Genomic DNA, 121,896 nt, shown 5'->3' with positions numbered 1-121,896 from the left:
TTTAACAGCTTGATGCATGTGGGAGAAGGTTGCAGAGGGTCTGAAGTGTATTTGTGCCACCTGGGTCTGGACAGGGCCTAGATACATCCCCAACTGAGATCTCATACCGATTTCCTTTCCTCTGGGTACTGCAATGAGTCCTGCTGCTCTGAACCACAAAACTAGTATTCAGGAGTGAAATTGGTATTCAGGAATCTTTCATATCTCTTAAAGTCCCTTCTTTGTGTCGAAGTTTTACTCCCCGAGTTTCCATACCCTGTCAGGGCGGGCAGCACCCCCATTGTCCTCCCCATTTTGCACCAGTAAAACCATGAGTTTCTCCCCTGTCCATGATACACGGGTTGAATAAACTCTGTCCTGTTGCTTTTTGTCACGTTCCCTTGCTCTGAGCAGGAAAGCAAGCTGCCCTATAGTGAAGATTTGGCAGCCGGGAGCACGCGGTGATGCTCTCAGCTCTATGTCGAACACTTTCCAGGGCAGGGCGACCGTCTGGTATGCAGCAGGGTGCCGGGGCCGCGGGCAAGTTTAGACACAAGGCGAGATGGAGCCTATTACTTGATACTGGCCACTTCCAGCCAGGTATAGGGTGGGTAAGGTGTACGGAGGTAATGGGATTGCCACACCAGAGCCATGTGGGGACGGTTCCTCCAACTTCTGCCTGCCCGAAATGGTGAAACCAGGCGGCAGCGTGCTAGACAGTGAGTAGGGGACGGGTGCCACAAGCAAAGTTAGGGCGTTATTTTGGCAAAAAAATGGGAAATTTGAAGGGAAATATAGAAGATGTAAGGTACAGGGGCCGCGTGAAGGCAGCGCAGGAGCTGTCTGACAGGAGGCACTCAGTGCCCTTTGTGGGGCGGGCTGCTCCTCAGCAACTCGGGCACAGGATAGGGATCTGGAGGGGGATCCCTCACAATTAATTGACGCAATTAATCGTTATTAAGGGCTGAGGAGGGCTCGGGGCCGGCCCGGGGCGGGGCTGTGGGGCGGTGCCGGGCACAGGAAGCGGAAAGCGGCGGCGAACGGCGGCCGCCGCCGGGGGAAGGCGGCGGCGGAGGAGGAGGAGGAGCGGGCATGGGGGAGGCAGGTCGGTCTGTCCGTCCGTGTGTCCGTCTGTCGGTGAAGGGGAGGAGGTGGCGAGGCTCATAGCCTGGCAGGGTGAGCCCCAAAATCGTGGGCGCTGAGAGGCGGCGGTTGTGCTGCGGGTGGGGATGAGGTGGGTGCAGGAGGTGGGTGCTGCCCGGCAGAGGGCAAAGCCGCTGGTTCCCCTAAGGGCACCCTCGGCACAGCCCCTGCAAGCCAGACCCGTCCCGGTTTGGGCTCTTATCTGGGCTGGGAGGAAGGTTTCTTAGGGTAGAGGCTGAGCTCTCCGCTCGCAGGGCGCTGGCAGCCCTCCGGCTGTCACGGCGGGGCTTTCCTCAGCCCTGGGTCTGTCAAAGCGCCTCGCCCCGGAGCGTTTGCAGCTCTGGGGAGTTCATACATTAAGCCGTGCTGCCCAGAAGAGCAAATTGGGATGTTTTGTATATGTTGTGTCACATACACCCCATCGCCGGGGTGTCCCAGCTCAGAGGAAGGCAGCTCCAGCATTGCTTCGGCCAACTCGGCTGCGAACGTGCTTGGCTCTCGTCCCCCTCTGGGCTTTGGCTTTGCAGCCGGCCGCAACTCCAAGACCACTCTTGGCTCCGCCAGCACCTCCCTTGACCATTTCTGCTTCAAAATTAACAAGCGAGCCTTGCAGAGAGCCTCCCCAGAGAGCTCTCCCTGCGAGCCGAGGTGTTGGATGGGTTTCCAGCCTGCCTGGGAGCCACCCAGGCGAAGAGCTCGCTGCCCGTGGTCGCTGGCCGGCTGCCTGGGGGGGAGAGCAGATGCCTGAGCTGTGCCTGGTGCTGCTCACCCAGATACAGGAGGCCTTGTGGCTGCCGCTGGCCTCTTGGTTTTGGGGAGCGGTGGCGGTATTCGTGGTGGCCTTTGATGGATTACAGGCATATGAACCCAGGGAGGGCTTTACCACCACAAGGAGACCAGAGTACGTACTGGGGAAATGCTGGGTTGTGTGCTGTGGGGTTGCTCGGGGTCTGTAGACTCATTTGTTTTTTTTTAAATCCAAATAGAAAACGTGGGAACGCAGGCAGTCTCCTAAAGGAGAGCGCTTTCACTAGGGAAACCTCTTGTGATTTGTAACCTTTCGCGTTATCTCTCTATCTAACTGCTATGGTTAAAAATAAACTTTGGAAATAAGGTACAGGTACCATCAGCTTGGATAGGCAGAGGCTGAAGCAATAGCCCCGGGGCAGATCTTGCCCTCATTGCTTCGGCAAGGCTGTAGGGCTTTGAACATCGGTACTGAAAACTGTTCCTACGCACAGTCTCTGGTGCTCTGGAGTAACAAGGGTGAGGCAACAACATTTTCTACCACGTTGCACGGCTCCGGGATTGAGAGGTGCGTTTGAAGGTCTAGCAGCATGGGAGACGTACGAGCAAGGAAGTGCAAGCTTTCACCACGCCAGCAGATTGGCAACCAAGGTATAATTTGCATGATTGATGAGGGCTCGAACGCCGGGTGAGCTTCACGAACTTGGACAGCGCAGATGTGGTTCTTGGAGTGGGCAGAGGACATCCTCCCGGGAGGTGCTTGACTGATGGGTCCCATGCAGAGACCTTCCCATGTTGCGGATCAGCTGCGTAGCGAGGAGCTGGGGCTTTGCTGGTGGGAAGCGACGCTTGCTGGGGTGGTTTTGGGGACAGCCTCGCTCAATTTTCAGACCTGCGCTGTGGCACGGCATGATTCAACGTGCAGGTGGATCGCTTCAGTGAGCGGTGACCGTGCTTTCTGAAGTATCCATGTCACGGACTGATGGTTTTCAGCCAAGGGGTTGGAAATTCCCGGGGGTTTGTGAGCTGTTTCTAAGAAGCCTGCGAGAAGCAGTGAAGAAAAAGGGAGCGTATTGCTGGAGGGCTTGAATTTGCTGACTGCGAAACATTTCTTTTTGGGATGTGGGGCTTGCAAATCAAGAACCGCTGCTATAGAGTAAAGGTCCCGGTTTGCATATTTCAAGGCCAAAACGAACCTTACTTAATGACATGCAAAAATAAATAAAAAGCTTTTGGAAAAACACGTTTTCAAAAAAAAAAAAACACTTTGTTTTTTTTTGAGAGCTCGTTGGCAGTTAAAACTGAAAGCCTTGGCTCTGCAAGCAGATCACTGCGGGTGAACTCCTGTGCTTACAAATCAAATGGCTGGATCGGGGCCCGCTCGGGAAATTCAACAGCAAAAAGTTCCTGTGGCATCGCACTTCCAGGCACACGTAACTTCGTGAACCCGCTGCTAAACAGACTGTAAGCGATTGCAAGTCCTACACCGGGTAGGAACGGAGCTGTGCAGGCAAGGTTTTCAAAGCGGAGCCGATGGGGGAATTGTTCGTCTCGGCTTCGCAGGGGGGGAAACCCATTGGGAAAGCCTGGGATGTAAAAGAGCGCTCTTGTTTGCGTTCACCCTCTTTGATTTAAAGATGTAACTTGCTCTTTTTAAATTTCCCTTGGGCCGGGAGCCAAGCTGCACTGCCTTGAAGATGATCACAAGGCGAGCTTCATTGGAAGCGGGATTGGGCTCCCAGCGTGGAAAATAGCAATTCAAAGGAACTTTGGGGGGAGATTTATGAGCGTATGAAAAGAGGGAGTTACAATGAGTTGTGTAGCTGCGTAGGAACTGTAATTACAGTGATCTGTACAGCGCTCAGGGGTAACTACATTACATTTCCTCACTGCCGTGCAGGATGCGGCCGTCCATCCGTCTTGCCAGACTAGGGTCCCCGGATTTCCTCTGGGGCCTCTAGTATTGTTTCCCATTTAGTGGCTCACAGTAGGACGAGGTCTGCAGCATCCTTCCTTCGTCTGTCAACGAGGGGAAGGCGAAGCGAGCGTCTCAGCCCTTCTGGGAGCAAAGGGCTCAGCGTGCAGCTGCACAGCGCAATGGTTTGAGTGGAGGAGGACTTCTTTTCACCGGGGTGTGGGTTTTGCAGTTTGGGGCTGTGATGCAAAATGGATCCTGAAAAGGATCCCCTCTCCTCTCCTCCAGTGGTGCTGTTTGCTCACTGGAGAGGAATGCACCGTGGTGTGGAGGTGGAAGCTACTCACGGTGGCTTCTCCCCCCAAAAACCCAAGGATATTGCAATCGTGCCCTCAAGGAGGAGCTTGCTTTTGTGCAGGACCTGAAGATCTGCAAACAAACAGACGTGCCTTCTGTGAGATGCGATGATCTTTTTGGGAAGCTGTTTGCATGAGCTAAATGGGGCTCTCAACTCACGCTTGTTTGTGGAGGGATGTGGCCCCGACTGATGGGGCTGCTGCTTTAGGCGGTGCAGTTGTCCCTGCCCAGAGGGGTAGGGTAAGAAAGGTGATGATTTGTGGCTCAGCAGTGGAGGTGGTAACAGATTTTGCTCGGTTTGGATATGGTCGTACTACCTCCAAGGCACGTGCCAGCTTTGCTCAGGCTTCAGCAGTGGGTGCTGCTGGGGTGGTGGCGAATCCAGGGCTGGTTTCTGGCTCTGGCACTCCGAGCTCCAACACGGGGATGCAATTTATCCTGCTCTTTGTCTTCTATCCCCTCCCTGCATCACCGGGAGGTGGTGGTGCAGAGTTCCCCGGTTCATTGCGGCGCTTTTTGACCGCCGTCCAGGAGGCTGAACGTTTTTTCTGGGGGCCTTGCTGTTGACTTTTCGCAGAGCTATGTCAAAACCGTTGCTCGTGTTTACGCAGAAAATGAAAGTTGGCGTGATCCAGCCTGCCCCGACCTTCCTGTCTCGCTGCGAGCCTGCTCTCCGTGCCTGGGTGCCCGGCGCTGCCAAATGGGAGCTGCTTGCTTGTGGTTCATCTGCTTGCAGGTAGACGGGCCACCCGCACCAGCACAAAGCCTGGGGAGAGTGAGTAACCCGTAATGATGTGCACCAGCAGCTCGCCTTGTTTTTTTTCCCGTTCCTATATCACAGTGGGGTGTGTTTGTGAAGGCAGTGGTTGCTTGTAGAGAGCCTCTGGTAATGCCACGAGCAGTAAGTGGGTTAATCCTGCAACGCCTCTTAGCACCTCTAGTATTTGGGAGGGTTTGGGTATTGTAGAGGGGGTTTATCCGAGGTTTTCTAGTAGGATGGAGGTAAAAATCAGCCTTTCTGAGCTGCTGGAGCCACAAGCTACAGGCTGTGCGCAGATCTGGGGCGTTGATGTGTTGCATCATGTGTCCCTGGCTCGGGGATTTTTGTTCCTCTTACAGTAATGATGTGATGCTTCAAACTGTGCCTTGGCTTTGTGTTTCCTTTGCCTATGGAGTCTGAATTCATCCTCGTTCCCCCCTTTTCCAAATCCGGGATTTATGTTTCCATCCTTATTTGCCCATCCTGGATTCTGTGGTGCCTTCAAGGAGCTTTCTTGAGGCACGATATTCCCTTACAGCCTGGGGATTCACATCCACGAAGGCCAAGTACGAAGCCCAACTGCTGCTGTTGTCCCTCTCTTCTGGGGAAAGGAGAGGGTGGAAAGCAGTGGCTGATGGTTTTATTGCTAACAGCTTTGGGAAGTGCTGTGAGCAGAGCGTAACGGAGGGGTTTAATTTAATTTAAAGCAGTCCTTTGCCTGCTCGGAGACTACTGCGTGGCTGTAGCCCCCTGTTCCGCTGGCGTTGGCTGGAAGCAGCAGCGGGCTGGGCAGGAATTTGGGAAACCAAATGCAAGGTATGGGGTTGGGAAGCAGGCGTGTGACTCCTGGGAGCTGTTAGGATGCCACCCTATTCTTGACCCCAAAAGCACGACCATCTTCTGCCTTTCGCAGGTGGGATTTAAGCTTTGCTTCCATGCTGCAAGAAATGCTGGCCCATATAAGCCAGATGAGGATCTCTAATCAGTTTTCACCACTACTGTTAATACGTGTGTATATATAGATCCAACTTCTAATGAATTTCAATTCTTCCAAGCCCAAATTAGCTCTTGGAGGCGAAGGTTGCAAAGAAAGGGAGGCGCTTGCAAGAGCCATCGATTGTAGAGTAACTAATGCTTGTAAAACGGGCACACCTTGCAGTTATGAAAACAAAGCAGGTTCAGACACGGTGGTCTGATCGTTTTCAGCATTTCTGCTGGGGTAGTCACCCGCCCCTTCCCCCAGGAAGAGCTGTCACTCTGCATCTGGTGGGGCTTGGGATCTGCATTAATGGGGTGAGAAGAAAGGGGGTGTGGAAGTTGAGCCTTTTATTTTATTTACTTATTTTCTGGCAATTCCCAAGGGGTGAATTTCTCCCTCTCAGCTGCTGAGCCTTCTTTATCAAGTGCCTGATGCTGTTTGTTACAGATTTTTGGGTGAACGAGCTAGACTTTGCAAAACAGGGTTACGTTATCAGTTTGTTTAAGGATCTGCAAATGTGTGTGTTTCTCCAGACAAAAAAAGAGAGCGATCGGCCAGGATGAGCTTGTGAGCTGGGGACATGTGGCCGGGTGGAAGAGGGTGAGGGAATTAGCACAGCAGGAAAACTGTTTTGCTTTGCTTAGCATGCATTTCCATGCCTGTTTGTCTTCCCGCAGGCCGACCGTGAGGAGCAGAGCACCCTCCCTCCTCCCCATCTGGAAGGATTCCTGGTAAGTGAAGCGTCCTCGAGTCCCCACGGACCAGGCCTCACTGATGACTGGGAAGCAAAGAGTACCCAGGAAAGCACTTTTATCACGGACTCCACCTCAGGAGCACCAGGAACCCGTCTCTAAGTAAAAACCTGTGCTGCCGTCCGTGCAGACCCCAATGTCTGCTGCAATGGATACAGAATCAACGTATTCGGGATACTCCCACTACTCAGGTCACTCCAAAAAAGCCCACAGACAAGGGTAAGGAAGTGTTTATTTTTAATTACTTGCTGCTGTAAGCTAGGATGTGTACTCTGGGGGAAAAAATATAAGTCAGGATGAAATCACTGAAGCTCCAGCTCGAGGGAAGATGCATGTGGAGAGTCCTCAGGGGGAGCCAGGTGACAGGATAGGAAGCAATTATGCCACTAGCTTAATGACATTCAAACTGTTGCACGCACGCTGGGGTCATGTATGGCCAGCAACACTGGGGAAGCACTAGCAGAAGGAAAAGATCACTTAATTCTGCTCTTAAAGTGTGCGGGGTAAGTAGAGCTCTCTGGAGAGATGTGTCAGACTTCCTACAGTGATATTGCCACTTGTTTTCTATCTTAATGCCATTTCTTTATTGTGTAACAACAAGGCTGCCTTTCTCTTCCCACCATCCTCCTGGCGACTCTTTGTTGGTGGTGTTTTTTTAATAGAACTTGAGTGGTACTTGAGTCTACAGCAAGCCCTCTATCAGCATTGATTGGATTAGAAGCCAAGCTTTTCTGAACTCGAATAGCAAGTCCTCTTTCTGTCCTGGTAGCTCAGTGGCATCAAAAACCACCTCGCTCTAAAACATCTGATTACTTGGAAACTGTTTTTTTTTCATCATCGTTAGTTTTAAATGCAAAGCCTGTGCTATTTGCAATCTTTGTAATTTACAACTGAGCTGGTCCAAAATAACTTTGCATTTCAGAAGCAATTATCCTGTGTGGTTGGAAAAAGAGCTCTTCCACAAAATTGTCTCTTTGCTTGCAGTCTGTTTCTTGAGTAAAACATTTCATTTGCCTTTCCTCCCTTCTCCTGTAACACCCGCAGCCCCCTGGTGCAGATTGTCCTTTGAAGTTTAGAATAAAATGTGGAAAGATGCCTTCGAAGTTCCCAAAACTACATACACAATCCCAGAGCCTCTTACTGCAAACAGGAAAAAGTCTCATCCCATGAAACCTTTAGGCTCTGGTAACCCCAAAAGAGATGCAGTGGCAAGAGCTGGGATTTTGGATGCTCCTGAGCTTTAAGCCAGTGCAGTGAGGGTCTCTGGTGCAAAGGCTGCTTTCCTCTCCAGGTGGGAAAGGAGGGGGAAATATTGGCGAGCAGATAGGTGAAAATATCTTGAGATATTCTCAAATGAGAAGCCATGAGGTTTACAAGGGTATTCTGACAGTAAGCACTGCCCTGCTACCTTTGATACTCTTTTAAGAGATGAGCTGGGGGCTGCTGACCAGTGGAAACAAATTTCACTAGTTGTCCTGTGGTGTTAAGAAGGTCTTAGCTGACAAGACTCGACGTTGCAGGAGCTGTCTGAGAAGCTAAACTGTCCCAGCCACCAGGCTGTAGGCTGCTCTGGGCAAGGTCACTGCTGCTTTGGAAGCTTGTTCTGTAACAAATGAAATCAGTGTTGACCAAGAGATGAGCAAGCAGGAACTATAACCTAGTGCTTAGGGCACCTGCTGCAAGTACGAGGTGGTGTAATTCCAGGCCGTGCTCTCTGCTAACTTTCTTGTTTCCTCTTGTTTGGAAAAGGAGTCGCGACAGGCACAAATCGCCACGAAGCAAAGACGGCAGCCGATCCGAGAAGTCCGTCACTATCCAGGCACCTCCTGCGGAGCCGCTGCTGGGGAATGATGCCTCTCGGACAGAGGAGGGCCAGGTAAGGAGGGAGTGAAGGCACACCTGGAGTCTGGAACAGAGCAAATGAGTAAGGGAGGAAAAAAGCATTGCTCACGTGCTGTTAATGTGCTTCCACGACCTGTGGCTACCATTTATTCACTCATTAAGCCCAGGTCTTGATCAGTTTTGTCTTTCTGAGAGCATTATTTTTGACAGCACCAGTGCTGACGTGACTTACCCCTGGGGCACTAGTTTACCTCTGTCTCCAAAGAGTGCCATCTGCTAAGGTCTATAGAAAAGTGTGTTTCCATCACCTCACCGTGCATTATTCAGGTCAATCCTTTCACCTGCGTGTACTCTTTTGTCTTTAGATGGGATTTGCTTAGGGTAATAGTGTAAAATGTGAGGGCCAGGATCCCAGTGGAGAGGAGAGGCATAAAGGTAATGCGAAATTGCTGGGAAGGGGAGAAAAAGCTCAAAACTCAGTGAAGCTGGTATGTTAACACTGGATTAAGTAAAGAAGGGAAAAATCCTGGGTGTAGATTGCATCTAGGATGGATCCAGTAATCTGTGCTGTAGCAGCTGATGTGAAGGTGCATTCTCATTTTCAAATAATCACTGATGCTGCAAAACAGAGTGCAGGATGTTTCATTGCCTCCTGGGTTGGACTTTTGGTATGTTAATTTTTGGCTGTGGGGCTTCACTTCTACTTAAAAAAAATAATAATAAAAAAAGTAATATTGATGCCCAGTTTCCACCCAGATTATGTGTGGTAGTACTTAAAACAGTATTTGTGTAGCTGCCAGTGGGCTTACTCCCTGTACATCCACGTAGTATTTTGTAACCAAGTGTTTGTTTTCCAGAGCTGTTACTTTGAATGCATATAAATGTCCAGGTGAATTTTTAAGCCCTTGTTTTCATGCAGACCTCCGCAGTGCAGTTCAAAGTCAAACAAAAATAAGTTGATGCATGAACAAGAGTTCTCTCCTGCATGTCCTGGGTTGCGTTCAGCAGCTTTGTACCACTTGAGATTTAGACTTGTAAATGCATGATTTTTCTGCTTGTGCCACTTCATATGGGAGGAGCTTTCTTAAGTGGTAGACTGGGACTGAAGTTGCCTGTTTTCTTCTGGGCTGTAGCCTTAAGCTGCTGTCGTGTTTCAATCCCTTCTCTATTGTGCAGTTTCTTGTCAATCAAATGGGGGAAATTATGCAGAACTATTTCATACATAAGCATAAAATACTTGAAATGCTTAGATCGCTTTACTGGAGACGCTGGCGAAAAGGAAGATGTGATATGATTATGCTCCCTTTCAGGACACCTTGCAATGCAGATATATTTCTGTTTTGATGAGAAGTGACTCAAAACTCAGATAAATTCAAGTTCCTGACTGTGGTTGGTCTGTCTCAAAGCCCTGCTGCAGTAGGCAGGGAGGTATTGGTGTCTTGAAGAGCATCAGGAGGTAAATCACTGGAGCTGTTTGTAGTAATGTTGCTGCCTCTGTCCACTCTTCTCCCAAGGATTCTTGAAGACTCTCTCCCATAGCTCTTTTAAAGAGGTGAATAATGGTTTAAAAGTGCTCTTATACGTAGGAAACCCTGTAGTTGTACATTTCTACAGCACTCGTGTCTAAAGGTATCATGTCTCGTGCTTAAAATGATGCCTATTTCTTTAAAACAAAGTGCTTAGATCAGCGTACGTAGCTGCCAAAGTCTGGGAGAAGGTGTAAATCCTATTAACGACACAGGTTGCAGAAAGATAGACTCTGGAGGGTGAAAGGAAAAGCAAAACGTGGACTTCTGAATGAGCCTTGCAGCTACAAAGGCGTCAGGTGCCAGGCAATAAAACACAGGCTTCACTGCTGTTTGGTGTTTGTAGGAGGTATCAGGAGTCTTCTCCTGACCGAGTCACTTCAGCAGCAGCTGTGAATCAAATCCGTGTGTGTCAGCATAGCTCTTTGGTCTTGCCAGCAGCAGGAAGGAGCAATTGGAGGCATGATGGTGTGGGTGGCAGCCCTAGCTCGCCAAACTCCTCTGAAACAAGCTAGGGAAGAAATGAGGCTTTTGGAAAAACAAGATGTCATCTGAAGCTTGACTATATTGTAGTCTGTGATCCTCAAATTTAAAGCACCATACCTGCAAATATCCTCGTCGACCACCTGTAATTTTTTTGGTTTAACTAAGCTTTTATTAGCATGTCAGCTACTGAGGGCAGTGCTACTGTAGAGGAAGAAAAAAAAAAAAGGAAAAGGTAGAGGAACTTGCTGGAAATGCAGTTGTTCCTCTTACTGATGGAAAAACAATGTGTGAACATGTTTTTGATTGTAATGACTGCAGCTGACCTGAAATGAAACTTTCCCTTCCAGGTGATTCTGTAATGCACTCATACCACAAAATTTGTGGGGAAAGTGCTAGTCCTTGTTTCGCACGTAGGACTTGATGGTTAGTGCAGTTTCCAAGAGTTATGTCCTATTACTTGTTAAATGTGCTGGAAGAACTGCCTCTGGGGTACCCTGAGTGGTGTAGGAAGTTGAGCTACTTGCTCTACAGTTACAGGTTTTTAACACTTCATGTTTATAGTCACTTTTTTTGGACATCGTGCTGTTGTTTCCAAAACTTTGGTAATTTTTTGGGTTGATTCTTCAATATATTGAATGTTTTTCTTAGCAGACTTAAGTTTCTTGTAGCAGTCCTTTTCTAGGCCAAAAATGAAAAATAATAAAAGACGTGGAAGAAATCACGTGATTGTTTCACCGATGTTTTTCTCTTTCTCCTTTAGGATGACAACTGGGGTGAGACCACAACAGCAATCACAGGCACCTCCGAGCACAGCATTTCCCAGGAGGACATAGCCAGGATCAGTAAGGACCTGGAGGACAGCGTTGGGTTGGACTGCAAGCGTTACCTGGGTTTAACAGTGGCAGCTGTTCTCGGACTCCTCGTCTTCCTTACCCCCATCGCCTTCATCCTATTACCCCAGGTCCTGTGGCGGGATGATCTGGAGCCGTGTGGTACTGTCTGTGAGGGCCTGTTCATCTCTGTGGCGTTCAAACTCCTCATTCTCCTGATTGGGACCTGGGCTCTGTTCTTCCGCCAGCCCAAGGCAGACCTACCGAGGGTGTTTGTGTTTCGGGCCCTCTTGTTGGTCCTCATCTTCCTGTTTGTGTTTTCCTACTGGCTTTTTTATGGCGTTCGCATCTTGGACTCGAAGGACACCAACTACCAAGGAATAGTGCAGTACGCGGTGTCCCTGGTGGACGCTCTGCTCTTCATTCACTACTTGGCCATCGTGCTGCTGGAGCTACGGCAGCTGCAGCCCATGTTCACGGTCAAGGTAGTCCGGTCAACAGATGGAGAGTCACGATACTACAGCTTGGGGCACTTGAGGTAGGTACACGCCGCTGAAATCCAGCGGTGCGGATAAATGTGGCTGTGCCACAGCGCAGAGCGCCAGCTGCTATGGTTTGTGTGGTACCTCTGGTTCCCAAATCTTCCCCCCGAGGTTTCTGAATCTTCCACTGGAGGAAAGGGGAGAGGCTTCCTTGTGTGGCTGAGGCTGGTTTGTGCTTTTTGGTTGTGCATGCCAGGGGTCATTTTGAGAGCCCCCTGCAGAGCATCACTCTTCAGAGCCTCCTGACTGGCAAACCAGTCCCTTGTGTTCGTGTGGCAGGGGCTGAAGGAAGTGGCCCTGTGTGAGGAAAGCATTTGACAATATAACGTGCTAAAATGCAGAAAACATCTGTGTCCTCACTGCCCTGTGCAGCCAAGAGCTGTGGAAGGAACCTGAATAAACATCCCCTGAGTCGAATTGAGCACTGTCACTCGGCTCCTGTGTGAGCCATTGACAGCTGGTTGAAATGCTTGTGTTCAGGTGTTTGAGCTCTGACACCTGATTTTGTGACAGGTGGGAGATGCCTTGAAGGGCGTAGACAGATAGCTGTACCCTGGGGTGCTTTCAGTGGCCAGGGACTCTTTTCTAAGATCGGGAGTTGACTGCATTTTTGTGTTGGCTCTGGGGAAGCTTCCTCTGAAGCAGTTGCCTTAATGTGGCCAAACTCCCAGCAGTTTGGACACATAAGAATGAATACTGGGACATGTGTAGGTGCAAGCTGCTGTTTTTTTTTCTTTTTAGTGGTGCTGTACTTCTCCAGAGTTGGTTCTGTATCATGATGGTACCTACTCTTGTTCTCGCTGGTGTTGATCAGTCTGCTGGGTCAGATGTTGAGAGTGTTTGGGAGATGTGCAATATCTGCAGGTCTGATGCATGCCTGCTTCAGCCTTCCCACTGGGATTAATGCTTCCCGCAGCAGAGGTGCAAGAGAGGCCAGGTGCCTCAATCTCCTTGGTTCCGGTGTCCTGTGAAGGTGTCTAGAAATCTCTCAGTTCCTGTGCCCTGTGGAGCCAGCAGCTGAGCTCTGAAGATGATTCCCCAGACTGTGTGCGCGCTCAGGCATCTGTTCCGCTTATCTTGTCCAGACCCCTACGGCATGCATATTTATTGCAGATGGAGAGATTAGCGTCTGCTTGTTTAAGTGGATGTAGGAACAGTCTCCTGCAGCCATTAGCTTAGCGATGGAATTGCTTTGAAGCAGATTTAGTGGTTGAAGCTCAAGTCTGGAAGTCGACTCCTGGATGCTGATTCTGCCTTAGTGGGAGAACCCGTGATCTCGTGAACGAACCGGGTCTGGACTCTGCTGTATTTTCCTTCTCAGCAAAATGTGAAGCAGAGCCCCTTTTCTGTAATGGAAGCTCTCCAGTTGACTTACAAAAAGATCACCTTTGGAGGTTTAAAAAAAAAACAACACAGTGGAGATTACTTTTTTTTTAATCTTAGAAATTCCTATAAGGTAAGTGACAGACCTAGGGTGGCCTCTCAGACTAGGGAGGTGGAGAGAGCTACCAAAGATCCCCCCTGTACTACAGTTGTGCACCTTGGGGTGTGCCAGGGCAGTTCTCACATGGGTGATTCAGCCCAGAAAATTCAGTCTTTGTATGTACCTGTATGTACACACGAGTGCGTGCTTGGTTTGAGAGGGTTTGGTTGCTTGGTGGTATTGTAGACTCTGGATTCGTGTTCAGAGGAATTTAGATCCTACTTGTGCCAAAGTCTACACGTCTACCTTTAACCACACAAATAATCTTGCCATCGGAGACAAATCTACTTGAGAATCGAGACCTAAGTACTGAACAGCACATGTGTTAGAAACAATGCTCTCTCAGGTTTTCTCTTTGCAGCAAGGTTTTGGAATGCCTTGGGTGATTGCGAGGGCAGCAAGGACTTGTAAAACCGAGGGTGAAACCTGAGATGTATGAAAAATTAATAACTTTTCATTTGTTGGCAAGCTGATTGCAATTTTGTCTGGCATATTGAATCCAAACCGTGCAGAATGTGGATGCTCAGCACCTTGTGTTACAGGAGAGTCTTGTCAAGCACGTCTAATAACGGTGAAGTAGCCTTGCTTTTTCTTTAGTTTCTGGCAGCTGTATAACGTGTCTGTGTTGTCTTCACATCTTTGCTGAAATAAATAAAGGTAGACCTGTGCAGATCTGACTGGAGGCCACGTGTTGACAGTGAGTGTAGTTCAGGAAGACTGGAGAAGAAGCAGCCTCGTGAGCATCCTGGAGAGAGGGTCAGAGTTATGATGTATGATGTGTGTATTGCTTGTTGCTGCCCGTGGGCTCTTCCCGTTTACCACCATGTATGTTTGCCTCACCCCAGCCCTTTTGAAGGTGCCATAGATAGGTTGTGGGCTACCACCTGGAAGGAGGAAGCATGCTTCAACAGGTATAAAAACCTGGCTGCCTCCTGAAATCAAAACCCTGTTGCCTCAGCCTGACCTTTTGTCATCTTTGTGCTCCCAAAGGTCTGAAAGTTTTGGTCCCTGCTTCCCCCACGGATTCTGCCTGCCTTACCCATCCAAAAGATGCTCCCAAGGGGCTGGTATTGAGAAGGCTCTTGGGACATCTAACTTTGGCGTTGCTCCTTGCAGTAGCTCTGGATCTTTTCCATTGCAAAAATTTTGCGCGTCAATCTTTCTAAATACAGGCGTGAGCTTTCAAATTCTGGGTCTTTTCTGATGAGACAGAGGGAGCTGCTTTTTAAGCGTGAGGAAAAGAAACGCTAAGGGGGAGAAGGGAAGAAATCAACATCTCAGCCTCCCTTTCGGAAAACCATATTTTTGTGAGGTAGGGTAGATGGGATTTTCCATCCTTCCCAGCTCCAAGAAGCTGAATATGCAGAGTTTGATATTCCACACCATCCTTGAGAGCCCTGTGCCCAGGAGGGTAAGTGTATTTGGGAGTAGTTCCCCAAATTCATATTATAATTAACCTATTAATAGCCTGGCTTGGTCCCACCCCCAGCACTTTGGTTCTAACTTTTCTTTTGGGAGGCTCAGCTGCCAAAATGCACGTTCCCTTTGGCAGTGACTCAGAGTTTGGCAGGGGGAGGTAAAAATTAAAGTGGAGTCCCCATGAACGCGGTGCCAAGTCTCGGCTTACTGACTGCTCTGCTGCCTCCTGGCAGGAGGAGCTGCCCTGCCAGGCAGGGGAATGCTTTACGGGGGTACCTGTGGGCAAAGAGCAGGGAGGAGAGCAGAGGCAAGGAAGCAAAGCCTGGGAAAAATGCAAGAGAGGTTGGGTGGGGATGCTGGCGAGACTTTTGAAAGCAAGAACAAAGGGGAACAAAGGTGGGGAAGAGTGACAGGAGATAACTTTCCTGTTGAAAGGCTGATGGCGTTGTAAGCTGAGGCTTGGATTTGCAGCCTGACAGGTAGGGACGTTGATGGCATCTGTAAACCACGGCTCTGTTCCTTCTGGATGGTTGAGAAATAATCTAGGAAGGATGTTGCTGGAGAAAGCCCTCCTCTTCTGTAGTGAGGGTGCTGGACTTACTCCTTTCCTCTCCAGTGAGTGTTCTTCCCCCAGCCTAGAGCTTTGCTAGTCTAGACAGCTCAGGAAAATTAATGGCTTCAAACACACATGGTAATTACTGATCTTACACATTGACTGTGTGTTGGGCTACAGTGCAAGCATGGCTTTCTGAGGTTAGAAGTGTCTTTGAGTGGGTCTTTCTCCTCCCTTTTTCTCATCCCTGTGGTAAGGACATGAGAAGCACATCTGTGATAGTTCATGTGTCTGTAGGCAGACTGGAGCTCTCAGTAGTTCCTTTTTTTTAAATGTCCTTCTTCATGTAAGCTTGTTGTTATGAACTGATGGGTTGGGAAGCCAGCTGGGAGGCCGCCGTACAGCTTGGGAGTCAGGATACAGCTTCTGCAGGCTGTTGTGAGCTGGATGATGTTCTTTGTCCATCTAATCAAGACAAGCTTGGTACGGAGAAATAGTAGCTCCATATGGGAAAAAGTCTGTTAGCGTTGCTCATCCCTGTGTTTTCCATCTGTATTTGGGTAGGTATTTTGTTGAATCATGGTTTAAAATCCAAGCAGCTGCTTCCTCAGAGCAGGTGTATGTCTCCGAAGAGCCTGCACCTTCCCTGCAGGAGTTAGCCATATCTTCCTGAGGAATCTTGTGGCTTGTATATGCTCACAAAACAAAGAAGATGCATGAAAGTGTTTTGGAAGGGGAGCCTGTCTCTTGGCTGACCTGGAGCAGCAGAGCATGTTTCTTAGGTGCCGCTTGAACCCTTACCTTTAACACAAAACAAAGCTGAAACAGAATGGCGTGGTGGGAGACGATGCCTCTTTTGATCCATCTGCTTTGGGTTGGCAGTCTAGTGTCTGTTGAACCTACTGCTTGTAAAATTGATCTCTAGGCTGCCAGTATTTACTGATTTCATCTGATAAGCAATCTCTTGTGTGTGCCCCTTGGTGCCACCAGGGCCGTGCTCTCTAGTAAGAGAGCATATAGAGGGCTTAGGACTGGGAAGAAGCATCTTCAGGCCACAGCCTGTTTTTCTATGCCTTACACATCTGATTTTGCAACAAATAGGTGTTGCTCAGATGAGTCCTCCACTTATTAAGGGTGAAATTTTTTCAATTAGTAACACTTGGTCAAGATTTGAACTGTACGGAGAGCTCCTGCCTGAAGTTCTGTCAACAATTCTCTCTTGACTTTGCTCTCTTAAAATCTCCCTGCCCCCCAAAAGGAAAGCGTCTGTGGCGTATGACACCTCTTGTTTCTGTTTTCCAGTGTGGTGAAATGGATCGGCTTAACCATGGGTTTAGCAGGCCGCACGTCTTGCCTGGGGCAAGAACTGCTGAAACCATGCTGCCTTCTGGTGAAGGAACTTCATAATGTGCATCTAATTAAATCGGTTATTCCCACTGCGACTGATCCCATGCACTTGTGGGCTATTTCTGTTTCCAATTGGGTGGTCAAGTGTGACTGCAGAACAGTCATCTGTGTATGTTGGTGCAGAGCTGTATCTGCCCTGATAAATCCTGCTGGATGCTGTCCGGGCTTGTGCACTCCTCCCTTCTGCCCTGCTTGCAGGTCTGCCTTCCCAGGGACCAGAGGAATTACTGACCCTCTTTTCTCCGTGGCATTTCTTCAACCATCACCATCTTTCACAGTGATAAACGTCGGTGATGAAAGAGATGGAGCTGATGGGCTTTTACCTTGTTCTGTAGTAAAACATCTTATTAACTGTCCTGCTGCCTTGATTACAGGAGCTTCCTACAACATCATGTTCCACAAACAAGCTGCTTTGCAGAGCAGTTCTGTTGCCAGAGCCTGTGTGAAATTAGCCGCCTTCCTGAATGCATTTTCTCAGCCCTGAAATCCATACAAAGCACCCTGATGAGCATTTGTTCGAGTTTTCCTCCCCATCCTTTCACCAAACCTGATGAGCACCAGCACTAAGTACTCTCTCCTCCCAAGAAGTTCTGTGATAGCTGGCTAAATGGGTGTTAATCGCATCTGCAAGTGCGAAGCTCTTGAAGAAACTGAGCTGTGTGCTCTGGAGCAGCTTTTTTAGCACTGAGAGGTGTCAGACTTGTAACCTCCAAGCTAATGTCTCTCCTCTTTGGCGCAGCACTTCACATAACTGGGTGTTTACAGCCACCTTTTTGCAACCCAGCTTTTCTAGGGTGCCACCTTTTTGCAACCCATCTTTTCTGAGGGTGCCAGTTGAGTTGCCGAACTGAGTTTTGTTGTGAAATTGTAGAAATGAGTTAATTTTCCAGCAAGCTCTGCAGAACCACCTTCTGCTCCCTGCAGAGCAAGGAGAAGTCTTCTTTGATGCTCGGGCTGAGTTATGGCAGTGGTGCCTCGCTCTGTTTTACGAGGGGGGCGTGTTGTCAGCGAAGACCAGCTAGGACTTCTTACTTGGGTCAGAGCAACACCTCATTAAGAGGATGTTTATTTGTGACAGCAGTGAACAGCAGGCTCCAGGAGAGCCAGATGCTTCTCATTAGGAGGGGGGTGAAAGTCTAGGATGGACCATCAGTATCTGACTGCATGCACGACATATCTGACTGCGTGTATCATGCATCTGGAAACGTCTGATGTGGTGAAGCCTGGTAGGGCTCTGTTTTTTCTTGAAGGGAGCGTGTTTTTTTAGCTTCTTGTCTTTCTGCGTACGGTTTCCAGAAGGCTTTAGGCGTGGCTTTACACACAGAACTGTTCTTCATTTCGATAAAGATGCCAGAGCTCGAGGGACTGAAGTGCCCACGGTCATCTTGCCTCCTCTCTCTCCTCCCTTGTTTGATCTGGGCTGTGTTGCTCCCTTTTTTTTGTGTGCATCTCTCCACAGGGAACCTCCTGTGGGCTGCTGCGGTCCTACAGAATTACATTTCCCGAGCCCCAGGCACGCCAATAAAATAATGATATAAACACGAATCCTCACAAAACTCAGGGGCTGTGCTTTTCAAGGCTGCATTTACACCCCAGGCGTGCTCACAGCCCCTGCTGTGGGTTTCCATGAGGGGAGCATGGAGGCGGCCCGGTAGGCCGCGGCCCAGGTAGCGCTTGTGTTCCCCTGTGAAAGCACCAAGCCGCAGTGACTATAGTAGTAGCACGGGGTGATTGCTATACCCCCGAGCACTCTCACATTTTTGGAATGCTTAATACTTGAAAAGTTTACAGGCGTACTTGTACGTGAAGGGCCCGCGGTCAATTATTAATCCCCTTGGCTAGCGCAGTATCGCTCGCTCTCACACACGGAGCTGCTCAGCAGCTTGTGAGGGAGACGGTGTGGAGAAAATACCTTTTGGTTTCATCTGCAGGGCTTTTTCTTCTTGTTGGTTTGTCTCTCGAAGCCAGCAGTGCCCAGAAGGACAGCAGCCACCCCAACCTACCCTGTACTTAAAGGCTTTGCCGTGTAATTTCTTTTTCCCTGCTGTCTGTGCTCTCCAAGTCGCCTGCGTGTACCGCCTACGGAGACAGATGGTCTCCCTAAGCTGCTGAACAAATTTTGTGGCCGTGAAGATGCTTTTATCTTCAAATGCTGGAGAAAAGAAAAAAAAAATCCACCCCCTCAACCTTTAGCATCCATTTCTTGTGGTGAATGATGAAATAAAAATATTCTGCAAAGGAGTGAGCTGTGTGCCCTTTGGGGGAAAGGAGGAGGCTTAGTTTTTTTGTTAAAAGTGGAAGAAATTGAGAATTTACAGTTCTCACACAGCACAACCCTAATGATGTTTAAGAAAACTGGAAGCTACCTACCCTGAAGGAATAAGGAGGAGTTACTAGGGAGCTGGGTGGTAATAAAAGAAATTCTTTGACACAAAACTGAGGGCAGTATTTGCACTCATAAATTAATTTCTTCCTCCAGTATGCACCCATGTAAATGTACCTCTGCGCTTAGACTCCCCTTGTGCGGTTTAGCTCAAGCAGGGACTTCAGCTGAAGTTTTTGGGGTAGCTATTCTGACAGACAGCAGAACAGGCTCCTGTCACAGAAGGAGGGACTTCAGCTGAGGCGTGAAGGCTACTGACTCTGGTTTGTATTCCCTAAATCCCACTAAAGGGTAATCTGCATCCTTTTGGGGCTGGATTAGAGATGCTCAGCCTGGAAGTGTGGACCATGTTCACACAGCCTCAGCGGTGTTTGCAAAGTAGCTGGATGCTGGCTTTAGACTGCGGTGCTTTGGTTTGGGAAAAGCCAGCAGGGAAGGGATGCTGTGCAGGAGAGGGCTTGGCTGCAATCTGGGTGAGCTGATGCTTCTTGGTGTGTGCAAGGGTCTGATAGTGCCCATGTAGACCCACACGAAAATAACACTGAGCCTCATCAGGACAGGTATCTGGATGGGTGCACCATGTGTGGACAAAGGGAGTGGTGATGTCTCAGTGTGGGTATAGCAGCTTCCTTCAGCAAACTGTCCCAAACCAGTTGGTTTCAGGATTCAGGTTAACTAAACCTGTATCAAATTGTGTTTATGCCAGGCTTAAAACATAGCTTGAGTTACCTTGCTTGTGTAATGCCACTTGGCTGCCCGCTTCAGCCCAGAGTAGTTTCTTGGAACAGCTCTGAGACTGTGTGAGATAAATCCTAGAAGAAGTTAAAGCTGCTGTGTTGATGCGAATAACAAACTTCACTCTGGCCACGCTAATCCTGTCCCCTGCTGGGGGTGGAGTAAGCGGTGATCCTCTTTTCTAAGAGAGTGCCCTGCCAAGCTGCCACTGGAGCAAGAGCTGAGAACTCTTTTTTTTATTGCAGCATCGTCTAAATGTAAAGTCCCATTACTGCACTGGAGTTTTGCCGCCAGCAAGAAGCTTTGAATGTTCTCTTTCTGTTGCTTCCTTGGAAGTAAAGTTGCATTTCTTAGCTTTCATTTAAAAAACAAAACAAAAAGCCTAGTTACTTTGCAACTATTAATGTAACTTGCAGAATTCCTCAGTAATATCTGCAAGATGTCTGAAGACGCTCCCCTTTTATGTCGCATGCTCAGGCTTTAAATTATCTTCAGAAAATGTGGGCTGTTACAAACTTCTTGCTGTGCCTGACAGCTCCAGCGTATTTACTTTTATTTTAGAAGCTCAGGCTAATCAGAGGCATGGTTTACATGCGTGATAGGGAGAAGAAACACATTGCTGCCACAGATACACCAGTCCCAGGCACTGGAAGCAGTAATCAGGGTGCTGGGTGCCAGGTGCTGCAAGGTGTCTGGGTGCTTTAGGAGTAGGGCACTCACTGCAAGCAGTGCCTGGGTCAGTCTTTGATGCATGAGTTCTTGGTATTGCTCCCAGCTTCTGTGTTCAAAAGGTAACACTTCACTTGAGTTGATTTTTTTTTTTTTAAACAAACAAGAACAGCTGGGGGTCAGGATCATGTCCCTCCTGTATCTTAAGACCTGTTCAAAACTCCTTAAATGCTAAGTATAACTTCAGGTGTGTAGACACTTTTTTCAAAGAGGTCAAGCCTCCTTCAAATACTTTATGTATGTTTTGCAGAAATGAGCTGTCAGCTCAAGAGCTGATGCTATTTGTTATCTAGCGTACCCTGATGGGTGTGAAGGGGAAGGAGGAGAAAGGAAGAGGACTAAATTAAAAATAAAAAAAACTGTTCTAAAATTGCATGTGAGTTAAGTGTGGTTTGAAAATCTGAGGGTTGTTTTTAAATGTAGCTGGGTTGTTGTTTGTCTTTTCATAAATTCCTGCTATTTTCTGAGATAAAAGCACAGTTGAGAAGCTCATGCAAACGGAGTTAGGTACTGGTAGCTCTGTGTTGTGTGCTTACCAACATCAAAGAACACTTCACCCTCACTCACAGAAATGTTTGATCATAGTTTCAAGTCACTGCTTAAACTGATGCTGCTGCAAGAAACTGTCCTGTCAACTGTGTGCCTCCTTTACCCTGCCCCACGTTGTACCAGGATCTGAATGGCTGAGCTGGTATTTATATTATCTATTTAATTTCATAGTTTGTGTATGTGTGTCTCCATTGATTGTTTAGTCCAGCTTGATTCCTGCACTCTTTTGAACTGTCCTTCTGGTGCTGCAGGTGCACAAGAGGGGCAGAAGGTGTGACGTGGGGCAGAGGAGAAGAGTCAGGACTGTATCTTCTGGTGGCAGTGACAGTTTTATAGAAACCCTTAGATGAGCTTCAGTGTCCTGACATCAGTCACAAGCCTACGTAGAGTTGGGTATGGACAAACAGAGCCTGCTGGGGCTGCAACACCACAGGTTCCTGGGGAAGCTGATTTGCCTGTGGTCTTTCAGCACCTGTATCTCTAATACCCTAACCCATCTCCGCGATGCTGTGCAGGTTTGTAGGGACAGCTCAGCAGCAGCCTTCTCCAGTCATCTTTTTGTTTAAGTTTTCCTCTCTGTGCTCCTTTCTCCCTGTCCTCCTTCCCAACCAAGGAAGCCTTTCACGGCTTTGGTTTTGCTTCGGTGTGAGCAGCCGGCAGTTGTTTTTCGTTTTCCCCTAAATAAGCAAGTCGGTATTCTCACCAGCTCCCTTGAGGACACCCCACCGCTCTGCAAACCCACGCGTGGAGGCAGCCTGCCTGCTCTGCTGGCAGCGTGCTTGGAAAAAAAAAAAGCAATTTTCAGCGAGAGGTTTGATCCTCCTGCTGCTGCTGCTCTCGGGATCCAATTCAGCCTCTGCCAGCTTCAGGGGGCATCGGGTTGGGCCTGAGATGCGAAGGCAGCACCTTCATCGGTTTGAATGGGCTGTGTCTTATCAAAGGGGAAGGGATGTGTGTGGCTTGAGAGCTGTTTGGGCACTTCACGTGGCTGCCAGTGTCTAAGGAACCATTTGAAACCCAGCCTGAGCTCTGAGAGGAGGTTCAGCCATCACTGAAAGCTAGGGCAGTGCAGCTGCAGGGAACATATTCATCTAAATTTGAAGCTTACCAGTAAAGGTGACTGGGGAAAAATGGTCGTCCCGTGCGCTGATTCTCTAAAGACCAGTTAACTGCAAAGTATCAGGCTGGAAAGTCTCCGAGAAGGAGAATTGCAATGGGAGCATGCCTGTGGGTTTACTGGGTTTTTATAGCTGCTTGCTAAAACTTCGCACTCTGTACTTCTGTAGCAGCATCTCCTTAGGGCTGGTCTGGGAATACTTTTATAGGGCTCTTCAGGGAGGTATTAAATCAGTAGCTTGTTTGGGTCATATCATTTAAAGGAGTGGACTCTTTTTTTTTTTTCTCATTTTTTGTCATTCCCTGCTGTAAAATCCTCTGCTCCAAAAACTCCCATTTCCATGCTCACAGCTTCTCTTCCTCATAAAAAGATTTGAACATAAGGGTAATGTTTGTAGTAGACTTGCAGGTCCTTTTCTTTCGCCTTTGGAGGGTTTTGGCTACTCTGCTACTAAAGGAAAAATAAAACCACAATGCAAACAACCTGCTTTCCCCCCATCTCATTCAGCAAATCTGCACCAGCACCAAGCTGCTGTGTTGCCTCAGGAAATGTGGAGCGTGTTTATGTTGAATGGGGGACGTTCAGGGCCAAAAAGGGGAGACCTTCTGCCCTGGGGTTTCGTGCCCTGCCCTGAAGAGGCTCGATCTTGCAGGTTCTCCTCCCGCACGCTGGGTATCTAAAACAAACCCTACGCGTCCCGGGAGCCCGGTGTCTGCTTTGGGGAGGGCAGGAACTGCGCCTGCCTGCCCGAGCCGAGCGGAGGCTTCAGTTGTGGTTGCCTGACAAGAAAATGTGGTTTTCCTCTTCCTAGGGGCTGTGGTCTCGTTCTCCTGACTGTACCGAGCCGCCATGCCGTTGTAGTTACAGTGATCAAAAGGCATTTTTCTGCCTGGCTTGTTCAGCCACAGTTCCTTGTCTCTGCTGAGATCTCACCCCGGTTCCTGGAGAGGGCAAAATGGAGCTCAAGCACGGCTGCAGAGCCCTTCTGCATGGCCTTGGTCCTTCAGGGAGCCTTGTTTCAAGGCTGGGCAAGGCAGCAAAAAATGCCAGCCCCCTCACACCTTGCCAGAGAGGGTCTTGTGGTAGGAGGGAGATGGGACTGTTCAGTGTTTTTGGGATGGTGCAGAAGTTTTCTGAGCTTTCTGGGCATGAGACCCGAGCATCTCCTGCTGTAGAGGAGCTCGGTGCAGCTGTAGGCTGGAGCCAGCCTGCAAGGCAAAGCTGGCTCTGCCTGGAGGATCGCCTTGTGCAATTCTTGCTCAGCTTCTCTTCGAGGTGCCAAAGCTTCCCAACTGGCTGCGGCAAGTATTCAGCATGCCCAGAGACTTCTGGCTTGTTTTGATGCTGTGTCTGTTTTGCAGCACTTAAAAAAAATGTTGTTTGGAGGAGGCGAGTCTGGCTTGGGAACCAGTTGATGAAATAACCCCGGGCTTGCTCTGCCCTCAGCCCTCTCTGCCTCTCCCTGTGGGTTTGGGATGCTTGGCTCCCCCTAAACCCTGATGCTGTGGGATTTGCTTTCAGAGCAAGGTAAGGAAGCAGGTGTCGTCCATCACAGAAGACAAATACAAAGCCAAAATGCCCCCTGAGCCACCCAGTATCGAGGTTATCCCACGTAGCAACAAGTATTCGAGCGGAATTGTTCCTGACTTATCTTTTGACAGGGGAAAACACCGGCAGTTGTTGCTGCCTTTGTGTCCCAGTCCCCTCCTCCGCTTCCTTGGAGACCCAGCCGAAGTGAATTCAGCGCTGTTTGCGAAGGGCTCTGCTGCCAAATGCTGCCGAGGTGCTGCTGGATCTGCCTGTTTGCTTTCCATGCTGGCAGCGTGCTGCGACACGGCCTTCTTCAGGAGGAAAGTAATAATAATAATAACAAAAAAACCCACCCTCAAACTGCACAAAATGCAAACCAACAAAACGTAGGACTTGGCTGATAACTGCCTACGAGGAAAATCGTTTGGCTGCCGGCCCGTGCCAGGGGTCCTTTGTCAGGTCACAGGTTTTCAGAGCCTGAACTGTTGCATGAAAATGTTTTTCATGTCCTGATACGCTTCTGTGCGCTCTGGTATTTTGTAGCTTTGCCCAAAACACACCGGGCTGCCTTTGCAGGACATCAGGAGGGTCCTTGCCCTGCACAGAGGGTGTGCTATTGAAACTTTCTGTTCCTTTTTCCTCCTGCCCCTCCCCATTCTTTTCAATCCGTGTGTGCACGGGAAGTCCGAATCTGCTGCAGTGAACGGACATGGTGCTGAGCTCCTCCCAAGTGGCTTCTGCAGAGAAAAAAAAACAACAGGATGCCCACTGTCACGTCACCCAAGCACCCTGAGACCCCCTTCTCTATGCTGGGGGCATCTCTGTCCCTTCTGGGGTCCTCGCAGCTTCGCAGCTCCCACGTGGAGCCCACGTGGAGCTCTGTGGGGTGAGGCTTCCCCTTCACGTGGGCGAAAAGGTTGAGCAACGCAGCCCAGAAGGCTCTGATTCAGCCTGGCCCTCGCTAATTATGGTCACCCTTCTAATTTTCCCGTCCGCGGCATCTTCTCTTTAATTCTTCTTTAAAAGGGAGCTGGACCGAGCCCGCACCGGGTTTGCACGAGGATAAAATAACAGGGCTTTAATTTTCGGGGCAACAGCAGCTGCTTTTTGCAACGTAGAAGCTTGGTTGCGTTTGGGTTTTGGGTACACACACGTGTGCCACTGACCTTAACCATCGTCACATTTATCTTCTTGTTCTTAGTTGGTCGTAGTTCTCCCAATGTTTTATTTCGAGGCAAATCTCCATTAGGTTTTACCTTTCTTCCTGGGAAGCGGGCATGGAAAAACTCAGTCATGTTTGGATGCGGTCAGAAGGGGGATATGCGCCGCTGGCACGTGACTTCTTTTACGAAACTTTTTGTTTTTGAGCTGCACAGCAGAAAGCAGAAGCTTGGCAGAGGGAAATAAGCTGGCTGTGGGTGGAGGTTGTCAGTCTGTAGTCCTTTGTTAAAGGAAGATTATTTCCTCGATTAAACAGTGGCTTTTTATTACGTATCAGTAGCCGAGTGCTTAAATGGAGTAGCTTTTAACGAGCCTGACACGGGATGATATTTAGGGCTGGCACCTGGAAAATAAAGCTCCTTTAAGGTGCAACAGACACACACACCCCCAAAAAAAACTGTCCTGGAGATGGGATTTGCTTTAAAAGCTCGATTCATCACCGTAAAGGTACACAGCTCACGAAATAAATGACGCTGTGCCGTAACAGTGGATGAGGAAGGTACACAGCGAACAAGTCCGGAGCTGTTCCTCTTTCCCAGAATCTCGTGGCTGGGTTGGCATCCGGGCTCCGTTCACTGATCGGTGGGAGAGGAGAGGGGCACCCACGGCGTGGGGATGGCGGAGGGCGTGTGTGTGTTGAAATTGCTGGGGTGTGATGCAGAAGTTAATATTAGCACAAGGCACGGGGAAATTAAATTGCTCCTCCGGGAGCGTGCATTGAATCAGTGGTAGGGCTGAGAATTGAATTTAGGTCTTAATTTGTTCCTGCCTGTTTTCCCACGTTACCGTCCTCCTCCTGTGTTTTTTTTTTCCTCCTGTGTTGTAACATGTGTGAGAACACCGGGTTGCTTTCCTCATGACAGCCTTTGTTGGGAAGTGTGAGCTTCTCAATTAACTGGCAACAAATACGCTGGCAAGTTCCCTTTATAATTTCTGTGGGTTCACAATGAAATTAAATGCGGGCGCTTGGGCAACCTCCAGGTCCGTGAGTAGGTGATCTCAGCGATTTTGCAAAGGAAGATACCTTTGGGTTAGGCCTTTGCAGCTGGGGATGTGCCTTCTGTTTTGCTTCCTTCTGCCATCCTTTTATGTAGAGGTTTCCCTTCCACGGGGGGGAATTCGCTCTTGATGCTGCGCCTTGCCTTGGGATTGAACAGGCAGTACTGGGATAATTCATTCTGGGGCAGCTGTGCTCCTCAGGCAGCGATCTTATCTTGCTGCGAAAGCTGGAAAGAAAGATTGGGCTCTTGTCAGAGCTTGGATGGAGGAGATCTGAGGAGCTGCAAGGTGCGGCTGGAAATGACTCAAAGGGAAAAGCATCCACATGGAGCTGGCCCCTCCATCCACACCAGCCAGCTACAGCGCTCCTGCTCTGTGTTTTGCCATGCTGTAGGCAGCCCCATGCTTCCCTTCCAGCTCTGTCCCTGTTCAGGGCTATAACCCTCACATTTAGGGGAAAGGAGAGGCATTGCTTGCATCTCAGCTGAAATTTTAGGTCCTAGAGAGAGCCTCGGTGCTTAATACTCTGTGTGTTGCACAATGCTGTGGGTGTGACAACCCCGTTCCAAATAACGTGGCTATTTCTTCTTCCATAAAACTTTTTTTCAAAAGGAAAAAAAGACCTCATTCCAATTTGTTTATCTTTTATTTTATTTTTTTTTTCCTTTTTTTTCCCCCTAGCATCCAGCGAGCTGCACTGGTGGTTCTGGAAAATTATTACCGAGATTTCCCCGTCTACAACCCGGCGTTGCTAACAGCCTCCAAATCCCGTGCAGCCAAGCACATGGCTGGCCTGAAAGTCTACAACGTTGATGGTAGGTGAGGTGAAATGTAGGCTCTGAGAATGGGTGGGCTGGGGAAGGGCCGGGCTGGCCAGCGCGCTTTGTTATGCTCACATTCTCACCTCCCTGCTTTGCCAAATCCCTGTCTTTTGCTGGAAGCTCTCCGAACAGCGCTGAGCTTGCTGGTTCCAGATGACTTTACAGATGTGTTTAGCCCACAATAAGGCTTTTGTCTCTGCCAGGTGAAAAGAGCCAAGTTCTGGGTCAGCCTTAATTATCGTGTGGCTTGACAGCGCTTTTCGGCACCGCTGCGGGTTTTGGGCAGCCTCTGCTTCTTGTCACCCTTGGGTCATCTCCTTGGTTGTGCTAGTACAATAAACACAACTTTTAACCCAGATCAGCTCCCCAGTCCTTCACTGCAGGGCTGCCACAGGCAGCATCCAGGAAAGTTAAGGAGGCTCGCACCAAAGCAGGAAGAAGCAACTGTGTGAGCAGCAGCTGACAGTGAAAGAAAAGCTCGTCGGGCTTGCAGCCTTAGCAGTAAATGAGCTACGCCTGGCTTGTGCTTGGCCGTGCTTCCGAGTCACCGTGATGCTGAGCAGTTCACAGGGAAATGCCAAGCCTGATAACTAGCCCCGTGGAGCGTTGCTGCTCTGCAGGCCTGGTGCAAGCTCTCTGCAAGGCTGGAGGGATGTGCGTGGGAGGATGGCTGAGTGGATCCACGCGGACACTCAAAGCAGCAAAAACTGGGCTTAATTATTGGACAATCTGGAGCTCTATCAGTAAAAGCTAGCCTTGATAAGCGGGGTGTGCCCGAGCAGCACAGCCGAAGTGCAGATTCCTTTGATGGAGTAGCTGAAGTTGCACAGGGCAGCTTTTGCAGGGAAGCGTGGCTGAAGCCCTGTGACAAGATGTGGTAAGACGCATCTTGTGCAGCAGCTCTGCACAGAATATGTTAGTGGTGAAAGGTTTTTAGAGCAGGGATGGACTGAAGGGACTTAGCTGGGCAGGGTGGCTCTACGTCTGGCATGTGGCGACCGAAATACGGAGGATATCTGTCACACAGAATCACGTGTCTTGTTTTTTTTTCCTTTGCCTCAACAAGGCTTCAGTGTTGTGCATTTCATTTTCAATTTGATATCTTCAGAAGTTTCAAAGTCTATATCCTCAGTGTTTCCTTAAACCCGAGGCAACACTTCTGAGTCCATAAAATAAACTCATCAAGGTTTAGATCCTTACAGTGAAATCTCCCATTTCTGGCAGATGAAAGGTGAAGGGAAGCAGCAGAGTGGGAGAGGGTTGGGCTTTCTGTGTCTCCTCTGATGCCTGGAGTGAAGAAGCTTGCAGGTGGCAAGGAACAAGTTGAGTTGGAAAGGGGAAGTAAACTGACTTGCTCTGCATTTTTCTAAAAATGAAACCTTGCATTCCAGTTGCTCGTTCTCAGCGAGGCCCCATGTGAGGAAAGTGAGGGCTGCCAGCTCCCAAGGTGTCTGCACGCCATTCAAACCAGGCTGCCGGACACGCTGTTCTGGTTACCAGCTTGCTTCTCTTCTCCTGCATTGCAGCATCTCTTCGAGAGGTGGCAGGGTGTCTGCTCCCGCGGCAGCTTCTGGGACATCCCAAGCCTCGAGGAAAAACTGCCAGTCCAGTAGCGTCAGCAGTTTAGGAGATGTTAGCTCACAAAATTTGTTGGAAGAGAAGAAATTATCGGCAAGCTCCAGAAATGGCTGGCTGGGCCTCTTCAGTGTCAAGCTCGTGAGCCTGCCAGGACCTGAAAGCTTGCATTTTCCATTCTGGTGCAGTACAGGATCCCTGGGCTGTTCCTTGTGCAACCTTTTCTGCCTTTGCAGACGTGGAAATCTCAGGCTTAGAGGCATATTCTTTACAAGCATTCCCATCCACTTTGCAAAGAAGAGCGTAGTGTAGTTCTGGCTGCAGCTTAGCTTGGCATCCTGACAGTCTTTTACACCTTCTGTGTGAAGACAGTAACGCTATTAAAGGAGCTTAATTTGTTGGCAGCTTTTGTATTTGATGTTGTAGCAGCCAGGAAGGAAAATCGTCTTGCTGTAATCTCTCTCCTACAGAGTGGGGAGGCTCACCTTCAAAACCTGAATTTCCATCACCAGGCATAGTCAATGAAGCGTATAATAATCCTGACCCAAATTTGGGAGCTGGTGTCTGCCTCGAGTTGTATCCTCCATTTCAAGGCTGTCAAACGAAGTCAAAAAGTGTTTCGATTCTTAAGAAGCCATCTGTTCGGATGCTTGTCCTTCCCACTATTGAACTGCAGGCTTCTTTCTTGGAGACTGGTTTGTGCTTTTTAGGGAAAAAATAAAAAAAAAATAAAGCTGCCCTTGCATGACCATGATAATTTTAAGCGTGTCTGTGCAATTGATTGGCCTTAACCACTGCCAGGTAAGAATGGGCTCTCAAAACAGTTGAAAAAGCAGCTCTTGATAGTTTGGAGGCAGTCTTAGGCTTCTTTTTCTCCTCTGTTGGATAGAAGGGTTGCTAGACCCTTCAGAGGCATCCTTTTCTCCCTTTCTGTCTCCTCTCTGCCCAAACAGCCAGAGCTGCGAGCTTCCTAGGCCTTTACTGCATTTTAGGGTCACTGGTTAAGGTCCTGCAGAGACAGCTCTGTCAATTCTTGGGGTGTAGCAGAGCCCAGCTTGCAGCTTCCCTGTTCCTGTAGCTGTGCAAGATCTGTTAACAGCAACAGAAGCTCTGATGGCAGGTGCTGCTCTGAGTGCCTCAAGGAGCTGTTGTGCACATGCACCCCAACCTAACCCATTGCAGGCCAGCTGCTCAGACACGTCTGTCCTTCAGAAAAACTCTGTGCTTTGTCTAAAGGTGATCCTGCTGCTTCGGGAGCTGCAGACCACCTGTGGCAGATGCTGTGTGATGCTGGTCTTCCCCAGATGCCTTCTGTGCCAGTAATGCCCGCTTTTTGTCTCTTTTTTCTCCTTTTCCTCCCCTGCGGAAGGCCCAGGTAACAACGCCTCAGGGCAGTCCCGTGCCATGATCGCAGCCGCTGCTCGGCGCAGAGACTCCAGCCACAACGAGCTCTACTACGAAGAGGCCGACCACGAGCGCCGAGTTAAAAAACGTCGGGCGAGGTAAAGATGCTCCTTCCCCAGGATTGTTTTTGGGCACTGCTCAGCCCGTGCCCGAACCATTCGTTAGAGACCTGGTTGTGTTGGGCTGGCTGAGCCTGCTGAGAGGGAGGGAGTTTTCGATGAAGGGCTGGGGCTGGCTGTAAATCTGTCGCAGAACACAAGCATACGAAACCCAGATGCACGAGGGACAGTGACAGCTTGCAACTAGAGTTATCTGAGGAAAATGCATAAGCAGAGCTCATGTATATTATGCCAGATAAGCTAATGCAATGTCACGGATTAGGGAACAGTCCAGTGTTTGACAAATCCGTAGTTACTTGCTGTAGGAAATCCCATTATTTCCCCCATGCTTAGGCTTGTCATCTCAGCTCGAGTAATCCAGGGACAGACTTGGACTCGCCTCTTCGTAGGGGAAGAAAGAATATTTGGGCTTACAGGCAACAAAAAGAAGCAGTTTGGCTGCCCTTTTTAGATGAGCAGGGGAGGAAAGACATGGCCAGAACTGGCTGCGTTTGATTTTGGAAATAATGTTTTCTGTCAGTCACACTTAGGCTGCAGAGTTAAAGCTTTGGTGAGGTGACCGCAGATGGTTTGTGCCTCTGTTTTTTCAGGAGCTTGATGACAGTTTGTAGTTAACACACCGAATGGTTCAAGGGAAGTTGCTCACAGGCAGGACCCCCTGAACGGAGCTGCGTTGGGAAGGCACGTGCAGTAACTGGAAGGAGCTGGCTTGTTTTGTGTTTTCTTTTGGCAGTTTGTTTATATTCTGTTGGGAAAGTGCTGGCACAGTGTGTCCCCATAGCCTGATTTGGTCTGACCTGTGCTCCTTAGCCGCTGTCTGTTGGGCTCTCTTCCAGCCTTGGAGTGATAGGAACTTAAATTTCCCTTCCCGTGCAGTGTAGCATCCGAACTTGGGCACATCTCCCTTGCTCCATGAGTTTGGTTTGAGCAGCTGCTTAGTCGGAGGAAAGCCATCAGTCACTAGAAGGCCAAATGTTTCAAAGAAGGAAGGTCAGAGCTGCAACAACAGGACATGAGGAGATCAGAAACTGATTTCCAGTTTCCCCTCAAGTCAAATTAAAATTCGTAAGGGTCGGGGCTTCTCATGGTGTTCTTCACATGTAGTCTGAATGCAATACTCTATACCTCTGCTTGTCATGAGGCAGTTTCTCCTAGCTTTAAGGTGCTTGGGTACCCCAGTATTGGGGCATTGTAGACAGTAATTGGTGACTTGAATGGAAATCCAGTGTGAAACAAGTGCTGTCTAGAGAAGCAAAAGACTTTTGTTGGGTGGCTTTTCCATTATTGTTGCTTTTCCTCGTTGACTGCAGCATAGTTCCTCGCTTGTTAAATTCTTTTGGGCTAACTTGCAAACGTTTTTTTGGCATGTTTGCCTTTTTCTGGTGCAGTCTTGGTGTTTGCTCACCTGTACCAAGACAGGAATGGTTTGTAGAAGATGTCTTTGGCTGCAGTTTAGCCATGAAGATGGGGATCTCATCAGCGTACAATGGAGAGTTACAGGGCAGTCACTCAGAAGCACCAGGACTGTACCGGTTGGTGTAAATCAGAGCAGACCACAGCTTGTGAGCGCAGGGAGAGCCCTACAGCACTCTGTGTCCTGGGTCATGCTAGTTTATGGCCAGCCTCTTCCTGACTTCAAGCTGCTGCACTGTGTGCTGGAACTGCTGCTTTCCAAGATGCGCGTTCACCGCGAGGGCAGCTGTGTCTTGTTCAGTTCGTGCAACCGATGTTTATGCTGTGTTGGCAGAACCAAGTACGACACTCAGGCTTTTAAAGTCTTAATCCTGCTTTATGACCCTCGGATGGCTTGAGCGAGGAAAGGAAAGCTGCTCTCTACCTCACAGACTGTCAGCAGAGACCATTTTATGTAACTTGTCCGATGGCAGACAGTGAGTCAGCGGTAGACATGGGAATAGGAGCTTGTAAATCCTGACTCCCAGGCTCTGCCTTAACCACAGAGCCATCCTACCTCTCCTCTTGTGACTTTTGCCATCCTGGTTTTCTTTCTGCAGGCTTGTGGTTGCAGTAGAGGAGGCTTTCACTCATATCAAACGCCTCCAAGCAGAGGAACAGCAGAAAGCTCCGGGAGAGATGATGGACCCCCGAGAAGCAGCCCAGGCAATCTTCCCCTCCATGGCAAGAGCTCTGCAGAAGTACCTTCGCACCACCCGCCAGCAGCAGTACCACAGCATGGAGAGCATCTTGCAGCACTTGTCCTTCTGCATCACCAACAACATGACACCAAAGGTAACGAGCTCTTTTAACGCTGGTGCAGGACAGAGGGATGAAGGTACAGCAGGTCTGCGTGCGTGCACAGAGCAGGGAGTTGTTGGGGAAAGTGAGTGGGAATTTATGTGGTTGCTGTCAGTGATACAGTCAGCATGCTGGAGATTGCATCAGGTCTTAAAGAGAAGAGGGTGTTTCCTATAAAGCACCTTCTGTGTCTTCTTAGCTGAAAGTGCCTGTGAGATAATCAGCTGTTTGTTCTGATATCCCGCAGTGTCCTGCCTCCCCGTCCTGAAAACAGCCACCATCCTGCAGACAGAGGTGACAGAGCAGACCGAGTCGTGGGGCTGCTGTTCCCCTGGTGCTAATGTGATCCTTTTCTTGCTAGGCATTCCTGGAGCGTTACCTCAGCCCTGGCCCAACCCTCCAGTACGACAGGGATCGCTGGTTCTCCAAGCAGTGGACGCTCGTTAGCGAGGAAGCGGTCACAAGCGGCTTGCAAGACGGGATTGTTTTTGTCCTCAAGTGCTTGGACTTCAGCCTTGTTGCTAATGTGAAGAAAATCCCCTTCATCAAACTCTCAGAAGAGTTCATAGACCCTAAGTCTCATAAATTTGTCCTTCGCTTACAGTCCGAGACTTCAGTCTAAGGGATTTCGAGGGTGGGTTGTTTGGGGATTTTTTTTTTTTCAATATCGTGCTTTTGGGTTTAATTTCCCCAATGCTGACTGAAACTGGCAGATGATGGACCAGTAATATTTGACCATCTGCACTTTATTTGGAAAGGGGTGGGGGGAGCTGGGATATCTTATCTAGAAAGAAATATCTTAAGAGGCAACAGGGTGACTTGGCTCGGTTAGCTCAGCCTTGGAGACAGAACAGATTTTATTATTATTTTTTTCCCCCCTTTCCAGGCATATTGTAAATCTCACGCTCTCTTTCTCTGCACAATTGCAACGTCTGTATTTCTGTTGGAATGCTGCCTTACACCGTGTGCGCGCTCTTGTGTCTCTGCTACCTGTAGCTATTGCTGAGAATCTGCTGCTCACCTCTCCACCGTAGAGATCTGCTTGTACAGGTGGTATTTGCAGTTCCTTTCCACTTAGGAAGGAGAGGGTATCAAAGACTGGGTGTGAGAGGTTTTTCTTCTGTGAGCCACAGAACCTTAAGACAAACTTTTGTGTTTTTTTTTTTTTTTTCCTCCTATTCTCCCTGTGCCCTTTTATCAGTGCTGGACCTGCGTGAGCACAGTGGGATGATTTTGCCGTCCGTTTCTCAGCCTCTGTGAAGTTGCTTGACTCGAAGTGGCTCAGCCCATCTTGCCGCTCTTCAAAACAAAATTTTTTTAGCGATGCTTTTTAGTGAAACTGGTCTGCAGGACACAGCTCCCTTTTGCTCTCTTTCTCTCAGCTGCTCCATCCCTCCTGCTTACCCCCTCCTTTGTCGGGCCCTCCCAAGGCTCCCCGTTTCCGTCCCTTTTTGCTTGCCTTTCCAAACGTGTTTCTCCAGTCACGGTCCCCTCGGGGTCTGCCTTACTGCTTCTTCCTCTCACACCTGCAGGGGCTGCGCGTTTGCACTGGGGCAGAGTAGGTAAGTAGCCGGCTCCTTCTCACACATCACAGACCCCCAGCCCCTTGGAGGGGAAGATCTACAAACGCCGCAGCGTGTCCTTCCTTCCTCACCCTCAGCTGTAGCTGAGCAATACCAAACTCTGTCTGAATGTTGAAAACCTGCCTACCTTTCTTGGCCTTTCTCTGCCATGGGGGTCTCTCCTCAGTGCCGGGACAGCCTGCTGTTCCTCTGCTTTTGTGCGACTCGTAGCTCTGAAAATTGCAGTTTTGTTTCGAAAGCGTCTTTGCCCGTCATTGCAGCTTTTGTGTGTGACTTTTGTCATCTGAGTTTTGCGGGGTTTTGCAAGTTTTCCTCTGAAAGATGAGCTTAAGCCAGCGTCTGGTTGCTGGCACAAAGCATCGCCCTTCAGCCAGGTCCCTCCTAGAGCCTCCTAGCCTTGTGGTGATGGATTCACCTGTGTGAGTGGAAACAGCTCAGCTCACCCTGCCCAGCCTTTTGCCATGCAAATATCTGTATCTAGCAGGAGCTGACCTGCCTTCCAAGTAGATGTCTTAATGCAAAGGGCTCCCGTGTCAGCGAGGTACAAAACCAGTGCCTTTCACTGCGAGGGTGCATCATTTTCAAAATTGGGTGGGTGTATAGTATCTCACATACAGCTCTCCTAAAGACGTATGTATCTGGCTTTTAAGATGTGCATAAGCAGGCAGGGTGGGAGAGACTGGGAGTAGCTTGGGAGGGAGACTGCGGAGCACTTCTGCTTGTGTTCAGGGTACTGCCTGTGGCTGAATTGGCTCGTCTGCGAGCAGCCAGAACAAGAAGCACCGTGCCGGGGGCTTGGGCGTGCCGTGAAAAACGGGAGCACCTCGTTTCAGGCAATTCTCAGTAAAACTTTCCTTTCCCAGGATTTCCTCCACCGCCCCTTCTCCCTCCCCCCTGTGAGGGGGTTGTCTGACGGTATCTTCTCAGGAAACTCGTGTCTTAATCCTTAATTGCGTCGAATCCTTAAGCGCACGGAGAGCCAGACGGAAGCAGCGTGTGCTCACTCTGCTGCCTTCTCTCTCTGTCGCTGCAAAGGGCGCTGTCAGCAGGGGCCAGCTCTTGCATTAAACGCTCTTCCCAGTGTCGGTGTGAATGCTCTGCCTGATAAAATCTGAAGGGAGGGAGCTTCACCTCTCGAACGGCCTGCTTGCTCTAGAGTTGCAGCCTGTTCAGGGCTGAGGACGTGCTACAAGGAATCTGGACTCCTGGGTATTCCCAATTTTTTTTTTTAAATATTTTATTTCTCTGGATTTCTGTCTGGGGGCTTTTTTCACTTCCCCATGCGAAATCAAGGGACCACGATCGTTACCTACCTCACTGGGGTGTTGTGAGGCTAAACTCAGCTCGTCGCGAAGTGCTTTGAGATCCATGGATGGATCTGTGAAGTCTGCAGGAACTCAGGCCCTTTATAAAAATCCTGAGCGGTGAGAGCAGACTGGTTTGTTTAACTCTGTTTATAGCCAGCTAATGAGTAAGAATCGAGTCAGAGGGAACGAAGCTCTGATCCAAATCCTGCAGTCCTTACTTCGGGAGAGCTTGCCAAGAGCTGAGCGTAAATAAGGCCTGTGGGGTTTGCCAGCCAAGTGCAGGCTGTTTCCCTCCGAACACCTCTCCTGTCCTGCACCATCTCCTTCTCCCTGCTCTGTCCCTGCCTGTATGCTTTAATCTGACTGGGAACTGAGTTTTAGACATCAGGTCGTTTATGAGACCCTGTCTGTGGTGAAGTTGGTGGAGAAGAACCTCATGCTGGACATCTTTCACTGACGGCCAGCCCACTCGATAAGGTGCCGTGTTGCCTAGCCAGGAGAGGTGTTGCCCCGCTCCTCTCTTCCGTGCTGTTTTTCCTGTGACTCTTGAGTATGCTGCTCGAACAGTTTAAAGACTCAGATTTGTAACAGCCTAAATCCAAAACCGTGCTGAGATCTTCCAAAACTCAGATGCAACTAAGACTTTCCGCTGCCTCAGAGCAGATGGAAATGGCAGTGGGTTTCCACAAAGGCTGACTCTCATGGATAAAGAGTGAAGAGTGGGGTGGGAAGGGCTGGGCCATGGTTTGGAGCTTGGGGACATCTCATAGGAGACACACGTTTGGGGGAGTTCTGAACAAATCCCAATGCTAAAGGAGCTTTTTCCCTTTTCCTTTGGGATGCTCCACACAAAGCTTAGGGAATCGGCTGCTCCCAAGCGTGCCAAAAGCTGGGGAGAAGCAGTTTCTAAAACTGGCCGTGCGTTAAGTACCTTGTAAAAGGCTTGTTTGAGATGTGCTTGTTCCAGCATTTGTTACTGAGGGAAGTGGAAAGATCTGTGCCATGCTAAATGTGGAAACCTACTCAGGCCAATTTCATCTTGCTTACAAAACCTTGTAAATCTACCCTTTTTTAATGGTAAATCAAAAATCCTTGCAGTCTTTCGGAAAAAATGCTGTAGTCTGGTCCCAGGCTCTGCTGTTCAGTTGTGCTTAGCTCTGCCCTGCCATGTGGGAGGTTCCTGAGACATTTGTGCAGATGTCTGTTTTCTCATTCAGCTTGTGTGTGTATGTGGCTTGTTCCCTTATAGGTGTATGCATTATACATGTCTAAAGCCTCAAGCTAGGCTTGGTGGTTCGGTGTTTAAACTGTGTGAAGAAGGAAGCACTCTTGGGATCAAACCGTTTTTTTATAAAAAAATAAAAATAAAAAAGAAGGTTAAAAAGAATCCTGTTCTCCTAAAAGAAAGGGCTTTGAGCCTTGAAGTCTCCTGCAGGAATATGCATCCTTCTGCGTTCGGGCTGCCACCTCAGATCGATGGTGACCAAAAGCTGCTGCTTCTTACTACCCTGGGGCTGGCGTGGATCTTGGTGGGTTTCTCCCGCACCAGGTCCCCCCAGCACCAGCGCTTTTAGCTGCCTGTCTGCTTCCCTCCGAGAGGCTGTGGGTTTGCCCTCGTGCCGCCTCGCAGCCCCGCTGTGGCTGTGCTCTGCCAGAGGGGCAATCCTTCCCCACGGCTGCTTCCGTGGGCACCTTGCACCAGCGCCGAAGGGGCTTGGGAGCATCCCCTGCCTGCACACGGGGATGCTGGGGCTCAGCGCCCGCAGGGACCCGCCTGTGAAGGGATCTTACACTCTTCTGTGCCTGTTTCTTTGATTCAGCATTATCGTGTCTTGGGGAGGAGGGGAGTGAACCGACTCTCATCCCACGCCCTTTTTGGATCACTGTGTAATACTCTTTTTTCTACACAAACTGTGTATAGTAAGATGGGTTTTGCCAAGGTTTTCTAATCAATAGACACTAACCAGCATTTCTTTTTTTTCTTTTTTTTTAATTTTATTTTTCCTCCTCTTTGCACATGTGACTTTAACTGCGTTGGTACATGGTCTTTCTGTTCTTTTCTAATCGTGAACTTAAGCAAATTCCTGGTGTCTGTGACATTAATGCACTGTGGGTCTAGCCTAGTAAGTCGTTCTGTTCCAAGCTGGGTTCTCTTAAGTTATAGCTGGATGGGTTTTTGTTGTTTTTAAACTGAAACATAAAACTGTTTTACACTTTGCATATTTTGTACAGTAAAATTCTGGAAATAAACTGAAACCAGATTTGATTGTCCCACTCCTTCCTCTCATCCTTTCAGACCAAAAGAAGACGAAAAGAAAAAAAAAAAAGAGGTGGTAGTTCTGGCCTCCAAGCATTCCTTAGCTGCGCCCGGGAGGGGCCCTGCAAACATGTGGTTTTACCTTTTTGAGGCTGTCTTTTGTCACCCTCCTCCGAGACCCTTCTGATCTGCCCTGCCGCACTAAAATGCAAGCTCATTTATCACTCTCGAAATGGGACCGGTAGGTGACTGCTTTGAACACCTGAAATCTCAAATGATGGAGAGTAAATACAGCTGGTGAGGGTGTGTGTGGTGGTGGGGGAATGGGGCTGGAACAGGTTTTTCTGCCTGCTCTATTCTTTGCTGGTTTGCACACAAATTACCAAGTGTGGGATTCGTGCCTGAACTCCTTGTTTGGGCCCGGTGGGGTGGAGGAGTGGCGGGGCAAAGCCAGCAGCGCTCCTCGTTTCGGTGGATGTCAGCCTGTGCTCTGCTAGAAATGACTGTCAGGCTTCTTGCCCCAAAAGCACGCGTGGGTGCGGCTGTCCCCACCTCCAGTTTCCATACCCCAAGTGCCAAGAGCTCGGAAAGACTGTGCCCGAGGAAGCTTGGCATGGTGGCCGCCTTCCCTTGGAGGTCTTTGGTACCTGGCTCCTCAGGACAGCACTTTTCCATGATGGGGGGGTACCTGGACTCTTTGCTGTGCCCCACAAAGCAGGTCTTCTCCATGCCATGGAAAAATCCACAGGATGCTGCAGAGTAGTGAAAAACAGCCCAGCGGTTGTTGAGATAAGCAGTATGGGTATAAACACTGGTGGAGAGAAACATCCGAACGGGTAATTCTCTGCTCGGAGGGGAGATGAGTCTATTTGGGCTACATGGCGGCAAACCAAAGCCTGGGAGGAAGCAGGAAGGGTGGGATGGGGGTGTGCTCGGTCCTGCCTCCTGCCCTCCTGTGATCTCTTTACTTTTGATCCCTGTCCCTTTATCCTGGCAGTGCCCAGCACCGGTGTCCTGGCCTGGCCCTCCTGTAGGGCAGCTCCCCGAAATGGGCAGAGAAAAGGGGGAATAACGCCGCTACCACCCTCGGGTGCCCATGGTGGGTAGCCTTGAAAATTTTGTCTTGAGTTTGTCTTTGAGTTCAGCGGGCTCAGTTTAATTTGCGGCTCAGTGCTGATACCAAACCAGCAGCCGGTTGCTGCTGTTGGTTGTGCTTTCTCTCCTACCCTGGCCTGTGGAAGCTGAGGGAAGGAACAGGCTTTGCTAGAGGGACCAGTTCCCTTGGCTTTCACCCAGAGCTCGGGAATCTGAATCATAAGGGGCTGTGGTGTGCAGCTCAGCAGAAATTAGAGCTGAGGGAGCTGTTTTGGTTTGGCCAAATCTCTCGTGGGAGTTGCAAGGGTCTTTGAGGTGTGAGGGAGTCTCGGGTGCAATAGGAGGGCAAGTATTCACCCACCCAAACCTCTGACAAGATGGGGAAGGAGGCACCGACTAGTAGACAAGGCTTGAAGGAATGGGGTGTGCTGAACATGAGGTAAGCACCTTGCCCCTGAGGGAGATGCCAGATCGGGGTCACTTGGGAAGGAGAAGCCTCCTCTGCAGCCCTCTTTCTAGAGCAGAAGGCTTTGTCTACCTGAGGCAGCACGGCAACAACTACTGGGGTAAAGTCTGTGATGCTGAGCAGGGCTGGTAGCCAAAGCGTGGCCTAGTCCGTAATAAGGCCTGCTGACCACGGTAGGTGATGGGCCTCACCGTTATGGATGGTAAAGGAACATCAGCTTTGGAGAATTTGGTGGAAAGGGACAGGGCAAAGGGGCTGTGTGCAGTCTGGGTATAACAAATGGGTTAAGAAAGGGATTTGTCACTTATCTGGCTCCAGAGTCTTGCGTGAGGCACTAGCAATGCCTCGACATGCAATAGCATTAGCTAAGTAAATAGTTGGATGAAACATCTAGCTGCGGAGGTGAGCAGGACTCCAAACCTCAAAACAGCTTCTACCAGTGCTGTGCATCGGCGCTGCGGTCCCAGACCCAGCTCTGAACTCCTGGGAGATGAAGGGAGGGATTAAACATGAAGGCCACCAGGGCAAGAGAGTGCAGCAAGGCAGGGGCACTGGGGTGGTGGGAGGGGAAGGGGATCTCTGAGCAGGATGCCGTGTGTCACACCAGCGGGCAGGAGGGGCAGGCACGCTGGGAGTTGGCCAAGCTGAAGGCTTTGATTTATCTTTCAACACCGCTCCTGCGTTTGTGTTGGACCGGGAAGGTGATGGGCTAAGGTCGCAGCTCTTTCCGGTGCTGACAATTAATCCACGGGGGCAGAGGTGTCCGCTCCCTTTTCATGTGAGCATCCGTGCGCTGCCGAGCCAGTCGGTGCCGAGAGGAGAGGGAGCAGTGAACACAACGTGTTCGCAGATGGAGGTAGGGATAGTTCAGTGTGGTGATTGCATACGCATAAATCATTACCAGCAAGGTTACCCCGGCCGCTTTGAAATGCTCCAACAAGTTTTGCAGCCCTGCTGTCAGCTTGCGTGTTGTTAGTAAAATGGAGAGTACCTCCAGCAGAAAGAAAGCTGTTTCCCAGTTTCTTCCCTGTCTCCTTGCACCCCTCCAAAATACACTTGGAGAAGGTTTCTTTTTTCACACTAATGTTTATATGGTGGTCTGGGGTCAAGATGGAGCCCACTCCAAGACTGCCATCCACCTCCAAAACATAGAGCTGATCTTCCTTCCCCCTCAAAATCTGGAGAGCTGAACAGGGTGAAGAAGATCACTTCTCTGTATGGCTTGGTTTGCTCTGGTCCCTGCTCAAATAGCCTGGGGAAGCCGTGCTGCCACCTGCCTGCCTCCCTGAGCCTGTGAGTCCTGCCCGCAGGAGGAGCAGAATGGCTCTTAGCTGGTGGGGCCACGGCCAAGACAAAGTGAGCAATCATCTATGGGCTCTGTGTGGGCAGCATTCTGTATGCTTTAGCACAGCAAGAAGGGAGAAAACTTGTTTAAGTGCATTTAGGATACCGTAGTGTGGCAACCTTGTCTGTGGAGCAAAATATGAAGGAAGGAGCAAAGCCTCAAGAGACACAATGAGGCAAGGAGGAGGCAGTGCGAAGTTGGTAGAGGAGACCTTGGAGAACAGGGTGTGTTTCTTCCCTCCAGCATCCTTAGGAACATGAAGGTATGATTTTAAAAACAGAGACACCATAAATTGCTCTAGGCATAAAGCTGCTCTGTAAACTGCAACATTTTCTGTCTGATTTTCCGAAGGTGAAAATCAGGCTTCCAAATGCTTGGACTTCTACAGCCTTGGTTTTCTTTCTTTTTTCTTTTTTTTCTTTTTAATACTCGAAAACATAACATGAATAATAGCTCCATACAAGCAGAGAGAAGGGAGTTCTTGATAAAATGCATTTGATTCAGCCTCTGTGTAAGTGTTAAGAGACACTCAGAATTTCTTAGCTCTTTGGACCTCCCCTCAGCACAAGTCAGATGCTGTGGGCATGCTTTAAAAGAGGGAACAAGAAGGCGCTGATTATATCTGCGCCACAGATGTGAAACAGATCTGTGAATCTTTTAGCTTCTATTTTGTAAAAGCTCATTCTTGAGTTCCCATAATACCAGATCCTACGCTTGATTATAATTTTGCTTTGTAAGTGTTTGGGAGAAACTGGTTTAGTAATTCAGTAACTAGACTGTGGGAAGCTTTGCAAATTCCTTCAGTGATTTCATTTTGTGGGGACTAAAATGTTCTTCAAACTTGTAGTTACTTTTGTCACTCGGCAACCTCTTTTCCTTCATCACTGGCAGGAGTGGGCTTTGACACATTGGGTTGAATTTTAGAGCAAAATCCAACACCAGGCCAATATCTCTGGTCAAGCATCATTTCATCTTTACCTATGCGACTGATGGAGGGACTTGATTCGGGTAAATTCTCCTCTGAGCACAAGTAGAGGAGGTTGCCTATGGCCATTGGAGTCATTTGCCACCCACAGCCGACAAAGGGCACAGTCAGGACAACTGCCGGTCTTCTCGGGCAGGTAGTTGTCTTTCCAGCTGCTGCTGAAGTATGTGATAATCCCTCGAGCAAAGTCTGATTTGTTTAACCCTCAAGGTTTATTTCTTGTGCACAAAGCTTTTCTGGTGTTCAGCTGGAGTAGCAGAGGCATTTTTTTTTTTAATTTGTTTTATTATTTTTTAAGAGTTTTGCACTTTTTAGATCTGGCAGGGAACATTTTCCTGGATGGGGACTGGGCCAGGAGGGCGCGATGTCAGTGGTACCAAGGGTAGGGAATTGGATCATGGGCAGAAGAAGCTGCAGTGCAGTGGGTGCCATACAAATCTTGGGTCTCAGATAGGGCTCGTGCAGCCTCATAACTGGGGTTAATTGCACATCTTGCTGAGCTTGGTCACTTCCAGTGTCTAGCGGGTGGCATTGTCCTGCACAGTGCAGACGTGCCCGAGGTGTAGAAGTGGCTAGGCACTGCACCAGGATGCAGCTTGCTTTGCCCCTGAGGGCCTAGGTGCTTTGCCACCCCCATATCCAGGCATCAGTGTCTGACTGGCTGCGTGGGGTTTCCTCAAAGCCAAAGCTTTGCTGGGGCAGAGAGAGATCCAGATGTAAACCTACCCCATTTTCACAGGACTGCAAGACTTTGGCAGCCAGGAAGTGCTACGTTCCTGTCTAATTAATTGTATCCCTGGGAATACAAAGGCAGTGTTTTTTGTTTGGCCTTGGTAATGAATCCCCGAATCATTTCTTAGATAGGGTGTGTGGACAGACACGGAGAAGCAGCTGGTACCCACCTGTTCAGGGATGGGAAACAGCCAAGAGGTCTGGTTTGACAGCACGGGAGACTCACCATCACTGTTCTCAGAAACACCAGCAAAACTGCTGGCCTCTAGAATATGAAGGAACCTGTGACTTCCAGTGTGCCTCCCTTGTCCTCTCCTTTTAGAGTTGTTTCCCAGGGGGCTGACACTGGCTCAGAGCAAGTTCTGGTTCGCAGAGCCTCTCCAACGTGTCCTCATGTCTGTTTCAAAGCAAGAAGCTTTCTCCTCTGTGCTTCTGCACCACAGATCTAGTCTGTGTTTCTTGTCAGGCTGCCCTCTCCCTTTATTGTTAATAGCTCGGACCTTGTTTAGCAGAGGAGTGACAATGAAAGGACAAGAACTGAGCATCTGAGGAGCAGAGGGACACCTCGAAGCTGTTTGATGCTCACAGTTGTGTCACTGCAGCCAGCAGTGTGGGGACACCTTCCACTTCACCAGGTTGCTCCAAGCCCCATCAGCCTGGCCTTGAACACCTCCAGGGATGGGGCATCCACAGCTTCTCTGGGCAGCCTGTGCCAGCGCCTCACCACCCCCATTGTGAAGATTTTCCTCATTATAACTAATTTAAATCTACCCTTTTTTACTTTAAAGCCATTATTCCTTGATGGTTCATGTGTGGTGATGGTTCATGGTCCACTGGTACAGCCCATCCAGCACCCTCCCACGTCTGAGGAGGCAGCATACGAATTCACGTTCTAGCCATGTGTTTCTTGGGAAGGGCCCTCACCATCATGGGGGCTGGTAAGGCAAAGGTTTGGGTGTGGAAATGGCTGATCAGCCTGAAGCAGTCTCAGTTGGATGAGGGTGTATTTCATTTCACGTATTAAGATCCAGTTAGTATAAATATTTAATTAAAGCTTAAGAACTTTTTATAAAGATTTTTTTTTTTAAGAACAATTAAGAACTGTTTGTTAAGACAGGGAGAGATTTAACAGAGTTGCCTGCAGAAATGCTCAGTGCTGCCCATGTGCACACAAACACACTTTTTTTTAAATAAAGAAGTTTGTTTTTTTTTTTTTTTTTTTTTTTTCTGGTTCCTCATCCAAATGTACTGGCCTTTGCTACTGACATACTGTGGTTGTGTGTGCTTTTGTCAGAACAGAACAGGAGCAACTATGCCCAGGGACCTCCCCACTCCTGAGTTTGCCATGTGTTCAACAGCAAAGGAGCCTTTTCCCTGGGATCAGGGCCTTGCCTTGTTCAGTGGTTCAGTCACTGCGAGTGTGGGTGCTAGGGGCAAAGGGGAGAGACTTTGCTGCCTGCTGCTCCTTCAGTGCTGCAATCATTCCCCTTCAGCAACACCTTTTAACTTTTCATGGGTTTATCCCAAAAGAAGGGAGTCAAGAGGACTGGGCACTTCTGGCTTTGTAAGTAGAAGATGAAGTGATCCTCTTTGTGGACAAAAAGAACTAGAAGAAACTGTAACGGGATGAAGGGAAAAGAGAAAGGGGGGCCCATGAAGAGTGGCAGCCATATGAGTGGCAGCCCTTTCTCTCGTAACTCAAGGGAAATTTTCCATAAATCACCAGCACCAGCCTATCAGCTGTAGTATGAGCTCAGACTTTCTAGCATCTGTATAAGCCTAAGTACAATTAAATTATTTTTTTCCCCAAAGCTCTGTTGCTTGATGCACTGAAACATGTGTGTGCCTGCGAAACACCTGTGCACCTGAACACATCTGCAGTGCTATTTGCAGGGTCTGTCTCTTCAAAATTATGCCCTCTGAGTATCTGATATATGCAGGGTGTATCAGACTAGAAGTGCATCCCATGTGGTAGGAGAGGTATTATATGGAAAGTACACAAGTATTTGGGATGTCCAGGGACCGTGCCAGCTGGGAAAGGCAATAGAGTGATTCTTCATTTAATCTTCATGTTTATAGACAGTGATGGGACTTTGCAATGGCTGGCCTGGAGCTGCAGGGCCTTTGTAGGCTGCTAAAGAAGTTACCTACCGTGTGCAGGATGAAATCTTGCACACTTTATTCCCGAGAATAGCCCCAGGGTAAAGATAAGCACGAACTCTTCTCAGGGGAGCAACATAAGCAGCATTTGTCCCTTAATCACAGACCAAGAGACTACTAAACTGCCAGTTTAGCCTGTTCTTGTTTCCTACCTATGTGCATAAACGAGTCCATGAGTCTGGCTTGCTCCCCCTCTCTCTAAGCTGGGGTCCTCCAGCAAACCCCTGGTTGGAATGGTTTAAAGGGAAGAGCAGAAGGCTGGTACATAGAGGAGGAGGGGACCTCCACACTGAGAGCAAGCTGAATTTCAAGCCTTCCAAAAGACTCCATCCACCAGGTCCTCTGGGATGGGCCCGAATTGTTCTCAATGCCAGTGTGAACACCCCCAAACACACTTGGCTTGAGGCTTCCAGGCAGTGTTTATGCATCATAAAGAAGCAAGAAAGGGCAAACATATAATAGCTGACCTGGGGCTTTGCTGTCCTGTCTATTATCTAACAGATTGTGCCTCAGAAGTGCTGTTTGACTGTTTGATCTTCAGTGAGGAGGTAGCATGGCCTACAGTCATCTACCACGTCAGCACGGCATTCATTCGTATGCACAGAGATACATGGATATATGGCTGCGTGTTGTTCATGCTGGCACCTTCCACCAATGGGACATGGCACATGGAGAAGTATATCAGTACGTCAGCCTTTTTATACCAGTAATTTCCAATTTCTATTTCAGCTCATGTATAGAGAGAAGGAGAGAGACAAAAAGACTGACCAACAGGCAGGAAAAAAAAAAAAAAAAAAAGAAATCTATAAAATCTTGCTTTGCAGTTCATCCAGTAAAGGAAATATATGGTGTGTAAACCTTGTTTCTCATCAGGCTAATTCGCATTCATATAGTAAGCTCTGATTCTCCTGCCCCTTGCACTGTTATTTCCACTAACATCACTTATCTCTGACATGAGTCAGCATAAGAAAGACCAGAATAATGTTTTTTGTCTGTTTCAAGAGAGGACATGTGTACCCTATCTTTGCTAATGAGTCTGAATGACTGGAAAATATATTTATAAATGTATTTATAAAGATAAAGCTATCTCCAAGCTCTCCATTCATTGCACTATTGTCAAACCTAATAAGCTAAGACAATTGAAATCTGCTGGCATGGGGAAGCAGGGAGACCTAACTGTTGAAGTGACCTGCACATGGATGGAGCTGCACTCGCTAGGACTGAGTTGCTTTGTGTGCGACACCCTTGGCTTTGAAATGACGCCTTGATCTCCTCAGTCTGCAGTAAAAAGAGCTTCTCACAGGCTACCATGGGACGTCTCAGCCTCTAAGCAGGGAGCGACTTTGCAAGTGAATATGTAAAGGCCAAACAGCTCGAATGCTTTCGCTGCTCATAGCCCAACTCACTTTATCCAGCATCTAATGTGGTTGGATGGATGTGTTCCCTCCTAGCAGCTTAGTCGTGGGAAACGATGCTATTGTGGAATTTAAAAGTCAGCTAAAGCTTGGAAGGTCATGGGGAATTGGGGGCTTCAGGGTGAGCCCCTCTGAATGTTTCCATGGGCAGGAGTATGCTATCTCGTGAACCACCTTTGATCCAGCTGAAGCTCACCTGAAAGGGAAGGTGGCCCCAGCACAGACCTGGCTGAAAGAGTTTGGAACTGGCCTGGGGTGTGCTCTGGTGTTTCTTTGAGTTTAAGAACCAATGTTTTGGTTCAGTGCTGTGGTTTTCAACCTCCAGAGTTTGGGCTCAGGCCTGAATCAGCCTTTCCAGCATTCAAACACTTCCAAGTTCAAGAACCTCCAAGCTGTGATGTCCTATATCACAACACCTGCCCTGCCTTTTGCTTGATACAGGAGTATCCTGTTGTTTTATGGACTCACTAAAAATTAACTAGTGTCCCTAAAGCCTTCCTCCTCTCCCAAACCTTTTTGCTGCTCCTAGCACGTTAATGAGTAGCTACGGTGTCCTGCAGCAGAACTTGCAAGAGTCGGTGGTCTTGGCAGAATAGCTGCAAAGGGCATTTTGTTTAATAAAAGGGCTAAACTTTACAGTGACCTTCCCTATGTCTTGGAGTGAGACTTGGTCTCTGGATGTACACGCGGGGCCGATGAGCACAGAAAATGCAAATAGGCTCCCTGTGTCCCTCTGGCAGCGAGCAGGTGGGCGCTTTCTGGGCACTGGGGCAGGTTCCCTGCAGATTCCTATTGTCCTTCCTAAGGAGGCATGATTTACAGCGGTGCTGGATGCCTGCCGGTGCCACCCGCCGCGGGGGCAGTCCTGGTGGCTCAGCACCGCTGAGAATCAGGCCGGGGGTCCCAGCAAGGGCGGGGAGAGCAGGGCAGGGGGGAAAGGAGGAGCAGGCGGTGCTTGCTGACGCTCAAACACAGGTCTTGCAACGGAGGGACCTGCCGCGGGGGGAGGCCTCTCGGCCCCCACAAGTCAAACTGTACAGAGTCACAATTAGTCATCGTCATCGTCGTCGTCGTCATCATCATCATCGTCATCGTCGTCGTCATCATCGTCGTCATCATCATCGTCATCCTCATCGTCGTCATCGTCTTCAGTATTTATCTTCCCAGAAAGCACGTCCTCTATCCAGTCCTCCAGCTCCTCGGCCGAGGGCAGGTCGTCATCGTCTCTGATCTCCATCCAGACGCTGTCAGCCTGCAAAGAGATCAGATTTGTTGCCACTGTGGTGGGAAGGACTGGGCTGCGGGTAGGATGCAGGGATGGTGGTGCCATTAGCTCCCTCCCTGCTGCCTGTGGGCAGGACCAGCCACGATATCTCTCTACCAAAATTACCACTCCCCCACAATGTGCCATTGCATCTGACTGCAAGCAGTGGGTTTAGAGGAGAGCATGGTGTTGTTCACCCTGTGTTGTGTGCCTGATGCCTGCTCCTACTCCTGCACTGCTTACACCCGTCAGCAAGAGCTGGACTATGGGTCTTTACCTGGACTATCCACCCCCCCAGTCTTTTTTTTCCAGCTGTCTGCATTACTTCCATAAACTGGAAGGGTGAAGGGGGGAGTTCAGTAACAACACGTCTAAAATGCAGTAAGAATATGCTGTCTAATTGCAGCTATTAGCCAGGGACAGGAAGCACGGCTTAGATTATCTCTGAGACCTGGAAATGAAAGATTTTCTCTCTGTTTTGCTAGAGGTTCCTTGGGCAAACACCTGAGTAAGCCCTTTTCCCTTTGCTGTCCCCTCTATCTAAAACAGGATCAGCCTCCTGTTTCACAGAGGTGCTGTCAGGTTACCTCGTACAGCATTTGATGTTGCAAAAGCAAGAGCTTTTCTTATGCTGTATTTCTACAATATTTTCCTCCTTAAACTGAGCATGCAGCTCTTACTTCATGCAAATGACTTTGTCCCTGACCCCAGGACTGTTCCTGTGGCAAAATGGGACACGTTCAGACAAACTGGAGAGGAGTGGGCACATTGCATATAGAGAAGATCCTCTGCAAAAAGAGCAGCAATATTCTGTAGCTTGTCATGGCACTAGTCCTGAGCCACAACAATGTGCCGGGGCCAGTGGGGGCCTCTGGGAGCTCTGCTGTTTGCATTGGCAGGTTTTTAGAGAAGTGATGGGGTCACAGGGGTTATGTCCACTGAAGCCAACAGGAGTGTTTATTTGTTCTCTGCTGTGTAAGCCTCACTTTGTACCTGTGTAACTCCGCTGAAAGCAGTGATGTAACACTGAAATAGCGAAATGAGCTCAGTGTTTGTTTTAGATATCACCAGCCAACCTAGAACTTTCTTAAATCTCTCTCTTGAGGAATGGAAAACAGACTTAAGAGGAAAGAAGTAAAACCTGCAAATACTATAATCAACAATCTGAAACGTTTACTATATCAAATCTAGATAAAGTATGAGTTTCTACAGGTCTCTTAGTGGCTGTCAGATAATAAGGCATATGTTCCTGCCTATTACTGCTTTGTAAATGATTCTCTTGCTGCTGACAGTCCTGCTTTCATGAATTTCCATTGATAGCTGTTTAATGTCACTTTGACGTGACTTAAACACAGCCAACTGCAGTAAATACAGCAGAGAGATATACCACAGGCTAGTAATATAGACAAAAAAATGGAAGGCTTGGGCTCAATTTCTGGCTTGTCTGTCCCTCTATCTCATGATGGTAGGTGACAGATGCTACCTTGGCTCTCTTCCTTTTTCTTTGTCTGCCCAATGGTCCAACAGATGCTGCTCTAAACTCCGGGCACATCCAGCCAGCACTGCACCTACTCTGTAGCTCTTAAACCAACATGAGCACCTCCTTCTCATTGCCTTCATCAGGATGGGCAAGATCCAGGGCCTTTGCTTTCTTTATAACACCATTGCTTTGCCTTCACTGTGCACAGGCAACCTGACATCAGACCAGCTTGAAGGCAGATGGGTAGGTGGACACGTCTCCTCCTCCCACCCCAGTCCCTCCAGCACCTCCTCCTGCACAGTGGTGGCTGAGACGGAGGATGGCCTGGACAAACCCTAGCACAGCATCTTCACCCCAGCAGGATCCCTCTGTTACCAGTTCATGTCATATTCTTATCACAGCTGTGCATTTATTTATTCATTTTTGATCTGTGAGGTTGCTCCCTGTCATCTGTTGGGGACCATCTTTCCCTCCTACACACAAGCTGTGCCTTTCTGCTTCTGCTGCAAAAACACCCTCCTTTTTCCCCAGTTCTCTGCTCTAAGCATGACTTTTCCTCCACAAACCCAGCCAGGTTCAGTCAGAGCAGCATGGACAAAGGTGCATGCTGCAGGACAGGGTAGAAATGTGAGACCTTGAAACTGAAACCTGGCAAAGCCCTGAAGCTCAGGCCACAGGGATGGTCCTGTCCTTGGCAGAGGTGTGTTGTGTGCAGCTCAGCAGCAGAAACATGCTCAGATTGAAACCCTGATGTTGGAGGTGTTAGAACTCCACTTGAACATGGGGATGAGGTGGTCCTGGTGCTTCTTCCTCAGGGTAAAAGCCTCCTCTCCTTGCACTTGGCAGAAATCCTACTGATGCCAGCAGATCTGTTTTCTGCCTTAGACCCCATCATTTTGAGCACTCTGATCTTGGGATTGCCGGAATTTTGGACATGTTACTCACATCTGTGACATTCACCACGCCGATCTGTGGCCTGAACAGGTCAATCTTGAAGGTCTTCTCCCAGTAAGTGATCAGCTGCGGGAGCGAGAAACAAAACTCAGACCAGGACCTTTGCAATACCCCTTTGTCTAAATTCAGCTGGACAACCCATGGGGAGGGGACCACGCATGGAGGCAGGAGGGGAGAGAGGCCACCCAAATGAGCAGCTCCCAGTGATCGCCCTTAGTCCTGCGTCCCTTCCTTTGCAGCCTGTGCATGGGCTGGGGCGATTCCTGCGCTCCTGTGTGTGCACACATCCAGGCACCAAACCAAGGAAGGAAACCAGCCCCTGCCACTCACCAGAGGAAAGTCGTCGGGGTCAATCCACACAATGCTCAGGTCGGGATTATCGGTGTTGTCCCTGGCAACCTGCTTCAGGATTTCCAGGAACTCAAAGCCGTCTGAAATGACAGAAGAACCTCTGCAGCCCTCTCCCGCAAACACCCAACTACTTTTGCTTGTGGGTTTTTTTGACTTCCCTCGCCCTCTGTGAACGCAGGAGTTGTTTATAATTCTCATTAAAATGCTGTCTCCCTGCCTTTTCTTCTGATAATAAGGCTTTTAGTTTGGAGCATCCTCCTCGGGTATTGAAATTAGTTACACATGAATTAAGCCTCATAATCCCTCCACGGAGTGGAACACTGTCAGTGTTTTCTTGTGGCAAGGGAGGAGCTGGGCCCCTGCGAGGCCGAAGCTTTTCGGCATGCTGATGGCATTGACAATCACCGATTCCACGGCTCTTCAGGAACCAGTGCTCATGGGTTTCCTGCACACATGTGACAAAAACAGCCCTCAGCACATTCCCAATTCACACAGCAAGACAGACTCAGGGTCAGGGACAGATCTCGGTGCCCAGGCCTAAACTTCCTTGCTGGTTGTAGGAGTTGTGGGAGTCATGCGAGGAGGAAAATAGCCTCCTACCTGGATCATCTTCTTCAGCAAAGGCCACGATATGGATTCCTTCCATGTCATCCTCCTGCAAACAACAAAACTGTTATTGACGGGCCAGAGAGAGAGGACAGGGTGGTTTCTGGAGACGAAGAGTGGTGGGATACCTTTGAACACAAAAGGAGGCCCCACTGCGACACCAGAAATGGGAGCCGAGGTGAGGCTGGTTTGTGAAAGCAGCAGGCACTGAACCAGGTTATTTGGGTAGCATTGCTGAAGTGCCATGACTAAAAATGAGTTGGGCACTGTGATGGCAAAAGCGAGATTGCTTCTGATGGTGTGGGGCAAAACCTTGCTTGCAGAGAATGTTGAGGACCCATGAGCATGGCAATAGGGGCTCACCCACCATGCCCAAGGTCACCTTACCTCGTCAATTTGCAACTGCTTCTGGGACAACAAATATCTCCCCATCACACTCAGCCCCAAAACATCCTCCTTCAGGGCCAGTGAAGGAGGTTCCCTCCCATTATGGGAGGTGAGGTGGCTTATTTGGCATCGTTTGGGTAGGGAAGGGTCTCTGCTTTATGTGAGGGTCTCTGAACAGTGAAGGGCATTGAGTGGGAGGCTCAATCTGAGGCTAAAAGGAATTGGGAATAGAAATGACAGCCTGGGAGACTGCTTCTCTCCGTGAGACACGTGAGCAATGGGTAATGATATTGGCAAAGGCCAATCGATCTGCCGGCTGCTTCATCATCCGCCTGCTATGAATGTCATCTCCCACGGAACGGCTTCGCGTTCCTCACCCGCTGCTGGTCCTGGTTTCCATTTCAATTGGTTTTAATGCGAGAAGAAATTCCCATCTAAATGCTAATTTCTTTTCCATTCTGAGCCCAGAGGTGACAAAGCCACCATCAAAAACTGAGAGGAAAAAAAAAAAAAACACACTGAAAGATTAAGTGGAAAACATTATCTTTAAAAACAATAGCAGGTGTTGGGCCTTTGCTGGTGTCTTTGGGGAATATGTTTTCACAGGAGCATTCTGGGCAGATTTACTTTGGGATTCAGGCCACTTACAGCTGGCAAAATCTATAGAGTTGCTTTTTCTCCATATTTGCCAGCAGCACTGTCAGACAGAAAAATACAAATATATATAAAACCGATATATATATATATATAAGTATATATATATATATATTGTTATCTAATATACCTATCTTCTGACCTCCAATGCAGCAAGTAAAGCTGGAGTAACTCCAGTGAAGCCACTGGTGATTCTCTGAACTTGCATCAAGACCAGAACCCAGCCTGTTGTGATGTTGATGCAAGTCTCCTGCTTGTAGCAGAGGCGAGCTCTGTATTCCCAGGCTGTTTTTCAAGCAAATATCCCACCACCGACAATTCATACTTGTCCGGAGGTTATTTTAGAATGTATTCAGTATGAAATCAGAATCACTGCCTGTGAAATTTGGGTCCCACTGAAGCCCACGAAAATAACTTTGAGGGACTTCAATGGATCTAGGAAGCCATATTCTACACAGATTCTGTATTTCAAAACAAATGAAAACCTATCACGCCTTAGTGACTCATAACTCCTGATACAGTTTTATTACCTCTTGCCTTGTTGTATTAAAGATTCCCAGGGTTTTTGGTGCTTCTGAGTCCCACGGCATTTCATGTTATATATTGAATGCTGTTAAAACTGCTGTACTGAGATTTTTTGGAGGAATGACTACAACTACTCTAACATCTATAAAGCACCTGCTCAGCTTTTTTTAATTTTTTCCCCAGCATTCAGCTGACAGTTAAAGTTCCCTAAATGGCTATTAACATCTTATTCATTCACAGCAAAGGAATAATTTGTAATACACATTTTTTCTTTAATTTTGACCCCATCCCTCTTCCCCTGCTTTGCAGACCAGGAGAGACCTGTGCATGCTATCTTTTCCAAACTGCTACTTAGTTCTTCATGACCACTGACTTGCAGCTTTCCCACGCTGTGAGAAGAGCAATCAACAGATGATTTGCTCTGCAATCTATATAATTAGCTGAATTGCCTGCCCTCGCTTGCATTTTGAATTGTACAGCTGCTCCAGCACAACTTCCATGAGTCATCCATTCGGTACAATCTCCATAACTCCCCCAGTGAGAAGGCCACCACGGTCGCTCCACCACCATCACTGATGCCCATTAGATAATCCTTCCCGAGGGTGCTCTGCATCTGTATTCCTTGGTTGCTTCAGAGATACTCAACAACTGATACCTCTTGGGGAGGCTGGAGTAGTTACTTAACTGAGACCAGCTTCTGGTCTTCCATTTCTTGGGGAGAATAGTTGGGTCTTGGGAATTAACTGTTTATGATGCTGGGAAAATTTTTATTACTATTGTTTGTTTGTTTGTTTATTTTTTGCCTAGCCAGAGGCTGGAGCTTTAGAGAAGTGGTTGGGTAGCCAGAATGGGTTTGTTTCTTGTTGGAAGCTAGCAGGGGATGCAAGGCTCCCCACCCACATGTGCTTACCCACGTCTCAAACATGTCTTCTGGACGCAGCTTCCGCAAGGTGGCTCTGAAAAGAAGACAAAAAGGCTCTTTGAGGACACGTCCAGCACCGTCACACACAACACTGTTGGTGTCAAGGTCAAGGTCACCATGGCACATCTGATCAGTGGCTGGAATCAGAACTGTAAGCCACCACATTCTGAGCGTGAGCCTGGGGGCAGAGTAGGTCAACTTCTGCTTTCATGCATGGTGATAAAACCCTGCCCTTACCCCTCTGGAGTCAGTGCAGACGTTATTTGTGCTCGGGAAGATGAGACGCCTCTCTGTGCTGGGGCACACTGGGGGAATCAGTGCCACACATGGCAGATTGTTCTGTCCATGCTGAGAGCGTGAGCTGGCCCATTCACTTTTGTTTTGCAGTCCCTGGGCTGTTCACACTTTTTTTTTTTTTTTTTTCCTATGGGGCCTTGTTCCCTTCTTCTGTCAGTTTCAACCCAGCTTAATTCCATCATAAAAATCCCCCTAGACTCTGCTGAAGCAAAAAATAACCTCTGGCAAGAAGAATTATATCATAATATCCAATGGAATGAACATTTAAATTGCAAGACCAACCAAAGCAATTTTTTGGAGAAGTAGTTCAAACCAGATAAGAAAAAGGAATAGTCAATATTTTTGGACACATCCAAAGTAGGAAGCCTGCCAGAAAGCCTAGCAGGTTGAGAGGTGAGCACCCGAGGGACACGAGCCCATAGCAGACAAGTACAAGTGGCCTTTTGCAGCTCTGCTGACTGTGGCATCGGTGTCCAGGGAGGTTCCCCAACAAAGCAGCTCTTTGTGGCAGACCAGCCCCAAAAGCTGCTGCAAAGAGAAGTGTCAGTCGATGAGGGCCTAGGACAAATTGGTAAAGGGAGTGGCAGCATATGGCCAGGATGAGGTGGCATCAAGGAGATGTGTTACCTGTCGCTTTGGTTTGCCTCGCTACCAGACCAGTGGAGATTCACATTTTTAGAGGTTCCTAAGGGCTCTGAGGAGCCAATTAAGATTCATAGCATATGCTTTGACACGATCATATGCATAACATATTTTTACATAATCTGAAAAAGCTGGGAAATAGGAAGATGACAGCATTTGCTTATCATATCCAATTACTCAGACGGCCAACACCAGGCCTGACGGTGAGGAGTTACAGAGGCGTCTCCTGAGACTTGAGTGTCTGCATGATGGATAGACATATAGGAAGTAACACACTTGCAGAAAAACAACCCTGATTGTACAGGTGCAGCAACGGGCTCTAAATTAGTTATCATCAATTATTGCCTCTCAGCGAAGAGGCCCAGGTGTCACAAATTGAGAAATCAGCAGCTCCAAAGGCAAAAGGCAAAAAGAAGTTTGCAAATGGTTAGGAAGCAGCTGAAGAGCAAAACACATCGTATCGGTATGGCAATGGACAACTCCACTATGCATCCCCACACTGAAATGATTCTGTTTCAAACCATTTAATTGCAGAAGTGATATGGGGCAACTAAAACAGGTAAGTGGAAACATGGTAGTGGTAAACAAAGGTATGGAATGGCCTCTGTTTCATGGATTAACTGGAGGAGACCTCATCGTGTTGAAAAATAGGTGACTGAAGAAGTGACTGTAAAAAGCCAGGAATGATAAAAAGAACTGAAACAGGGAATGGCTAGTCATTGTTCCTCATAACACAAGATCTAGCAGGCATACAGTGAAATTATTAGGTAACAGGTATAAAGTGAACAAGGAGGAATACTCATATGATACAATGCATAGTTCACCTGTGGAACCCATTACAATTGGATACTTTCAGCATCAAAGTAGAAATGAGGTAAAAAATGACTATAAAAATCAAAGAAATAGCCACTAAGCACAAGGTCAGGGATACAATTTTTGACCCAGAAAGCATCCTCATTGCTCTTTGTCAGAAATTAGAGATTATGGTGAATGAATGCACATTAATGTACTTGTACATGGCTTTTCAGATGTTTTCCCTAGCCATTTTCTGGGGGAAGGTCTTGGAGGAAGGAAGCTTGGTGTAAAGGACTTTGAGCATGCCAATATATATTGATATCTGTGGAGTTTCTCCACATTTACACCAGTTGCTCCCCTGTGCTAAAGAAAGCAAAGTAAATGCATTGTAGGTGACTTCAGGAAGCAGAATTCAGCCCCATGTCACTACACCAAAATGGGGTGTCCCCCAAAATGCTGGTCCACCCCCAGCATTTTGCACAGGTAATCAAGGGATTCTAACCTGAGCAGGCATCCAATTTCTTGAGATTCCTTTAAATTCCCTTCTGAGCCTCAACACTGACAAAATAAATGGCTCTTACCAAGTGCAACATAGCATCTCAAAAAATGTAAGACATGGGGAGTTTTCACTGCAGTTCTGTGCTGATGGAGAGCTTGCCTTATTAGGCTAGCATTTAGCTGACTGCGTTTAATCAGCCTCCTGATGCTGCTGCTCCTTGACAGAAACAGCTTGGGAAAGAAGATGGGAAGGGCCGAGGTCAGGAAGTCCAGGAGGTCAGCAAAGTGACCTGAGAGTACATGGGAAATAGAAGACCCCTTCATATCTTTTTTTTTTTTTTTAAAAAAAAAAAAAAAGCAGAGATCTGTCTCTAAGTTGCAGATTCAAGACACAAACTCCTGTCTCTAAACCCTGTGTATGTGTGTGAATACAAATCTCCCTACTTGTGGTGCCCTAGCAGCATCGATGGCCCTGTTTGTCTTTAGCTCTTTTCTGGTCCCTTGTATTTTTTAAGGGTGCAAAAATGTAGCGCTTCTCAGGTAGCTGTGCCTTTGTATTTAACTCTGTGTGTTTATGTGGGATCAGGGAGTAGAAAGACGCATCAAAATCTCAAGCATGGGTCAGCAAACAGCCAAAAGGTGGTGGTCATCCTCATTTTTACTGAGAAGGGCTGCCCTGGAGGGTCAAGCCTGTGATGATGGACACCTTTGCCTGCTTCCCATGGCCAGGAGTATCCTGTATGCTACGTACCTTTTGTGCTCCTTCACAAATTCAACCAGCTCCTCTTCCGTGTAAGGCTTATCGGGGATGTGAACAGGTTCATCCATGAACGGTTCATAGAAGTCCACCTCGTTCATCTTCAGACCTAGCTTCTTGGCGACCTGTTGCAGGGCAGATGGCCACAGGTGAGTCAGCCTGAGGTGCCCCCTGGCCCACCCAGAGCCTCTGCTGGTGGCAGAGCTGAGGTCAAGGTGTTTTCTCTCTCTCATAGCATGCACTCTTAGGGGTGGCCAGCAAACCACAAACGAATCTTTCTTTGATATAAACACCACTGATGCTTTCTGCACTACTAGTGTCGAGCACTAGGGCAGCACAAGGCCAGAGTCCAAGTCTCACGAGCCTAATGGAGCTGGTTATGGATCTGACTTTGTACTGCAGAAATGGCCTTTTGTCTTGGAACAGGGCCAAAACCAAAAGCAGACACAAATACCACAAGTCAGAGGAATGCTTAAAATGAGGAGCTGGAGCCAGATATTAAGTCTGGGAACATCCTGAGCCTCTGGTAAGCACCATGTAAGTGGTAGATACGGAAGTTAAAGGAAGAGCAAGGCTTTGTGATAAACACGGGATCTGCTTGCACCTTATGCCTCTTGTTCCATTTTTTTTATTTTTTTTTTTTTGTATGACCCCTGTTTGAGCATATCCCATTTATACCACAAATTCACAGAACAGCAAGGTTGGAAGGGACCTCTGGAGGTCATTTGGCCCAGCCACCCTGTTCAAGCAGGGTATCAGCGGGACTCCCAGGACCACGTCCTCTTATTCTTTGCACCAGTGCACCCAAAACACAACACCCAGAGATTTAGGGAAGGCTTACTCTTAACTTCTTACTTCAGAGCCTAAACCTTTGCAACTGAAAGGCTCTGAGCTGTGCAGAAAGGAGGCTGTGAGCTCCCGTGGTGAGGTCTGTGGGTGCTTACCCCTTTGTCGAAGGTGGCAAAGAATTTGATGTAGGGCTGGAAGTGTTCAGCAGCTTCCTCAAATGCCTTGTAATCTGGAAAGTGAAAAAGGGAATGAAGAAAAGATGTCATAGACAGCTGGTCTCACTCTAATCAGCGCAGAAGCCACAAGGGAAGAGCAATTATGAATTATTACAAGATACAGCAGATGACAGCACTGTGTTTCTTCCACCCTTCCAGGGTTTACAAACAAGAACTATTTTGTGTGTGGCAAATGGGACATGCTATGTGCAGTCCCACAGGGCTCATGAAAACTACAGATCCCAGCGTGCCACACAGATCAGGGACTGCAATCAGCAAAAAAATCCTTGGAAAAGGAAGGAGGTGCTCCAGCACCAGGGCCAGGCTGCCCAAAGCTGTCCTGCTTGCTGCTGCTTTACATTTATCAAGATGGCACTTAACGTGCACCTCATCCTCCAGCAGCTGTTGTACTGTAGCATCTCATGCCCTTAATGTTCATGAGCAGGAACCAAGAACCCCCCATTGCCCCCACCAAGGCTCCAAGTCCCCCAAGGGACACATGCATCTTACGTTCAGAGTCTTCTCCTTTGAAGTAGCCAATGAGTTTGATTTCCTCGTCAATTTGGTCAAAGGCCTGAAGCTCCAGCTTGCTGTTTATGATCTCCACGGGGTCTTCTAGCAGCTGCCACGACAAATGCATTTGATATCATGATTTCCAGCACCAACCTGTGACTGGCACACTGTGTCACTAGCAGACTAAGGAAGAAGTCACCAATTTTCTCTGCTTGCTCTTTGCCTTAATGCAAGGAACCAAGAGACATAGGTCACCTTCACGGGTCACCTTCAGAGGGAGCAATTAGTAGGTTCACTGCACAGGCTGGTACAACATGAGGGAGGCTGAAAGAGGTCAGGGTAACCCAAATAGATGTTGAGGGACTGCTGTGATGAGAGAGAAGGGGTAACAATTGCAGCTGGCTTTGGAGAGGCTGAGAAGAAGGGATAATAGTTGAAAGGGGCTGGTATGGGGACTGTGGGCTTCTGTGAATGATGGATATTTATTTTTAAGTGTCATTTGCTGGAAAAGATGATTACAAAGAACATGCTTTTGGAAAATATTAAAAAGGTGGTCAAATGATGTTTTGGAGCAGTGGAAAGTCTAAAAGTATATTTTCCATGCTGATCCACCTATTCAGAAGGAGTTAAACTTGCGCTTTGTCCCCAGATACATCACACTTTTGATGAGGAAGGTGGAAGATCAATCTGCCATGTCGTTAGTCCTAACTTTGTTTCTTAAATAACCACTGCTGGTAGAAGGATTTGGTCAGATTATACTTTTGCCAAGCAACACTGGTATAAAACAGGTATGGCTTCACTAGAAAAACATGCGGGCAGGCCATGGTAAAGCCTGTAGAGACCCACTGGGTTTGTTTTGCTTTGAGATCGGGCTGCCCAGGCACTGCAGATGCATTTGCTGTTATTAACCTGCTTTTCTAGGTGTTTTCCCTCCTGTGGAAAACACACAAACAGAAATCCTTGCTCTCCCCCTTTGTTCACAGAACGTGATTTATCAGCAGCACACCACAAAGCACAGCCAACAGAGCCTCACAAAGTGCCTTACCCTGTATTGTTCATCAGTGGGGATGGAGAGACTCTACTGAGGTCCCTGAGGCCACGTGCATGTGCTTTGCCCATCACACCTAATGTGTGCGGCCACAAACTCATTGCTGAAGGGGAGCTGGGGTCCTAGGGAGCTGTTTCTCTTCCCCAGTCTTGTTCTTCTCTAGTTTTTGGCAGTGCACTGCAGTAAGCTTGCTGAAGAGGCAGCAGCATGCTGCATTGTTTGTATGGTTGGTTCCAGAAATGGGCAAGTAGTTTGCAGCATTTATCTTTTTTCAATGAATTGAACGACTATTTTTAGTTGTTCTATGGGAATGTTACTTCTTTTATGGTTTTTGAAAATGAATCTTATTTTCTACTCTTAGAAAAGAGTGAAGAATTTTGCAAATGTCAAAGGGTTTGCATGCCAGCTTGCTAACTGAGGTGGGGGACTAGCTCCCTAGTCAAGCAACCAAATACTCCATTAATAGGAAAGGGAGCAAAGTGTCTTTAAGATATAAGTGGTTGGTGGGATATGAAGATATTGGCTTTGCTGGCAACACATGGTCAGATAAGTATCTGGGAAGTTGGCGAACGATATAATTTATATGCCAGTGTGCAGCATACAGGGATGGAGTTTCAAATAAAAATAACCTCTGTTTTTTAGCAAAGTTGAGTATTTTCAAGGTCTTCTCTGAGAAGCTTTGCCTAGCTCTGAGCTTATCTGTGCTTACATCCAAGAGGAATTCCACCAAGACATCTGTGGCCAGCTCCCCATCAAATTCAATCAACCGCTCCTCCTTAAAGACGTAGAGGCTTCCCTCTTCAACCAAGCCTGAAAGAAGGAGACAGGAAACGTCATGAGGACAACACATCACTAACAGCATCACTCTTTTTACCACGGAGCATCTTGCTGATTACTCTGGCAACACCTCCTGGGAAAATGCCTGTTGTCTGAGCTGGTCCAGTCAAAATAATCCTGGCAAACTCCTGGCTGGTGGGTCGTGGCATGAGGGACAGACCTCAGCCTGAGCTTGCTCTGCCACCCCAAATTTGACCAACTTGGCACTATATAGAAAATGGATCTTGGTGCGGGCTGTGCTCTCTGCCTAGAGAAGGCTCAACTCTGTGAATGTAAAAAGTGACCCGGAAGCCAAAGAGGGTTTTGAACTCAAAAAATCCTCCCCAGGTATTATGCAGTTGCCACCATCACCCTCTCCATCCTGGTGACAAGGATTGGGCTGGCTTCTCAGGCTGGCATCCCTCCTGCACTCTTCCCATGCTGTTCCAGACATATCAAACATGGGACTCACCTAGCTTTTTGGCGAGTTTGGCATCCTTCTTGGAGTCCACCATCCCAAACCCGATGCTCCTGGGCTCCAGGACCTGAGCTGCCAGCTGTGGAGGAGGAACCAGAGCCCAGCATTAGCAGCACGAACACCACAGGGTAGCTAAAGGGCATTGTGCCCTGCCAGGGTGGCACAGCAGGCACAAGTGACCCATATTTTGCTTCCAGGCGGTGCCGATGGGTGGCATGCATCACATGCTGCCTCTTTGCTGAGATAAGGCTGCCTGGAGGTCACACGGGTTAGATTTCTTCCCACTGTGTCGCAGCACCGAGCTTGCTGGTGAGACCACGTGCTGCCAGCTGCTCTTTCACGCTGGGGCATTGGGAAAGCGCTCCCAGCTGCATTGGAGACACCAAAGCAGTGGAATGACTGGGAGAAAGACCTGCACCCATGATACATGGGCACTGCAGATTATTTTAACTCTGGGAGTGCTCTGAGCCTGGGCACTGCAATGACTGTGCATGATTTGGTGGTAAATGCTCCCTGGCCTTGCAAAAGCAAAGTGGTGCTGCACTGCCAGGTGCTCATGGCCATACCCACACCTCTTTTCTCCCCGCATCAGTCCCGTATTGCTTTTCTTGCTATCCCCCTGCAAAGAAACCCAAACCCAGCAGTGTTTAAATGCTCTGGCTTGTGTTGACCTGTGGGCGAGTCAGAGGGTAAGAGCAGAGCAATAAAGCAGCACAGCTGAGCTGCCAGCCAAGGCAGTCCGTTCTGCTGTGAAATGCCCGAAGCCACATCTCCTGCCCTGGCTTCAGCCAGCCCCCTGTGCCAGGTCCCTATTTTTGCCCGGTTTCCTTAGGAAACCAGGCTAATCCCAGCCACACTCGTGTTTGTCTCCTCACAGCTTTGGAAACTGCTGCTCTGCTCCCATCATTTTTGATGAAGGGGCCTCTTGACGATATCAAGTTCCTGCCTGATTCGTGAAAATAGATATCCGAGGAAAGGAGAGAAGTGCTGCAAGTGCCCCGCGGCAGGACCCTGCGAATTCCACCCGGGCTCCTGGGACATGTGGCCACCCTGGGAAGCGAGCGGATAGCTCCTTTAGCCCTTCCACAGGCACCCACCGGGGTGGTAACATCATCCTGAGACCACCGAGCAGCTGTAGCACCCCCTCCTCCTCTTCCCCTGCCTCTCTGGGGATGCCTCCGATGCTGATGGCCTTCCTTGCCATCCCCACTGTGTCCCCTGCCTTGGGGAGCATGCTGCTGCCCCATTACCCTCACAAAACCCTGATGGATTTCGGGATGGAGAAGAGGGGTCAGAAGCCTCTGGGATGTCTCTGCCTCTGCTCAGCCACAGAAAGCTGGAGGTGGCAGCAGAAAAGTGGTTCCCAGAGGGGTGGCAGGGTGATTTATGAGCAGTGCCCTCCTCCAGGGGCCGTTTTGGTACTCCCCTCTGGCCTCAAAGCTGATCTGAATGTCACCCGGTGCCACAGCACCTGTGGCCACGTGTCCCCTTGGCTCCCCCACTATAAATAACCCCTCCCTGCAGCCGGCTGTGGCAAGAGTGAGCAGCGATCCAGTGCATCAAGGAGCAAAAGCCATGGGGCAGCTCCCCACACTGGCAATGCTCAGCCCTTCACCAAAATTCTGGGGTAGACAGCAGACACTCTAGGCTCAGGGAGTTTTCTCATGTGAAGGGAGGCAACCTTTATGTGGAGAACACGGTTGTCTTCTCCCTTCCACCAAATACACACCCCCAGGCCTCTTCCAAAGCCCTCCAGAAAGACGTTCTCCATCAACCATCAATCAGAGCATCACAGCCTCTTTCTCCAGAGGACGTCCCCTGCAGCAGTGGATACCCACATCTTCCTTTCAGATCTTCATCAAGGAACAGCAACATGTAATTACCGCAGCCTTTATCTCCCTGCAGCCACCTGGCCTGTTGTCTTTAGGGGCTGTTATGGAGGAAGCACACAGCTTTACCAGTTTGAAATAAAGGTGAGGCTTGCGTGTTCAGAGCTTTTGAGCTCTACAGAGCACTGGTCTGTGTTTCATGCACCAAAGCATTGGTCTTACCAGTTCTGGTGCCCCATCTCCTGGCTCAGGCCATGGCCTGACATGTTACAGCACCTGAGAGCTGCAGATAACCCAATAAAGCAGCAAGAGATGGACCCTTCTTGTGAGCTCTCTAGACATATGCAAGCAGGTAGTAGGGGCAGAAGTTGCTTTTTGTTCTCTTTTATGTGTATTTGTGTCTTTACTGGAAAAAGGGATGGAGCCAGCAGCTTTAGGGGACATTGTCAGTCTCTCTGTGTGCTGAAGCAGTTGTGCAGAGCAGCAAGAGGTTCCTCAGTCAAAGCTTGAGTCTCTGGTCATGCTGTGACCAGAAGTAAAATAGAGAAGGACCAAGGGAAGAAAACTGTCCAGTCATTAAACACACTTGATCTAGCTCCAAGCTCACTGGCTACTTACTTATATCTATGTTAGTACAAGCAGTTTGATCCCCATAGCTCTTGACTGCTGCAAGCAGGGGATGGTTAGGGTTTCTTGGGGGTGTTTGAAGAAGCTCAGATATGTGCCTTCATCATGTGAGGCTGCAACACCTGCTACAGACAAGTGGTCGGGCATGAGTGGGGAGTGAGGCATGTTTGCAAAAGAGGAATCTTGGATCAGGAGCAGCGTATGCAAACGTGCAGCGTATGCAAGGTGGCTCAGCAGGGGCATGTATTTGAGCGTGCGAGCTTGCTGGGAAGGGGAAACGTGTCTAGAAAATGTGGGTGACAGGACAACTCTCCTGTAGGCATGTCTGGAGGTGTCCCTCTGAGGAGGCTCACCCTAAGAGAAGATGGGTGTGCATAGATCAGAGTGTGCAGTGCGTACGTGTGGCTGCGGGGAGGGAGCCACGAGCTCTGCGGGCAGCCTGCCCCCTTCGTTTGGGCTTTTGTGCTAATGAGATAAGGAGGCAAAGCGGTACAGGCTGTGCTCATCCGCGGAGTGCTGGGGTCCTGCACTGGGGAAATCTTTTTGCAACATGAGACTCGCTGCAGCTCTTTCCACTGTGGCAGCGCCCGGAGGCAGGGGACCTTTGCAGGGTGCCAGTGCCTACGGTGGCATTTTCAAGTGCCAGCTACGTGGGGGCAGGACCTCGCTCCTGCCCTTGCTGCTTTCCAGTGGGGCAGGAAAGTCTGACCAGTGCCTAGGTGTGCGTGCATTCTCATACCTACATTTGAACCTCATCAGGCAGCAAAATAGAGAGCGTGCCAGAGGCACAGCAGCTTGGCTGGTTGCCCCCTCCTCATTACAGTATCAAGCATTTATATATCCCCTTACAGTATTTTCTGATTCCATAATGCTAGTGGGATTTGAATGCAGATAATGTTTCTAATCTTGACAATCCTTTTGGCTCGGAACCGTGGGAGGGAGGTGGCTGTAATGTAAGACCACAGCTCCTCCTCCACCACCACCTCCCCCTCCTCCTCCTTCTCCTTTTCCTTCTCCTCCTTTTAAATCCATGTTGCTTGAAGTCTTGTCCAGCCAGAGCCCCTGCCTTTGTGTCAGTCTCTACAGCGAGTAACGTAGCTTCAACAGCTGCATGGGGAGGTGGAAGGGAAAAACTGCCCCAGAAGAGCTGGACCTAACTGGTTATACAGTCCCCAAGGTACAGCAGGAGTTTTGGGGCAAGCACACCTGGCTTAGAGCATCAGCAAGGATGACAGGGGCTTGTAAGCTCATATTCCACACATTTTGCAGAGTTTCTCTTGTGCATGAAGCCTGTGCAATGCACACTTTCTAGCCATGGGATCACAAGCTGTGTCCTGTGCATCCTCAGGAATAGGAGATATGAGTTTGGGAACACTCCTCCTTTCTCCTGCTTCCCTCAGGTAACAGCCAGCTTTCATTTGGGTAAGCATAAGGGACGGCACAGCTTTTTGGGATCTGTGAGAGGTGCCAGCCCTACGTGATGCCTGAGGACCACCAAGTAAGCAAGCAGCACCTAGTCTTGGCTGGTGTCAGCAAGGACTGTCAGTCTGAATGATGGGGTTGGAAAGAAACAATTCCCCGCTTTAACATCTCAGCTTCATACCTACCACACCTATCTGAACTTAGGTGTATGGTGATGGGAAGCTTTCAGGAGATTTAATTAGACTCACAGGGTCCTTCTGAAATTTTTGGCTACAGAGCAGCAGAAGTGCCACCACATTGTGGAATGACATTATGTCTTTCTGGCATGGATTTTCATTCTATCTTTAAAAGCACGTCTGGTGCTCCCACAAGAAGCAAGGCTAACCTTCCCCAGCAGCCCAGGCACACAGATGTCTGGGTATCTATGAGAGCTGTTGGGAGTAAGCTTCTCCTAAGCACTGGGAGATTTCTGTTTCCCAAGCTGGCAGTGGTGGAAGACCTAAATTTCAGCAATGCAAGGAGGAGAGGAACAGGAGATGATGAAGGAAGGTCCCTCAAGCAATGCATCCTCCTTTCCACTTTCTGCTCTTTCTCCCCTGTTCTCTTTAAGGCTGCAGTTTATGTTGATATGAAGGACCTGGTTGATGTGAAGATGCTGGTGCTGAGGCTGCTGATGACTTTATATCTCAAAACAGTAATACTTCTGTTCTCAGAAACAGGAGGAGATGGCAAGAATCTAGGGTATGTCCCCAGTGGCTTGAACGCCTTATGCAGGACTCACAGCTTCATGTTATGGTTGGCTTCCCAGTTGTGCAAGCCAGTGGGCACTCTGAAAGAAAGCAGAGGGATTTCCCTCCTTCCTAATGCTGTGTTGTTCCCTGCAGCATCACCCTGCATCCCTCAGCAGCAAAATTTCAGGTCCCTGCAAAGTTCAGGCTGGTGAATGACAGGTCCCGGAGCATCGTGGTGGTCAAAGAGAAGGGGCAGAAGACTCCTGAGAAATTGCTGCTGCAGGAGATGGCAGCAGGGCTGGGAGAGAGCGAGCGTGTGCCACCTTCCTGCCCTTTTCCACCACCAGGGCAGCCTGTGGAGGCTGTTTGTTGCCAAACCATCCCTCTCAGGGGGTCGCTGCTTCTCCGACTAAAAGGCAAGTCCCCAAATATGGATCACCCAAAGGTCACTCCTGCGGAGGCCCTGCACGGGAGGTGGCCTTCGCAGGTAGCGCTCCAAGAACGCTGCCCCAGGCCTTTAATTGCCACGCGGCCACTCAGCCCGGCCAGGCATATGATGTGCTCTTTGGCCGCCTCCCTGAAGGTTTCACATAGCGAGGGCTGTATTTTTATCCGCACCCGGGCATCCCTAATTTTAGCCGGCTGTAGGCCGCAGCGCAGCCCCCCGAGATACCCGGGGACGATGCCGGCGGCACCAAGCGCCCACAGGGCAGGGGCCACCTGCCTCTGCTGCCAGCCAGCGCTGCTGGCTCCGCTTCACAGGTGCTTTGCCGACTCGGCCGGGCAGCTTTGCACGCCGAGGACAGCCCTGAGTGTGCGGGCGTGCATGTGCTGACCCCGGCTCTCCTGCTGGTGGGCCTGGATCAGCACTCCGGGGCCACCCCACCAAGCCCCCTGTGGCAAAACAGAGACAGGAGGGGCAATTTGGGGGCTGTCTGCCACTAAAGTGAGGCGGTGACTGCCTTGTTGTCAGAGAGGCTGCTCTGAAAGTGAGGGCTGGGTTCCTCAGGCATAGGCAGGGCACCAAACAGCTCCTTCCAGCGGGTGCTGCAGGAGGGAAGCGAGCTCAATGCGCAGCCCCTTCCCCTCCCTGGGACGTTGCCTGGTGTCAGGGATCTGCTAGCTGGCTGCTGCCAGGGCAGGACCGAGTTCCCAGAAAGAGGAGGTATCATGTACTGCAGCTGGCCCGTGCCAGCAAGCGCGCAGGAATGAGCCCCATCAGCAGAGCCCGCGCTGCCTGTCCCAGGGCGCCGCGACAGGGGGGGACAGCCTCGGATCTGCAGTGCTGCTGCTCGCTCCATTTCCTCGGGCAAGGTTTTCTATCTAGGTAAATCCCAGAGTGCGAAGGAAATAAAGAAAGGAGGACTTGGACCTGGCTAAGTCAGTTCTTTCCTAGGCCACCACCGATTTCACCACCTGTTCCTAAGGACAGAGACCTCAACAGGACACCCGTAGTCACCAGACCTTGGACCAGCTTACCCAATCTCTGTCATAAACTGGTCAATGTCCTCTTAAAACTCACAGGGCTGTTATCCCCTTGGCTCCTTCCCCTAGTGATTAGGAGCTTCCTAGTTTCCAGACGTGGTTTATTCATAGCCCATTTGTCCTCGGGCTTTGTGCTGAAATAGCTCTCCTCCCTCTTGGGACATTAAAGAAAATTATCCTATCTCCTTTCCATTCTCCCCACCAGTGAACCTCAGGCATGAATGAAGGGCAGTTGCAGGCTCTGATTAGCTTGGTTTTAGATGAAGGGCACTGGCAGACCGAGCTGTGGAGAGAGGCCAGTGTGAGCCAGAGCAGCGTGGATCAGGGCACCCGCTTTGCCTTGCAGGGCAGCAGCTGCCCCAGCCACAGGTGGGCTCCTGAGAAATGTCAAGGTCTGGGGCAGACAACGTGAAATGATGACAATAAACACCACACACCCACTGTGTGGGTGAATGTGAGCTCAGGCTAGGCCTTTTGAGGCCCCCACTTACAACACACAAGGATAGGACAAAGGTGCCTTATTATATAGGAGTGGGATCCTGCCTCTTGGGAATCAGGAACACACTGGAAACCCCCACAGGCACTTTTTTTGGGGGAACTTGACTGATGTGGCAGGATGGCTGAGACCTAGGATGATGGGTTTTTCAAAGTTTTTCCTTATCTCTTGGACACTGGCGTTTCTGAATGGAGGGGTGACCTGGAAGGAGTCTCCAAATGGCTTAAGGACTTGCATGGCAGACTTGGTTTTGCGTTGTGACAGCAGGTGAGCCCAAGCTCACAGGGGTCTGCCATGCCTCCAGGTGGTATTTGTATAGCTTTGATCACTGTGGCTATGAATAGTGACTTCCAAAGAGTGGCATGGCCACTTATGAGGTCTTATGCTAGAAGCTGCCCGTACAGCCAGTACAAACTCACTGATGAGAACTGATGGAGGGCCTTTTAGGAAAGAAACGAGGCAATAACAGGTAAAGTAGTGTTCAAAATTGTTTCTACCACTGTTTTACAGAAAGACCAGGTCACCTGCTTGCCCCTGGCTGTCAATGTGCCCATCTACGAAATGGGGAGCTCTCTGTAACTCGCTTTTGTGACTGGCGTGTCAGTGAGTGAAATCCTCCTAGTGCTGCTGCTAAAAATCAGCTCCCTTTCTCGGCTGATGAACCGAGACCTACTTATATAGTCTCAAAGGGCAAAGTAATCAGTGAACACTTTTTCCTTTTCTCTCTCTTCCTCCCTTATTTTTTGCATTAGATTATCTGCAGTGGAAACCAGTGCTTTAGTAGCTATGGAAACCAAAGCACCTCTTTTATTACAGGTATGTACAAGGTTCTCGTGCTGTAGGCTCCTGCATGTACTTCTCCACCCAGGTGTGCCTCGTTCCTCACCCTGAGGACTTGCTCTGTAGGGACGCGGGCACTCTGTGGCACTCAATGAGCATGTCCTGTGTAAAGTGTCTGTCCAGCCCAGAAAACTGTAGTTAGGCATTGATTGTCTCATGAACATAAGCATTTTCAGAGAAATTGAATTTAAGTGAATTAGACCTCATACCTACTCTAACCCTGGTCTTTTATTGAATTCAAAATCTATCTGTCCCTCTCACAACGCAAGTAGCTACTGACTCTTTTTGGGCACTGGGAGAGGGATGCAATGCAACCTCATGGACTCATATCACCAGGTTCACAGGAGGATATTTTTTTGTGTTACAGAATTGGCCAAATACATTATGGGGTTTCACTTTGTTCTACCATTGATCGCCAGAGGTCAGGCAGCTGCTAGAGATGATCTGGATGGGGAAACACCACATCCCTCTTGTCCTACCTCTGAGTAGATTGATTTGTGCTAGGGCAATTCCCCATGGCATTTCATCCCAGGGACACTTGAAGGGCCTAAATTCAACTGAGGGGCCTAAATGTGTATATGCACACACGACAGGTGAGGAATGAGCCAGAGGAGCAAGGACTGAGCAAGTTTCAGTGGAGGAGAGTGTAATGAGGATGGCATCCTGCATTGCATGCAGCCTGCTATGCCCTAAGACGACCTCAGTTATTGGAGAGAGCTTCTCATGTGCAAAAGGAAAGCCCCTAACTGTGGTGTTCATTATTCTCGTTACATGACTCCTAGAGGCTGAGGCTGGCCCACTGGAAAGTAAAGCTATGCTAATATATAGGGAGGGTTCAGAAATGAAAGGGAGAGGGGAGAAGGTCTGAGAAGTGGTGGTATGGGGCAGGAGGAATTATGGTAGGAGAGCTACAGAGAAGAATAATAGCAGAACGGGTATTTCTAAGCTTCACTCCTTTGTTCTTGTCTTCTTTTGCCATCTATTAAAACTGAGAGGTTTTAGGACAATTAGTATTTTTGTTTGTTTCTTAATTGTCTGTTATATCTTAATTATGAAACTCTGTGTCTGGCTGTGTGTCATCTGCTTCTTCACTGTGCTGACCTCACAGGCATGCAGGACTCTTAGAAACATTGCCACAGAGTAGGAACAGCTACTGCTAGCTTCAGGACTGCCTGGTCCAACCTCTGGCATTGTCCTGAGTGGGACAGGGAGTGGGGCAGGAGAAAGGAAGGCAAAGGAGGATAAGAGCCCCTTACCTTGAGCTGTGAAACAGCCATGCTCATGCATCTCTGCCCTAGATTGCTGGTGTATTACAATCCCTTCCCAACATTTTTTTCTACCCTGGCTACTCAGCAGTAGGCAGCTGCATCTCCGGCCATTGCTTTGACTGTTTTCCTGATGGACTAACCCAACAGCCCCAGCCTTCCCACCTGGGCCTGAGGGGCTGGCACTGCCATCTGTGGAGCTGCTGCCATTTGCAAAGGATGGTCCAAAAAAGCTACTGGTGGTGCTCCCACAGGGACTTGGTTATCCCCAGGCCCTGTCCTCACAAGCCAACACTCAGCAGGAGCTTCCAGACCAGCTGATGGTCTTCATCTTCACTGCCTTTCCAAACTGGAAAGGCATCCTGGGCTGTGCAGGAATCCAGTGATGGATCCCAGTATGACTGGGTGCAGGGAGCTGAAGATGTCGTGTGCTGTCCTGCTCTAACATCAGTGTAACGATGACATCCCTTTTTCTGGGGATATCTGATGTGCACCCAGACCTTTTGACAGTGTCAGTCAGTCCTGCACACTGGGCTTTTGTCATGGGAAGGAAATGTTTCCTACTGTATCACTTTCTCCTCATCCTGCTGTTCGTAGATAAGGTGTGATTGAGTCCTTAAGCATGTGCTTAACTCATGTGCTGTCAGGTTTTCAGCCAGTTTCCCTAAGGAAATGAGACCCTTGTGATTCTCTTCTCTCTGCCTTCCTGGTTTGCCTTCCTGAATGATTTTTCAAGCTCTTGGCTCTTTTTAGCCAAAATTTTCCAGAGGTGGGGATCTCTGACGTAGTTAAATAATTGCAAGCTTCATGAAGAGCGGGGACTTGGAAGGGAAGAGACTGCAGGGCCCTGAAATAAGGAAAGGCTGCCATGTGAGCTCAAGTCCTGTTAGCTACCAGAGGACCCCGGGGGTCCTCATGCATGCAAGAAGCCCCCATCAGGCCTTGTTGCTGACCACGAGCCACATGTTTTAATGAAACCATGCTCATGGTCAAGGGTCAATTTGTTCCTGGATTGGAGGGGTGTTGTCTATGCCCATCCCTTCCTGGGTGCCTTTTTTTTCATGTGCTGAAGCCGAAACCAGTGGCTTGGTCTAGAGTGAAGGAACTGGCAGGCACTGCTGGGAATCCTGCTTGCTTTGACAACGTGCCATGTCGCCTACTATCCGGGCACATCTGAGAGTTTCTCCTAGCAAATGTGGAGGGACCTGGGCACTGGGTCTCTCCTGGTTTTTTTGGCATTAAGATATATATTTTTTAAGGCCTTTGGTCTTTGGAATTATACTTTTCTTATAAGGTGCATGTGGGAGAAACAGAGAGGTTGTACAATTTTGGAGTTTTCAGGACTTAACGTCCATGAAGTCCATTCTCTCCTGTGTATACACATACCTGTGTGCATCAGGCAATAGGAACTAACAACTCTTAAACACCTAACTCAGATCTTTGCCCAGCTCCACACCTGGCTGTGTGTTGGATGAAGGGTCCCTGTTATTCCTAATGATGGAGATCAGTGACATTTTATGGCAGGGAAGCTAAGGACATAGAGTTTTCCAGGCTGTAGAAGCAGCACATCTTGCTGTCAGTCAGACATTAAAGCCTTATACAATAAAGTGAAAACACATGAGATGCTCCAGAAAGGCATCCTACCGCAGGCAGGGGAGATGGAGAGTGATCCCCACTGCACAAAACTTATGGTTTGAGGTGAGGGAGTTTAGGTTTGAATGCTCTCAGAGAAGGAACAGGTTAAAACCCAGCTTGCTGCCATGGCTGAGTTAATACAGTAACTGGGAGCACCAACACCTCGCTGGGCTGTGTCCTATGCTGGATTTTCTCTGCATAGCAGGCTATGAGATTGCTGCAGCTGTTCCCTGTCCAGGGGAAACTGAAACTTTGAGACATGCACTGAATCAGCACCGCAAGTGCTGGGGAAGTTTTGAGGTCAGAGCCACAAGTGCAGGGTGTTCTGTGCCACAGTTAGCTCGTAGCTGAGCATTAGTGGACAGCAGCACTACAATTACACAAAGTCTGCTGCGGATCGAATCCTCTATCTCTTGCCCAAGGTCACATAAGAAGCCCACGGCAGAGAGGCGATTGGAAACCAAATCACCAGAGTCCTAAGTCAATGTATTCGCTGCTGAATCAAACCCAGCAAAATAAAGGCTTTAACCTATGTTGTGTTGTGGCCATTGCACCCTTGATATGGTGGATTGTGAACTGGGCTATAGGTGTCACGGGGAGTACAGCCAGCAGTGCACAGTCAATACCTGCTTCTGTCAGGTTTCTATAAATATGCACTTAGTAAATGCTTGCCATCCCTCTCGCACAAAATAGCCATCCTATTAAATAACAATGTGGTTATACTGCCAACCGTGAACTTTTCAGCTGGAGTTCCAGGGTTATTTTTTCTTTGCCAAGTGTTATTTGATCACTCACCTGGAGCAAGTAACTGTTTCCTGACAGGTGAGTAAAACCCGGTTAGTTTCTAAATCTTTCTTGCTGTGAAGCTTGCTCAGGAGGTCAGTAGACCTTGAACTTTGCCTCGGACTTTCTCAGGTCCTAACTCTCAGAGGGTATATTATCTAATTCACGTTTACTATAATTACAGGGGAGCAATGCATTTTTTCTCTGGGTCTGACAATGCTTATGTGTTTCTTCTGCAGTTCTCCCTTTCTTCTCAAGTGTGCCTTTTAGCTGAGGGAATATTTCTAAGCTCCTGGTAGGAAATCAACACCTAACCATCTAAGTTTACTGCTGTGTAATTCCCTAGATTACAGCCACACTACAAGAAAGAATGCTATGAATCTATTTTGTATTTTTAATGTGATTTATTTTACTGGGGATAATTAATCATTCTTTCACCAAAGAATTAACAACTTTTTTTTTTTTCTCCTTCTCCAGCACAGAAGTGAATGGCTGTATTAACAAGCAGCCACAGACTTATTCCAAGCAGGCAACCGAGTGTCAGAAAAACAAAAAGCAATTTAATGCTGTACCAACGGGGAGCTTTTGAGATGAGGAGCTGGGACACCCGTTTGCAGCACAGTTTGGTAGGGCTTCTTGGCTGATCGATCCCGGTGGGATAGGAAACAGGAATGCATCCAGAAAGCAAGGGGATTTCTAGCTTGCATAGAAGGAGAAGGGACCTAAACATTTCTTGCTGTGTACCCAGACCTGTGCTGAGATTTGGAAAAGCTCAGCTGGGCTGAGTTCATGCTGCTGAGGTTTGCAAGGTTACTCGATTTTCCTGGGTTTCCGATGCACGATTCAGAAAGTCTGTTTCCCAGCAAACAACTCAGAAGAGCACGACAGAGGCTTTTCCCTGCACTTCACAGAGCTCAGGGGCTAACTCAAACCCAGAGCTTTGTGTAACCCCCCCCAGACCCTCCGACTGCCCTGTCCCGTGGCTCCTCTCCACAGCTCAGAGCACGCTGTGGCATTGACCCTTGGGGGACACGCAGCGGCGCTTACCTCCAGGACCATCTCCGTCATCTGGAACTGCTTCTGGGAGACCTTGTCGGAGCTCACGGGCTCGTGGAAGAGCAGGCAGAGCATGTCGTACTTCTTCAGGGCCTGCTTGTAGTTCTTCTCGTTCAGGTCGATCACTCGGTCTTTCCCATCATAAGTGGGGAAATTCAGTCCCTCTTCTGCCTTGCAGCAGAAAAGCAGGCAAAAACCTGCCAAAATCCAGCAAGTCGCCTTCATGGGGGAGCCCTGGGAGTGCAGCGGAGGGCAGGCAAAGGTCTCTCTCCTTCTCCCTTTGGAAAGAGAAGGAGGCCGAGGGCTCCAGGGGAAGTTTGAACCGAGTTTCTCTTTCTGCTGCCTTCCTAGTGTTCAGTCCAAACTCTGCAAGGCGGTTGGGAAGCAGCAAACTTTGCTGTCCTGGGCTCACAACAAAGACAGACAGGAGAAGCTGTCAGGCCAAGCCCTGGATACCTTACATAGCTGTGTCCGGCTCCCGTGTCATTAGGAACTCCATTTTTAGGAAGCAGTTGTTTCAGGCTAAAAATAAACCCTGCAATGAATAAAAAGGACAGATATGACACCATTGAGGGACTTGCTGGCACTCTGCATCATCTGAGAGCGAGGGAGCGAGTGAGAGGGAGTGCGGGAGGGAGTGGAGGATGCCGATGCTGGGAGGACAGAGGCAGGTTTTGGGAAGGGACGGACTTCATTTATACAGAGAGCCGGGGCACGATCCGTCCTACCAGGGCTTAGCAAAAATAGAAGACACCGACTGCATTTTGCAACAAGGGTGTCTCTCTTTGTAACTACTTGGGCATCACAGTGATTAGGATGCGGATAGCAGAGCTCGGATTAAATCATTTCAGAGGTTCATCGGCACCGCTAGAGGAAAAGCCACATTTCCCTGGTGGCAAAGGAGGTGAGTACTAAGTGGTACTCCTTCCTCCTGCTGCCTGGGGCATGCACCCAAGCTGCTTGCTGGAATTCAAGCTCTTTTCCGAAGTGCTTCCTCCACTTGTGAGGTACCAAGAGATCTGCCAGCCCTGGGACCTGCCTCTCACAGCTGTAACCCCAAAGCAGAGGGAAGCTCGCCTTGCCACTTCCCATGCCCGCAGCAGCTGCCAAGTTCCAGACGTTGCTGGCGAGTGGATGAAGCGTGATCACACTAAGGGGGATGAAGGGCAAGACCCAGGCTGGTGCCTTGGGGCAGGAGGAAAGGACTTCCTCAAGGTGATGGGCAGATGTCACCATCACCTTCCAGCCTCTGGGGACCTGCCTGTTGTCCCTGAGGGTTTTTCCATGCAGCTTTGCTGCGTTTCCCAGCAAGTGAGATGGGAAAGCATGACTGCTTCCCTGCTCCTGATCTGGTGGCACAGCCTTTCACCTCTTCCCCTCCTCTGAGCAGGGTGTCACGACTGCCCCATGACTGGCAGCGACAGGGACGGGGAGGCAGGCCAGCTGGCTGCCGGCCAGCCCCACCAGCGGGGTGACGCTGATCTGCTGGGGAAGGTATTCGGAGGAGCTGGCAAAGAAGAGTCTGACAGCGGGCACGGGTCTCCCCCGTGCCAAAGTGATGTGCAGACACATGGCCTCACCAGGCCTCCTCCTTGCATGTGGCTCCATTATGACCCAGCTCCATCCATGCCCGTGAGGAGGTGACATCCCTCCTTGGTGCAGGCAGCTCTCACCCCAACCAGCTGGTCCCATTTAACTGTATGGCTGGGGTATTTCAGAGTTTGTTTTGGGCAAAACACAAACACTACCAAACAGTTACACCTCTCTTCTGGGTGACACAACAACATGAGTCCCCCACAGATGTCACTTTCAACTTCCACAACACATGGGCAGAAACTCTGCAGGCAGCAGTTTTGAAGCCTGTCATATTTCCAAAACCTCTTAATTTCTGGTCTTGCATTTTCAGGAGTTTAGCATTTGTTTGCAACTTGATGCCCTGATGATGAAACCTAAGCAATCCAGGTAGAATCCAGAGCAAGACAGCCTCTGAAATTCACTCCCCACTGAGCCATTCTTCAGGGACAGTCATTTTCAGAGGGAGATGTGACAAACCTGAATAAATCTGATTGCTTTTAGTGGAAGATGCAAGATTCATGTCACAGTGGGTGACGATGGATAGGCTTTTGCTGAACGTTTGGGCTGTGAAGCACGGAACCAGGCTTGTGGGATGATCAGGTCCACACCACATTGTTCGGCTGCCTTTGAAGGACTCCATGCATTTGGAGTGCAAGAATAGGCTGCCGTTGCCATCAGAGTGTGTTTTAAAGCAGACACACATCAGATAGTGCTGTAAAAATGAAATGTTCACAGCTACTTCAAAATCAGTTTCCCGGGCTCTTGCCCTCCTTTTATTTTTGTAGATCTACAGCAATTGCTCCACTTTCATATTACTTAGGCTATTTTTGACACACTTTCCCTCTAGTCTGAATAACTTTTTCATTTGCCTAAAAATAGATGCAATCCAATTTTCATTTACCCCCCCCCCCTTTTTTTTTTTTTTTTTCTGTCAAAAAGGATCAAACGGCTTTTTTATTGACAAAAAGGTGTTGCCTTGCTAGCCCCAGAATCATCTATTCTGTCTGTCTGTGGCATAAGTTTCAAAGCTCTGTGTCTGCTGGGCTTCACCTCTGCCTTGAAGGCACTTCCTCCAGCTGAATAACATGGTCCTGGTCATTGGAGAGTCCATCTCTTGGTCTCTCTGCTCAGATACTCAGTGGGACTGTTAGTGTTAGATCCAGTGGGTATCTACAGTGTTGATTTTTTTTTCAGTTGTAGCTGCATACACTTGAAATTCGGGATATCTTGTTCACAAAGTCAGAAGTGATTTAAATGTCCATACTCTTCCCAGGAGGCAGAATTTTTGTGTTTGACTTGGAAAGAGATGAACCTGTGAAGACAGTCAGGATAAATTCCTCAAAATCTGAACAACTGTCTCAATCATCTGAATTTCTTACTTTCAATAAGTGGATTTCTAGTCAAAGCAGATGTTCTCATGGTAGCCCTGCCAATACAGATCTGCAATTCTAGATTCACATCTTTTGGGATGTTCAAAACAGAGGCTAAGTACTTGGAGATTCTGGGACAGAAAAGAAAAAGAACAGGGTGTAGGCTTTGTAGATTTGGACAACCCAGGTTTTGTTAGATGACCTGTTTCTACTGGATGTAACATTTCTCTGTGTGCCAGATCCTCCCCTGTAGGACAGCAGTAGTAGCAGCTGGGGAGCTGCCAGGAGAGGAGGATGAGGGGCACAACCAGCCCCTCTGTGAAATCTCGGCTTTTGCACTCAGAGGATCACCACAAATACTTTGTTCTGTCTTTCTGCATAACGTAAGGTCTTCCTGATGCCATTTAGCTGCCCATGGGTGCAACACATTTGTTTCTGTGCCCAGTACCATGCAAGGGAATGACATAGTCAGCACTGTGTCCTGGGACGCCTGCCCTCCGGCTCAGATAGCTCATTCCCTGGCACAGCTGGCCTTCATTAGTCTCTGATAAAAGTTGACTGCAAGGCTCAGCCTCCCAGCTCTGACTCCTCAGCCAAGCACTTCAGCTGTTTTTCTACCATGTCTCCTGGTTTTGTGTCCTGCCCTGAGAAATTGTGACAGTGCTCTTCCCCAGGTAACTATCCCACAGCTCTCCACCTGAAAGCTCTCTGAGAAATGAGATGTTACGGCTCTGTACTTGTACACCTGGGATGGTGCCCACACCATTCAAACAGCTTGCAGAATTGCCCCCAAAACTTCAGGTGAAGAAAGGGAGAATTAAGGGAAAATATTGCTGTGGTTTTATCTAATATTCTAAATTCTTTGTGGTGTATTAATTCAACAAAATCCTTGCTTCAGGGAATTAGGTTGAAAAACCACCCTTGACATTCACAAAACTAGGATTTTTATTTGTTCCTCTGAATTCTGTGAGGATAAGTAGCCAGCAGCAGCAGTATGGAAGTGCTCAGAGCAGGACAGTCTCAGCCCTTTGCTTCAGTCTTGCAGAAATGCAGGGTGCCTGCTGGGGAAAAGTCAGAGAGAAATAGAAATCTCCTTAATGATTTTTTTCCCCCTACTTATACTAGAAATTAGTGACCTATGCTTGCTGCTCCTCCCTCCTGTCCCCTCCAGCCCCCTGCATGCTGCTGCTTTCACCTTCATCGGCCTCTGCAGCTCCCCAGACACTGCTGATCCAAATGCTTCGGTGAGCCTTTTTCCAAGGCTTCAGGATTTAAGGTTCTGCTTTAGCTAATCTCTTTGCAAGCTTCTAAGACCTCATGTTTTTCAAGATAAAAGTATTCAGAAAATACGACTTTTGCCACCAGCTAGCCAAGCAAGGTCACAGCTCGCAATAATTTGCCGAGTGCAGCTTTTGTTAAGGTGGGAGCCTCTGAGATGCACTGACCCTTTCTAAGGAGACTGAGAGGATCACCATCATCTCAAGGAGAGCTCTGCAGAGTGAGAAATCTAGTTTTCTCTCCCTTCTCTTCAGCCCTGCTGAAAAGTGACAAGCCTTTCACCATGCTTTGCTGCCTGTATGCTGATGCAGTGATGTCTGTGGCAGCAAGTACAAGGCAGAGAACTTGGATCTGTCTTGTTCCTCTATTAAACTGCCAGAGATCTTTGCATACAGCACCTAGTGATGCTCTCTGTGTTTTAGCTGAGGTGTCCTGAGACCTGCTGTGTGATGAGAAGATGCTATAAACCCTCCCATTTCCCTTTTCTGATGAGGAAAACAAAATACAGCACAGACAAAAGCACTCACAAAGCTACATTGAAATTGTAAAGGGAAAGTCAATGAGCTGACTCACCTTGAGCCACTTAGGGTCTCTATTTACTGACATTTCAAAGTCTTTTCTCTGTTGGGTGATGTGTCCCCACAGCAAAGTTGCCTATTGGTATGGATGGAAAGGGGTAGGAAGGAAAGCAACTGAAAATGAATAGCATGAGGAGAAATACTGGAAGACGAAGACTTACTCTTTATAAGTAATACATAAGAAATATATTTCATAAGCTCTCTGGCTGCAGGCCCCAGTCATAGTGGTTAAGTATATAGGGCTACATGTTGGTGTCCCACTGCTCCCTAAACTTTTGCCTGCAAAAATGCCTCTCTCCTAGGATAGAGTAGCTGAAATAAGCCAGACCCAGGCTTATTCACTGTGTCAGTGATGGGATAGGGTGGTATCACTGCCTGCTGTTTGCAGGAGGCTGTCTCAGTGGGGCTAGACATGGGAGCCCTGTGTGGGGCTGTGCAGGCCCATTAAGCAGTGCCTGCCCAGGCCCACACACCACAGCCTTGTCGGAGCAAAAAAATGCCTTTGGAAGTGACTTTCTAGCAGCTGTCTGGCTTGATTTCACCTGAAAATAGGAGACTTGACATGGCCGCAGCCTGGTTAGTAAAATCTTCCCCTTGCTGGTAGTCACAACGAGCTGGGGTCTGACAGGCATCCCCCGGAGCCCTGCTGGTCTCGCTGCACAAAGCTGCGTGGTAACTTCAAGCTGACTGATGAGAGGCCAGTCTTTTTGCCCAGGTACTTCTAACATGCCCCACTTCAGAAAAACCAAATGCCACAGGCTGAAAATCTCTCACGTAGGACGAGTGCCATGGCACGTCACTGCCATTGTATGTCACCTTCCCGTGCTGTAATGTCACAGGTGATGAGCTGAAGCAGTTGCCCCCGGGACAGGCGGGTTCTTCAGGAGGTGGCCGTGGGTTGGAGGTGGATGTCCGAGTCTTCCACTGTCGCAGCTTTGGAAAAATCCCCCCAGGCCTCTTTTCTCCATCTAAAGCAAACACAGACCCATCTAGACATCTCCACCAGTCCCCTGCCTTTTTCCTGGGGGAGGTGGGATCAGCAGGATCCCTCCTTGTTTTTGCCATGCCCAATGCATCTGTCTGCATGCCCGTGTCCATCTGCACACACCAGGGCATGCAATAACCACCAGAGGTGCTTCCACCCACCACGTGGGCTAGGGTCTAAACCACGGATCCCACACCATGCAGGGCTGGGGTGGCCAGATCTGGGGAGCTGCTCAGGTTTCTCCCAGCCATTCGAGCATGTTTAATAATGTCCCCGATGATGGGAGGTGACAAGAGTGTTTAATTTAGCGGCCGCAGACAGAGCTGTGCCCAGCAGATTCACACCTGTTGTGCCCGAGTGGCAGCTCAGCTCCCCCTCGCTCCTGTCCTCCCGTGCTGCCCAGGAGCATGACGTCCTCTGGGGAAGTGCTGGCGTGGCCTCACTGTGCCACCAGGAACATCATTCCTTTCGGGTGATGAGCGGGACAAGCTTAGCACGCTACTGAATTTCCTGAGGGGACAGAAAAGGGTTTGCTGCTCTTGGATTTCTGCTCCGCTGTCTCTTCTCTAGATGCATTTCGTGCAGTTGGGGGCAGCCTGAACCAAACCCACCATTGATATCATTCCCATGCATTCAGAAATAAAGACTCAGCTATCCCTCAGATCATTGAGTCAGCTTAGAGACTGGGAGATCTCAGATCTGAGGTCTTGCTTGTGATATTTTTCCCTGGCATAGCAGCTTCTGGGTGCCTGTGTTCAAGCTTTTATTTACGGCCACAAAAGACGTGAAGGCTTCCACGGTAAAGCTTCTCTGTTTAAAAATGGAAGCTGAAAGTGCTTCAGTAATAGCATGAATCCTGCAGTCAAGAGCCAAGGAAAGACCTGAAAATCACAAACTATGTGATGACCTGGTAAAAGTTGCCCAAAAGTTGGAGAATTTGCCTCACTCTTTGGGGACTGCCTGCTGAAAAGTGATGTTACCTCCACCTTACTGAAAATTCTGTGGAAGAAACATTTCTGAGACCCCCAGCCAGCCACCAGAAGGGAGGGAGATCGTGGTGGCCATGGCTCCAGGACTCTGCTCACCTCTCCTTTCACCTGCTGCTGTAACAGCAGGGAGAAACTGAAGAAGAGCTCAATGTCAGTTCAAGGCCCCAGGATAGGGCTTGCTTTCTCACACTGCTGGCTCGTGTTGAGCTTCTTGTCTACGAGTCACCTTGGAGGATATGACAGGTCTGAGGTAAGAAGTGAGGTTATACACTGACAGGGGTTCTTCACCCCCTCCAGTCTCATAACACTTGCACCATATCAAGAAGGAGAACTGCAGACTCTGCTCTGCTACTTCTCCCTGGGTCCACCCGTCGTGGCTGCGTGCAGATTCTGCATGCTGAAGGCTGCAACTAAGCTCCTACAAAGCCGCCCAGATTAGCAGGTGTGGGTATGCAGGGCCATGACGAAGTAACTTGATCTGGAGCTGCTGATAGTTAGTGCAGCTCTGCAAATGTCAGATGTGAAAAGAGGATCTGTGGTGATCCAGCACAGCAGTTTGCTTGCAGTTCTTACCAGCCGGGAGGAGGAACCAAAGGTGGCTTAAAATCAATAAATATTACAATCAATAAATATACCTGATGCCCTTTCATCCTTTTTCTCTCTTGGTAAAGATCCTTTTCTCACTTTTTTTTTCCTGTGTTTTTGTTGTTTCCCCAACTTCAAACTAGTACATGGAGAAATATTCCAAATATTCCAAGGAGGATTAATCCTTTCTCTATTACTCATGCTATGGAGGATGTTTCAACAAAGATACAAATGCCTGCCTTACCATCCAGTGATGTTTTCTGGACTACTTATATTACCATTTTGTCCGTGGAGAAACCTGTAAATTCATTCTGCCCTTTTAAAGACCAGCCTCATGTTGCAGTCATTTCTGGATCACTGTTTCATTTGCAGGGAGCAGATTTTGGGGCATTAACCAGGCAATTAGATATTTAAGGCTGGACTCATGAAGATGCAAAACTTTTTATTTTTTTTTTGCTGCTCTTATATCACAATGATCAGAAATCATTCTGGTTACTATTTGTCCAGATCAGACCCACAAAGCAGTGATTTAGGCAGCTAAATGAATCAGGATGGGGCTTGAATAAATAATGTGTCTGTTAGGTGTCAAATTTTCTGACGGCCTCAAATGCTTGTGGCTTAAATAAGTCCTCTTGACTTTGTTGTGTTGTGAATATGCACAGAAGCGTATGGCTGAGTGGCATCATTTACTCCTACAGTGTACCAACAGCAACAGAATCCAGGTAACTGCACAAGCCCAAAAGGGGGACATTAACTAAGAATCACCTCAGGCAGACCCTCAATTACATTAATTGAAGTGCTAATTGAAAAATCACAAGCCAAAACCCTTCAGAGGTGGAAAGCACAGGCTCTGTGATGAAAGGATTCTACATTTTCATTTTGATTTGACAGAATTGTTCAGATAAAACAGAATATTTCTTTTGGCATTTTAATTGAAACATTCTTATTTTTATCCAAAATGTCCATCCCGTACTTAAATAGTGCCTCAGATGAGCATTGGGAAACCACTGCCTGAACACCAGGGACAGGAGCGTGTGAGCTTGCCCATGGTCCTCAGGCCCAGGGAGACTTCACTTAATTGAACTCCAGTGAACTATGACCAGCTGCTATCTATAGCTACCCACTGACAGTAGGTTGGCTTTTCTTTTTGCCTGTAAATTACTGAGCACAGGTGGGGAATTTATTAGCATAAGTGAAAGTTAGGAAGCAGTGCTCCATCCCTCTCCCCACTGATGCTGCCCTGCTGCAAGGTGTTGACCTTCTCTGAAGTAGGAGCCTGTGCAGCTCTCGACCCAGGTGAAACCACTTAGACCTGTGCCTAATTTTGCATCCCACCAGGTCTACCCTTGTGCTAAAAGTTAAACATATGGGTCATTGTTTTGCTGGATCAGAGCCCAGCTCCTGACGGTCCTTGAAGATTTGCCTAGACAGAACTTGTCAAATGATACGGTGTAGTTAATATGACAGTGTTGTGCTCTCTTTTCTATTAGTGACTACTTGTGGTGGGTAGGCTGTGCTGGTCAGAAGCATGCATCCAGTCATCAACAGCATCTCACAAACAATCAGGTACTCACACTTTAGCGGTTTTTAGTTAATGAAGTCTCTTTTAGGGGGCCTTTTTGTAGCTGATCAAGATTTTACCTTCTCACACACCCAGTGGCCACTCACAGTGACCTAAATTAGGACCAAAACTCTGAAGCTTGACAGAAACTCTGCTTCAGCACTCATGCCACCGAGGAGGTTGGATATAGCACCCTGCACCACCTGCATGATGGTCAGCCTGCCCCTGCTGCCCCAGTTATCCTTAGCTGCACAGGTGAGATCAGAAGTCAAGATTTGTATTTAGGTTGAGCTGTATTCCCTGAGATAAAGACTGAGTTTGCAGAGCAGCCTGTGGACAGCCACACCGCATCTGCCACCTTTCCTCATGAAGCCCACAAACATATTTTCACATTTTTTTTCCAAGATCCTCACCATTTCACCCATTTCAGATGCCATCGCACAGCCTGTTCAGAACTTACCTGGGCAGAGGGAGCTGACACAGAAACACCACCACAAATACACATTTTATTTTATTGATTTCTTTTTTTTTTTTTTTTTCTTAGGAAATCTCAGCTGAACAAAGGGACGGGACCAATCCCCCTCCCGGAGCTGGCCGCGGGATCCCCCTGCCGGGCTCGGAGGGCACCGCGGCTCCCCCCAGCACCGCCAGGTGGTGCCGCTGCTCCGCGCTGCTCCGGACTTATTATTAAATTATTTTTTATTATTAATGATTATTTTTTAATAAATATTTTTATTTTTTTATTATTTTTTAAATTCAAATCTTGGGGCTTACGTGCAACTTGCATAACCCCGAGGGACCTTTGACTCCGAGAATTCCGATTTTTGAACAGGTAGGTTAGGTGGGTTCACAGGCACCATAAACCCCTTCTCCCAAGGCTGAGCATGAACCCTTACCTCTGCCCACCACAAGCTATTGTGCACTGATGGAAACAAGTACGAGTGAGCAAGCAGCGGGGCCTGTAGCTCTCCTCAAGCACTGGCAGGCAGGGATGGTGCTATTGCCCCCCAGGATGCTGCTGTGGGGCTGAGCAGGGTGCTCTGGGTTTGCAGGGCCCTTGGGGGACCAGGAGCTGGCTATTAGGATGACAGCTGGGTGAGGGGCAGGAAAAGATGCTTCTCTGTGTGCATGGTGGCAGCTGCAGTCCCGCAGCCATCCTCGCCTCTCCTATCAATATCCTTTCCCCTGAGCTGGAAAGACTAAGGGGTAATTTAGTCTTTATGCGAGTTTGGACTTTGCCTGATTACCAGCTGAGCCTGATTGCACGGCCCTGCGATCCCTCTGGGAAACAGCCCAGACAGCACAGAGGGGCTGCGGCTCCTCCTGATGCTGCTGCTGCCACCGAGCCCTCCTGTTTCATTGTGGGCTGCGAGACGGGCTGCTCCATCTCCCCACCAGCCCCCTCGTGCACCCACCAACTGACACCAAAGGACCAAGGTTTTCTTGAGGACCCTAAATCACGTCGCACACAAGGTTTGAATGCAAATGCATGGAGTGTGCCACCAGTCTATGCCATTGCTAAGCTGTCTGCCCTGGTTTCCCATGAAACTGGAGACAAAATCATGAGGTTGGGTAGAAACTGGTTCAAGCAGCAGAGCTGAAGGTCCATTCAAGGACCATCTCAGCATCAGCTGCCTCAGTGACAGCAGAGCAAGTGGCATGCTGGGCAGAGGTGATGCCCTGGGACCTGTCGGCAGTTAGCAGCTCAAGTCCAGCAGCCAGCCCATCCTCTGCCATCAGCAGGGGGTTGCCACTCGGAAGCACCTGGATCAGACAGGTGCAAGATTCAGATCTCCATCCATATCACCTGTTCTCCAGAGATCAGGTGAAGGGAACTTTTGGCTTTTGGGCTTGTGTAATTTTCACAGGTAATTAAAATATGGTGTGTTACTTGCTTTTTCCAGCTCATGATTAAAGTTTAAACGTCACAGGTGAATTAGAAAGGCTGTGGTCCCACATTCATTTGGAGGGGAATTATGCAGGGAGACGGAGGGAAATAATGCAGAACTAGAGCCAGGCGTGCTCTAAAAGCATCCCTGCCCAGCTGAGATGCTTCTGTAACAGCCTCTGTTGCACAAAGGAGTTATCACAACTTCTGAAGCTAATGAAAACACTTGACCCTTGACTTGAACTGAGACCCCTGGCTATTGATCCCAGAAAAACTTGGGAGAGTGCTAGGAGAGGGGGCAGTCGTGCTCTGCCGGCAGCAGCTCTGCCTTCTGACTGGCTCCACCTGTTTTTAGGGGCTGTCAGATTGAGCTCTGCCTCCAGCCTCTCCACATCGTCTGTGGGTGAGCAGAGATGTATGGGACTTCAGATCCATTGCCTTTGGAGCTCCTTTTGCAATAAGTGGAGTCTCCCTCCTTGGAGATCTTCAGAAACCACCTGGACGTGTCCCTGGGCAACCTGCTCTGGGCATCCCTGCTCGAGCAGGGTGTTGGATGGCCTCCAGAAGTGCCCTCCCACCTCAGCCATGCTGTGATTCTGTGATACGGTGATGGCACTATGTGTAGTGAGGGCGTTGTGCTTGGATTCCCCCGTAACTTTTTCAGCCTGGTGTACCATGTGCATTAACACTGATGGGAGTGTACAATCCCTGGCCCTGTGGCACTCGTGTTCCCCAAAATATTTGTCCAATTTCCATTCCAAGCACCTAAAATGGCACAAGCAGTGAGGTTTGGCAGGGTACATCCAGCTGCTGGCACCCAAGCAAGTGTCAAGCAGTGGAGCTCAAGCGGAGGTGGTCTGGTGGCAGCAGGACACAGCCTGGCACAGACCCAACCCTCCTGTAGCACCGCAAGCTCAGGTAGCACGGTGCTATCCTGTACTGAGGCACAGATGGTCTGGAAGAGACTCTTGTACGTGACGGAGCAAAACATTATATGCAATTTTGTGACAACTTTATTAGACCAAAGCGCTGTTTATTCAGCATGCTGTTTCCAAGCATGGCTAGCAGCAGCTGCCTGAGGAAAAAGTATGGGCACCAGGAGTCGGATCACTTTGCACTTGTCAAGCTCATCTTATAGCTTTGGCACATCTCAGAAATACCCACAATGAGGAGTTTGATCAGCCCTCCGAGGACACAGCATACCCAGAGCAGGATGGCTCACAGGCCAAGCTGTTTGCTGTCCTTGCAGCTGCATGTGAGCTGCTTTCGACTGTACACCCGCATATCCCCACACATGGGTAATTTAAAGCAGGAACATCTCCAAGTTGTTGAAATGCTCCGTTTCAATACTTCGTTGTCAAGCAGCTTAGGCTTTTGTTTTTGAGGTGAAACAAAACATTTTCATTGAGCTGAAACTCAATTTCTTTTGCAAAGTGTTTTCATTATAAGTGAAAATTCAAATTCCAGGCTGCTTTGGAGAGAAGAGAAAAGTAGAATAGTCTCTGCCAAAAATACGGAGACAAGCTAAGGAAGCTCAATACTCCTGGACTTCAGCTAACCCTTAGTAACCTTCTGCCTGTTAAGTTTTGATTTTATGGACTGCTAGGGTTTTTAAACTTCCTTCCCTTGCAAACTGGTTACAAAGGTCTGGCTGAAAGTATTGCTGTTCCTTGCTGGAACGAGCAAAAGCTGCTGAGCCATATCATTTTTGCCTAGCCCAAACTTCAAGGTTCTTGCTTTGGAAAGCCTGGGGGCCTGTGTTTGTTGGTTGGCCAACCAGTGTTTTTAAGAGTAAGGTCTATTTTCTCTTCCTGGTGCCATGCTGATGGGCAAAGCTCGAGGCTCAGCCAGCTCAACCCTTGGCTAGCCAGGTGGACCTGCCTCTGGCAGCCATCCCATGGGCTTCTGCACCACGCTTGGGTTCCTGCAGGGCTCGTTAGCTCCGTGCATGGCCCCCTGGTGCTGAACATAACACACAAGTGTTTCCCTGTGGACCTGAGGGAAGAGCTTGTGATGTCTCCAGCTCGCAGCAGCGTCTGGAGGAGAGCCACCCTCCAGCTTCACCCTCCTTTCTGCCTGACAGCTAAATAAAGACATGATGTTCGTTAGGGTATGGTGAGGCTCCTAGGGAAATATGATCAAACACAAAGATCAGACGGGAGCTGTAACTGAGGAGCCTATTTGGGAAATTGGCTCCTGAGGCTCCTCGTTTCAGCTGGTGTCATTTCAGAGCAGCCAGGTGCCCGCCGTCCTTCTGATGTGGGGGCTCATTGCGAGGCAGCTGCAGAGGCTTGGCACATTTTCCCTTCAGGCCTGACCCCGTTAGCACTCAGAAGGGCAGGAGAGCATAAAGAGAGCCAGAAGCTGACCTGGAGAGGAAGAAGGAGGCAGTGAGATGTGACTTGGAGGTGTCCAAAAACCCTTTTCAGGATGTGGTGAGGGTTGCCACCTAGAGAACAAAGCAGGAGGAGTACCTGGAGGAGTTTCATGTGCTCAGGTGGGGATTTGAGCTACGGTGACTGAGCATTGCCTGTGGGCTGTAGGGTGACAGCTGGATGACTTGCCATGTGCCAGTGGTAGCCATCTGTGTGTGTGCTCTGGCCTCATGATGGTTGTGTGATGTGTGATTAGGTGCTGGAGAACCCACCTCGCCTCTCCATCTTTGCAGGCCAGGCAAGAGCAAGTGGCTTTGGGATTGTCATGGGGTTGGTGCATGGTCATGTTCACTTTGGAGCTGCCCAATCTTCTCCAAAGTGAGGAGTTGAGCCTTGCTGGAAAGGAGATGTTTCCCCACGCGCAGGCCAGACCAGGGCTGCTCATGAGATCCTCAAGGCCTAAAACCATGCACAACTCAATAGAGAGTCAGGTATTGTTTAAATGGCACTCCAAAAGCTCTGTCTAAGTAAATATGGAAAAAAATGCAAGGGCCATGATGGAAACAGAAGTACTTTGCGCTCAAGATTTACAGCCTTACCTGGCCGCAGATTATTTGAGGAGACATTCTCAAAGAACAGTTTTGTCCATTGAGGCCAACCACAGGTTTTTGAGCATCTTTTCCAAAAGAAGCTGCCTTGGCCCTTGCCTGGAGTCTGGGCTAGAGAAACCTCACCCCTGATCTAGCAGTTTCAGACTGAAACTTCTTCACAGAGCTCACGTTAGACAAGGCCACAGCAAACACTCCCAGCTCAGGTTTTAGGCTGATTTGATGGCAGACTCTCTTTTAAAACAGCCTCAACACCGCATGAGTTGAAGGTTATTTTTTAAATTGTGCAGCTGAATGAAAAGGAAATGACCTGCGAGGGCTTTTGAAAATTATTATTTTTTAATTAGTTGGTGAGGAGTCATCCTTGGTAAGTGCCTTGTAGCTGGCTCAATGTGGGTCTTCTGCCTGCCTTTGTGTGCGGGTACATATGGTCTCGGTGGATGTGCATAGAGTGGAAGCAGTCCTGTTCCGTAGGTCCCCTGTGCTCAGGTTTGTGTTTGTGTACTGGGAGAGTTAATGAGAACAGACTGCCTTTCTTTCCCTTCGTTCCCCAATCCCATCTGTTCAAACAAAAGGCTGAAAGGGAGAGAGAGCCGAGACCCTGCTGGTCAAGAGGGGATGGATAATAACACATATCCTTGGGCTACATTTCAGCACATGCAACCCTTTCAAGCTGTGCTAAAGCTTTTATTCAGGCAAGAGAAAGAACAACCAATATAAAATAAGTTTCTTCTTTTCTTTTTTTTTTCTATATAAAAAAAAAAGAAAAAGCTATATCAGGCCTGAAGGATGCTACATTCCGTTCTATTCCTCTAACATTTTATAAAGCTGGATTATCAAAAAAAGAGTCTAAACCAGTGCTGATTATATTTGTGTGCGTACAGACAGAGCACGGTATTGGGATAGAGCAAGAGACATATGCAGAGGGGCCAGGGATGGCTTAGAAAGTCAATTTTCACTGTGTTTGCACATGGTAACAGTTCCAGATTCGTGTAATTAACTATACATCAAAAGGGTGTGAAGGAGGATATATTCCTCTCCACCCTGGGGAATCGATGGGTACTTTGCAATTCATGGTTAACCCCCCATCCACGTATTTGTCATTATGGGCATGCCAAACAACTCATCTGAAGATCAAAATAGCTTTCTTGGGGACTGTTACAGCGGGAGCAGCACGAGAGATGGCACCTCAAGTCCCACTGTGGGCACCAAGCGTCAGAGAGGGATGCAGCCCTGGATGGCAGCGCTGGTGCTCAGCCCTCTGCCAGCCGTTCCAGGGACATCGTAATGGTTTACGGGAGAAAAATGGTCTCAAATGCCATTAGTTTAATGCTTCATAATGTCGTTGTGTCTGTTTTAAATGCAATCACAGAGCTCAGGGGACACCCAGGACTGAAATAAAAAGGAGGAGAAGAGCTTGCAGAAATGTAATGATGGAAAAGGAGGCAGGGGAATCTTTGGAGAGAAAAGAAATGAGATTCACCAATTCTTTTCCATTGATCAGGGAGCACACGAGTAGCCATTGTCGGACAATATTCACCACAGGAGCTGATTGCACTCTGCTTACAATAAACACAGTAAAGTAATAGAATCAGTTTTTGGGAGGAGGTGGGAGAGGAATTTGCAAAACACGGGGCCTGGTCATGGCCAGTAATTTCAAGCTAGTTTTCTAATGCTCTGCTAGCAGCTCTGCACCATTTCAGAAGTGGTGCACAGCCGATCCTACAAAACTTGTTTGTCAACCCCTAGCAGTCAGGGGGTTTACTGACCTGTATGTAGTTACCTAACTCTCACCCTCTCAAACAGAGGGAGCCAGAAACAATAAAGAGGGTCAAAACCAGCAAACAAGCTGAGTCTGACCTGCTCATGCCAATAAAAATGCAAATAAACACGTTTATGAAGTGATAAGTATAAACAGTAGTTATGCAAGCTTTGGAAATCTTTCTAAGCATTTCACATCTCATTTCAATCACACAGGTGGAGCTGTTTCCTTCTGGATAAAATTCTTCTGTGACTGGCATCTTGCACTCCAAGCTAAGCAGGTACATGCTCCAGACAGACAGTTGTTGTTTCCCTCCAGCAGTTGTAATTTATTCTTATCCAGAGTGGGACTAAAGAAGGTGTAGCCTTCTTTAGCATGGCCCCATAGCATAAGCCAGCACTGTTCCTTTGTGTCCTTTTCTTCTTGAATCCTAAAAACTGGGAGCAACCTGGTCCTGTTCATCAATGCTGGGGGCTAATCTGGCGTAGAAAATTTGCATGATCAACACATCTCTTCTTCTCACAGGGAATCCAACTAATACATAGAGGGAACACTATGTCTGATCTCTTGTCTCTCACTCAAAAGGGGACCCCTTGAGCCTGGCCTAACCATGCACTATTGATATATGAGCAGGACATGTCTCTGCTGGATTCATCCATCAAGCAACCACAAGAGGTGATTTCTAGGGATTAATGTTCTGGTGGCTGTGTGCAGAGGTTGCAAGGAGGAGGGATCGTGGCAGTAGCTGGTTTATTGAAAAGACAGAAAAATGAATGTGACAGAAATAGGGCCCTTAGCAATGCAGATAGCTATAGATCAATGGGTGGGTTGCTTTCAGTGCCTCTGTTTGCTTTCTGCAACACCTATCTGTAGAAAACAAGGAAACACAGTTTTTGACAAGGCTCTGACAAGGCTGGTTGTGTTATAAGGATTTGTTCCCAGTCTCTCACAACCAAGCCAAATGTAACCCTTGAGGTTGAGACTCGCTGTGGTGGATGTCTCTGGTGGTTTGGATTGGGGGAGCTGAATTTAATCTGAAGCAGCTCGGAAAGGGTTTCTCAGAATGAGGCTAGAGAAAAGGAAACAGATGTATCTGTGGTTTAAAATTGACTTGCAGTGCCTTTCTTTGAGACAATCTAAAGCTTCTGTGGAGCAGTGACTAGAAATTTGACTGGAAAGGGCCCCTACTGCAGAGAATATTTCTGTCATCTCCTGAAACACTGCCCCAATCTAGCCAGACTGTAAGCCCCCAAAGAAAACCAGAGTAAATCTTATTTTCACACACCCAACAGCATTTTCTCAGAGTTTACCAGCCAAATTGTCTGCCTATCCTTGGCATGCATGACCACTGTGTATGACCCATCACAACTGAGCAAAGAAGTGTGCAGTCCTGAGCTTCGTTTTCCTTGCAATTTGCTTAGTGGTGTGGGGCTACATGTGGTGCTGGCACCATAGGAGAAACCACAGAACATGGATCATGTGAATACATCTGAGAGGCATACAGGCAAGTTTCTTTTGCATTTCACTACTGGCCAAAAGCATTTAGATGGACTTAGAGCTTCGGGCTTAGAGCTTTCCTTGCTGAGCAATGAGAAAACTCAGTGAAGTAGAGAGATTTGTTATCACAGGTGAAATAAATCCAACTCTTTGTTTAGCTCCTGGCATGAAAAATAAAGTGAATATTTCTCACTGATGACCGTCAGATTATTTTTTTATTATTATTATTTTTTTTGAGGGATTGTTATGTGATCCCCAAATATATTACTTAAACCTGATGTATCAGCAGGCTTCCAGCACAAGGCTTTAGGAAAGCAGAACATACATTGGCATGTGTTCAATACCCTTTCTGGGAAACATCTCTTCCTTTGGCTGTCACTCAAACAGTGTTTTGCATCTTACCCACTTTCCAGGAAAATAGTAGCGAGTCTGGTGGTATAAGGATACCTAGGTCTGCAGAGGTAACATTTTGATATGGGGAAGAACAGGTGAGCACTGTGACAGGTGGCTTGGAGCAACTTTGGAATAAACTGGAGTTTCTAGCTGAAGGCTGAACAAGAAAACTGTATATTTCTCATGACAGAAATGAAATGCCTGAAAGAGGTTAGCGTAGCCAGGTAGACATGAAAAAACACATTCAAAGGGATACATCAAAGGTGTGCAGGAACTGGAAAAATCAAAGAGAAGAGCCAAAGGTGTTTCATGCTGGCATCAGAAGACCACTGCTTTCAATGACGCTGATGAAGCTTTTCTAATATCTAGAGATAAGTAACAGAAATAGTAGTATTGGCAGGAATGAAATAGTAAGATTACTGTGAGTGAAATATGAACAGAAATGCAGATCTGTATGAAAGCACAAGGAGCAAAACCAGAGTAAGTTTTGAAAGGCTGTCCTGGGCTGAGCACCAAGGCTATGACTGAAAGCAGTCAAGCTGGTAAACACTGAGGAAAAAGCTGTTTAATCAGGCCTGGACTTCAACAGGGCCCCAGCACAACTCTGTGCTCTGACAAAAAGTCCCTCCCCAGCTTTGTTGTAGGCCCCCTTTAGGTGCTGGAAGGGCACTGTAAGGTCTCCCCAGAGCTTTCTCTTCTCCAGGCTGAACAACCCCAACTCCCCCAGCCTGTCTTCATAAGAGAGGTGCTCCAGCCTGAGGGTGCACTCAACCCCACTGTCCATGTCACCAACAAAGATATTAAAAAGCGCCAGTCCCAGTACTGACTTCTGAGGAACACCACTCATTACAGATCTCTGCTTGGGCCCTGAGCCACTGACCACAACTCTTTGACTGCAACCATCCAGTCAATTCCTCACCCACTGAGGGGTCCATTCATCAAATCTATGTCTTTCCAATCAGAGGCAAGGGTGCTGCGTAGGAAAATGTGAGCTATTTTGCACGGGACTCGGTTGATGATGTCATTTGCCCTGCTTATCAGCAACGCTTTTATGCTCTCTTATAAGTGACTTTAAGACACAACAGACTAGGTGTTTTTGGACCCTCTAATCCTGATCAGATATTTCTACTATTCTATGGATATTTATTCCATGCCACAAGGTCGTCGATATCTCTTCTCCTGTTATACATGTATGGTGAACCACATCTGTAACTGGCTTTTGTGGCAAGCAGGCAAGAAGAGCTGTGGTGCAGCACATATGCTGTATACTCACATCATGCTGTACCACCCAGTCCAGGAGTGGATATTGGTGACTTCCACCAGGATCCTCACTTCTGAGTACTTGATGAAAGGTCCAACCCTTAAATCTCACTCAATAATTAGTGAGAATTTCTGCTCTTGTAGCACAATGTCCAGGAATAAAGCAGAGCTAACCCACAGCTCTGGATCAAAACAGCCTAGGATGCTAAACTGCTTGAAAGCTGACTCCTAGTTTGGTGGATAGATCTAATGATGTTTCAACAAGTTGACTGACTACAGATGGGCAAACATTGTCCTGCTTAGCTCCGTATCTCTGCTTCAGATATTACTGCCACTCTTGGAGAAACTCAAGGAGCCACCATGCACAAAAAGAAGGAGTCAATCTGGTATAGACACTTCTGTGAGTGTGACGGTGGTATAACTTCCACTTGACAAAAATTCCCCTGCTGAAGATGCTATTGTTTTGAATGCAATTATCTTTTACAAGGTTCATCCAATCCACCTAATCATCCTTATCTTAATGTGCTTTTCCTTCCTACATTGTCACGTAAAATCCATTTCCTTTCAATTTACTTCAGATCTATCTGCATCTAGATTACTGCAACTTGGATGCAAGGTAATTAAATGTGGTTTGTCTGAGTAGAAAGGCAATGAATCCTATTACAGCTTGTTTATGCTACCAAGTAATGCAGGTTTCTCCGTGCCATCCCACCAGTGTCTTAACCCTACCATAGAAAGACTGTGTTTTAGGCCACCTGCAAGCTTCTCTGTGCATTTTGTCCTTGGGCTGTCTTCTGAGATCCCTGATTAATACAACTTGTTTTTTAGGTCTGTGGACTTAAAAATACCTATCCTACTAGGATCTGCCTCAATAGCTCATACCATGCTGACTCTCACCCACACTTCTATTTCTGACAGAAATATTTAAGACTGCTAACTCTGTCTTCATGGTTAACAAGGCTACAAGGCAGGGTTTTTGTTGTTTGTTTATTTTAGTTATTGTTTTTACCCTTTGGCTAAGATGCAGTCTGGTGCTAGAATTCCTCTGTGGTTGATGGGACTTGACCCTGGCCTTGGCCTCTCATAATACTATGTGCTCTGGGAGCTTGTAAATTTATACTCTGAATCCTATTTCGTGTAGTACTTTCACCTTTTGGATGCTACTGAGAAGGAAGCTGTTTGGTAGCAAAAATCCTGGATGTCTTAATGATACAGAGGAGGTTTTATGATTCTCTGTAGGTCAAGCATGCACTGTAAACCCACCATTGAGACATACTTTAACACTGGTTCAAGAAAAGGTCAAGTGAGGTAAATCCACCTCTACAGAATAAGGTTCAAATCTTGGATACTGTTACAGGGTGAATGGAGTAAGGAAGTCTTGCACTGACTTATCTTGTACATTGTCTGAAGCTTCCTCATGGGTCAAGAAACCTGGTGGTTCCTTCTGAATAAATGTTTTGGTATTGATGAGTTGTGTGTAGGAGCCCTGGGCTGGGAGGAACAAGGGGTATGTGTGTGGTTCTCTACAGTTCTTTTAAGATACTTTCTTTGAAATCCATGCTTGCTCTGCTGTAAGGCTAAATGGTATAGTATAGACTTTGAGGTGATCAATAGATTCACTTTGGTTGAGATCTCTTGAGCTTGTGTTTGCTTGGGGCAATACAAGCAAGGTGAAAATCATGACCCAACTCATAGGATCTACCTGTACAGAAGGTAATCCTGTCCAAGTAAGGACCAAATAAATAAATAAATACAATCCCTTTCCACCATTCTCTTGTTAAATGGGTTACAATGACTTCCTGTTGTAAAATCACTGCTGACTCAGTCCTTTTTACTCAGCCATTTGTTGCACAAAAGCTTTTCTGTACACTGGCTTATCCATACTGCCTTTCTCAGATGCTTTTGTAGTTTTTTTGTATCGTTACTGAAAGGGTGGAGAACCAGAGCTACAGACAGTATTCAAGATATGGATTTACTATGACTTTACACTATGACCTAATGATGTTCTCTCTTGCTCTCTACCAGTTCTGTTCTCTCTACAATGATAACAATACCTAACATTTGATTTTCTTTTTCCATGCCACCAAGAACCAAGCTGATGTTATCATGAAACAATATATCATAACTACAAGATCTTCTTTCTGTGGTTGGCTCAGGACCTATCAGCTGCATGTGGAGTTAGAAATGTTCTTCCCTGTATGCACCACTTTATCACTCCATTTAGACTGAATTTCATGTGCTATTTTATCAGTCTTGCACAGTCCTTCTGCAATTTTTCATAGTAAGTAAGTCCTTGCCTTTATTATCTGGAATAACAAAATTCCAATACTTGCATGTGGCTATATTATAGGGAGATAGAGCTCTACCTATAGAGGACACTTCTGGAAAAGTCTTGAAGCCTGTCTTAGATCCTAGAATTGCTTGAATGGGTAGAAAAACCTTGGTATGGTGAATACTGAGTCTGAAAGCCTGCGATGTGGGAAAGGGTTGTCTTTGAATGTTGTATCTGCACACAGGTAGATTCTGTTTTCTGTTCTGCTTTTCTTTTCCTTTTCTTTCTTTCTCTGTGTTTATCTTGTCTGTGAGCTCGTGCTGGGCTCTAGCCCTGGGGTTTGCAAATCTTTCTGCCACTTCTGTACACATAACGGTTTTGAGGAAGGAGAAAGGCAGAGGGCTTCTCTGAAGGATGGATGTTGTATGACAAACCTCTTGTCTTTTGGTCCTTGTGAAAATGTTTCTGTGCCAGTCTATCCCTCTAGCCATGATTAAAGTTGTGGAGATCTCTTCTTTGTAATCTTGACTGTCTATTTAATGACTCCTTCCAATTCTCTCCTCGCCTGGTGTCTGGCTTTTCCTGGATTTAACTTGCTTCTAGCCCCTGAGCAAGCTGCTGTCTCTCAGGCTTGCTGGAGCAGCATCTTCCCTTCTTCCATGCTAGCAGCTCTGTCCAGCTGCTCACATCTTTCTCCTTCCTCACTGCTCCACCTGCATATGCCCCAAGTTCACACAGCCCTCCTCATTTGTACTCTCCATCACCCTCATGCAAAATCCCTTGCCTTATGCCCAGTTTCTGATTGATGCAGCTCCTCCATCTAGGTAACCTGCACTGCTTCTGCTTTTCTTTTATCCTGCACTGCTTTTGCTTTGATTTAAGCATTTGTATTGTCACTTTCTTTCATCCCTTCCTTTAGGAAGGAGTTGTGCCCAAAGCAGCTTTCTCTGCTTCCCTTTCTCAGTGAGGAACTCCAGAACAACTGTCTCCTCTTGCTTTCTGAGTGACTCTGTGTCCTGCCACGCTGAGAGCTATTATTGCACACACAAATGTGCATGGCTGGAAGAGAGCTTGGGAGGAAAAAGCACCAAAACCAGATGCATGTGTGTGTGTCTAGGATTTATTTTTTTTTAATATAAATTTTTAAGACTGCCTAAAGCAGCAGGGTGGGTGTGAGAAGAGTGTAACTTCTGTAGCATCACCTGCTTCCTCGGGCTGATTGGGTGGAAGCCTCCACACAGGCTGGAGCGGAGGCGAGACCAGCGCTGTCACCCTGCCCATGAGCTACAGCACCAAACAGCAGTAGCAGGGACGGCTACAGCAGCAGCAGGCACGGGCTGATGGCGGTGGAGGAGCAGAACATCCCTGCAGCAGCGAAACTTGTGCACCCCACAGCACAGTGAAGGACGGAAGAGAAGAACGGAGCTGCTTCCAAGCTGGTGGAGAGCAGTGGCAGGCAGAGGAGCCTGCTCTGGGGGGAGAGAGGGATCAAAGCACACAGCAGTGAGCTGACAAAAATCTGCGTTCGGCAGCCCAACTTTGTGCCTGCACTTGTGTGCCTGCAAGTGGACTGGGTCTGAGCTCTGTTACATTCTGAGCCTGAGTTATTCCAGCCCAGTGACTCAATTTATTTCTGTCTCGGCTCCTGACATTTCTCTTTCAGGTGGCTGCCGCCTGGTTTTGGGTGGGGCCGTGGGCTGGGGTGACTCATGTTTCCAAGCTCTTATCGGCATCAGTATGATGTTCTGCTTTTCTTTTCTGTCATATGGCATCCCGCTCCCCTCCTCTCCCTCCCCTCCCTCCGACGTCTCCCAGAGGAGGCGACAGACGGTCCTGTAATTTGGTTCCATTCGCTCGACTGGAGCAACACCTGCCCCCCTCTCTGGGGACGGGAGGGTCTCATCCCAAACCGTGCAAGGAGCCAAAGACAAATCTGAAGCCCACATGCAAATAGAGCCCAGGATAAAACAACACGGCCATTCTGGGCAGGAAAGGCAAAATCCGTCACCAGGGGAAGAGGCAGGAAAAACAGAATCGCCGCTGAAGAAATAAATAAGAAGTGCCAGGAGATTGTCTTTTCCTTTTGGGTCGGCTGCTATTGTGGTTATTGATCTGTCCCACCCTGGAGAATAAACCGAGAGTACTGAAAAATAATGGCTGATATTAGAACATATTTATTCGCCCTAAAAGGACCGGGTTAATTGGGTTACAGGATGGCTAGATACATGAATAGATAGATAGAATGTCTCTGGTATTTCTTCATGGCTATATAATGGAAGAGATCCATTTCTTTGTTGAATTTCACATACAACATCCTCTCCAGCTCACCCTCCCCATCTCTCTCCCTCTCCCACTCACATGTACAACCTTTTTTTTTTTTTTTTGTTAGAAATACAGCAAAGATATCAAATCACATCCAAGATGCTCATAATTTCTCTGCTGTAAATATCAGTGGTAATATTCTACCTGTTTCACCCACCTTTTGACTTGAGCAATAAGGCACTACTCATAGTTCAAGGGAAATTAGTACATTTATTTATAGAAGTTACTTTTGGCTTGCAGTTGCTGTAGCAGGGTTGGGATCTGTTTCTAAGGTTCAGCTGAATGCATTAGATGCTCTGTTTCCTAATCATACAACAAAAATGCATACTATGCCTCATGTCTGTGTATGTCCATATAGGTCTACAAATGTCTTAAAACATCGTATCACTTTATGTTAAAGGTATGCTGGATGTCCACAGTACTGGGATATTATAGATCTATACATTGGAAGCACTTCCTGCTTGTGAGTGCTGGAGGCTTCCAATCCATGTTTTATTTATCACGTTGAATCAAGCTTAAATCACCTCTTTTAGCCTCAGCTGAAGGTCCAGGGGTATCACTGTGCCTTCTTTGTCTTTGTGTATGCTTCCTTTCGTGATTTACAGGATGAGCTTCTTTTTAAATGTGAAATAATGGTATCTGAATGTCGCTTTAATGTTAGCTTTACTCACTACAAACCCAGAAAATATTAACTCCATATTTCTTCCCTGCCAGCTGGACAGGCTGAACATGATATAACCTTTCTTTGAGCAGTTCCACCCTGTTCCTCCTGTAATATTGTGCAAGATCACTTATTTCTATATTGCTGAGGGAACATAGACGTAGGCAAAGTAACTTTGATTACATAATTAGACTTTATCACTACCTAATGCAGACTCGCAATGAGATGGAGTTAAAGTTGTTTACTCCTTCTCCATAAATCCAGACTTTTGAGCACTTAGTCATGCAGCCTTTTTATTGTGTTAGCCTTGCAGCTTGGCCATACGACTCATCTCTTTCTCAAGAATTAAGGGGAAAAAAAAATAACAGTGGGATGGGGGAGCAAAACCTACATTTTGTTATCAGCAGTCGTCAGATACTAGATGACAATGAGTTTCCTTGATGCCAGCAGGAAAACACAAAAGTGGTCGAGCTGATGTCATGGTGGTTAGAGGACATAAGCAAGGTGGTGAGTGGATGGAAGTGAGATTGGATTTGCAGGGAGAAGCAATTTTGTCTATCAGATAAATGGTTGCATTCAGAAGAAAGGGAAACATCTTCAGGTCAAACACCCCCGATTCTCCTGCAGGTTAAACTTGATGCTTGATCCTGCTGCTACCACCAAAACCAAAGCCCTTCCTGCCCTCCCTCTGAGTGCAAGCACGGTCTCCGTTGTCCTGGGGGAAGGTAGGAATGGCATGGCCTGGAGAAGATCCTTGTTTACAAACCTGAGCAGTCCCCAGACTTCTTTGTGCTAGACTCTCCCGTGCTTGCATGGCAGGAGGATTGCCAAACAGGAGCCTATCCCTGCAGCCTACACTGCACAGAGGCCACGGGCAGCACGGTGGGGATGTTTCTGAGCATGTGAATTGGTGGAGAATCAGCTCTGATATAGGAGGGCCTCATCACTTGAGCAGGGAGTCCATGCACATGGTCTTGAGACCCAGGACACATCTGGGCTGATAACCACTGCCGGGTCTGCAACAAACTTCGCTGTCCAGTCTGAGTTTGAGTATCCCTCTGCCTGTGATGTGATGTGTTTGCAAACCCCAGAAGAGGGAGTGAGGCCAAGGGGGCAGGGGACACTGGTTTCTCATCTCCTTATCCAGCAGCCCATCTGTCTGAAAAACCATTGGTGGCTGCAGTCACCGTGCTCTCCCCTAAATCATGCATTTGCACATTTGAGAAGGAAAAATATGCTAATCTTTTTATTAACTAAGTCTTACTGAATTTTGGTAGCCGGTTACTGAATTTTGGTTTGCTGGATGGCAGGATTTATAATATCACTTGGACAATTATCATCAAACTTGACCCAGCGTCCAGACTTTGGCAGAACCTAATAAACAACCCTGTCCTGAAGTAAACCAGCTCCAAAGTTGGTGGAGCTTTTTCACTGAAAATTGCTGGATTTTATAACTGTGCATTGAACTACCAAGTCTGTGTGCACTCCCTTGGGACTTGGGAAGTGTGCATTGGTAGAAAGTGGAATTAACAGCCTCTCTGACAGGTTTTCTGCATAGAGCTTTTCAGCTGGGCAAGACCACACTTAATTAAACCACTGTGCAAAGTGTCAGCCATAAAAATGGGAGGGGAGGGAGGGCTTTATCTCTAAAGCAAGTAACAATGGACCTGCTTTTTCTGCTGCATGCCTCCTGCCCAAGTCAATGGCAATATTCAAATTATAGGTAAAATTAACCCCTTGTGGTAAAGAAGAAAAGGATTTAATAAATGAGGTGGCACAGAGCTTTTGCTTTACTCAGGTGATAACCTTTCTGTTACTGAATCTGTATCTGTGCCATTTTTCTCATGACAGTCTTTGGCAGTGGAGCCTTGCATAAAGGAGAATGGCTGAGGTTTTTCTAACTGGGCAAAGGGCCCAAGATTTTTGTTTGGTTTCAGTAGAATTGGACCTGACCAGAGCGGGGTCAAAACCGAATTTAAACAAGAGCAAGAAAACCCACTGCACATGGGCAGGATGCAGCACCTACATTTTGGTTGCAAAGTCATACGTACCACAGAGTGATGCAGCAGAGCAGGTGCTTCCCAGACCCAGGTTTGATTTTGCAGCCTGAACTTGGAAACATGAGGACAGATGCCAGTCGTCATGGGGAGAAGGTGAAAGCAAGGGTTCTACATCTCACATGGATTTGTGCAGTGAGCTCAGCTGAGAGCAGCTGGGGCAGGGGAGCTGTGCTGAGGGATGGCAGCCATGCCTGGGCAAGAGGCAGGTAACCTGTTGAAGCTTTTCTATGTACAGCAGGAGCAAGTGTAAAATCCTTATTCACAAGGCAGACTATACACTCTGTCAAATCTCCATCTTATAGAAAGACCAACAGGGAAAAATAATTAGGAAAAAACAGCTTTTATTTGATACTTTTATTTATATGCAAAACAGCTCACCATTCATGAGATATGAAAAACGCATCAGATAGAAACCAGATTTATCTATTTTCACTACAAAATATTGCATTATATAAAGCAACAGAGACACACAAAAAAACCCTGAAAAAGACTAAAATCTTTGGATAGCAGATGTGTTTTTTTTTTTTCTTTTTCTTTCTCGTCCCCAAAATGCGCTTCTTGTTTTAAGAGATTCACAGCAAAGAACATGAAACATTTTCAGGTTATAGAATTTTTTGGTTGTCACAAAGGAAAGCAGTCCTGGATTTACTTCTTCTTCATCTTCTTCTTCCTTTTTTTTTTTTTTTTTAGGAAAAATGTCCTTTCCTAAAAATATACCGCACACATACACACCCACGCTCAACCCCACACACATACAGGTATGCACACACGCACATATACACCCACAAAAAAACTACTTCCCTTATAAACGATTTGCAAAGTACTTTTCAGACATAACTATAGATCAGAATAACAAGTTTTAAAAAAAAAACTCTTCTAGTTAAGTGCTAGTGGTTGTTGATCCCACACACACGCACAAAAAATAATAATAATAAAATAGAAAGAAAGAAGGAAGGAAGGAAAGAAAGAAAGAGAAAAGGAAGGAAGAAAGAAGGGAGGAAGGAAGGGAAGAAAGAAGAGTTCAAGAGCAAATGTCTTGATATATATAAAATATACTTGTAAACAGGGAGGAAGGGAAGGTCTGTCATACACAAGTGCAATATAATCGGAAAAGAAAAAAAAAAAAGAGGAAAAGAAAAGAAAAAGGAACACTGTATTGATCCCAACAAACACTTATAAAGTTAAACGTAATATTCCACAGGAGAAAGTGTAAACACGCGACTATAGAAAACAATTGGCACAAAGTATCCAAAGTAAAATTGCCACCACTCTGAAAAATAAATAAGTCTTGAAAAAAATAAATTGTCCACTCCTTCTACCATAAATAAAAAATAGTTATTTTTAACTGCACCCATGGGTCACACGTTTAAGGTCACAAGTAGATGTTTTTGGATATATATAAAGGGGCACTTGACAGCCTGAAGAGACAATCTGGTTTCGCACCTCTCTGCCGAAAAACGCGGCCGTTCCGCGCCGCCGGGGCTCAGCCTCTGGAGCAGAGGTGCGGGGAAAGCTCCCCGAGCCCGGCACCGGCAGCGCCCGGCCCCGCAGCCGGCCGGGTGCGCTCGGGGCCGGGCTCCCGGTGCGCGGCGCGTCCCGATGCGGCCTCCGCGGGGCCGTCGGGGCGGGCGTGCGGGGGCTACACGTCCAGGACGTGGTTGAGATAGGAGATGTAGCAGATGGCCAGGCGCAGGATCTCGATCTTGGAGAGCTTCTTGTCGGGCGGCAGCGTGGGCAGCAGCTTGCGCAGCTCGGCGAAGGCCAGGTTGAAGGCCTCCACGCGGATCCGCTCCCTCGTGGCGTGGGCCGAGCGGTACTTGGCCGTGGCTCGACGACGGCGCCGTTTCTCCTCCCGGCTGAGCGGCGGGGGGTGCAGCCCCGGCCGGCCCCCGGCACGACCCTCCCCGCCGCCCCCGCCGCCGCCGCCGCCCCCGCCGCCCTCGGCCGGCTCCGGGTCGGAGGCGCAGCAGCCCAGCGCCCGGGGGTCCGCGCCCCCCAGGGACTCGGGGTCGGAGGGCGCCGACGAGGGGTGGTCGGAGTCGGCCGCTTGGTCCGGGCTGAGCATCATCGTGGAGGGGGCGGAGGAGCCTTCCCGGGACAGAGAAGCAGAGAGAAGGGGGTCAGCGCCCCCGACCCGCAGCACCGCCCCGTGTCCCGCGTGTGCTCCCGCTACTCCCCCCTGTGTAGAAACAGGCCCGGGAAGCGATGAAAGGGGATGCGGATTTATTTCTAACAAACTAGCGTCCAGAGGCTTAGCATCGGGCTGGTTTGTTTTCCTCCATCGCACGTCCTCCCCTGCCAAGCTCTGCTCCACCGTTTCTCTTTCGGGCTCCGGGCCGCTGGCACGATGCTTTTAAAAGGGGAGACAGGCTCAAGGCTCCCCGAGCACAGCAAGGCCAGTGGGGAAATTTATTTCCCTGGTCAGACCTGCGGGATCTGATGGATCTGCTGGGCTCTCCTCCTGCTCTTTTCTGTGAGCTCCTCTTTTTATTACTATCGCTATTATTATTATTATTTTTTCCTGCTGCTAATTGTGCTCAGATAGCGGTTTGCCAGCGACCAAATGGGGACGTTTGGAGGCTCTCAGGATTTGTTATTTAGGGGTGAGATTCAAAATAGAAACAAAATAATAATAAAAAGGACCAAAAACCCAAGGCAGCGGCCGAACTTTTCCATTCCTTTAAATTTTCCCTCCTCTCCCCTCCCTGCGCGAAAAGGGTGGGGGGAAAGAAAGGGGAAATAAATAAATAAATGCGGACGTGCCTTTCAAAAGAAAATTGAATCGTATCTTCTTGCGGCCTCACAGAGCACCATCTGTCATGTAGACAGCAATACAAATCCGAGCGCGTACGTGGACATGCCGGCATGTAATAAAACAATACATCAGGCACCTCGTGAATAACCTTGGACACAAATGTGTGTGTGCGTGTGCGTGTGCGCACAGGGCTGGGGTGTCGGGCGAGGTGGGGAGGAGGGCACACCACCTCCCCAGAATTCAGATCGCCCAGTGTTGCCACGTAAAGTTTCCAGGCAAAGTCCCCCCCCTCGGGTCACAGGGGAAAAAATAATAATAATAAAAAAATATATATATATAAAATCGAAGACGTTAGAAGCAGAAATAATAAGGAGCATAATGGAGGGGCACCGATCGGGCGAGGGAGAGCGCTCCCCGGGGGAAGCCCCGGGGTGGTGGAGGGGCAGAGGAGCTGCCCCAAAAGGAGCCACCGCTGGCCAGGGCCGTCGGAAGGGCTTCCTCCCCTCTGTTTTGGTAAGGAGCCTTGCACTAAGCAGGCCCACGAGGCACGGGTAGGAAATAAAAGCGGCCAGCGCGCAGGTCAGCTCTCAGCGGTATCAGCGAGGGAGAATAAAATAAAATAAAAAATAAAATCACCTTTCGATTGAGATCCAAGTGAGCGGGTAGAGGAGAAAGCACGCTACCAGAAGGAGGATTTGTAGGGCGGTTGTAGGAAAACGGGCAATTACGGAGGTGGTTCGTGGAGAAAGTTGCTTAAAGGTTTCTCCACGGTGTGTGTTGAATTTTCCTGCTTGGTTTTATCCAGACGTTCCGTTTTGGCGATCCGAACCAGAAAGAGACTTTGTTTTTATTTCCTCTCCCCTTCTCATCCCCCCTACTAAAGCCATGCCCGTGCTACCTGGAAAAGGGATATATTGTTAGGGCTGCTTACCTCGGTGGAGTCGTTTGCACAGCCGCTGTCTCCGGGTCCCCTCGCCCCCTCGGCGATTCCTTTACAGTTCAAATGACCCTCCGGGAGCGGAGCATGGAAAAATTAAAAAATCAAAATCAAATCAAATGAATTACGAGCGGAAAAGTGTCCTGCTCGGATGGGGAAGGGCAGCTCTCATCCCTCGCCGCGGCCTCCAGCGCTCCAGAGATGGGAGATGTTATCGCCGTGCTTGTTTTGCGGAGTATAAATAACAACTTAAGTTACTTACGATGCATCGGGGAGGAAAAAGCTTTTCCCCATCAAAGTCCTCCTCCGCCCGTTAATTCGGGGCAGCGGGCTACGATACGCCGGCAAAAGCTGCGAGTCGCGTTTTGGGGGGGGAAAAAAAAATTTAAAAAAAATTAAATTGCGCTGGAAAGTGCCGTCTCCCCGGCTCTTCGTCCTGGCGATCAATAACAAAAGGGATGCGGAGATAGCACCAGCCGGGGCTGCTCCCTCTCCCCCGCCCCCCGGCCTCTCCTCCCGGAGCCCGGTGCCGGCTTTGTTCCGCCGGTGCCCGGCCCGGTGCCCGCCGCGGGTCGGGGTGACAATGCTTTGCACCCTCCTTCTTCTCCCCTCTGCTTTTTGTTTTGGTGGTTTTAGGGTTTTAGGGTTTTTTTCCCCTTTTTTTTTTTTTTTTTTTTTTTTTTTTGGTGTAACGTGGGGTTTTGTTAATTCGCTGGTCCGGCGGAGAGCGGCGGGAGGCGGGGGGGAGAGCCGGTCGGAAAATAAATGTTTGGCTTAGTTTTTCTGCTGGTCCTTCAAGAGCTGGCGACGGGGGAAAAATGGATAAGCGAACCCCCCATCCGTCCCCGAGCTTCCCAACTCCTCCTGCATCGCTCGGGTGAGAAGAAAGAAAGAACTGCGAGCGTGGAAAAGAAAACAAATACACAAAAATCTCGGCGCGGGGTTGGAAAAGGCTGCGAGAGAGGACGTCGGTGAGGAAAAAGGTGCGCTCACACGCACAAAAAGAAAGTGCAGTTCCTCCTCCCACCCCTCCCGGAGTGGCAAAGGAGCCGAGGAGGGGTGCGGAGGGTGGCAGGGGCGAGACGGGCAGGCAGACAGAGCGGGAGATGCGTGCGGATCCGCTCCTGGTACCGAAGGGTTTAGCCTAGAGATGGTTGGGAGAGATAAAGGCTGAGAGAAAAGGGGACGGCATTTTTTCCCTCTTAAATTGATATTTAATGGGAAATCCTATTGGACAGAAACCTGGACACGAGTCGCTTAATTGGACTTGACATCTGTCACAGTGTGGGAGTTTTCACAGCCCAAATATTTTCAGCAGATCAGATTCTCGCTGAATCTGTGCCACAAATTATAACAGTCGAGAGCAGCCCGTGATATAAACCCTAGCCTCTGGATATACGGTCTCTAGCCACGCTCGCTCCCACCTTCCCCGTCCCCCCCCAGAATATCGGATACCCACTGATCTAGAAAAACACCGCTGGCATTTCTCATGCAAGCTAATAAATAAGCTTTAAGCATCAATTTGCATCACGGACACCGAGCCTGTGGAGAATCGCCGGGCTGATTTTCTACTGAATTTATTTTTGCTGTCCCTACGTCCAGTCCGTGCTCCCCTTCCCCCCTAACCATGGTGCATGGCAAGCACAGACAGACAGTCTGTCTGTCTGTCTCCCCCCTCCTTTCCAGCACACAGACAATGAAGCAAGGGAGACAGCCATGGGTCTGTGGCTTTCCTGCTCACAGGAGGGTGGATGGAGCTCGGTATCTTCCTGCTGGAGCCAGGAGGTGCCTGTGACCAAGGTGACTTCTTGACACCACCTTCTCTGCTCTGCACCCCTTTTCCCCATTTTTTTCCATTAAATGGGGGCTGGTACACCTTCCTCCCTGGGGAATTTCCTGGAGCCTGTGCTGATGCGATCCCTCACAAAGGGGCAATGGGAAGGGTGGGCATGGTGGTGGTCTCCGGCAGCTTGTTGGGAGCTTGGACTCCCCAGGGTTGCTCCTCTCCCTGGGTCCCATCAGTAGGATGTGTGTGTGGGGGGGGTGGAGAGGTGGTAGGAGAACAATTGCAGGGGTCCCTGTGGCTTGTCCAGTAATACATGCAAAAGGCTGAGAGGTCTTTGAAAGGGGAGAGGTTCTGTTCTTGTTGCGGTTCACAGGACCTCAAAGAAAATAAGTAGAATTCCTGAATAATTTTGGGTTTTGTTGATTTTCATTTTTTCTTTAAAGTAATAGATATTCGTGCAAAGAATACAACCTCTCTGCATGTCACCTAGACCAGGGCCATTTGACCAGCAGAAGTAACATCTGCAAGAAAATGCTAATCAACGTTTTTTCTACAGAAACTTGACAATTTCTCTTTGTTCACCTGTCCATACCAGGTCTCCAAGGCAGCAGGACACGGTCACTTCTTCAGGTGTTCTGAATCCATCTACTGCCACTGGATCCATGGGTATCCAGCATGGTTCCTGGCCCTACAGCAGCTTGGCTGCCATGGGACCCATCAAAGGCTCACTGCAGAAGTCAGAGTGTAGAAACACAGTGCAGCCTCTGGCTGGGAGGGTCTGAAGCACGTGTGCCCTGAGCCCACCTCTATGCCAGTCCTGGAGACCTGGACCTATGGAGACCTGGATCTGAACAGTTCAAGGTCACTGTCCCCTCACATTGCAAGAATTAAGGTCTCATTCCACTGAATTGCCATCATCCCGTGCTTCTTTGCCTTGAGGAACTGCTCAAGGTGTAAGTCTGAAGCCTCAGCCCATGGGAGCTGCAGGTGATGGAACAAGTGTTTGGCTAAGGCTGCCACAGATAGCAGCCAGGAAGCTGTTAATTCATGCAAGCCACCCTGCTCCCTGCTGCAGATGCTGTCATCACATGGCTTGCTTTTTATTTTTAATTTCCAGGAAGAGACCGAGCAGTTGTTTCTCAATGCCCTTTGGTTACGAGCAGACATTTCTGACACCTCTTAAAGCGCTGTTTTCTACTGCTGTGATCCAATTACCCCACTGCTCTGCTCCCAGCCGTGTTAAACCCAGAGGTTTCCACCCTGCCCTGGGCATGCGAGGCCCACGGCATCTCCCCAGCTGCCCTGCTGGGATACCGCAAATCTCACATCAACTGCAGGAGCCAGGGTGCAGCTTCTGTGTCCCTAAGAAGACAGTCAGAGATTCTGGAGCTGACAGCCTGACCCTTTTCTGAACAGAGACTTGGAGCCCAGAAGCAGGGCCAAATTCTCACAGTGGAGGTCACCAGAAATGACCCAAAATTCTGGGGCAAAAGTGCAGTTGATGGAAACTAAAACCATTCCATTTTGTCAAAGGATGGACAACAAAAGCTCTTTGTTCAGCTCACTGTATCTTTTTGATTAGAATATGGCCTTGTGCAAGTGAACACTATGGGAATCAGCATGGTCCCAAAGCAGGCTGCATAGGCCACCTGATGACTTGTATCCTCAAATACAGTTATGGCCCACACAACCTGTTGTTTTTCACTAAGCAAGAACCTCCCTGGCATTAAGACTAACTGAAATGCCCAAATGGTGTCAAAGGTTACCTCAATGGCATGAGTAACATTGGTTTGGCTTCCCCATAAAAGGTGAAACCAAAGCCTCTGAGCAGCACCTGATGAAGGGAAAGTGGATAGGAAAAAAAAAAACAAGGCATAACAGGGGTGTCAAGTTTGTATCATGGATGTCCAGGGGCATTGCTTGGCTGTGGCTGTACTGCAAGCCAAATCCATGCTAGTGAATCCTGAGGCTCAAGTGGGCAGACATCTCCTGGAGAAGAACCCAGGGTTATTTTTTGCCATGCTGGGGAGCTGTAAGGGAGCTATCAGCAACTCTTCTTCTTTACCTGACTTGAGACATTGCCCCCCAGAGCTGGGGGTATAGAAGAAGTGGAGCTGAATTCCTGTGGATGGAATTGCAGCCCACACAACATATATTTTCTTCGGAGCAAACTCATACGTTTAATGACAATAAAATGTGGCTGAGAAAGACTCGCTCTGAACAGAAACACATTCCACCTTTGTCTCTACAAATCTCACTGCAAAGCTCTGTTTTGACTTCCAGGGCTCTCTGGCAAGCTAGTAAAACCTTGTGACCCAGACTGCTCACTAGATGGGACCTAACATGGAACTAATTTTAGTTAATTAATTAAAGATAGTGAAAACAAGCTACCAACTGCTGTCAGACTTACAGCCCATCAGTAAAGCATCACAGGTCACCAAACAATATTGACTGATAGATGGTGTTCAATCTTCATGAGAGACTCCTAACGCATGGTGCCCGTGGGACCAGGCTTAGAAAGGCAAGATTAACAACAGAGGCATCTGCAGGGTGGAGTCAGAAGGGGAAGACTGAAAACAGCACTGCCACGTGGTGGTGTTTTTTGGAAAGGGGCTACGTGCTTGCATGAACATCTCAGATTCACGTCACACGATCGTTTGTAGGTAATGTCATTGGTGAGAACAGGCTTGAGTTGGCCCTAATAGTTCACACAAGTGCAGCCCTAATAGCCCAGAGTCGACATTTGTCCTGCAGAAAATGTCATTCTGGCCTGGCAAAGCACAAGAGTGAAGGAACCCAGCTGGGCCCTCCAGAGCTGGATCAGGTATTTGGGCAATCATTTTTCACTTGCAGTCAGAGCAGGGCCGACACGGGGAGACATCAAACACAGGGACCCTCAATGCCACTTTTATGGTGTTGCTTGTCAGAGCAGAGCTATACTTCCATTACCGACACGTCCTCTATCTGTCTAAAGGACAGCTTTCCAGAATGCTAGAGAACATCCATTCTCTTTTATAGCATACGCCATTCAAGTTGCTGGCATATGCTGCCCATTGAAATAAATGGAGCTTGTCACTCTTGGATGTGTTCCTTGGAAATAAACGGTCAAACAAATTAGAACGCTGAGCCATGAAAATCCGTGTCCTTTTGAAAAATCTGTGCTGGGTATAGATCAGCGGCTCTGTTTGTGGTTCCCTTGGACATTTGGGTGATATTTTTTGTTTTCCACCAGCCGTGTTTGCTTTATCTAGGCAGTGGGATTGAAGCTGCTTTAATAACTGGTCATGAGCCTCGAGGATGCTGGAGGGAACAACCTGGAAATGGGGAATATGAAAAAAGAAAGGAGCTTCCCTTCTGGACCACAGGCAGAGGTATCAGAGCTACCAGGTCTGGATGTGAAGCAACACTGGTGAGGTCTGCCAGCATCTGATGGACAGACAGGTCCTCTCAGATGGCCCCTTGCAAGTGTGAGGGTGACTGTCCCTGGGACCGGCTGCTCTGTTTAAACCTGTAATCTCTATGCCAACTAATGACTGAAATCGGGGGGTTTGGACAAAACCCTTGTTCTTTTTACCTAGTTCCAGGTTTTGGCTCATGACCCTTGTTTTCTGTGTTGGCTCCAGTCCTTTCCTTTGCCTGTTGGATTAGACCAGCTGCAACATCAAGACCAAGCTCTAGCTGCTACTGAAAAGAGCCAGGCACCATCACCAGGCTGTCTATGACCATTCACTGCCATATAGTTTGACTTTAAAGATCATCCTTGCAATGTTAGTAATCACTCACAGCTCTCTTGAGGGTAGGGTGTCTCAGGAGATGGAGGACGGTGTGGAGTTTTTAAAGGCAGAAGGGATTACTGTGAGCACCTCTCTCCAGGTCAAGGGCCATAAGACTTCCCTCGCTGGTTCCTCCAAAAATGAGCACGTATCCCTCAGAAATAGTGTTCTCTCTTGTTCTAAACATCAGTGGTGGTGAAGGATCCACTATCAACCTTGGTAAATTATTCCATCTGCCTGCTCTTCTTGAAAACACTGATACGGAAAATAAGCATGTGTCACTTCAGCATCTAGCCACAGGGTTTTCTTACATCTTGTGCCCAGAGTTGTCTGTTATCATACTGTCAAGTTTAGGTTGGGACCTTGTGAACAGGTGAATTCATGTGTGCTGTAGAGCTGATTTGCCTGTATGCACCAGTTGGTATCTTGGACTTTCCAGTTAAGCAAAGCCTAGCTACAGCTACTGCTGCTGCTGTGGTCAGACATCCAGAAATTTTGGACACATGGGAAAACTCCACCTGGGCAAGCATTTTTGGCAGAAAGAGAAGACATGCCTGGATAAATCCAAACATCTGCTGGTCCTTCCTAGGTCACTGTTCATTAGTAGTGGCCATATCAGTTCTGTAGCTTTCTTTTTTTGTTAAACTGAACAGGTCTGAATGCTGCTTTACTCCTAAGGTGGTTCTGGTCTAGGATATATCCTATTCTTCCTGTTCATAATCCTAGACCAGTAATGAGATGCTTAGCATGCTAAGCTCCGAATATAGAACAAGAAATATGTATTATGGTTTTCAGTGTGCCTATAAGAACTTAATGCAGCCAAAATTCTCCTGGGACAGGCATATTAGAAATTGTATCACAATAAAATCACAGAAAACACATTTAAAAACCCAAGAATGGCCACAGTGGGTTAGACCAGAAATATCCTGTTTTCAGCAGTGACCAAAGAGAGTGCCTGGGAAACGTGTAAGAACAGCATAAACCTATAGTGATACTTCCCCAGAATATTCTCCTGACATCCGGTTAATTGCACTTTAATGCACTGGATGATCTTTTCTTCCATGAATTTGTCATGTTGCTTTTTGAATTCATGTGAACTTTCAGCATCCATAATTTTCCATGGCAAGGAGTTCTCTGTGAGCCATTCAATTTAGGCAAACACATAAGGAGATGCTTGTAAATATGTTTGCAAATAAATTAAGCAAGTTTGCTGTATTGCTGCGGCTTCTACTGCTCGTGAGTGCATGAAGAGGAGCGTTGAGTACGTGGGCAGTAGTGCCATATGTTTTCAATGAATGCATTTGGTTGAAAGCATAAATAATGAGTGGAATACAGCCAGTTAGGGAAAAAGGGAGGAAACTCCTGCTGCCTGAGCAGGGGGAAGGCAGCAAGAGCAAGGCCTGGCTCCTTGAAAGCTGCTGATCACCTCAGACCTGGGTCAAGGTCTGCAAATACAAGCAGCCCTGCACACACACACAAGTGTGTTGTACACCTTGAGCCATGGGAAGCAGCTGTGTGGAGCAGGCAGTAAAATAACACACAGGCAAACAACCAGTGAGTACTCTGCAAATTAAGCAGGATAATTAGGGGGACTGTGGTGATTTTCATACCTACCTGGTGTGCCAAGTAGTGTGTGGGCATCCCAAGCACACATGGCTGGGGTGGGACGATTAGTGATTGAGGGGAAGCAGACACAGCATGCCTTGCTACTGAGGACCTTACCTGTACACGTGTCTGCAACTGCTGGCTGCCAGGGTGAGGAAAGAAAAAGTGGATGTCAAGATTAGCTGGCAGCCAATGCATCTGTCTTCTGTCTTTCACTCCCCCACAGTCGAGGTGGAACTTGGTTATTTTTAAATCTGATGTCTGTGTGTGTAGCCATGGGGAATGCTCTTTCTTGTGGAAAAAAAAAAAAAAAAAAAAAAAAAAGAAGGAGATTTTGAAGCCACCTGTATTCCATAAGCAGATATTTCTCCCTCCATTGATGTGACACAGCCCACTCCTCCAGGTTTCCTTTCTATCTTTTGAAGAAGTAAAACGAAACCCAGTGATCGTATTAAGACAGTTTAGGCCAGCTGATAAGGAAGAAGCACTGCATCTGATATTTACAGCATAAGGACTGCCTCACTGGATCACCCAGCTGCTCAGACCAGTGCAGTGTCCTTTCCCCCACCATGACCGGTATTGGGCATTTCACTGGTGGCTGCACTGAGCACTCTTGAAGATGCTGATGCAAACGCCTAGTGTTGCAACCTGAAATAGGATGTGCCCATATGCAACAGAGGTCACAGGCTAAGAGCACATCTGTAGGAGAGACACAATGGGTACCTAGCAACAAGGCAGTCATAAATGTCATTTTAAGGTTTGTCTCACAATGCAAGTGGCCTATGGTAAGCAGGTGAGTGTCATTTAGGAGCTATTTAATCAGGCAGGCAGGTGGAAGGGTGCTTATTTGTTAACCTAAAGACATCTGGGTGGCTCTGTTGTGCTATGCCAATAGGCACTCTTGCCCTGTGTTGATAGCAGAGTCTTGGAGGAGGAAGAGGGGAACAAGGTGAGTAACATTACCAGATCTAGTCTTCTGTCTTATAGCAAACTGTAGCTTGTTTTTTTCCTGGGCCAGAAAAGGTTTGTTTGGCTGTTAATTGTCCCTGATGATATTATTTCACATAAATTTGTTTATTTTTATTTTTTTCTACATCATATACCTTCCCCCTTCCTTTTGTTCATTCTGAACATGCTATCAATTCATTTGCCTCCTACTTCTTGATTTTTAGAAGCAGTTCACAATCATACTCTGCTCTTCTCTTCCATGCATCAGTTTTCCTAGTCTCCTGCTTTTGCAGACTCTCCTCGTCAGTCTCTTTTCCAGTCCCAGAAACCCCAAGTCTGTTAGTCACTTGTTACTAAATGATCAAGGTAGCTTGCATAGGAGCAGATACCAACATTCACATCTGTCTTTGCCCTTCCTTTACTTTGACAAGTTCTTTTATGTCATTTGGAGTGAGGAAGGGACCAGAATGTACTTGCTAATTTGTGGATACATCATAGATTCATACAGTGTCACAATGGTGCTTTCAGTTATGTCATGTACCCCTTTCTTCCCATGCTTGTCAGCTCCCAAAGTGGCTGCATGTTCAGTCCTCTTTCTCAGTAGTTTTATGCCTGGGTGAAAGGTCTGGAGGTTTCTGGGGGTGATACTGGATGAAGAGGAAGAGAGGACTTCTCAGCTCTCAGCCCTCTCTGGAGTCAGAAAGCTGTTTCAAACAATTTCACCTCTCTGTGCCTCAGCTTTGTCCCCAGGAAAGTGGGAGTTTCCCAGTCTAGCACAGAAGAAATGGTGTGAAATGAGGTGAATGTCTCTGAGATCTGTGGGTGAATGTTGCCAGGAAAGGGAAGGACGGTGTTAATTAGGGTCAGCCCTGATTATATTAGTACAAAGGAAGCTGAAACTATCTTCCTTGCATCTCTCCCTACCTTCTTCAGTGCTCTATTCTCACTCCCTGGATTACCCTTGTAAACAGGGACTGGAACTAACTGATTAATAATGAAAAAGCATAATGAAACAACGTTAATGCCTGGAATGAGCAGCAAGTGTATTGCTAGCATTGGAGTGTACAAGGGTGCAGACTGACAAATTTATTTCCACTTGTACAGTTTGGGCCACCTGTAACTGGCTTTACACTTGCTCTTGTGAGTTGTATAGTCATTCCTGGCTCAGGTGCAAACCGATTTACATCCTGTGCCTTTGCCCGAGATTGTCCATTACATTTAGGGCAGCTCATAAGGGCCTAGACACCTCTTCCTCACCATGCAACGTATGATAGAGTGAAGGAGAGCCAGGCCCAACTTTTCATCTGGCAATGAGGAGCTCTCCTATGACCTCCTTACCAGCTGGTGCCCTGGGCTGAAACAGCTAGTTTGTTTATAGGTCTCCAAGAAGTCACTCAGGCATAACAAAATACTTGGTATTCCTAATAAACAATTTCCAGGGAATACACTCAGGAATCTAAAAAGCCCTTCTCATAGAGGGTCACACCATTTCCTATGCTCCATCTTTGTGCAGGTTTCATCCTCCTCTGTGCTTCAGCAGCTCCTTCTCCCTCATCCTCCAGAAGTCTGGCTCTCCAGTCCTAAGCATATGGAAGATGGTGTTGGGTCTCCTGCAGTCTCTGTCCTTTCTATTGACAACCTTCTCCCATCTCACAGAGACTATGTAACATCACTCTCCTGGTGTTTGAGATCCTCTTTGGACTTATTCCAGTTGGTGTCACAAACTCCTGGATGTTCCATTCCTCCTATTCCCGTACTTTTGACCTATGTTGTGTGCTGTGGGCTCTGGTGTTGTTTTGGTATCTTCTTCTTGAACATGTTTCTTCATACCTTTCTCAACGTGAAATCTGTTGCCCACAGCTGTCATCTTTCCTGTCTAAACTCCCTATTTGCTCTTCTTTACCCCCCATGCTGTTATTTGTTACAGTTCATCATAAAGAATTCTCAAACCACTTAGTCAGGTGGTCCTTCATTTGAGGTGAAGATTTACCAAGATGACCAGCCGGTCAGTGCTCAATCCAAGCAGACAATGCAGCCTCCTTGAAGGATAAAATATCCTCCTCTGTCTTCAGGATTTCCTCATGAACTCAGACCATTCCTGGGTGCTTGATGTTGAAGGCTGTGGGTTGGAGGGAGAGATGTTTACATTTTTGTAGGTTGTAGTCAAATGTTTGATTCCCTGTAGATCCAACTCGAGTGCTTTTTTTTTTTTTTTTTATCCCTGTTGGAGCTGTGCCCATTGCCCCAAGAAACACTTGTTGAAGAACTTTATTATCATACTACCTGTTTGTAGAGATTTCTACCCATTGATCTCAAAATGTTTTTAAAATGTGAACAGCTTCATTAGTCTTACTTAGTATGTAAGATATAATGGGGTATGGATAAATTACAGGCGCAGATATAATCTGGTAGATGACAGACAGGAACGTGATCAAATCTTCTCTCTACTAGGTTTCAGATGTCAGGAGTTTGCATCTGGTAGGAGGACAGACCCCTGCCTACTTTTATAATATGGCTTAGGAAGAGTAGAACCTATTGGTGTTCTGCTAAATTAAATGGGATTGTGGTCCTAGGGTCCTTGGTGCTGGCATTCACTGGACACAGTGTTCAGGGAATATTTCTGAGGGAATCCATGTATATACTGGTGGCATTTACAGTCTTTGTAAGGACATTTATGCAACACTGGGTTCCCAGGTCCTCAACTCAACCAAATCAAACCTCTGAGTTGGTGTTAGCCTGCAATGGGACTCCAGCTGGCATAGTTTGTTTGTATACAGGGTCTAGGTTCAAAGAAAGCAAGATGTACGTAGACCACCTTGAAGTCCTCTTCTTGGTTTCACATGTACAGTCTCTTCCCAGCTTGCCTTCTCCATAGTCACTTAAAATATGGACTTTGAGTGGTGAGTTGCCCCACTCTGTGTACTGGGTATTATCTTCCTGACAACTGCTGCTCTGCAGTATTGAGCAGAAGCTAATGCAGTTTGATTCACCGCTCACTTAGGGTTGACAGATGAGCTGGCAAGTCTTTTTGTGGCTGTTTAGGCTACTTTCAGATCCAGCTGTCTGCCTCGTCTATCAGCCACAAGTTACTGCCCCTGTGACAGAAAGTCTCAGCAGCTCCAGTTCATCATATGGCGTCTCAGTGCTTTTAAGCTAATGCACCACACTCTGCCATGGAAGAGCCACAGGAGGACACATGTTCCCATTTGCCAAATCTGCAAAGGGAATAATGAGAGAAGGATCACCAGGAAGTTCTCCAGCTACTGCTGTGAGGCTCATTAAAGTTCATCTGTCAGAGCACATGGGTAAATTAAGAGATGGGTTACTGGACTTGGTGTCAATGCCCTGTGTGTAAGTAGACTCCAGCTTGCATGGTTTGGAAGCTGCAGCCCAGCACTGGGTCCTTTGAGCCTTAGGTCCTAAAAGAAGCCTCTTCTTTCCTGATGGATTCAGGATTTTTCATGTCCATATCTGTATTTTGTATGTTATAGCTGAAAAATGAGTATACTTTTCATTTGTAGCTTGTCATCTCAAGGAAAACTACAGGATGGGTCACGGGGGGAAGGAAATTATGGGCTGCAGCTAATAAATGGCCATTTACCAGGACTGCAAAGACTTGATGGATGGAGGGTCTCCCAAAGTCATAATTTCACAAGCAGAATTTAACATCACTTCATGGAGCTTGACAAGTGTATTCAAGCTTCCTATGCAAATCCTTTGAGATAAGAGATCTTCCAGTCTGTGAGGTGGAGGAGCATGAAAAAGCAGCTGGAAGAAGAAAATGAAAAAGACTACAGGTTGAGTCAGGCAAGATTTGATTTTCTATCTTCTTAGTAACTTCTGAACGAGGCTCTTCTGAGACTGTGAGCACAGACTTGCTTGGGAAATGTGAATTCCAGAAGTGTTCAGCTTTACTCATGGCTTTGTTGATCTTCACCTTAAAGAACAGTTTGCCTGTGGCTGGAATGCTGTGGCATAGGGTTCTGGGCACCACCAACGATCAAGAGCACCCAGCTGCATCCAATGCAGGAAATGAGTATAAATGTGAGGCTGAGCTAAGAGCATAAAGGATGCTTGGAGAAACAGAGTGGTAAGACATGAGAGAAAACCTAGACAGGATAATGATGTCTGCAAGGTTGCTGATCTGCACTGGGGGCACAGTTGTGACCAGAAAGGTTAATGTCTGCTGTTCCTGGCCTCAGCTGGAAAACACTGTGAAGTGCTTGCTGAAAGGAAGGTGTGACCCACAGATCTCCTTCCAGCCTGGTAGGAAGGTGCTTCCAAAGACTGGACTGCTCTGAAAATCCCGCTTGAAGAGCACATTTTTTTTCTCTGAGGCTGTGTGATAAGGAAGGTATCTGGAGGTCCCAGATAGGAGGACAGAGGGTGGTAGGGCTGGTGGAGCCGTTTGGAGATGGTGTGAATCTACCAGTCCTCAGACTCGGCCTGCAGCCAGACCTGTGTCTCCTCCCCTGTTCTGTGGTCCTTGCTACCAAAAGCAGGCCATCATCAGGTGCCAGGATTGGTTTCATGGATGCTTCCATGTTTTTTACATGGCAGGCATGTGGGGCATTGTCCCCTTCTCACGAGAGCAGGAGGAAGGCAGGAACTCTCTGCAAATGTTTAGAGTGGGCATCAACATATCCACTTGCCCACAGCAGGTCCCAGGCCTGCTCAGGCCCCTTGTATGGCACCTCAGGTGTCTTCCCAATGGCATCTTCCAGCAAAACAGGGGGGCTGCCCCATCTCCCCTGCTGACACAATGCCTCCTGAAGCCACAGCAGAGGCTGAGACTTTCCTGTGGCGCAGATGTTGGTGTCAGCCTCCTCACCAGCCTAACTGCTCTTCAGGCAGCCGGGAAAAGCAATCATTGGCAAATGTAATGAGATAGCACTGGGCAAACTATGTAAATACTGTTTGGGCTACATTCATAATCCCACGCCATGAGACGCATTTTCATGAGAGAGGCAGTTGGGCCCCCTTGGATAATCTTAATCGTTTCTGACATGAAGGCTTCTTCTCCTATTTCATGACTTATTTCCCCAGTATCATTTAAATGTATTAAAACACTGTTAGCGTAGAAAGTAGGCATCATGTTAGCATAATATCTAATCAGAACTACCCTGCCTGTCCCCGCAGGGTTTCTTTATTTATTTATTTTGTGTCTGTTTGCGCTGTTTTCTTGTTAGATTGGAGAGCCCTTCCTTGACATACTCATTTGTTCTGCTGTATAATAGAATAGGATCTTCCTGAGCTGCTGACATCTGCTTTATTCTTGAGATCTGCAACTCTCAGCTCACAAAGCAACAATGATAATAATAATAGCAATAATAATAATCATAGTGCTAGGAAGACTGAGAAGTGAAGTTAAGCATGAAGAAGAGAAGACAAAAAATAGAAGAGGAGAAAATGGACTGGCAAAGGGCATTTTGGTCAATGTGAGTGCATTTTTACTGGCCCTGATTCTCCACTCATTTACCCAAGCTTTATGATTGCACTGCCCTATGGTCTGCAATTAATTTCCTTGTGACTTATAATAATGCAAGGGGGAGAAGATCAGGCACTGTGGTGTATGTGATCAGGACACTTGTTCACAGGTATATTCAGCTCTGCTATTGCTCAAGTACATTGCTTTGATTCCTCAACGGCATTGCAGTATTGATTTTGAAGGGAATTAGTTTCTTCAGTGCTTCTGAGGATCTGGCCAGTGTGATTTCTCAGGGACTTATTCAGCTTCCTCCCCCACAACTTTATCCTCACATGTCACAGCTGAAATAATTGGCCTTGCACTATATCAAACAGAAGGGATGCAATCCCAAAGGCTGGGGGAATCATATCCACAGCAAGCCTTGACAAAAAGCTGTGTGAGGAAGAGGGTTGTTGGGCTAAACACTGTCTGAAAAAGGCTTGGAAGCTGTGAGCCCTGGGTCATCTTGTCTGAATCCTGCTCTGTTGAGATAAAGCAGGGCTTTGTACTAACGAAGGGGAAGGAAAGATGACAGGGTGCTGCGAGGAGGGAAAATGAAGTTAAAGGAAAGAAAGAAGGAAAATAAGGAAGAAGAAGGAAAAAAGGAAGGGAAAAAATGTTCCCTGCATTGCAAAGATCAGGTCATTCTGAGCTTCAAAATTCCTTGAGAGGGAGAACTTTACTGAGTATATTAATTTAAATGTGGCTCTCACACCACCTCCTACTGTAAATCATTCACAGTTAGGAATTTCTATGATTTTTGACTAGAGATGGAGCCAAAACTTGGGACTTGTGGTGTTGAAAAGTATGAATCTAAAGATGAATTTCATGGCTGACATCAGCCAATGTTTGGACAGGCAAAGAGGGGTTTGAAATTAGTGAATTCAACCCATCCTGAGAAATTTGGAGTAGGTAGTCCTATTGTTCTTTAACCTAAGGCCCTTTGTCATAAAAACAACTTAGCTGAGCAAGTACAGAGTCCTGGTAAAGCTGTAACTAAATTCATAGAAGAAACAAAAGGACCCAGACTCACAAGCAAAACTTGGTCTGTAGTGCTTGCTGTGCTCACCCTGATTCAGGACAGCCCAGGCTGAAGTTCCTGGCTCTTAATGGGTTTCCCAAACCTTCTTTCTCCTGTCACAGCTCTTGGGTCTTCTCAGAGGTTCAAGTTCACACTATTATAGTTATTATGGTGTTATTATTTCCTTAACTGTACATAGGTGTAAGTGACATTTTACAAATACTGGTCAAGCCACTCTTCTGCTGAGTTTCTTATGTATATAGCATGGAGGCACAAGTCAACACATGACAGAAAAGAGGATCATAAGAAATAGAAATTGAAAAGGTTTATATGAGGTCCCATCCACTCCCTTTTTATCCTGGCATACACTTATAAACTGAAGTATCTTTACCAGTGTTTTGGCTAGCTTTAAAAATTCGAGCCAGCAGGGCTTCATATCCTGTGGGAGGCTTTTATTTAATTCGTAACCTCTGTATTTAAGAGTAAACTTATTTATTTATACTGTTATGCCACTTATGATTTCTTCTTTTGCTCCTAACTGCATCCCCACCATATTTTCCTTGTACCTACAAATAATTGCATGTTGTGTTCTTTCTTGGTCATTGCCTAACCAAGCCAGGTACCCTTTCCATGCATGCTTTTTCCTCAAAGTAAAACCCTCTCACCACACTCAGTGTTTACTGCTCCTCAGTATCTCCCTCATAGCTTGTTCTTGCCTTTGTGGAAACCAGGTGTTTATAATGAATTCACCAGGCAAAACTTTCATTTTGGAGATCTTTGAATCTGATCCTTTTCCTGATGTCTTTGAATTTGAGAGACTAAGGTTGCAGTAAGAACATTTTTCTTTCTCTGCTTGTTAAATGAGAATTGGAAAAGCTTTGAGAATGATTTGAAGGAGGGGTAGCTTAAGGCATACTGGAGGCCAGAAAGGTCAAAGTCTTTAAGTTAAGTGGTTAACCAAAGTCTTTTGTTAAGTGTGCAGGTAAAAAAATGAGATGCAGGATGAGGAGACAGATTAGTGGGAAAACAGGAATTTGGATGAGAACAGCAAAAAACAAATAAGCAACAAAACAACAAAAAGAGAGATACATTCCACATTATCATTGGCTTATGGCTAAGTGACTGACTGGTAGGACTCCTGGAAATGAGGACAAGTGGTAACAGGCAGTAGGGAAGTGATTCCTCATGAGAGAGATCTGCCTTCTCTCACGGTTAAGTCAGTAGGGGAAGAAATCTTATCTGAAGAGCAAGAACAGTGAGCTCTGATGATGGTCCTCCATGTGCTTCATTTCAAGAGGGATCCCCAAAAGCACTGTTGGTTACCTACATAAGCACAGTGGCTTATATTGTTATATCTGAATGAATAAAATTAGCCTCTCAGATCCTACCATCTAAATAAAAATGTGATTTATCTTCCATAACTCCCACTTCTAAGGTTGGAGTTCTTATGGATGTCCATCAGTTCTGAAGATGAGGCCATATTTGTTTCAGTGCCTCTTGATTTGTGGGGAATTTAATTACAGTTACCCACTTTAAAATTTTTTCTTTGCTTCTAAGGATATGGTCACAAAATCCATAGCAATTAAACCATTATCACTGGTATGCATATTAAACCATGATACACTGGTATGTGTGTCATGATCACTCCGAAGAAATGATCAGATATGTAAGAGGAATATTTCATAAAACTTTGTTTCTCTAACCAAAACAGAGAAATAAACCATTCAGAATTTGTCACAGACACCAAACACACCACTCCTCTTGTACTCATATGTCCCATCATTATGGGATATTGATTTCCATTATTCTGTATTTCAGAACATTCTCTGGGTATCACTCTGGTGATTTGCTCCAAACTGGGTGTTCCAATCTTCTTTTATCAGGCAGAGGAAAGAAACACAGCTTGCTTGTCAGATAAAACCCTGTCAACCTAATAGTCCAAGTGTAGACCATTGTCACATACGGTCCCTACATCTCTTGCGATATCTCTGAGGTAGAATAGAACCTATATTTGTATTTGTTTATCAATCAGGTGGGATTTAGAATCACTTGCATTAAAATGCTGTGTTGCATGCTGCCATCTCTAGGCATGGTAGCCAGATGACAAAATGCTGCAGCAATGATGTTGCCCTCCAGCTCTGAGTATAATGAATACCCAGTTCTGCTGGGAGATAGATGCAAATGCTTGAACACACTTCCACCCTGGCAACCTATACCCAACTTGATAACAACTTAAAAATCTCTCTCCCTGCTCTCCTTTCTTAGGGCATACGTCTATCCTTGCCGGTGAGGTGCCCTGCTGCATCTCTTACTGCGTAATTGACATTGGTAAAGCAGTAGTCCCTATCTTTAGGCTCCATCAATTGGTACAACCTGGAAAGACAACGGAGATTAGGGTAGTTTCTGGGTGCCTGATCAGTTTCCCATCCATTTCAAGGATCCCATATTAGATAGATAGGTTCTCAGCCTTCTCAGAGCGATTTCATCCCTGAATTGGTGACATTAACCCTGTGTCACTAGGTCACACTCAGTGAAGTGCAGGACACTTTTCTGATGACAGACTGAGTGGAATAACCAATGTGTTCAGGTGGATTGCATTAGACTTGATCAGACTTCTGTGAGATGAATTGTCACTGCCTTTTCAGATCCTTCGTTGCAAAGCTAGAACAACTTTTTGGTGCATAAGTATTCCATGTGATTTTTCAGAGGGGTAGCTGAGAACAGAATATGATGGTGTGACTTCATCTTCCTTTAATACGAAGTCTAGGGAAAAGTGCTTTCATGGGTGCAGCTCACCATCGACAACCTCTTCTTAGCTTTCTGATTTGTTTCCCTTATATGTTTATGAGAGGATAGGTAAATTAAGCCTTCTTTTGATAGTAGTGATTTGGAGAAGAATACAGGAAAACTGTCAGGTCTGAAAATAAGGGGTTGGACTTTAGGTCATCCTTGATGTCTGTAAAGCTGTTCTTTAGATTCACTATTGTTCATAGCTAGTGTTCTTCACTAACTGGTGTTCAAGTTTGGATTGCTCTTTCAACTAGAGTAAGTATCAGTATAAGAAGCAAGCATAGATATTGGTGTAGGTAATATCCTGATTTGAACACTTCATGAAAGGGAGAGCACACATAACTAATGTCCCTGCAGCATGAATGCAGAACTAGACCTCTTCACCTACTCCCTAAGGTGGAGGTGAGTTTGCACGTTTTTGATAGCTGGTCTCAGAGAAGCCCCTCTTCAGGCAACCATCAGTCCCCTGCTGTCCTCAAGACAAGACAGGTACCGTCTTCAGGGAGTAAACAACAAAAGAGATGATTTAAATGAGATACAGTTAACCTTAGCGAATAAGTGCTGTCAGTTACTGCATTGTCAAGGTGAACACTGCTCCTGATAACAATTTGCAAGCTCACCTGCCTCAACATGTTTCAAACATGAGCCACTTTTCTCACCTGGCAACGTCCTCACAGTGAAGGTGTCATCCACACAGTCCCCAACCATTTTTGACAGCATCCTGGGAAGGTGTCCCTAGGGACCAGCTCATGTCTGCTGAGTTGTGATTGCAATGTAACTGTACTTTCCCCATGGGTAGTGGAGAAATTGAATCTTCACTGAATTTGGAAATCATATGTGTCTGCTAAAGGACAACTGTAAGGAGAAAGATGAGTCACTTAGCAGCAGTCTTAGCACTACTGACACATCTGGAGTGGGATTTGTCTCAGTTAACTTCTTATGTCTACATGTCACCTGAGATAGTCCCTGTGGGCTCCCTTTACACTCGCTGGAGAAAAGGAGACACTTTGATGGTGCAATTCATCTAGCCACAGAAGATATTTGTGGTAGGGTGAGGTGAAACAACCACCTGAAGGAACTGTTTCTTCATATTAAAGGGAGCCCAGACTGATGACCACAGTATTGACACTCAATGTTGATAAAATAAATCACACCCTGATGTCCATGCAGTCACATGTGTAGGTCTGGCTTTTCCCTCATTTCAGCTTTTGCTCCTTGCACCATTGCTTCTCTGCTCTGGGACTGCTCATTTTCAAGTCAATTCCTATTTTAAAAAAAAAAAAAAAGCTTTTTCACCTTTCCATCTTCCTGCGGCAATAAAATGGGCCCAGGAGCTTGTTGTGAGACTTCAGAGAGGCTTTTCGTGGTATCTCCCTATGGAGTGAGGGTCCAAACCCCATTTTTTCCCCAGACACCGTTGGGATCTTAGTCCAATCACTTGTTCTGCAGTTCCAAGACCCCACTATGACTTATTTGGTTACTGGCCTCCAGCAGGAGGAGGACCCGGTTGTTGTTGCAGGTGTTGCCCAGACACCGGAGCTCCTGCTGGGAAGGATTTCAGGCAGCTTTACTCCTGCTGACCACCTCTAGTCTGGTGGGAGTGTGTCTGCTCAGACAACCCAAGGGCCCTCAGACATGAGATGATTCCTCTGGCTCCATCAGCATCAGAGAGATGCCTTGCCTGGCCTGACCAGCTGCAGAGGGGACGAGTTGTTGTAGGGGTAGAAGTGTGCAAAGGCGTGCTGCTACAGGCTCTTCCTTGGATCTGACCTGCTGTTTTTCTATTATTCTTTTCTCCTCTCCCCTGATCTCTCCTGTCCTCACTGTCCACCCTCAAAGCAAGGCGGGCTTGCAGGCGGTGTAAAATGGTCGCCACTCCACAACACAAACAGGCCCCCAGGAGAAGCTGCACCAGCTGAGGGCCTGCTCCCACCTCTCCCTCTTTCCCCTCTCTCTCCTGATCTCCTCGCTCCTTTGTCTCCCCTGCCCAGCCTCTCCTTTCTTTGTCTCGCTCCCCTCTCCCTCCTGATCTCTCCGCCCGTGTCTCGCAGGCCCTCTCCCCCGCTCGCGCTCTCTGGAGACAGGCCTAGTGGCCTGGTTGCCATCTGCTGCCTGTTTTTGTGAGCGTGTGCGCGGACGGGCGCGTGTGTGCATGCGGGTTTTTTTTATGAGGTTGAGATCAGATGGCATCTAATCGATCGTCATGGTCTCCATGGTTACCGGGGTGACAGAGGAGTTGGGAGAGACACATACTCCAGCCTGGGGCTGTCAGACCATTCCTGAGAGAAATAATACCAAAAAAAAAAAAAAGAAATCAAGCCCCTTCCATCACGTTTTAACGCATTTACATCTTCCTTGGAGCTGGGAAAAACGTAGCCCAGGCTTCTGTTTGACGCTGCTACCCCTTGGCTTGATGGCAGGAGGAACAAAGCAGATCTTTGGGAAAGCAGAAGCAGCTCCCTTTCCCCCTTTTCTCCTCAGAAAGGTTTGATTTTTTTTTTTTTTTTCATTTTTCTCCGAGTCACTGTTGTAACCGTAATGGTTGTTTTTATTCTTCTAAATTGGATGGTTAGTCTCTCGAATTGGCCAAAGACAATGCTATCCTCCGGGAAAAGAATCGCAATTTATTAGTATTAGTGGCATCTTTTTCTCCCTGGCCTCAGCCCCTAATACTAGGCAGTCTTTAGCCCTCGTTGTGACAGATCAATCAATCTGACTATGATTCCTGGTTGGAAGCAAGTGGAGTGTGATGCTAAGGATGAATTATGGAATTAGGAGAGTTCTTCGTCTTTAGAAGCAGATTGAGTTGGGCAAGGCAACGTCTCCGACCAAGACAATTAGTGTGTCAGGAGCATGGGAACTGAAAACGCTCAGTGCAGAATATGATCCTGGATGGATCGGGGAGGAGGAAGCTATGTTTGAGGCAATATCGCTGTGGCATCCCCCACTCCATCCCCAAAACAACCCAGGAATTTCGCAAGGTTTGCCTTCAGTGCACCACCCAGGTGAACATAGACCTGCCTGGTGCGTGGGGTTCCCTTTCAAGCCTGATTTGGTCTTTGGGCTGACCTCAGCATGGTCTACCCCAAAAAATTAGGATACGTTTTCTGGGTACAGCCACAGTGTTAATGCTCG

The 121,896-nt window shown here is 47.8% G+C and overlaps 3 protein-coding genes and 2 long non-coding RNA genes across 6 annotated transcripts; 3 read left to right on the top strand and 2 right to left on the bottom strand.

The window, feature by feature from the left end:
- Window positions 1–935: 935 nt before the first annotated feature.
- Window positions 936–37,319, top strand: VANGL1 (VANGL planar cell polarity protein 1). 2 transcript variants are annotated; one of them, XM_013097272.4, is made up of 8 exons: window positions 936–1,084; window positions 6,558–6,851; window positions 8,382–8,508; window positions 11,247–11,854; window positions 26,665–26,798; window positions 29,749–29,881; window positions 31,915–32,149; window positions 32,517–37,319. In XM_013097272.4, exons 2-8 carry the CDS (start codon window positions 6,769–6,771, stop codon window positions 32,775–32,777), a joined length of 1,581 nt encoding a protein of 526 aa, XP_012952726.1. In that variant the 5' UTR covers window positions 936–1,084; window positions 6,558–6,768; the 3' UTR covers window positions 32,778–37,319. The 2 variants fall into 2 exon arrangements, with proteins under 2 accessions (XP_012952726.1, XP_071900067.1); XM_072043966.1 differs by lacking the exon at window positions 936–1,084 and adding an exon at window positions 1,190–1,213.
- A 5,632-nt stretch (window positions 37,320–42,951) lies between these two features.
- CASQ2 (calsequestrin 2) lies at window positions 42,952–72,105 on the bottom strand. The gene is made up of 11 exons (XM_072043969.1): window positions 71,652–72,105; window positions 59,486–59,570; window positions 58,907–59,007; window positions 57,147–57,258; window positions 56,577–56,650; window positions 55,627–55,757; window positions 52,632–52,677; window positions 50,150–50,204; window positions 49,529–49,629; window positions 49,190–49,264; window positions 42,952–46,752 (listed from the first exon to the last, which is right to left on the bottom strand). Exons 1-11 carry the CDS (start codon window positions 71,883–71,885, stop codon window positions 46,549–46,551), a joined length of 1,218 nt encoding a protein of 405 aa, XP_071900070.1. The 5' UTR covers window positions 71,886–72,105; the 3' UTR covers window positions 42,952–46,548.
- On the top strand, window positions 53,714–60,361 carry LOC113842404 (uncharacterized). The gene is made up of 3 exons (XR_003494908.3): window positions 53,714–54,141; window positions 57,799–57,937; window positions 58,840–60,361. It is a non-coding gene; the product is annotated as an uncharacterized lncRNA (long non-coding RNA).
- A 12,715-nt stretch (window positions 72,106–84,820) lies between the features above and the next one.
- Window positions 84,821–88,907, top strand: LOC110353345 (uncharacterized). The gene is made up of 3 exons (XR_002403711.4): window positions 84,821–84,966; window positions 87,430–87,494; window positions 87,740–88,907. It is a non-coding gene; the product is annotated as an uncharacterized lncRNA (long non-coding RNA).
- Window positions 88,908–98,636: 9,729 nt separating this feature from the next.
- NHLH2 (nescient helix-loop-helix 2) lies at window positions 98,637–102,689 on the bottom strand. The gene is made up of 2 exons (XM_038173475.2): window positions 101,366–102,689; window positions 98,637–99,767 (listed from the first exon to the last, which is right to left on the bottom strand). The coding sequence occupies exon 2, from the start codon at window positions 99,745–99,747 to the stop codon at window positions 99,319–99,321; it is 429 nt and encodes a 142-aa protein (XP_038029403.1). The 5' UTR covers window positions 99,748–99,767; window positions 101,366–102,689; the 3' UTR covers window positions 98,637–99,318.
- Window positions 102,690–121,896: the final 19,207 nt, after the last annotated feature.

This window comes from Anas platyrhynchos, chromosome 1, assembly GCF_047663525.1.
Source record: "Anas platyrhynchos isolate ZD024472 breed Pekin duck chromosome 1, IASCAAS_PekinDuck_T2T, whole genome shotgun sequence".
NCBI classification, from domain to species: domain Eukaryota; kingdom Metazoa; phylum Chordata; class Aves; order Anseriformes; family Anatidae; genus Anas; species Anas platyrhynchos.
The sequence above is the reverse complement of the archived record's forward strand: the minus strand, read 5'-3'. Positions and strand labels throughout refer to the sequence as shown.

Coding starts and splice junctions, on each gene's coding strand:
- VANGL1 (XM_013097272.4), top strand. CDS start 6,769: ATGTCTGCTGCAATGGATACAGAATCAACGTATTCGGGATACTCCCAC. Junction 8,509..11,246: donor CTCGGACAGAGGAGGGCCAG/GTAAGGAGGGAG, acceptor TTTCTCCTTTAG/GATGACAACTGGGGTGAGAC. Junction 11,855..26,664: donor TACAGCTTGGGGCACTTGAG/GTAGGTACACGC, acceptor TTTTCCCCCTAG/CATCCAGCGAGCTGCACTGG.
- CASQ2 (XM_072043969.1), bottom strand. CDS start 71,885: ATGAAGGCGACTTGCTGGATTTTGGCAGGTTTTTGCCTGCTTTTCTGC. Junction 59,571..71,651: donor TGACGGAGATGGTCCTGGAG/GTAAGCGCCGCT, acceptor CCTCCTCCACAG/CTGGCAGCTCAGGTCCTGGA. Junction 56,651..57,146: donor CAAAGGAGAAGACTCTGAAC/GTAAGATGCATG, acceptor TTCACTTTCCAG/ATTACAAGGCATTTGAGGAA.
- NHLH2 (XM_038173475.2), bottom strand. CDS start 99,747: ATGATGCTCAGCCCGGACCAAGCGGCCGACTCCGACCACCCCTCGTCG.